We start from the raw sequence: 126,804 nt of genomic DNA, 5'->3' as shown, positions 1-126,804 counted from the left end.
ATCTTTTGATTCTGTATTTTAGACAAAAAATGAAAATCTAGAATTTCACATATGTTTATCGAATTTTTTGTGGAAAAAATTTCAGACCAGAACAACTCCCATCTCAGAAAAATGTTTGCGTTTCATTTATCGCAAAAAATATTTGGGTAATTACATACGGTGTGTAATGATGATATTCAAATTTGCGTTGATAGAAACATCAGTTCGACCTCAGATTTAGTATCTTTGGTAGTGTAACAGGTAAAGGCTGTCTGACTTAATGTGCAAAATCAAGATCGAATAGATTATTTTATGTGTATTTAATGAACTCGATATGTTCGGTTTACATTATGTGTTTACCGTTATGTAAATAATGCATTACAGCTGCTGTACTACAGTCCAGTTCATTAAAATAATATGTTTACCCTTTTCGTTTAAATTTTACAAAACTTGTATAATTAACTTGCTATAATGCTATATGAAATACTCTGATTTCCGCTTTTAGCACAGCACTGCTGCTAGCATGAACACTGAATTGACAAGTGTCAAAGTTGGAGGTTTTAGTGATACAAGCTATCACTTAGAATTATTTGTATTGTATGTCTTAACTCATACAACGAAAGCAAGTGATTTCATCAGCCTCCGAATATTTTTTATGTTCATGCTAGAACCAGGGCACAGACAATAATGATGATGAGTTGGGTAAGTTTTTTTTTAATTTTGGTTACTGTAACAAAATAGGTAAAACAGATAGTACAGATGTAAATGATTATTGTCTGCGAAATTAACTCTATCTTCGGCATAAATAATGACTGCCATAACTTCTTTTGTTTGAAATTATCGCTTAGGGTTTCATACAAAATCTAATACTTCATTTGTTCTAAGCTACAATTGATTGTACATATCCCAAACTGAAATTCAGCTAATGACAAACATCAGATTATCCTAACACTTCCAACCAGCTATGAGGGGACATTATTGTTTTTAGCAACAACCACATTGTTGTTGCTCGTACTTGCTTAATATCAAATTCATAAAATTTTTAACAAACCCTCTTGGTTTGACTTTTACGGAACACAAGCAAAAATTTCTCAAGGGGATGTCAAAACAACACTTTAAAATTCCGACTTTGAAATGAATATCTGGCGAGTTAAATTTCACCGGCTGAGTATCTGTTTCGGAAATACCGCGAGTTGCATTGCATTGATAAATAATGAGATGCATTAATGGATTCCGAGGGAAAAGCTATAAAGTTAGAGTGGATGGTGGCAAATTAAAATATTCCACTGGTTGCTGTTTTCACAACAAAATTTTAATGGCAATATGTTTATTGGTGTTGGTACCGTTCAGCTGCTGATTCAGTTAATAACGTTGACGGAAAAATATTACTTTCGATATTATTTGTCGAGACTTAATTTACATTCTAATTTCGGATTGGGATTGGATTTATACGGAAACAAAACAGGTGGAATTATAATGAATAGAAATGAGTTGGAAATCAGAGTTATGAAATAATTGATATGTCAAACACTTTGTAGAATAAGACATCGGAAAAACGGAAATTATAGAAACCGAGGTAGAAACTATCTACCTAATACATGACACGTTCTCATGTTGAAGATAGTGAGCGACTGGAATTTTATTAATTTGTCAATTTGCGAAGTCATCACACAAAACGAAGTACAATACAACGTGTCCAACATAGAAAAATATTCATTTCATAATATCACTGTTGACACAATACCAGAGCGGTTCGGATATAATGCCACCGATTATAGGGGAATAGATGATATAAACCTTCGACCCAATAATAAAAAAAATTGGATACAGAAAGTGTTTGGAGGAAAAAGAGGTTTATGAAGGTGAAACCGACAGTCAATAACATTTATCACAACAAAAACATCGATCATCAATGCCTGGTTTTATGCTCTGTGTGTCATCTGTAAAAGACTTTCATAGTATAGAAATTTCGTCGACCGAAGGGGTATATATGCGGCACGACCGATACGGGCTGTATTAAAATTTGAACATTTGCAATAACATCAAAGAAATAATGAGTTCGCCATTTGCCACTAACGTTGTCCAAATATTTGTGCTCATACATTTTGCCGGCCTCTAAAAACATATTGCATCTTGTGTCAGGTGCTTTACTTCAGCTGGTTTCTGGTAAATCAAATATGCAAGTACATCCATCTGGAAATGGAAGTACTATATAATATGCGCTGATACGCTCACAGTACATAATCGTATATTATACAGATACTAATACCAATTAAACAGCTGCACCGTAGTTCCAAGAAGTCCAGCAGGTTTTCGTAGAAGAAATTCAAGCAAGAGCAATCAATGTATTCTTGCGAAATCACTACTTGACTTTTCGGTTTAGGTTTAGAGAAGGAAGTCTGCATACTGTAAATGAATTATAAGATCCAACAACTTCAATCGGAATTCCAAACAACGATCTTAAAATCTCGTTCATCAGAAGAAGTAGAGGATATCGCTTCCAATAACAGGTAACTCTTAAAATATGCAAATTATATCAATGTCGTGTGCGTATGATGTAATGTCTTGTAATTTTGGAGCTTATCAACATGAAACGTAAGACGTCTAGTATTGCTGTCTCATTACGTAGATGGTGATTAACGGTTCTAATTAGAAACAAAAAAAATGTTGTCACACCTACTAAAACGTGCGTCGATTGTGTATCTCGAAATATTTGTCAGCAATAAATCCATCCGCCCATAATCTAAAATGCAAATTTATCTCGGTACATGATTATGTCATTTACAAAAAAAAATTCACCTAACTACTGTGTTTACAATTATTCCGTTGAGAATACGCATTCCGGACAGAGGAATAATTAACAAGCACATAGACAGAACTCTAATTATATCCCAACTTTTAAATTAATCTCAGAAATTTACAAGCCACACTACGTTTGTAACCATTTTGGGCATAGGTTTTCCCGGAGTTCTAATAAATAAAACAGAAACGGTCAAGGGACAGAAGTCATAGTGCATTCCAGTATAGGGGGAAATTGTTTTGGCCTGTAAATTAGTAAATTTAGACCTTGTATGCTTTGTATGTTCTTAGATAATAAAGACTGATGATGCAGCAATAAGCTGCGAAACGTCTCGTAACATATTTGTTTACGTTCGACATATCGGTCTTGTCGAGGAAAAATAATTTGACATTTCACGGTCGAGTAAAGTGCTTTGAAAGACATAGTTTTAATAGCACAGTCATGCACATTTTTATCTTTGTTTTAAAACGTTTATTGACCAAACTAACAGGCAATTCTGCCCAATAGATCATTTTCACTATACGGTACTCGTCAACGTAACCCCAATGCTGTAAACTATGGGGAGGAGAGGTCAAGCAGATACAGATACGCGGGTGATACACCACAGCAGACGATAAAATGGCGGATTTCATACAAAATTTCACCTACTTTGACGATTCTTGTCGACGTGACGATGTGGTGAATTTTTTGTATATGTAAAATCTTCAGAGGTGGTGTGTTCCCGCGTATCTAATAAAATGGCGATCTGCGTGACCTCTCCCCAAAGTTTACAGTCTTGCGTAACCCCACTTAATTTTTCGTCCAGTAGTCGTAGTCCTTAAACCTCAATTAATTGACGTTAATCGTTCGTTCGATTTATTCGATTTTTTTCGACATGTCTGACAGCTGGGATTGTGTCTGACGTTTACAAGGTCATGACAATGATGTATAAGAAGCCAGTCATCATGTGGAAGTACCTTCGTATTATAAATTTCTTATTTCTACAACTTCCATCATTTCTACAAAACGAGTATATGGAGAAACTTGAGAAATAGGCAAAGTAAGAGAAATAAGAAATTTGTAATAAATAATGACGGTACTTTTAAATGTGCATGGCTGTGAGGTATTATTACTCAACAAAGTAACAAAAACTTGGTAGAACGAAGTAGTAGATTATGATCGAATTTATTATCATCATGATCGTTTGACAAATGGGTCAAATTGTAATATGACCTCAAAATTGAACGTGTGGAATGAAATTTCTTTTACGTGTTACGGCATGTTTCATTTTCATTTACATTGCGTAATCACGTAAAGCATTGTACTTACGAGGTTCCAAGTTGTGTATTTAATAAGTGGGGAATACAGCCCTCCCCATATACTATCAAATAATAATAGGTTATCGACCAACAGGTCGACCAATAGGTTACCGCTCATGGTCCTGTAATCGTGGATATACAATATTACATCCGTGGAACGTCTGTTACTTTACCTCAACTTTTCGTACTTAATCCAAGTAGTTATAAAATCAGTGTCGTCAGTGTTTGAGTTCCATTAGCTGTGAGGTGAGAACATAATATTTGTCACAACAACAAGATATCTTTAAGAAGGCAACGAAGCAATTTAATTTTTATTTTATTGTCGAGTGCAGCTTCAGCTCCTTTTTTTGTAATCTCACAAAAAAAAACATTTGTGTACCATTGTTATCGATATTATGTACTTTAGGCGTTGGATACGTTTTTTTCAGTGCCAATATTTTTGTTGCAGAATTGATTTGATTTGGAACGATCTAAGGTAACAACAAGTCGGAATTGATTTTTTTAATAAGTTTATAATCTACATGTTATTTCGAAAGGCTTACGCAAATGATGTCATTATCACGCTTCATTCGGCTGAGAATTTAAAATAAACGAATCGAAATCCAAATGAAATTTTCTTCTTCCATTTTTTTTTATTTTCACACGCAAACAGTTTTTCCTTTAGGTTTTTTCACAATTTCAATTTGAAAAAAAATCTGATTTAGTCTTTCCCATCATGATGCCAGTGACATTTCTACTTTAAATATATTCTACTTATACAAAGCAAATGGCTCTTAAAATCTATTGTCAGGACAAATCCAATTTCGTTCAAGTGGAATTGATGTCAAGGTGAAAACGAAAAAAAGGAAAATAAACATAAAAACGGATATATGCGTTGAGTTTAAAATATTTTCGGATCTGTACACACAATGTGCTATGGAATGTGTGTGTATATGGCAACATTTGTATTGAAATGAATATCCAAAATCGATTGATAGTTGTACGTTATTCTGATTTCATTCAATTGTGCGATAGTCGGATGTTGAGTATATTATAGAAGAACATTAAAGTTTGTCACACTGCTAGATCAACTAAGCCCAATTGATATTTTTATGTTTTTAGTGTTTCGCGAGAGTCCCACGAATTTTTTGCATTTCAACATCTGTTATCCACAACATCAACAATCATAAGCTGGTGTATCGAATTGGTGTATTCTTTTAATAGCTCAATTGATGGGAAAAGGAATGAAGTAATAGATTTTGTATTTAACCTGTCGCTAAACATTGTAGAGAAGTAATAGTTTCAATAATTACACTTAATACATGTCCTCTGTGTAAGAACTGCATCATATGCTGTTGACTTTCTAAGCTCTAACGATCTAGCAAAATAATTCAGATCATACAGCGTGAATGCCAAATCTAGACTTCTTAAATCGAATCTCGTGGGTAATATAATAATAGATACAAGAATTGTTAGTCAATCATTCCAGCTAAAAATTTCATTGGCGAATCAAATCATTTTTAAAGCTTTTAAGTTAAGGATAATATGGGTAACAAAAACAACTGCCAATTCTTGCACCTAAACTTTCATGTATTGTACTTTTCCCTTAACTCAATACATATTGATGGCCACTGTATATGGGTATATATGACGGTGCTACAATAAGGAACTGGTTCAAACTTTAATCTGACCTGATTGGAAATGTATCCTATCCTTAGATACATTCACTGAAGCACTCGAAAGTAACCCACCAATATGTTCGGTGATGCAGACTACAAATTAATCATATAACTTTCGATGTATTGCCTATTTTGCTCACTTTACTAGACCTGAACAATCGGTTCTAGAATATTTTGGCGACTATCTCGCACATTTCCGGCAGGTTCATCATCAATTTTTTTTTTAAATGAATTTAAAGTCGAATTATCCTTCTCTGACTATTCCCTAGCTGCAAGCTGTAATTCCTGCATTAATTTTTAGGCTAACTTGGATTTAGTCATCTAAATTCATTAAATTGAAAAATATGATTATTATTTTGTCCGTGCGCATGTGGTTGGCCGTGTGTTATGCTAAATCTACAACAAACGAGACAAAGGCAAATACACCAAAAATTAGGTGCATCTCTCCCCATAATTTCTGTGTCTACATTATTTTATAACACCTAACCGTTCCTATACTTTCGTCATTTATATAAAATTTGTTTAAATTAAATTAAATCTCTCTAGCTTTTACATATATATTGTACACATATTTATGCGCACCGCATACATACCTCTGCCAATTTGTTGGCGTATTTTGTATACAGTTGTTTTGCTTTCGATTTATGTGTAATTGATTTAGTAACGAAAGGTTATATATATTTACTCTAATAATTATTTCCAACTAACTTTGCATTTTTGGTTTCAAGTTGGTAACAAGAGGAGAGCAAGTAAATTAATGGAAAATAAATCTTACCGAAACGAGATAGGCATTCCAAATGGTTGATCAAAGGTAAAAGATCAAAACCAAAAATTATTCAGTATGGCAGTCGGGTTTCTGGTGATAGTTGAAATGTTAAAGAAAAAAGAGAAGAGAAATTGGTTTGAAGCTTAAATTTGGGTAACAGGTAAACGACAGTCTATTTCCGGATTCTTTTGAATGCTTACTTTCACTGTGGGTGCGCACTTTTTTGAATACCCAACCCAGTGATTAGCCAGGTCAATCCTTTTAGGTCAGATTCTGGTATCAATAATTATAGATCAGCGAAAAATTCCTATTAATCACTATCGCTGATGAATCTCGATTTATTTTTTGGTTAATCAAAGTGCGTCTCACTCAAAGATATAGGTGGAAAGCTTTACATTGTGGTGTGACATGATCGTTTTCAGTTGCATAATGTAAAGTTAAAAATGAATATGGCCTTTTTTGTAACTAGCAAAAATTCTATAATTTTACTAAACTTTTCAATTTCTGTCCAAGATTTGTTCATTGAACGTTCGTTAAAGACGCTAGCTTGACAATGTACTTAATCGTGGAATTTGCCTTAAGTTCTCTTACAGGGCGGCATGTGATTTACTTTTATCACTAATTCTGACTGTTTTTGAAAGAAGCGAAAGTGAGTTACTTTTTCTTCATTTTTTACTTTTCTCACTATTTCCAACTATTTTTGACAAAACTACTGATAATCGGAACAATTTCTTATTCCAACTTAGTATTTATTTAAAAAAAAAGACGTCAAAAAATTTGTTAAGATGTGGTTAACGTATAACGTCAAGTTTCGCCGAGGTCAGACTTTCTAGATTTTTTGAAAGGTAGTACAATCCCTGTGCAGTAATAGAAAGCATAGGACGCAGAAATTACAATTATTATACGTTTTTGTATTTGCAACGTTCAAAAATATGGCGCATTTGCTGGAATGAAGAAAATCGTCTCCTAGAGACCACAACCTGATGCGATTTTTCGAAATAAATTCAATTGTTTATAACGAAAAACACATTTAAAATCGAAACACAGTAAAAATGAGCTTTTTGGACAGACTTATACATTCAGTAATTCTCGTAATTTCGCCTTATTTTTGGAAAGCAAACTTTAAAACTGAAGATTTTTTCGTCTAAAAAAATATGGAAAATCGGACCTTGGCGAAACTTGACGTCACACCAAAACCACATCCTACCATTTTTTCAATTCGACCTCTAGAGTTCGTGCAGAATAAAACCTTTGCAGAAGTATCTGCAGGCTTTTTTCTACTGGTCCTAGTCATACCTACGGCTACTCGCAAATTTTCAGAATATTTGTCATCGCAAGCTTATATTCTACCAAAAAAATCTCTATGGACTTCAAATGCCCATAGGATAAGCAAACTGAAAGTGTAAAATGATGTTCCCTACTGCGAATCACAATTTAAAAAGCAATCGATCGAGGAATCACAAAAAAGAAAGGGGAAAATAATCTTTTTTCAAAAACGTGAGGTACAGTTAACTTTACTTCACAGATCCAAAACTTTACTTGGCAGGTAATGAGGAATCTCGCGCCGGCGTCATTCACAATGACTCGTAAAGTGACATTCTCATTATACAAAATATGGCATTTTGTGTATCATTGTGAATCACTCCGGCGCGAGATTCCTAGCAGCCACTTGGCAATGGGGCAAATGATGGAAATGAAACTTCTTGTGTGTCGTTTTACCCCAATGATAGTTTCCAGGAGTAGTCATGAGTAAAATTACCGACGTTACGTAATAACACTTCATCATGGCTTTGTCTCTAAGTAATCAAATCATACACGAATTTCATGTTCCTTTTTCAAGATTTTTAACCCCCCCCCCACGTTTCCAACATGGGCTAAAGTTTATTGACGATTTAGAGTTGGTTTTTTCACTATTCGGTCACTTTTCTCAATCAATTTATAGTGAAAATACCAACTTTATTCGGCAAAATTGATCACTTTTTTACTATTTTCTTAATGATAAATATAGTTGTCTTACTATATAGGATACTTTGACCAAAAGAAGTAACAAATTTAATCGCGATGCGTATACCGTAGTTATTGATGTCATCATTGATCGAATGAGCTGTTTTATGACATCAAAATCAACATAAATTCGTTGTCGATTACCATTTTATGACGACCACCAACCATATCTTAAACTGTTTTAAACACTCAGTATTTCAGTGCCGAGAGATATTTTTCGACTGCATTAGTTTTGAAAAAGGAAATTACCTCGGAAATTATCATTGCTGTAGGAAATGACCGTTGGTAACGTCGAATGCTTAAAAAATTCACCGCAAAGTTAAGCAAACTTAATTTTAATTTATGTGTTCAAGAAAGTTTTGTTTAGCAACGAAACAGACATACAAAGTTGAACTGCAGTGACCGAAATAACTGTTAAGGATTACTTCTCCCCTTTACGGTAATCACAAAAAGTACCGTTCTATATATACGGTCGGTTATTTACCATGTTACAATTCAAAATTATAACTTACCTCTCTTTACCTTATTTTAGAATTACTGCAAAGCGTCCGTGGATGTTACGTTTAATTGATATGCAGGGCAGAAACAATGTAAAAATGTACGAAGTGTTAGATACTAACACCTACCGTTTCTGATCAATGATAGAATTCACAGCCGACAGTAAGGGCATTTGCATCCTGTGTTCCATTTTTACAATTTTTTGATTTCCCTGACGGTGGGTTTAAGTTTCAAAATGAGCAAAATCAGACAAATTGGAGAGTGTGGTGCGACTTTTCGCTTGTTTTTTTCAAGGGTTTTCGATTTTTTTAAAAAGATTATGTAGATAAAAAGGTATAAATGAATCTGGGGAACAAATAATTTATAAAAATCGGGTAAACGGCACTATGACTCATAGTCTATGAGTGTCCAACGTATCACGCAAAGTTGCCCTATTTTTGGATTTGAATTTGTGTGAATTTATCTAGCCTACCTTTAGGCTAGATAAAAATTTTCCTCGTTGAGTATTTGCATACTTCTAGGCATAGTTGTCTCTTGGAACTGATGGTTCAGACTGAACTTGTCATTGGCCTTAAAAAACTGTTAGTGAGGCCACTGAACAAACGAACGAACGAAATTTGGTCTGATAACCACCCATTTTAAGAATCCTTTGTCTGATGCAAATGACATCTTTTAAATTGAAAATATTTTTTTTATAAAATCAACGATTCATTATCGATGGATGTCATTAAATAGTATTGTAGTATTTTACATTCAACGTTGCATGTCACGTCGACTGTGTGCACGACTAATTGTTAAGTTATGAATGAAATAGAAGAACTGACTTCTTCGGAGTTGATTCTCTCATGGAAGGTACGCCTTCGTCTTTATCCATAATTCATATTGAATGTCCAAATGATGTTCCCGAAATTCGAATGATTCACGATCATCTCATAGACACTTTTCTTACACTTCAAAACAAAACATTTGTTCGGCCTCAAACCGACATATTGAAAGTGACGTTTCAAACATATCACAACGCACACACATTTTGCATATACCAAATGTGGCGTGTATTTTTGAGTGGGGATATCGTCGGTGTGATAAGCAAATGAATTAATTCGATCGATATTTTCGGTTTTGCAAGCGGCGCGGTAAGGACCTTAAAAATTTTAATCATTTTTTTCTTTCAGATTTTTTTCATCGATGAAATTACAATTTGTAATTAATTCAGCGAACAATTTATTGGAATTGTAAAGGGAAATCATAGGGCCTCCAATTAGTTAAGCTTGCACCTGCGGATTAATGGCCAAGGTCTCTGACCTTGGTTACCGTTACGGCAAAGGATTGCGCAATCTCTTGATCGGTTTCAGGAAACCGATCTCTGAGTTTTATCCGCTTGAGGGTAAAACAGAGCAGGGCAGGGCAATAAGCACAATAGCAGTTTAGGTAAACGTTGGTACATTTCCAATAAAAATTTCAAAATTTAGTCGAAAATTTTGAAATTTTTTGAGAAATGTCAATGTTTACCCGAACCTTATTTAGAGAATTCTCACTACCACAACTACGTTTAAGCGGCAAAAAGGCAAGAAACCTGAGGATCAAGAATCAAGCTTCACATCGGTCAAAATGAAGCTAAGGACAATACTGCGGCCGTCAGGCGTCGTAATTGCAGAACTATTGAGCCACTTCGCGATCAAAGCTAAAATTGCGTCTTTGGCTAGTTTGCTGATGTTGGCTAAAGTCAACGATAATATCGACGATCCGGATTTCTTTGCACAGGATGCCAAAGGTATGGTCGAGGAATGCTTCTTCGAAGTTTTGAATCCGATAAAAACGAAGCATCGAAACATCGACGGCATCCAAAATTTCCCAATTATGTGTCGCAACAATTCGCACAGACAATGCACACACACAAAATTGCGCGCCCAAACAACGATGACATGGGCAATATGTTCCGGTACCTACACCAAATGTATGCGGCAAATTTCAAAACAAACATTTGTCTGCACGGCTAGAAGCGGATCTTCAATGTCTTCAAAACGTTGCCAAATTCCACGAAAAAACAGCGATGGTCCACCATGAAGTATCTGTTTGATGAGTCGTCGAAATGCCAACCTGCTGACAATTTGATAGCTGCTTTAGACGCATTGCCGCCTATGAACATTGTGCCAATAATGAAGTTCCGCCGACAGCATGTTCGAATCGACAGCGAGGCACTGTTTCAGTTTTCTCCGTGTTGAAACAATTGCCGAAAAAGACCGACAACAATCAAAGGAACATTACAGTTGTCGAGTTTAAGGCGAGACAACACAAGTTCTGGTCGCGTTCCTTCAACATGGAACGCATAGAGGAAATTCGCCGTGGTACGAAAAATAAGAAAGAATACGCGCTTCAAATCCATACCGATGGTGTATTGGTTTCGTTGCTGTACAACGCAGTGCCAAAACGTCGCGTAAATGCTGAAGCAAAGATTCATCGCATTCGGAACAATTACCAGAACAACCAATATAGATACGAGACGAGCATTGACGTCGGGTACAATACGTATATTGCAGCCATTCGAAGATCCGTAGACAGCGGAAAGGAATTAAATGTGACGCTCAAGTCAAGACGGTTTCATCGCACCACGAAAAACAATCTGCGTAAAAAGAAGTTTGCTCGTCTGGCGGGTGATTTTAAAAAAGCAGCAGCTTTAGACAGAGAGAATCGTCAACTGTATCCGGAGACGCAAAGTAACTCGAGCACTAGCGAGATACAAAGAAACTGATTGCATTTTCGTCGATGAATTCAACACCTCACAGCATTGTGGCATTTGCCTACATAAATTCGCAAAGGCGACAAAAGCATACCGCTTCAAGAAGTGCACACATTGTAACGAAACACCAGAATTGCCATTGACCAAGGCACCTACCGTCATATCGCGTGAATCCAAGCGTAATCGACAGCATCACCGCCAACAAACAAATACCGCAGCACAGCGTAGTCGACGGTTCGTTTACGATGGTACAGTTCCAATGAAAGGAACCACATGGCAACGGGACATTTGTGCGTGTCGCTGCATTCATTACAAAGGTGAAACATAACTAAAACTTGAAGGCTTCAGTCACAACACTTACTACAATCATTTGTTTGCAATAGGATTGAACGCGCTGCTACGAATACCAATTGACGAAAGACTGCTCAGAACATCTGCCGCATTTAACGATGATGATGAAGACGATTCCGATGACGATCGCAATGAAAACAACGGAACAAATACTCCGCTACGCAATCAAGTCATCATTTGGTAGATGGAAATATTATTATAAATTTTTTGTAACAAAATAAGTCACACACGTGACAATAACGCCTTCTTTTGTGCGGGGCGACTGAGTATGTAAACAGTATTGTACTCAAAATAACCAGAGCGACCAAAAAAACTCTATGTTACCCATCAACATTGAATGGCCGTTTTGGTTCGTTCGATGGGAATGGGAATGCAAATTAAAAGTTATGGCATGTATATGCGCTTAAAATTCGTCGGTGTGATGATTAACACACACACACACACTCACCTACAGCGTTAGTGGCACTTTCAATTTAAATTAAAAAAATGAAATTAAATTAAAATTAAAATGGAGTGTAATTTAAAACACCAGGAACTATAAATCAAATTTTATTTTTTTGTATTTTTTTTTGTTGAATTTATATATAATAATAACACACTTAATATTACGTATAAAATTTTTCATGAAAAAATAAATAAATTGGAATAAACTAACTACCCTTATGCAGCCATATATATGTATACACGTGCAAAAATGTATATATTGTAATAATATGGATTTACGTGTATATTTTATAGTATGTAAAAGCTAATACAACAGTACATTCGAGAATGATAGTACCTGGTTGAATTAAATTATTTATGATTTTAATTAGCAGGAGGATAAACGATAAGGGAGGAGAAATATACTCTTCCGTACACACAGTAAATTTTCGTGTGGAATATTAAATTCGCACAAAATTTGAACTTTTAGGCATTATAAATGTATTATTCATTAAGTGATATGGTAGAGAGAATATAATACAATTTCACATATATATCCATGTACAGCGTGCACACATATCGCTTAACTCTCCCCAGCAAAAGCTCGGCGAATGATAAAATCTTTTGTAAATTTCACTATTAATTTTATGTGTATTTGTGTGTTGAAATGCTGGTATTCTGTGGCACACAAAATATACTATACCGTACAACACATACATTTTATATTTTACATGTTTTGTAATTAAAATTCACATTTTATAGTCTCCCAGTTTTGTAGATACACATTTTCTATTTGAATAAGCAGAATTTTTGAATTTTATAGGTTCGTTCAGTCAAATTGTGGCACAATTTTGTTTACTATTCGATGGCTGGTGTGAATTTTGAAAAGAATGTATGTGTGTACCGAGGGGTTGGGGGGGGAGCAAAAGCGTTTACACTTATTTTATTATTCGTTTAATAAATTGCTAAACGATTTTCGGCAAGTGGTTGTAAAAGGTTAATGGTGCGATTAATGTAAGTTTCACTCTAAGGCATTTTGTTCCATTTGATTGCATTTTTCCAGAGGCAGTAGACGTAATTTAAGGATGACGTGACGGCTCAATCGCTAGAACATAAAATGAAAATGCGGTAGAAGATAGCTGTTAAGAGCATCACATATGCAAATTGTTTTTCCGTAATTGCTGAAATAATTCTCATTTCACTGGAGATGCTTTATATGCTCAACCGGATTTTTATTTTTTTTTTGCAACAACTCGATTGCGGAAACACAATGTATAGTTGGAAATGATTTAGAAAAGGATAAAATTAGAAACTTTTGTGACAGGCTTTCGTAAAATAGGGCTTGGTTTTGCTATGACTTTTTTTTAAACGACTGAATACTTGTATCATAGCCCATTACAACAAGGTCGAAAAATCGACAAATTTGAAACCTAAAAGAAAAATAATGTTTCCAATTTTGGAGCTCAGTTCATCAGTTTAGTGAAATTAAAGCCACATTCTGCTTGACTAGATGGGATTTTCGAAATTTTCAATTATTTCTTGAACCGAAATATAGGAGATTCGACATGATTTGGACCCATCTGACTACACATTCGGAAGTAGGATTAAAAAATTAACATTTTATTTGGTAACCTCTACCATCTCTGCGTATAGGGAGAGATAAGTATTGCGTTGTGCCGAATTTTGTTTTGTATAATTGTTGCTTTGTTGAGTGAATGTTTTTGAGGGACAATTTGTTTATATTCGAGGGAGAGTATAGCCTTCACTGACGAAGATGATTTTTTTTCGCACAAATGCGTGATGTATTACTGTTCTATACAAAATGTATGTTAAACAGACGAAGTAAAAGATTATGCAGCAAACACGAGACATTACTCTAACCAAATCCAGTTACAGAGTTCTACCTCAGCATCTGAAATACTTAGGTTTTTATTGAAAGGAGTTAAACTGTTAAACATATCTTCAACATTCCATAAATTTATGTTCGTGTCTCTGAAACGGCGCGGCGATGCATCCGTTGTTTTAACGGACTTTTTAGTTGTTTTTCATAACTTTGAGCACGACCAACTATTTTTGGATGGTATTTTGTAAGATTTAAGAGACACCACCAGAATGTTTGTAAGAATTTTTAAGTAATTTTCGAAATTAAATTTTGCAAAATATTGTATAGATTGTCTTTGTTGTATGCCTGCCTGAGTGTTGTGTGTATGTGTACAGATTGTCGAGATTGCGGGTAACACAAAACGCTTTAGCTGGATCCGAAAAAGGAAGTTTTTTTGTATACAAATTTTCCATTACCACAGAATATACATGTACATACGCGGTTATTAACTATTTATACTTTTGCACGTGATAATAGACTTTGCGAACTCAATCAATATTGCAAATAATTTGATATATACTTCCAAATAGATCAACCACAGATATGATATTATAATAATATTTTGTTTGTTTGTTCGATTTATAATTATTTTAATTTAATTTTTTTTTCTTTTTTTTGGATTTTTTTTGTTCATTTTAATTTTTGTAATTTTATGTTGTTGGTTTGTTTTTTTTATTTTGAAAGCGTTTAATTTATTAAATTCTTACTTATAATTCATTTTTTGATATAAAGATTTAATCATTGCTCTAACTACTTATCGAATATCTCGCTAAATGTTTTCTTTTTTCTTTAATTTTTTTTAAATTTTTTTTTGTCTTTTATTTTTTATTTAAATTTATTCTCTTCTTTTTTTGTTGTCTTTTTATAAATTAATTTTTATAGTAAATATCTTATACAAAAAAAGAAAATTTCGCTACGAGAATGTTATTGCTTTATTTTAACAAATTGAACATAAACTTGATATATTTCCTTAAAATTCTACTTGTATTTTTTCTCTATTTTTTTTTTCTTCTTTTTTATTTAGAAATTGTTAAGAGTGGATACATCGTCTAAAAACTTTACAATTTGTATTTTCTTTTAATTAAATTCTAAAAGTTTAATTTACAAAATTCAGTCGGTAATAATTTTTCACACATCGAATGGGAACAGTAAAAAAAAAGTTTCTTTTTATTCAACTGTTTTGTGTTTAAAATAGTTAAATTAGAAATGTGGTGTTATTTATTACCATTAATTAGCGCGTTATCGATTGCAAGTCATTCAGAATAATTGGTAAATATTTTTCCCGGGATGAACAGCCAATTGTAAGTTTTACTTTTCACAACAGGGGCGAGCGAATAAGTTATATTCTGTTCGACAACCTAACAAACATCGAACAGAATGCAAGATTTTTAATAGTAGATTAGATTAGGTTCATAGTAGATTTTCCTTGTTGCAGCATTTTTATTTCAACGAGTCGTAAGTACGTTGACCGCGTAGTAGGCAAGGCCCAAACAATTACGTTATTGCATACGCGTCATAATTTTCCTTCATTATTAATATGCTAGGAACAAACAGACACTATTTCGTTTTCGATTACGTAATCGAATATTGTATTGATGTATGAGGGGTAATCTAGGAAGACTTGATACTCCCCACACATTATAGTCAATACCTCGACTGAAAATTGCAGAATTAATTTTATGGAAACTTTGTGGCTTATTTGTGGATTGTGAATGAGATTTCGAAAATTTATGAGCCACACTGTAACATAAGTATTACTTATTACTTACTATCGTTTATGTTCCGTTATTCAAATAATTGAGCGTTGACAACATCATTTTTCTCGTTTTTATCAGAATATCCAAATACAAAAAATGTTAAATGTAAAATTTCTCCGAAAATTCTCTCTGATTCAAGTATTAGACACTTCGAAAAAATGTTTTACATCGGCGCAAAACTCGAAAATATTTTTCTTTGGTAAATTTGAAACTTCTCTGCTTCTTCCTTTTTTTCTTTGCCCCGTTTATGCACAAAAAATAAACAAAACTCAGAATGGAACACCTTCTCAATGGTGATGAAAAACGATAATGAAAAACACACTAGTTGATGTCGTCAATATAAGAATTCCTAAAAATAAATTCCGAGGCAAATTCTCACTTTTCGACTGTCTATTATTGTTGGAAAATGCGGCAAATATTGAAGACCCTATACCGTCTGAGTGACAAGAAAACTGATGCTTCAATCAGTTTCCAATTTTATCTGAATGAATTGTACATTTTATTCTAATCGAATTACGCTAATTAAATCAGGATTAAATTCAATGTTTAGTTGTGTTACTTTTTGTTTGGAAGCACTTTTCATTATGGAATTTTAAATTAAAATTAAAAAATGAATTCATCCACTTGACTCTGACTGAAATTGTCTGGAAAAAGACGGGATGAAATATTTAAAAAAAAGAGCACAAAAAAAATGAACAAATGTTTTGAAAAATGCCTGAAACAGTAAAATTAAATGCGAACGAATCAACTTTATGTCGTCAACGCTTTCTGCAAAACTACTTCCTTTCATGTACACTACAAAAACAGTTTTTTTTCCTTCTCGTAACATAAAATCCATATTGTCGTGTTGGAAAATACTATTACACGACTAGGTTTTGTGCTTCCGCTTTAAGTTGAAATTTTTTATTATTTTTTAATTGTACATCCGACTATTTAACGAAAAACGACGACAATCAAACAAATAGATTGAAATTTAAAAAGAAAATAAATATTTTGTTTAAATCGCATAATCGCAGTACACGCGTGGGATGGTACATATTGTGCGATACACTGCAATTATGTATTTTAAATGAAATTTTTCGCGACAATGGTTCTTGAATATCATTTGTCGCTTTAACGTGACGAACATGTTTACACACAACCTACTAAACACGGATTTTAAGTGCATAAGCCATCCATCAAACTTATTTTATTTTTATTATTTATCTTTTTGTTGAAATGTTTAATTTTGAGCATTTTTGTTTGAGGAAAACCTTTACTCTTTTTGCGACAATCATAATCTACGATCATAATTTCGATAATTTATTTTTGGGTTTAATTCCATTTTATCACAGATTATGGTAGTCGCAACCAAAAATGTTTTTCTCATCTCATTTATTCACTAATTTTTAACTTTAAAATTAAGCTTGAAATTAAGAATATTTTCTGTAGTAATAACATCGCAATTACAGTAATGTGTCTGAGTTACATTCCATTAACAAACCAATATTTTACTAGACAGACAGTTAGGACCGTTTTGAAATATTCTATTTAGAATTCCATTTCCGCAACACCTTACGATTGATCGTTGTGATCGCCAGATCACTTGTACAAGTTACCATTTATTGACATGAAAGGTATTGTACCACCCAAATGTGCTAATAATATAGTCAAGACACATCACGAAAAAATAAGAGTTTTTCATTGAAAATATTTATTGCAAATTGCACCTTTCACGAATAGTTTTTTGAGATAATCTACTTGTAAAACCATATAGTGACGAAAGACAACGGTTCATTGCTAGGTGTGCGACAAATTTTATTTGACAATTAGTATTTAAAAACACCTTTTGTGAACGGCTACTCATCTGTCAACGGCAATGACGATAAAAGCAAACGATTACTTCCGACTAGTGTTCTCATATTAAAGCAAAACGTTTGATAACAAAATAGGAAGTAATAGATTTGTGAATCAATCTGCTGCACAATCTTTGACTAAAAGAAGTAACAGATTCAATGATTGTAATGTCGTTTATAAAACGTTTAAAAAATGCATTTCAGCACTGTATTCAATACATTCCCTTTAACCGACCGAAACCCTTAGTAAATTATGTGAATGAACAGTACCAATACCTGCTGAATTTTAGATACGTATACTATTCATAACTGGTCGTTTTGATTGATGTGAGAGCAACACTAGCCTTCGGCTCGGTCAGCAGTCATATTATTAAAAGAAAAGAGGACGACGTTTCTTAAGTTCAAAATTTGATATGATATTTTGTTGTCATTGACTGGAAAAGCGAGTATCGCCTTCCTTAATATGTAATTTTATCAAATGTGTTTTTTTTTTTGGTTTACTTTTATTATCATTTTTTCATAAAAAATATTCGTTGCAAGAAATAAGTTGAAATATAAAAAGTTTTTCATAATAAAAGTTCCGTTCAAAATTATTGACGATAATCGAATTAATATTTTTATTGGCATTTCGTGTTCGTTTTTTTTATACTGTAAATTTGCGCTGAGATATTGTTTCGATGAGTTTATGTGTTAATCGTTAAATTTCTCATTCGTATGACGTGTTTTATCTAAGAAAATTTTTGGTATAAAAATAAATCAGCCAGACATTAAATTGTAACGAAAAATTTCGTGCAAAATTAATTGTAATTAAAATTAAATTAAAACCAAAAAATTAATAAAAAGAAAATCCGTCAAGCACTCCTCTCCAACATAAAAAACTCGAATAAGTACATTCGAATATCCTTCCAATGAAACAATATCGCTTCACAGGTAATCATCGTCAAATGATAAGCAAAACACATAAAAAATGGCTGAGCCAATCAACTAATTTATGCCTCATTTCAATGGGGGTTTATCATATTTGTTTTATGTCTAAAGTGAAGAAGAAAATGGAAAACATTTTTAAAGACAAATAAATACGTAACGACATACCAAGCTGTCTACACTGCTTTCGGTTTTAGCGTATCTGCTGATATCATTTGTATACATCTTTGAACATAAATTTTGCACAAAAACATCTGAAATTACATTTTTGCGTAGGTGATAAACGAGAATACCTGAATGTCGTTAAATTTAGTTTGAGCTCTTGGATATTTGAATATAATTGTCAGGTGGAGAAATATATAAAAAACAGTCTGAAACGAAGTGGGACAGATTAATCTTACGAAAGTGGAGTACATTGAATGGGGTGTTAGACTCTTATAATTTGCGTTTGATAAACTTCACAGACGCACAAGCATTAACAACAGTGGTATCGGTTCCAAAAGTCTTCTGGATCCTCTAATATAGAGTTCCAAGAATCACAATTATGAAGGTCTCTTCGTCATAAACATGTTCCGAAAAGAATCTAGAATTTTCGAATGCATTCCACCTATTCCATCCTCCAGACACATCGACGAGTTTATTTGAGAGCTCAATATTTACTAATATAATCGAAAATAGAAGAAAGAATGACATTCATTGCAGAAATTCCAACAAATGAAATTTGTTTTCTTCTCTTTTTTGTACATTTGAGTAGGAGTAACTTTCAGTTATTTAAGCGAATTCTCGCTCAACACCATGCCAAAGATAAAATGTTTATTTTCAGGATTAAGTCAAGGGTTCAATACAAATATTCGGGTTAAATTAGTTCCAGAGACTCCATTAAAGCGGCATATTATAGGATTGATCAAAGTTGAATAGTCAAATATTGATTTTGCAAATTGAACTTTTTTCCAACGAAATTTCTTGAATTATTCCAGCTTGAAGTGTAATCTCTCTAAAACGATTTAAAATGCTTTCATGAAAAGAGCACAGGTTTTTTGTTTCCAGAGTCTAATGCAAGCTTTAAAGCTTTTCCGATTGGAATTTGAGAAAACTGTTAAGGAATTCTTAACTTGACTTAGGTTCAGTTCTGCCTAACAATATTTTTATTAAAATATTTAAATGTGTCACATTCGCGAATTATAAGAAAAATGAAATTTAGGTTTTTACTACTTTCAGCACTTTGAAGTTTTTCGCTTTGATCTATAATTCCGAATAGATTCTATTGTGCAGCTTTATATTAAAAAAGAAGCACAAATATTTACATTTCATTTTTCTTATAATTTGTTAATGTGACATGTCTGCAATTAACTATCCATATTATAGTTGTAGTTGCAACTTTTTTATTCTGACTTCGATTGCTTCTTGTACGCATATCTTACTGTCAGTTCGTACCAAGAAGCGTTTAAATAAAGAACACTGGAAGCGGACAGAATCTTTGATTTTCGAATATTTTTTTAACCAAAATATGCTAAAATTTACTCTAAGCAAAATTTGGAAAAGTTGGGAAAATTTTGAGGAAAACTTGACCCATTAAGGGTTCTTTGATGAGATGAGATAAGTGCAGAGATCTTTTATAAGAAAAGTTGTTGTTAAGGTTTGACAGGTCGCCTTAATAATTTCGTACTACGTAGTAAACGGAGGATCGGAATTTCGACAAGCTATTTTTAATCGACGTGAAACATTATTCCAAACAAGTTATTGTTCGACAGTATGCCTCTAAAATCCACTTAATTATGTATGGGGCCATTACTGAGGCTCTACAGTCAAATGTGGATGTCGAAAGTCATTCATTAATGGTAAAATGAATTGAAAATCCGTCATTACACAAGACACAAATAATGTAGTCGAAATGGCACTTACAAATAAATCTCCTGATTGATTTCACCAACAAATAGAAGCAGCGATCCGAAATGGAAATTTAATTTCGATCAATCAAATTCAATCTCGACAATCTTCCATTCTTTTTGAGACTTTCCATATCCCAACATTTGTTGTTCATAAATTAGTCGTTGATGGATCCTCTGTTCGATGTTGTTGTTTTTTCTTCTCCGCTGTAACAACATTGAAATAATTCGAATTGGAAAGACACGCCAAGCATTGAAACACAATTTTGCCATTTAATTCAATATCACAGCGGTTATACCTTTCCAAAACCGTTGAGGTAGAGGTTTAGCTTGCCGCAATTCAATTTAATTTATCGGATGTATTTACGGTGTACGCTGCTTTAATCAACGACCATAAGTAAACATCTAACCTAAGGCTAAATTGAAATTGAAACATTTCTCTCCACATCTACACACATAGGAGGGAAAAAAATGTTAGAAAAGAGCTAACAGATCCGGGCATTTATGCTCATCTGAATATATTCGGGGAATTTATCCACAAATTTCGTCTTCTTTTCATTTGAAAATAATTTAAAATGTAAATTTCAGAAGAATATTACAATTGAAAAATTTCCACATCCACATATCCACGGTGAAAGCATAATATTTTCCAAGTTTTCAGTCCCTTTCAAACACACATATCCATATTATCCATATATATTATATAGAAAACGTGGGATAACGTTGTGTATGCATGCCTAACATGTAACAAGTACAATCACTTTAAATTGCATTTGATATACACACATAGAAGAGTAAGGTGAATTCAATAAGTTTGAATTTGCCGAAAAAAAACAACTGAAAATTGTTTGACTTCATCGTACATTCTGTCAGTTTAGCTAACAAATAAATTTTGTCAAGCAAATTTGGATCTCACATAAATAAAATTGCAACATTTCTACGTGGACACATCAACGACGATCGAATGGATACGAACACGGTATATACTTATATGAATATTTCGTTGCAGAAATTAGGAAATAATTTTTTCATCATTTGATGTATCACATATCGTTGTGTTATATACACACAGAGGGATGAATATTACGGCGAATTCTTTCCGGTAACAGATGCTCCATTTCGAAATCCAACCGAATCCGATAATATTTATACATTCACTGGCAAATGCTGTAATAAATGTCCTGCCATGTCCCGGCGATATGCCTGCCATATCTTGGAAAATTTTTCGAGGACATTCCATTGAGTTATCTAACAAAAATATCATTTTTATTATTTTTCTATATTTATGTTGATTCAGTAATAAAGGATGTGCACGGAGTGGAATGACGGGCTGAAATGCCGATTTTTTTTGCGGTCTTGAAATTTATTGTTGTGAAAACTATTCGCTTCGGGAATGGGAACGTTTCTGAACTCAAATAAATTATGTGTGGCCATTACTATGCACACATTGAATTTGATGATTTAATGTTGATTCATTTGACCCGCATTCTAAGGCATCGGCTCAGGTTCGAATGAATTAAACTTTACCACACGAGCACTTTAAATTTAGAATCAATTTTCCATGGACTTCATAGAAGATGTTGAAAGTTTCTTCATTCGGAGCACTTTAGCAAACTTCTATTCATTTGGGCAAGAAAATTTTGTTTAGGAATTAAAATGTTTTTAAATGCAGTAACGATTCATCGAAAGGTACTGTTTTCGAAGCGGACCAAAACTGTGTTATAACGAACCGGAACACTCTATAAATCCAACGGTAGTGTATTATGATAGAAATGATAGAAAATTGATACAGTTGTGATACATAGTCCCATAGATACGTACGCTCCTTTACTCAACAAAGTACAACATAGTTTCACAGCATAAAAACCCGTCCCATTTATCTCTTTGGGGAAGCAATGCGTTGAGTAATAGTTATTTTCCAACGGTATGCTGAAAGGATTTTTTAGCGAAAGAAAGGATAACGAGCGGAGGCGAGTTCTGGATTCGAATTAGCTAAAAATGCCTCTCAGCATATAGGAACAACGTTTTTCCTGAACGATGCCTGAAATAAGTGACGAAGTAGTTAGTAAAAATATTTTTAAGAAGATGGCAGTCTCAAAAGCACCAAAATTCAAAACTTTAAATCGAATTCAGCTTAACTTTTAGCAAACTTGGAAGTGGCGAAAACGACCAAAAGCAAGTGATCACATCGATTGTGTTGAATCCTGAACGTAGAGTGTTTTCACTCTACAAAATGAAAAGGATCAAAGGGTGCAATTAAATTAAAACAGATCGAGATACCCTAGAAATAGGTATAAATACGATGTAGTTGCACCGAATAAAATTAGAACAAATACAGAGCTTGAACGGGCAACATGCCCTAAATGATGTGTTTGTGCCTCAATAGTAGTCCTACTAGCGCTTTCGAGCTGGGGAGAATATCCCACCAGTATAGTAGTAGAACTAGTAGAGTGACCGGAGCAGAATTTATGCAATTGGCTGGTAGCCTTTTGCCTCTGAATTCAACAGATTGGAAGTAAAATATTTGATGATGATCATATGATTGCAGTCAGTGAAAGGTTAAATGTTTATTTGAAATTTTATTACGTTAGTGTGATAAATGCCCAGGGCACGGATCATACATCAAGAAGCATTTTTGTGTATTTCCATTTTTCTTTTGATTATATTTCCTCGTCTCGATTTTGAGAACGAACACCGTTTCACCTTAAACAAATTCAATAAATTCGGTTTTCTTTGGAATTCAAAATGCTTTGAACTTTCAATTCAGAAATGTAGTCTTACCAAACAAACAGAGCGGCGGAGAGAACGAAGGAGATAAGTAATTGAAAGCTTATGCGTTCTTGTCTGAAGATATGGAATTATTTTTTCAGCAGCTCTTTGCGAACATTTCAATACGTTTCGACGTAACGTCATAGATAATCGTGATGATGTTTGAATAGGCTTACATTAAACTTCAATAACTTCCTTCTACAGAAAGAAGAGACGACTTTAAAATTAAACTTGACTATTCCACTTTTTCAGTCTTAATATCTTGGACCGCAATAAGTCGTTCAAATGAAAGCTCATCAACAAATCAATGGTAATGCAATTTACAAGAGTATATTTAAACCCCTCAAACAAATCATTTTAGACGAAGACTTTCGCGAAATAGAATTTTGAATTGTTTAAATCGGAATCTACAATCCACAAGTTCTCTAGCAACTAAATATCACATTTCGTTGTCATGTTTTTCATGCTCAGCTATGCATAAATTACTGAGCATTTTTTGTCGAACAGAAATCGATTTCTTATGAAAAGTTTGCATTTTTAAATTTTTTTTCTTGTCAATAAAATTAACTCTCTTTCCAAACATTATGAAACAAATACAGTCCACACAAAAAAAATCTTTTTTTTTTATGCAGAAGAGTCTATTCATTTTACATGCTAAATGTCACAAAAAAGCCATGCAAACAGACTAACTTCAAAATGAGTATCATCAAAACAGAAATTGATTTATTAGAATCAATTTTCGGTATAACAAAAATTTTCATTTTTTACCCGAATAACGTCGATCTCTATTCACAATATTATTTTATTTTATTTTTGCTCGGTTGTGTCGAGCAGAAAACGAAAATCGTTGGTTTAGCTGCAAAAGCTTACCGGTAAACATCATGTTGTTGTGTACGTCGATGCAGTTCAATTTCGAAATAATGTTTTTTTTCCGCAACGTTTTTGCTTACCATCGTATATTCCGTTTTATTTTCACTTGAACTAAACATGTTTATTTTGGAATTGAAAGTGCTGTGCGTGAATTTTTTATGGTGAGGCTAGAATTTGATTAAATAAAAGACGAGCTTGAAAGGAAAAAAAATAATTGAAATTGATAGCGCTCAAGCTAAAAATTGCAATTTCTCACAAGACAACGCAACCGACCGAGAAATCGCAGACATTTTACAAAACTCGTTCAACAGCGAAAAATAAGCAGGTGTCTGTTAATCTCCACATACAGTCTACTGGTGTTACGTTTACCTACGTAAAAAGAAGTTAACTAAAAACATGTCTAATGTGAAATTACAGCGTCATATCCATCTTTTCCATCTTATAAACATGGAACGAATCAGTACACAATTTATTCATTAAAATTGAATTTCCTTCCAAGCTCACCGTTGTACTCAATCATTGAAATTCGAGGAAATAATGTATTGGACCATTAGATCAATTTCCCCAACATATTTGTCGGTCATTGAACAATTCTAGAGAAACATTTAGGAATTAATTGCACATACCATATTATACACACAGATACACAAACGCCACATGCACTGCACATTTGCAAAAGTATAAATATTTCGTTCATATATATGTAGTTATTTGCACTGATGTTGCAGCTTTCGGATTCGAAGGCGTCCTATGGTTTTAACTCACAACATGATTTCCCGGCACAATATCTATGCAAGAGTAGAAAATTTCGCACACACACATAACTCATATTGTAGCATTTTCAGTAGGGGTGGAGGTTTGTGCGGTGTGGGGTCGGAGAGAAGGGGGCTGGGCAATAATATATACATATGGTGTACTAAATGATGATATGAACGTTTGCTGTTAAAGTCAAACCACAGTTGTTTATTATTTCGGTTTTCGCTTGTTCGTTTTGTTAATCAATTAATCACTAAATTATTAATGGGACAAGCCATTGTGCCATGTTTTGAGTGCGAAATTATTTCCAATCGTAATCCAGTTTCAATAAATTTAATAATTTTATTTACGGTTTTTTTCTGTATTGTTTCGAAATTCATACATCCACACATTGTGACCGCGATGAAAGGTAACACGATTTAACCGTCTGTGGCTACGAACTGTATTCGTTTTCACAAGTCAGGGAAAAAACGTTCTAATCGACCCACTGTGAAGAAAACTTTGTTTTGCATACTGGTCTCTTGAACATTTTAGAGAAGAGAGGACCGATGAAGCTGTTCACGAAACTGTGTGCTAATAAATAAGCAGAGGATAAAATGGGCTTCATTAAATGAAATTCTTCCTTTAATTTCTTGATTTGTTTTACTGTAACTGACGCGAGGATGCCGATGTTGACAAAACATCATATTTCAGACCCGAGTTAGGAACAGGATGTTATGTACATGAGTGTGATCGTCATTAAAAACCAATTACTTTGATCTTACTACTCAAGGACTTTTCAGCATCATCTACGATATTCACACTGAGCTAAGCTACTTAATGCTTCTCGATTGACATCTTATCGCATTCATATTTTACATTCGACGTTGCATGTCACGTCGACTGTGCACGACTAATTGTTAAGTTATGAATTAAATAGAAGAAGAAGTTCAGTCAGCTCAATATTAAACGATTCGACTACATCAAACGTTACAAAGGCATTTTGTCAAGAGTTTTAACAGATGAATCCATATTATTTACATTTCGCACGAATTTGTGATAGAATTGATAGAATCAATGAAAATCTTATTAATTAAATGCCAGCATGAATGGCAATCGTAACTGATAGACTCCTGCAGATTCTTGTAACCACAAAGGAAAACTTTATCAAAATTGAGGCGGCATTTTGTCTATGGGTTCCCCTTTTGTCGAAATTTAATGTCAGTTCCAATTAACATAACTATACTGAAAAACTCAGCGAGAGATCTTACACTAACCTCAAAATAGTTAGCAAAACATTCATATCTTTGGTTGTTTTTGTTAAATTCCACCAGTTCCACTTCTCACAGCTCATTACACACATACTCAGTGCACATTGCGCCAGTTGTTGGAATGTGTGGGAATAAGGAAAACAGAGAGTCTCATGAATATTTCTAAATTTTTTTTAGGTGATGGTAAGATAATGTGAATTATTCACTCTCATTGCTAGATTCACCACCAGAAGGTAAGGAGATTTATGAGCGATAGCAAAGATTATTTGAGCTTAGTTTAACCCAATGGGTAAAAAAAACAACAATTGAAAAAAAAACCATATCGTTTTTCAAAAAATAGAACAACGTTGTTTTACCGTTAGAATTCTAAGGGTTTTAAGCATTGTATAAGTAAATATTTTAACAGGCTGCCTGTGCCATCTTTTGTGGATGATAATATTAGCTTGATAAATGGCTTCAGAGTACAGAATGTGAGTGTAATCTTCCGTATCGGACATCCCATGTTCGAGTTCGTTTATTTGACAAACAACGAGCAGATTATGGAGGGATAAAATGCGCAAGCAATATTGTTTTAATGTTCGAAAAGAATCAACCGAATTTGTGCAAACGACCATTCCAACAATAAAGGTTCATTCTGACAGAAGTTTTGTGTGGATATTTTGTCGAAATTCGGTTTTGCGTTCAAGCACAAGTAATCTGAGTTGGCATTGCTGTGTTCTGCAACTAACGAACTAACAGCAATGAAACTCAATGGCGAATTCGTGTATGTTTTCTCAAAAAGACTCCAAATATACACAGTCGTACAAATTGTACTTATTTATTGAATGAATGGAAATAATGTCGAATGAAAACGCGCTAAGTGTTGTGATATTAGAGACTCATCATGTTTTTGAAGGTTAAAAAAAACAGAAAATGTAACGTAAAAACCGCAATAACCGCACATTGTATTCCTCTCACATTACTTATTACAAAACAGAATATCTCTACGCTGCCACCATCGTCCACAAATGTTAATGTATGACGAATCCTTATAAAATGAAACTTATTTGTGCAACATTCTTCAATTGTATACAAGATATATTTGAGCCAACAACCGGTCACATGAAATTAAAACAATTTTCGAATTGTTTCGATCCGAACAACAGGAGCATTCACCAAAATCAAATGCATAACCATATGAATGATTCGTGCATTTTAACGACCAATCAGATTTCAATCTCAAAGTTGTTTCATTTATTACCCCCCTTGGAGATACATTTTGCTGAGATACTATATACGTCTGCCAAAGATTCATGGATAGAGTACGTTTGTTTCATTTATGACACAAAAGCTTCCGAGAACAAAATCGATCTGATTCGAAAATTCGGTTTTCCATTCACCGAAAAGACATCTTTTCCAGTTTGTAAACATATTTTAGCAAACAATCTACACCGGCCACCTATATGTCCTGCAAATGTTTTCGTTAAATAAATGATTTGTGTAAAAATAAGCTATACGAGCTTTTAGCACGTAAATGGGAACTACACTTTTGTGATAAAATTCGAGAAACATAATTTCCCTTTGTTTGCCCATATATTTTATTTGAACAGAAATTTCTGTCTTCCCGAACATTTCATATTATTATAGTTTGCTGTTATTTTTGTTGTTTCGCAAAGTTGGTATAAAATTTACGTTTATAAACCTTCAAAAATGGGATAATATTCAGAAATAATACCGAAAATTAACATAAAACATAGAAGTATATGAATTTTAAATTTTGAATGAGAGAAAAAGAAAATGGTTGAAGCAATTTACGAGAATGAGTTTTACTATTAAAGTCAGTTATAACGTCAGTCAAAAGTGTTGGAAAACTGTAAAATTGGAACTCTTTTTCGTTAGTTGGTTTTTTAGTTAAAAGTTGTTTTGCTATCTTTTGATGATATACGATAATTAGTCAAAAATGTTCCGAACGCCATCAATGCGATTTGCACACGCTATACGAAGTTATGTATTGATGTAAATGATATGGTTGAAATTTATGACTTTTGTATTTTGTCTCTGAAATGATAATATTTCGAATTGACCGAGAGCTCAGTTATACCCTTATGGGTAGACAATTTGTGAAGAGATTAAGATTTTGTGAATTTTTTATTTTAAGCTTTATTCTTTTGAGTTTCAGTGTGGAAACGTCAGGACTCAAGAACGTTGAAAAACAAACATTTTTGCGAAATATAACAATATTCCATTGGTCAGTCCTGTTACTTTTAAGGGATCCATTTTTGAGAAGCGGGTAAATTTCGAGAAAAGAAATTACCGGCAGTACAAAAATACACACCCTACCCTACAGACACTTGCGACCATGTCCAAAAAAAATCTAAATCTGACTGGAATACATTCTAGACATGGGTCATAACCGATCACTTTTTTCAATTTATCACCAGTATTCACAGCGTGCTGACATACCTTGATAATTCTACTGACCTCTAAACTATAATTTCTCAAATTTTTCAATCTAATCATTATCGAAACGTTTAAAATATTTGGCGCTTCAGAAGCACTGAATTACCGTAACTAAGATACGTTTTCATTGGACCCATTAAATTGGCAGATAATATTTAACTACACGAGAGATTTCATTTCATATACCAAGAAAACCCCTTGAATGATTATTGCAATTGACGGCACCTAAACTCTCAAAACAACACTGGAATAAACCCATCAAACCTGTAACTAACTGGAGCTCGTTTCTGCTAGTCTGTTTTTCTTCTATAACTCTTCTACGGAGAAAAAGACTTTTTGCCTTTTGCTGTTAATGAGACATACCAGCACATTTTGCGACACACATTATTATATGATGATAATATTCAAATGGTGTCACTTAATACGATAATAATATATAAAAAAACAACCAGCAACGAAAATTCTCTCACCCAAAAAACACTTATCACTTAAATTCCAACCATCGTCGTAATGAAAAAGTTGTAAAGTTTTCCATAGAACATTTCGGAACAAACTTTACCCGAAAACTTTCATCATGAAATATTGTACATTTATTTAACATTTTCCGAAATAGTAATGATAAAATATATTATATGTCGGAAAAGCCGCTTAGAAATAATACTGCAAAGTTTTACATACACACAAGTCTAACACAATTTTCTTTGCAAATTTGAATTATTGTCGTGATTTTGATTATTTATGGCATTTCAGCTCGGTGCGATAGAAAAATTTGTTTTCTACGTTACAGTACGTCACTTTGTACACACCGAAATATTGTTTATAACGTTGTACCTTTACCGGGAGCACATTATGTATTATAAACCGCATCTACTTTTTTCACGTTTGTTATTATGCGATGCTCGTATTCCGCTACTGAATTTCACTAAAATATTTCTTCTTCTTTCGCTGAGTGTTTTTTTTTTCGTCTTCCACACAAAAACATTTTCTTTCGAGGAAATCGCTTTTCTACGCTGAGCCAGGTGAGGCAAAATAATTTTTCATGCGTACGTTGTGTTTTGCCTTCTTTTCTCCATGAGAAAAGTGTAGCACTTTCTCTACCTTGGGGAGAAAATAGAACTTTGTTCATTCGAACTGTCACTTTGTTTATGTTTTCGAAAATGATATGGTGAATCGATGTTTTCGTTTCGTGGAGAAAAACGGCAAAATACAACATGAACATCACCTCTGAGAGAAATGGGAAAGATTCTCCTCTCGGTAAACTAATAACTACAGCGACAAAGCGACGTTATACTGCCCTGTTTTGTCCGTTTTTCTTCTTCGTTATTTCCATTTTCTTTTTCACGCTTTTTGCTCGTTTATTTAAATATGAAGCGTGCGTATCTTATGATAAATTTGTGTAAAGACGAAACTTTTCTTTTATTTTCGCTTTTCGTTGTTTCAACAATCATCAACTCATCTAGATTAACTTGATTGCATTTGTTCGGTATGGACAATGGAAATGTCATGTCACAGAAAACAAAACAAAAAAAGACGTTTGAAAACTGGTGTGTTCATTCGCTCGAATGTACAAATGTTTCTGGATGAGTTTTCTGTTTGTACAGAAATATAATTATTTTTGCATACGGTGTCCCTGTTAACATTTTTTTCTATCTCCAAAGTTTGTACTCAGTTTCATCTGAACACCGTGTACAGATGAATATTGGAAATTCCGATTACAGTTACTCAATCGCTTGAACGTCGAACATAGATTTTCATTTCGTGTCAAGCTTCATGGAGGTTTTTTCTACCACAAATAATGGAATAGCAAAGAAAAACACAGTTTTTGTTATCGAAGCAAAAAAAAATAGTTCGTCTGTTTACTGTTCAACCATATAGTAGGTAAATATATGGTACATCTGAAAACCTGTTCGTTTTATTATAAAAAAAATAAAACTTCGACTTTGGAAGTTCGACTAAGGAAATAACAGGAATGATACGTGAATTGGTTGAAAGTGTTAAATTCAACTGCATTTTGAAGGGCGATACGATATTGTTTCACCTTTACTTTAAATAAAAAATTGATTTCTGTTTGATTTGAATATTATGACTACTGGGATCAAACGCCTGCCTGGTGCAAATCTATTTAAAGCCGTCTTGACAACGAGATTTTTATGTGAATTACATGCACATTTCTGCGCTGGAAGTTGAATTAAAAGTCAATATGGAAATCTTCCGATTAGCAGGACTCGTAAACTATAGATGAATATTCGGAACGCTAGTTTTAGATTTCTTTGGATAGCAACGCAACTCAAACAGAGATGTTGACTCCAGCTGCGTTTTATCATTGTTCAGTACCCATCAATTTTTGTTATGTTTTTTAGTTGCAATAAACTATGTAGACTTAACCCTTTAATCATTTTTTATCGAAAAATACGATAAATGACACGCAAACTTTCTCAGTTCTTTTATTAATGCATTATTAACGTAACACCAAACCATGACACAAATTCCACCCATGGAGTGGCTACTATTCTTATAACAGAAATTACCCCCACTCTATTTATTCAGAACCATGGAAACTGGCCTGATTCTGGAGAATCAGGGGAAAACATAACCTCTATCGCTTTTTATTTTCATTTGAAAGAAGATAATAAAGCTCATGCAATGCTTGGGTTGACGGCAATGTTCCGAGCACAGAAGCTGAATTTCCGCGTTGAATGTCTATGGATAGTTTCTGCCGAAGGAAAAGCGTAGCTCTCTTCTCGTTAGTGATATTCGAGATTCTCTTGCCTAGTCCTTTTATTTGTTAACTTCTCTTATATATTGAGTTGAATAATTATATTTTACAAATCTTAAGAAATTTAGTGGAACTGGCTGACATGTTTTTAACAACCTCACATTCGATTCCTTGACATATAACATCTTTTTTTCAAAGCACTCCCATCCATGTCTATCCGTGTGTGTCAAAGGCCGTAACCCTCCGCAAGAACATCAAAGAAGTTAATCTAACAACAATCAGTCGTGATGTTACATCCAACGGTCGCCTGAATTACATTTTTTAGAATATCAACTTCAGAATGTTGTCATTTGAAAAATGGCTTTTTCTCGTCAAAAGTATAGTTTTAAGGATATCTGCTTAGTTGGATGAAAAAACCTATAAAATGGTCATAAATTGGGTTCCCCGAATTTTACCTCGGCTAGCGTCTTACGATTTTTTTTTTGCATATTTTGTGGTTTCGCGTCAAAACTTTTTTTTGTGGGATTACGGCCTTAGATCTCAATTAACTAATAACCATGTCATTTACATCCACCGCCGGCACCCTTTGACTAAGCGATTGAATTTTCAGTTAATATCAACTGAATTTGTGTCTAAATTTGCATCATCTTTATCCATAGACAAAAATTCCTCTTTAGAGGCATCGGTACTTAGCTAAAATTGTAGCCTGCATTTTCATGTCTCGTATTTCATTTTTGATGATATCTTTTCATCAAAATCCTTTTCGAAAAAAAAATAGGACCGCAATAACGACCACGAATGTGTTAGCTTTAAATAAAAATTAGTTTTGGTTGTGTTCGTTTGACCAGCTCTGAGAAACGTGAGGAGTTTAACGAAATTTTCATAAACTGCTCAGTTTTCTCAGATCTGGTCAAACTACTACAAGCAAAACTAATTTTTATTTAAAGCTAAAGACATTCGTCCGGTCCTATATTTTTGAAAAAGGATTGTGGTGGAAAGATATCAAAGGTAAAATAAAATCCAGTATTAATAAAACGTCCAAATGTATGCTTTTCAGCAAAGTATCGATGCCTCGACGAAAAACATTTTTTATAAGAAAACACCATAAAAAATGGAATGAAAAACCATCAAATGTACTCAAATATTTCAGCGCAGCATCCATTCCTCTTAACTGCATTTTCCGGGATGTTAAGATAAAAATGTTCTGAGGCTTATCCGATCGAGAAAATAAAAACAATTAAAAAAAAATGCGGAAAATCGTGTTTGAAGGATGTCCATGGTTGGTTCATATTGTACAAAAATGATTGGAAACAAAAATCATTCGTTAAAATGTATTTTTATTTAATCGAAATTATAAATAATAATAAAAAATAAAACTAATTAAAACAAAAAATTAAACAACAAAACTAAAGTCTAACGTGCAAATGAATTTGATTGATGAACTTAAAAAAGAAAAAGTCTTAAACATGCAGGCAGTTTTATTAGCTGTTTTCTTTTTGTACGTGTTTTTCTCTTTAGAATTGATAATTTAATATTTTCTTATACGAGAGAAATATCATGTCGTTTCGTATAAAAAAAAGAAAAGAAAATCGTTAAATTGTAATTGTGTATAAGTTTAAGTGGAGTAGGTATAACATTACACTAAAGGTAATTAGAATGATAATATAAAAAAACATAAAATTATTAACGAAGACAGACGAAAATAAATCAGAAATTTCTTAAAATTCCACTCTCAATCTCAATATATATTATCTCTGTTCCTTATTAGCTTTATGTCTTTTCATTGTTTCTTGTTATTACGTTTTTTCTTCTTCTTCTTCTTCTTCTTCATTTTTCTTTTACTTGCTTTATATTTACACATAATAAGCTACAATCCTCCACAACTTTATACAACTATATATTTGAACTTAATCTTTCAACAAATCACAGCATTACCGTTTGAATTTCATTTATTTTATTATTTTCCTTTTTTTTGTTTTAATAAATAAGAAGAGATAAGAATTTTTTTGTTTTTTTTTTCTCTCACCCAGTTGAGTGTTGCGATTTAAATGAATAATATTTCGGTTTTAAAATCGGTTTTGTTTAGCCATCTGATTATCATTTTGTGTCAAAAATATATTTTACGATTGATTGGCAAGCGTTAAGAATTGTTCTTCAACGGGCCCGACGACAACGAACTACTGCTAACACCTGAGTCACTAGATTTCTCACTTAATGCTCCGCCGCGCGACAACGTTTCATCGCCGATGCCACCGCCCAGTAAACCTTTTTTGGCCACCCGGACCACACCTTTCAACGGACACTTTTCGTCTTTGTTGCGTCGCGCACTCTCGACCCGTTTGAGTATTTCGCTCGAACACTGGGCGACGACGTCGTCTAAGCTGTTCACTTCGTCGTTGGGATGCGGTGGCTTTATGTTCTGGAATGCCGGCACCGGTGAACCTTCATAGCAACCGGAATCGCGTGGAAAATGTCGTCGACCAAATGGTGACGATGCGTGCTTATTGTTTAATTGATTAAAGCGAACTTCGTCATTTTCTGAACTAGAACCTGCTATTTCACCATCTGAACCTAAGTGGGAGTTTTGATGGTTGGGTGTTTGTTTTCTCTCTTTGCGGCTAACTTCATTTCATTTTTGTTTTGTAAATCGGAGACCGCCCATTCAAGTCATACACACAACTATTAAATTCTGGGATGGGCGAACCAGTCTCCGGATCCATGGACTAGTAGTCGGAACATTTTTATGAATGAAATTGAAATAACAATAGATGTCCTGAGACTGGTGCCGTTACCCCAATGTTCGCAATTAACACGAACCAATCAGAGCCATGTCATGATATGAATGAACGATCGCCGAAACTAGAATTACTTGTAACATTCGAATGTAGTACTTACAGTCGATGTCATGAAGAAGTTGAACGGCAGTAAGTAATTTGGCCCGGTGATCGTTGTTGACGATGCCTAGGTAATCCAGATCGGCTGGTTCGAGTTCTTTGAATAGTTCAAGGTCCTCGTACCTGTTAACGAATGTTTGTCGAGTTATTAAAGTCATTGTCAAGACGTTTTCGCATAATAGTACACGGACGATAGTCCATTTATTCAAACAGCAAAGTACGACTATCCATACAGTATTTATACAGAAGAGTGATCTTTCACACCCATAAAAACGTACGTACTGTATGTATGTCCCTTTTTTCTACCAACAATGGCAAATCAGATCAACGCTGTAAAATTAATTACAATTATATCTCACTCACCCGTTCAATACAAAAACAGATGTATATTCCTTGAGACCGATACGCAACAATAAATCCTCCACCGACGACGGTCCTGTGTTCTTCGATATTCGATTGGCCGATTTAACAATCCGACTACGATTTTCCGGTAAAACTTCCACATTGATAAATTTAAAATGACCGGTACGACCATGTGAACGACCGCGCCAAATTCCGGACGCATTCATTGACATAACTTCAATGATTTCACCTTTCTGTGAAATAGTTACAAATGTTTGAGCATTAGCTTTGGAAAAACCTTTCACATAAAATAACACTCTACAGCAACAAAACACTCTTAACGGCATCTGAATACACTGAATACACGTGAATGTGGTGTGAAGGGTAGGTCGGAATTCTATTGAATACACATATACTATACACAATGTTGTATTTACCTTAAATCGGAGAGCTTCTTTGTCATACGGATTTGGTAAACTATCAACTAATGCTTTTGCTAAACATATTGGTGCTAATGTGGTTCTATCTTCCGTTGATATAGAACTATGTGGACTACCTGGTCGAACTAACGCCTGTGTACCTGTTGTTGTACGTAAAAACTAAATTATTATTTACTTAATTCGCATTGAACGAATTTCAAAAAACATACTTGAGCCGGATGCACTTGGTAAACTCTCCACTGAACTAGCTGAACAAGCGAATGCTTGATCACTCATACTTCCTCTATCCGTATTATCCTGTGAATTACAGAAATCTCTTGAAACCTCTTTAGTAGCGCCATTGAAATTTCTGTTATTTTCATTAAAAACACCAATTTCCTTTGCTGAATTCCGCAAATCATTCGACTGTTGAATAAATAAATTGTTTTTTATTCGCCTTAATTCAACCAAAGAAAAATACTGAAAACGAAAAACGGGAGGAATAAAGTAATAGTCTGGATGTGCTTCGACACGAAAACTAAATAAAATTTTCGACAGTGCGCACATTATATAAATGTTTCAGATTCAGTGCCTGCCGGAGATATAGAGTCCGTGTAACAATACACTCATAATAGCTGATCAAAAAAACAGAGAAACAGTTTTCGTTTCATTTCACTATTTATAAATAAAATGAAATTCGATTTACACAATGAAATAATATGAATAAGAAACAGGCGGACAAGTTTAGAGTTTTCGGAGAATGAAACATGGCAAACATGCTTTGTATGAGATAAAAGGGCACAGATTTGTGCCGACAAATGCGGGTTAATGTAACAAGTTTTTTTCATTTACTAACTGAATTAACTAACTAACCATCACACTAACACAATTGTAAAGTTTATACTGCAGTTATATAATATGCGTAATATTTTCTCGTTTCGAATACTATTCGCGTCGGACAGAAAAAAACCAACAAATAATTAATTTACGAGTTGGTGACTCTGTTACCACGGCTTTTGAATATTTAAAAATATTTTCCGAAATTAATTCACATGCATAAGTTACAGGCGAGTACGTTTTTGTATATTTTTTATGGAATAATTTGTGTTGTTTGACACGGCTTTTTTTTATTGTGTGTCATTTGTGATCATTTCATTGGGGATTCGATGGAAATGACGAGAACAAAATGTTTAAATTTGGTTTTGCAGTTAAACAGAAAGCAGTTGAGAACGTAACATATAGCTATTAGATTCTATATAAACTTTAAGCACATGGCTTAAACATTCGAAGAAGCTCAGCATTATTAGAGGTAATTTTGTAATATACGTGTGGGACGGATTTGGGTATTAGGTCTATTCTGCCGTAATTTGCATAAGAGACTTAACTTTTTTGAGATCAACAAAATTTCTATTGTAAAAAATTAGGTCTCTTATGCAAATTAGGGCAGTACCAAGAAACATCAATGTTATAATATATTACCTTTTCACCGGCTAATATATAATACGAAATGCGTAATACGAAATGCGTAATACGAAATGCGTAATACGAAATGCGTAATACGAAATGCGTCATACGAAATACGTAATACGAAATGCGAAATACTTCATTTTCCTCAGTTCGAAATGAACGGAGAGATGAGAGGTCCACTGATTTCGTAATTTACACAGTGAACATAATCGCATGCTGCTGGACTATACGTAAAATTCTTTTTTTTTTCGGCTGAGAGCCATATTTCAGGGATGAGGAGGTTTTTTTGAAGGAATTTTGTGCTTTTATGAGAGCTAAATAAAGTGCAACATTTTTTTCCTGTTCACAGCGCTAGGCAAAGTGTAAAAATACGAACCACATAAAAATAAAAATCATTACCATTATTATCATTACATGAAAGCATCTCTTGTAATTCTTTTTATGGTAAAATACACTTTTATTCTGCTCGAAGAAAATAAAACTTAATTTAGAATCGTTGGCTGTAACCGAACGAGAAGGAAAAGCGAGATAGACAGACCGGAGGGAGTGAATTTTCAAATGAAATTATCGCTTTATTATTGCTGGAAAATGGCAATATGTTGGTCTCGGTACGGTTTTAATGTATACACACCACCAACTAACCAAACATGTATGACGAAATTGGTACAATTTTTCTCTTCTTTTTGGACGTGGTTAATAGAAATGAAACAGGAGGGAATGAGATAGATATGGATGGGAATCGGGCAAAAACGAGACTGGTTACATTTTCCTCCATTAAAAGAATTAAAAACTTTTTGCTTTGATGAAAGTTTTAATTAGCTTACGTGGTGTACGGTTGCCTTTTGACTAATGATGGACCCTTTGTGCGAACCGTTTCGTTTGTTTTTACTTAAACTGGACAAACCGTGTGTTGTGGCTACATCATCATCATAATCGGATGATGGACTCGGTGAAACGGACGGCGATCCAACTCCTCCGCTTAATGTTCTATACCGTGCTGTACAGTTATTCGTACCAATCTGTGCAAAACGAAAACGAGAATACAAATGATTAGCGTTTTATTTATCTTTTTGTGATATCCATCGTATAGTAGAGAAAATGGTTGGTGGATATAATATAGAAAACGGGTATCAAAAGGATTAAATTATTTGTACCGGGGCATTGTATAATATGATAGTTACAGCATATGGTTGGGATAATATAATCGAATGAGCACCAAAAACAATTGTAAAACGCTGGGTTTATATTGCCCTTTTTCCGAACAATGGACATGTTACTTTTGTTTTGCTCTGGGTAATACGGATGATGTGTGGAGGGAGAGAGAGAGAGATGGGGGACGAAAAATAGTGATATCCTTTATGCCATGTTTCTATCACATAAAATTTTTAAATTAAAAAATCAGTTGTGGTGAAATTGGAATTTTTGTTCGAAAATAATAAAAAAAACGAACTAACAGCAGAACAGCATTTTTTGTCTTCTCGCTGGAAGTAGAAATTTTCCGCGTTCATTTTAGATTATTTATAACTCAGGGGGATCAAAACGTAACAGTTTGTAGACAGGAGAAGTTAAATAAATTATTTTTTTTCTTCTCAAGCAAGTACCTAGTCTGCAACATTTCCAGTAGTGGAAAAGTTTTTTTTTTGGCAGGAACGAAAACTTTCGTACTTCATTCTGTGTATGTATGTACGAATAATGTAACATAAATATCAAAAGGATTTATAAAGAACTTAAGAAAATTTTATTTCGTGTAAAACAAAAAAAAATGAAAATTTATATTAAACTGCATGGAATATTTTGCTGGTAACATTGTTCCCGAGTATTAACAAAAGGCATGTATGTGGGGTGTGTATATGTTATGTGATCGTTTCCACGAAATAACCATTCCATGAACCATATAGAAAAGTTACGAAAAGAAAAAACCATGAGAAATATAAATTTCAGAAAAAAAAAGAATTTGTTGTTGCAGTTGGAAGCAGTTAAAGAATGGATTTCCATGCACAATGAAAGAATGATATTTCGTCTTGCGGTTTATGCAAGTGCTTCTTATACGGCTTTTAGATTTAACAGAACAAGAATGTATCAAGTTCAATCACGACTCGTTTTTCTGTTATTTAAAAAGGTGCGTTGGACTGCTGACCCGAATAATTGCTCGTTTCCAGCAATGTCCACCGAATGGTTGCTTTTGTCTAATTCGGTGAGTTAACGTTTTCATTATCGCTGTTGTGTTATAGTCAAATGTCGTGACTGAATTATTGTTACATTTCTCTCAAGCAATTGTTGGTGGTGTTTTGTGAGACTTTTTTTTCAGAATTCCCACGGTTAAATCTAAGAATTTCTTAGGTTCTTGTTTCAAGTTTCAAAGAATTATCGATAGCCATGATTTTATTTTTAACGTTAGGTCGTCGACTAATTCCTTTCGGACTTTTATTTTGTTCTGAGACTGCTGCATATCTTTTAAAATATGTCCGGGGTATTTATTGATGAATTTTGGAAGATGTAGTTCACATTTCAAGATCTACCTTAAGATGTGGGAAGCCTGATTTTTTGATTGGATTATCCAAACCTACATAGAGGTCATAACAGGTGCATAAATTGTATTTATGAGTTCTCCACTATTACAAAGAGTCTGTACAATTGGTGAAAGCGCACAGTTTAATTGTTGTGTTGTGTGTATATACCAGCCCACAGTTAGTGTATAAATTGAACACTTTGGTAATGTAAACAATGGTTACCAAACATTTCGAAATCTGAAGGCATCTTCAACAAAATTTAATTATTTATTTGATTATGCATGTCTATATCCAAGATACCACACGTATGCATTTGCCGTTGAAATGGAATAATATTTCTACGGTGTTGAAAAACGTGTAAAGCGTTAAAGTTCAATTCAGACTTTAATTTCATGAAAAATAATAAATCATGAAAATAAGATCCATAGCCGTACAATGGCGTATACCATGAATACGCTATGGATTGTAGATTTTCAAAATTGATGATGCTGTCGTTAATGCGGGAATTTAAGAAAACGAAAACTTTAAACCCAAGGTGATAGCGAATAGAAAAGTTATTAGAAAAATGATTGGCGAAATAATTGTTTGATAACACGAGACAATCATAATTAGAAGTGCAAAAATAAATACGAAACTTACCGACACTGTACTGAGCCTTGAAGTAACACTTTGAATATCCGACACAGATCCAGCATAGTCACCACTTTCTCGGTCGTGTGCCCTGTAATGCATAATATATCACTTAATGTTGGCTACAATTCAATCTGGCAGATGCAGAGGTAGAGGCAGAGGTAGAGGCAGAGGCAGTGGCTGTCATCTGTTATCGACAACGAAAACAACAATGAGCGCCGAACTGTGACTAATATTCTGTTATATAGCAAAATGCGTGTAAAATAACCTCGGTTAAAACTAATGAAGTGAGAGATATCGCATCGAAAAAATGTTGTTGCAAACAAAAGAAGTAACAGATTTAATGAATATTTTGTATGTTCCTGTATGGTGATTTTTTTACCGGCCTAGGAAAACTCGAAAGATTTCAGAAAATGAGTGAGGCAAGCTCAATATTGAAAAGAAACTTTTGGCGATAATTATTCCGTGTGCAAAGGTGCTTCGGGCCAGGTGAGTTTCAAATAAAATTAAAAAAAGTTTCAAATTTCAATAAAAATACATTTTTTTCATGGAGGCAAAATTTGACGGTGTGACGTTGACGGTGACTTGAGCAAAATAATTTTTTTTACTCGCATCAAGTCGCAAATGACGATTCATTTTGACATTACTATCGCCTAATCATCTATTGATGCTACAACCAAACTGCGTAATGTGAAAAAAAAAAATTTCGTCGACATCGTAGTTTAAGTTATTTCTCCCGACAATTTAAAATGTTGATTTTTCCGTTTATTTTCTGTAACTTTTCGTTTGCTTGAAGTCTCCCAAATCAATGAATTCATTTTAATAAAAAAAAGTTTTATCTGGTAGGTGGCCCAGCTTGTTTTCTTTGATTACTCTTCGTCAACTTTTATCAGATAAAAGCTTTTTTTTCTGGTTTTGAATTAATCAATTTTGAAAAATCACATCAACTCCAAAGAATAGGTCGGTAATTTATTTATGGTATTTGTGTTTATATCCCGTTACCGTCTGTAAAAGTTAGATGATTTTCAATATCATCATTTTTTACCAAAAAACCCTGACAGCATTATATCTTCTCACATTCACCAGAAAGAGCAAACGGAATATTGCGAAAATAAATCAACTCTCGAAATTGACGGTAGACTCGGTTCAAAAAAAGAAAATCCACACTTTTTAACCCCCAACAATATTTTTCAAACGTGCCAACAGCCAAGCAAACGTAAATGATAAAACTGTAAAAGCTAAGACATTCGAATTAATTCGATTACTTTTAGGCTTCAACAAAACACACATAAAATGTGATACCGAATTCGTTTCCCAAAAACTTTCTTTATTATTCTTCACATACCATAAACGCAAACATATCTTGGCGTTCGTCAATGCAAGCACCTCGCATATATATTATACGTATATGTACGGATACCCAAGTATTCTTATAAAGCTTTATCCAGTCAAGTTCCTTATATTTATTGTAAAGTAAATCCCGAAGCAATTTATCTCATTTCTTATTGCTCAATGTCAGTCTTATGAAATATCTATTTCTACACTCGCATATGTATGCGATGTGTATCCCATAGATAGGATTTTCATACGAGCATACAATATAAGGTACTTTATAATGCATTATTCTATCATTTTCATCTTAAACCTTATATATGAAAAGTCAAAACCTTAAAGGAAACTTTTCAGAACTTTTATATTGTTTATAAGATTAAATTTTCATGAATTGAATTTCAATGGATGTTAAGTACGACGAGTTCCTGCTGTTATTTCATATTATGTATATAGATCCGTATATGTATAACAGACGGTTCAGGTCTATACGGGATACCATAATTCGCATATAAAAATATATGAGTTTTATTAAATATTTAAAATTATGATATTTCGACAATGCCACAGAAAAGAAAAGAATGCTCACACTGGGACCCATTACGAAAAAATATAATGGCATAAGCTGCTTACAACAGAGCAAATAAAAAAAAAATTATGGACGAATGTTAATTCTTATATCATATTTCCCTTACATCAAATTGTGGGATGGCATTTTGTCGGAGTCGTTTGTTTAAATAAAAGGTTTTCGGTTAATTAGTTTCATATTTGGTTGGAGAAGACAAATTCCGACTGGGTAGTCTTTTTGGCGGAGTATTAAACAGTAATGAATGAAAGTAAAATTATTTCGTCAATTGAACCCGGCACCTCTCGATTATGAGTCGAACTCGATCCATAATTGAGAGGTGTGCCGGGTTCAAATCTCATTATGGTAAGATACAATGTGTTTCTTTAACGTTTTTTCAGTGTTTCAACTGTCTAGAATGTCAACAATGTCAAAGAATAATGGATTTGACAGTTAAAAAACTCTGACAATTCAAAAATAGTCGAGTGTGAGTTGTCCAAAAAAGCCGTTTCGCTCATATTGTAGATGGATCGACCTGGTTTGGTCTAGGGAGCCGACGTTGCTTAACACTTCTTTTCGCTCTTTGACATTTTTATTTTTGAAAATTTATTTAAAAATATAAAATAAAATATTTTTGACATGGACGAAAATATTCCGAATGGTGTCTATTTTATGTTAAAAATAAAAAACATTAATTACTTCAAAAAAAGCATTTACCAGATTTTCCATATTTGCATGCTTTTTTGTATTGATGGGCGCCATCTTGACTTACAGCGCCACCTGCACACTTTTTCAATCACTTATATTTTTCTCGTGTGCAGAAAGGTTCAAGGAACACAGGATTTTTTCCCACTCAATTCGGATCAAAATTCAATTTTATAGAGCCGAAAAAAGTTTTAGCTATCGGCATCTCCCTGGCCCAAACCAGGCTGATCGCAGCTTGACAACGTCGCAATTCGAGTTCGTGGCCTAGGAAAATCAACCATAAAATCGTTTTTCACATTCAATTTGAGCGAAAGGACAACTCGCACCCGACTAAAATGTCACGAATATGTTCACACGTTAAATGGAAACCATTTTAATTTTTCTTTCGTTCATTTTTATATGAAACTGTCCAAGTCCCTTTTAAAAGACTTCGTAGCCAGGGACCAGGTCGGAAGTGGTTGTATTTACACTCCCATGACTTGACCATAGAAATTAGACTTAGAAATTTAAAGATGGTAACAGTTCATCTTGTAATTTAATTTTTTGCACAAAAATAGCACTTTCATAGGAGATCGATAAACGCTCAGAAGTCAATACATCACATTTTTTTCCAGTTTTATTGTAAATACCTAGATGTGTATTATAGAGGTGAACAAGAGGGAATGTTATTCGACCCTTGTCCCGGAATATGTCACAGGCATTAGTTCATCTGACATTTAGGCTGTTCGTATTTTTTTTACTTCTATCGAAATGAGAACGGACAGAATCAGTAACAATTTTAAGGGCGGAACCTATTTTTGTAAAATCTGCGAGTGTTTAGAGAAAAGAATGTTGGTCGTCTTTAGTGTCACCACACTAGTAGTAAAAAATATTTCAAAAAACTTTAAAAAACTTTGAAAAAATTTTAATATTTGGAAAAGTCTTAGAATTTTTTTTGGTAAACGAAAATCAATTTTCCAAAAATATACCCTCGAATTTACTCCAATCTTCCAATTTACTCACTGCATCCCTAAGAAATGGATGAGGTTTTCGGTAATTTTACTTTCACAATTACAAGTAAGACTGGGCCCCACCTTTTGGGCGGGTCAGGTTCCTAGACTGACGATTTTAGTAATATATTTTTAATCAATTTCATTTTATTTTCCGTTGTTAAACTTCCGAAACATCACAAATAACTGATATGAAAACCTTCGCTTGAGTCCAAATTGTTTGGAAAAATACTTTTTGTGTTCTCATTTTTCTTGTAAACTTGCGGCAAGATTTTTAATCAACCATAAATCATAAATTAATACAAAGTCTCGTGTGAATTCGCTCTGGCCGCAAACGTCCCACTCGTATGAGTTGTATATTATTCTGTTTCATAGTCTTATTCACTCTTCTTCTCTTGCTTTTATGTACAAAAGGAAGTACCCCAAAACTTACTACATTCACATCTTGAGTAAAATATAACGACTCGTGCGAATTACGGCCCTCGCTTCGCTCTGCCCTCAAATTTCACACTCGTTTGAGTTTTAAAGTTTTTTGTTTGATTGTTTTTTAACGTCACTTGAATAACGATTCAAAAATTGGTTTTTCATAAAATTTTCTAAATTTGTTATACCATGGCGTGAAATCTGCTACTTTTGCCTATGATAGCTGACTATCACCGTGATAGCTGACTATCATGCGTCATAGCATGGATATAACTAATCAACAAAATAAAATTTCATCAAAGTAATCTTTTTCGATTGATTGAATTTCCAACAGTGTAAAATGTTGTTTTTCTGGAATAACTTTAAGATCCTTAATCCAACATAGCCCATCTTTGAATTTAATTCTGCGTCGATTAAAAAATAAAATTAGTAATTGGTTGATAATTACTCAAGCTATCGTGTTTACAAGAAAAATATTGGGACAAACATTTTAGGGTTTTTTCTGGCATAAGACCCTGACCTACAATCAAGTAATAACAAACCTATAGGCATATTTATTGAAAAATATCAATCGAATGTTTTATGGATAATCGATAAATACCGATAATCGATTGTAAGGAAATAATAGGTATTTTATCAATCGAACGAATTATCGAATATGCCTTCATACCTACTGGTTTGGTGATTATTATATTATTTTGACCAATCTCCAAACCAGCAAGTAATCTATTACTTGGAATAATTGGAATAATTAAGAATCACCATCGTTATTTAGATTAGTTATATAGTTGCAGACGGAGAAGGAATGCACACTAAATGCTTCACTAAATCGCAACAGGAGAGTAGTCGGAGCGATAACCGGGCACTGTGATCTGAATAAGCACCTTAAGAAGATGAAGTTGTCTGGCACGTCAGAATGCACCTGCGGTCTAGAAGATTACACGGGCATACGCATTATATGAAACTGCCACAAGTACGTCCAACTTCGACGCAGGTTACTAGGTAATTATGCTGTGACACAATCAGAAGTGTTAAAACTAGGACCTGCCACAATTCACAAGTTCTTAGTAGAGACAGGGAGGTCTACGTGATTTATATGATGAACAAAGGATCAGCAGATCTGTGTTTCGAGACCGATCCCAGCTCAGTCATCCTAAACTGATAAATCTTTTAAAAAAATAGTTGAAAACTACCTGAAGAAACTTCAATATGACTAAGTGAGAAATTAACCAGAAACTATTATTAAGCCGCAGCAAGATTGGAACACGACCAAAAATAGAAAAAATATTCTAATCTAATTCCTGATTATTAAAACTTTCATAAATCTCTCACAACTAATAAATTATTCAATGCATAGAAGTACAATATAGCCGCTGCTACCACGCCTCTGTTTCACAAATTGATTGTTTCAACAATATTCTTAACACTAATTCCCATTGTCACACATTTGTTATGTAATTAATTATAAGTAGCGTGGTCCACGATTTATGTTTGTTCATCTGTCCACAACGAGATAAATAACTTCATACTTAATGTCATCCACGAATATTTTCCTCTTTTTTTTCATTCGACAAAATAATATTAAATTCTTATTCGGTTCACAGTGAAAGGGAATCATAAATATAATAAAAGCTTAAATCACCCACACTGATGGAAAGCATTAAATTGAGAAAAAGAAATAATATTCCAATCGAGAAATATGTGTAAATATATAAGCGAAAGCCAATTGCAATACTTTCTTCATATTTATAACTTACCTAGCATGAGTAAGCGGTATTATTGTTGGAGGATTAGGAGGCTGTTGCGGTACGATAAGACCTCGTCTAGTTGGTCCTCTTTGGTGTAACGATATATCCCCAGCTGACCTTAACGATATAATCCCCGTACCTTCACAATTCGAATGTGACGTCGTAAAGCAAACTCTTCCACCCTAAAATCCGGAACGGGAGAGAGAGAACGAAAAAAAAGAATAATTTTTAAATTTATTATATCTTGGCTGAATAGCAAGGTGTACGGTACCTATAGTATACTATATTATAACATATATGCATACTATTTCGGTGTACACGTAATACGAGTGTAAGGAGTAAGATACCTAAAATAATGTTAAGTTAGATAGACAGACATTATCAGACATTTTCATGTCATTTAAAATGCATTATTTTTTTCCTTCAGCGGATAAGTACATTCTTCCCTCTCTTTTTTTATTTTTAAATTGAATACAAAAGCTTTAAGTTTTCGTGGCGGTTACGAACAAAGAATAATAACTTTGCATTTATATTCAATTTAAGAAACAAATTCTTTAAAATTTTTTATTCTCCAATCTGACTTACGATCGCATTTGTCCATGGAAAAGTCGAGACATGAATAAAGGATTCCGTAGTATGCGATATATGGATATAAATATGAAAACGAAGAAATGGTTTGTTTATAATCCGATGGAATAGGAATATGCATGTAGGTTGGTGGTGGTAGTGGTGGTGGTATATACAACAAGAAGGGGAAAAAAATATTTTATGGCATTACTTGACAACAAAACGTGCTATATAGAGGAAAATTTTGCCCAGAGGGTAAATTCGTGATTTTATTTGGAGTTCTTTCCAAAGGTGATGGTTGTATCGGATCCAATCTATGAACATGGTATAATGTAGTAAGTGTATTCGCTGTGTTTGATATTTGCAGTGGAATTTTTATAGAAATTGTGGACGAAAAAAAGTGTTAAAATTGTGTAAGTGAAATGGATTGTTAAGAATGAAATAGAGATTACGGGACAATGTCCAGTACTTTTTGGATCGTTTGCCTTTTGAAAAATAAGCTTCTTTCGTCCTTAATTCTATCTATTTCCCGTGTATTTCCGTCTTTTTTACATTTTCTTTTTGGAATTAACTTCACATGGTTTGATAAGGTTTCTTCCATAATGCATCTCCGCTCACAGAGCTTTTTAGAATTATAAATATCAGTGAACCTTGAAAATAGGTCACTTAGTTACATACATACGAAAAGCACTTTTTACGGATGGAGGTTTACGGCCGCTCATAGCATGGAATATAGGAGAAAGAAAAACGTGCACAGTTGTTAGAAGTCGTAGGAGAAAGGTTGTCCTAAGAAGAATGGTATTGTCCATGTAAAATAACACAAATAGAAAGGCAGTGACAATATGTGCCTCCCAAACAAATCCCTTTCATGCGAAAGTCCAAGCAAAGATAGGGATTTCCGGATATCTTGTTAGTTTTTTTTTTTAAATCAAAAGTAGTCGGAAATTATCCGGAAATGACTTCACCAGAATTGAGATGAGCTGAAAGCATATTTGCCAGCAACATCAGTTGACAGTATAAACCCAAACCTGGCGCCACGATTCCATTCGTACAGCGGTTTTGCCTGATCTTCAACGCGGAACTAATTTTCTTCCCTCCGCTCATAACATCCAAACGACTATAGTTTAGCTAAGATACCAACAAACCAGTCGAATGATTTTCGGGGGACCATAATGATTATTAGTGAGAGAGAATGTGTCGTTCAAAGCATTCGCTGTGGTGGTATACACGAAACCACATTTCGAATACATTTCTGAATTATAATGATACGGTCTCTCCATATGAAACGTTTTTGAATTTTCGTATTTCAATTAGCAAAACAATGTTTTTAACGTCATAAAACTTAACCAACTGAAAACAAGGGGAATGCTACACATTATCATAGACATAATGTTGCTGACACAGATAAACATTTTATACCTTTCTCTATATGTTAGCTCTCCTAACTCCTGTACATATAGCGTGGAATGTACCAAAAATGTTCGTATTTATGTATTCATGCCGAAACGTTCCTTTAGAACGGCGAAAAAATAAAATTGGAAATAATTCAATAAAAAGGGATAATAACAATTTCCTTTTTAGACTAACAGTTTAATTAGTCCACACAGACGACGAGTTTCAGCAGCCTCAATTTAAAGAACAAAATACAAAAATACAAAAAAAAAACTTTTCGGGCATCAGGGGTATATTTATTAAAAGTTTTTGAACTCAATTCAATGGGAATATTAATGAAGGGAACCATATTTAGGTAAAATTTGTCTTTTACTCTCCACCCAGTCCTACTAACACTGGCGGTTTATACATTAAACATTGTTTATTGTGCGATCCAATAATTCAATTATCTATCGGGATGAAAATTTTCTCTAAATCTATTTAATTTCCATTATTTTCCCAAAAGTCGGAAAAGTCTTGATGCTGGTGTGACGGCGAAGACAATTCCGCGAAAAATATAAATTCCGAAATAAAGACAGCAAAAAAAAAAATGTCAAAATTTCATTGTTTGAATTAAGCTGCAGAATACTAAAGAAAAAATAATTTTAATAAAAAATTGTTTTGACTAAGTTAGCCACTTATAATATATTTTAGTCCGACTATATTCGATTACATAAACCAACCCAGCAGATAGAATTATTATTTTAAAGTAAGTAAATTAATTATTTAAATTTTAAAATTCCATAAAAGTTTTGGAAAAGTTACGAGCAGAATAATTCAGGAATATGATTTAAATGCAGAAAACGGACTTAAAAAACACACAGTCGAAAAAGTAATTATGTGAATAAGAAAAATGAAATATGCACGCTGATGTTTGTCTATTTGTGTAATTATACATATTTTTCCACTGAGATTTACTTTTATATTGTAAATTATCATTGGTAACAGACAAACTACGATTATTCATCACTGGTCATGACTCTTTTTTATTACGTAACACTCACATATCAAATGAAAACCTTTTTCGAATTTATTTATATCATTCATGTATATATGCACTAAAAGACTGTAAAAACCCGGGAGATAATACAACCTTTTTCATTGTGAAAGAAAATGTCGTGTGCTTCATTAGTGACAATTAAAAGTGGCATGGGTTTCGTTTCTATTTTCAGATTCGATTAATTAGCAATGACCTCTTATAGATAAAATAAACTTCTCTCATTTTTGTTAGTGAATTTCCTGTTCGTCGGCATCGGGTCACTACAAATTATACGAAAAAGGTTAAACAAATTTAAAGCTGATTGGAAAGGGATAGATTAGGCAAACACCAGCGATAAAACAATTGAAAATTCGCTCTTCGGTTAAGCATTTTAACATCTATAATGGAAGAAAAGTACTTTTCGTGGGCAGTTTTTCATTTCGGCGAATTTAATTTTTATTTTGACTATAATGGTTAAAATAGGTTTAATTTATATCCCAGATTTTGAATACAGTCGTTAACGTTCGAAATTTGTTTGATTTCAGTATATTTTAATAGCTTAAAAGCTCATGTAACTTATACTTCTGTCATATCTTTTGACAGCTTTTGACGTGTTAGTCCTTTAGCAGAAAAAACCGTAGCTCAGCAAAACATAAAAAGAAACTATAATTTAAAATATTACGAAATAAATCATTGAAACTACGAAAAGAAAAATAATTTTTAATTTCAATCCAAATTTCAATTGTTTAAAATGCTCACAAAACCATTTTGGTGTTTTATAGTTGTGTGACCAACTTTCATAAAAATAATACGTCTTCTTTTGCTGTGCATATTGTCAATTTTCATTTTGTTTACGAGATCTCAAAACTGTTTCCTTCCCCAAAGTAATCCATGAATCGTCTGTATTCAATTTCATTTTCATTCAACGCATGACTTTCAAAATGGATATTATTTTAACATTTTAGACTCTTTCTACACCCAGAAAAAGAAAATTCAGACAATACTCTGGGTATGTGTAAAATTTCTCGGAGAGGTGTAATATACTTCACTGACGTATATGATACATAGGCACTGTTTTCTATACGTGAGACATATTAAAAACGTAGTTACGTATTTCGGTTGTCACATTTGAATATTCATGTGTTACGTATTGTGGTGGTGTACGTGGAATGTGAATAACTTACGAGTGTGACGGAAGTTAAACCCTCACCACGTATATTAAATGTATACAGTGGATCCTAAACAATGAATTTGCATCAGATTGATATTTCGTAACACGAAGAAGATAAACGACAAAAAAAATATTTTAAGTTGAAATTATCTATAATTGATCCAAGTCCACAACTATCTTGCCACCATTTCGTAACTAATTCTTCATTCTTTATGCACTTAAATTCAGTTTTTTTCGACTATTTATAGAAACGAGCAAAAATAACCGCTTTTTTCGACTCTTCAAAGTCACGAGCTAAAATAACCGTTTGTTTCAACTCTTCATAGACACGAGCTAAAATAACAGTTTTTTTTCGACTATTTATAGAAACGAGCTAAAATAACCGCTTTTTTCGACTCTTCATAGAAACGAGCTAAAATAACCGTTTTTTTTCAACTCTTCTAAGTCACGAGCTAAAATAACCGTTTTTTTCAACTCTTCTAAGTCACGAGCTAAAATAACCGTTTTTTCAACTCTTCATAGACACGAGCTAAAATAACCGTTTTTTTCGACTCTTCATAGAAACGAGCTAAAACAGCCGTTTTTTTCGACTATTTATAGAAACGAGCTAAAACAACCGCTTTTTTCGACTCTTCATAGAAACGAGCTAAAACAACCGTTTTTTTCAACTCTTTAAAGTCACGAGCTAAAATAACCGTTTTTTTCAACTCTTCATAGACACGAGCTAAAATAACCGTTTCTTTCGACTCTTCATAGAAACGAGCTAAAATAACCGTTTTTTTCAACTCTTCTAAGTCACGAGCTAAAATACCCGTTTTTTTCAACTCTTCATAGACACGAGCTAAAATAACAGTTTTTTTAGACTATTTATAGAAACGAGCTAAAATAACCGCTTTTTTCGACTCTTCATAGAAACGAGCTAAAACAACCGTTTTTTTTTCAACTCTTTAAAGTCACGAGCTAAAATAACCGCTTTTTTCGACTCTTCATAGAAACGAGCTAAAACAACCGTTTTTTTCAACTCTTTAAAGTCACGAGCTAAAATAACCGTTTTTTTCAACTCTTCATTCGACGAGCTAAAATAACCGTAATTAATAATAAAGAATAGGACACATCACTTCCATAATATAAATGTAACAATTGATTTGCCTTTCGTTTAAATTACAATGATTTGATGTTGTTTTATTATAAAGATTAGCGTATTTGAATAAAATGATACAAATAAACATTTGGTGTGATAATAGTAATTTATGCAACTAGTTGCGAAAAGTGGTAGTTTTTGTCACTAGATGTGATGTGATGATGAGCGAAGTGACTTTGATAACCACATCGTGTGTCAAAAACTACCACTTTTCGCAACGTGTCGCATACAACGTTTTCTGCAACAAGATGCGAAAAATGAACGTTTGAAATGCAAAACATAACTCTACTTTTAACATACATTCTGCTGTATGAACGAAATATGGTATGAACGATCAAAAAGACTGCATTTATGTACGCTTCAAAAATTGGTTCACTGCGATTATATGAGACCGTTGGGATCAAAAGTAGGTCTATTCCATCTGTCAAAGTGACGTTTTAAACGTCAAACATAATAAATTCTTCAAATGTTCAGTAATTTCGTTGATTTTTCTAAAATTCTTTTTCACCAACTGGATTTTTAAAAAAAATTAGGAAGAATCAACGAAATTACCGACCGTTTTACAGAGTTTCTAATGTTTGACGTTTCAAACGTCACTTTGACAGATAAAATAGACATACTTTTGATCCCAACGGACTCATATATCTCAATAGCCGAATGATTAGACGTGTTGCTCGATAAGCATCGGGTTTTGGTGTCGGTGGTTCGAAATTTGGTCAGGGCAGATTTTTCATTTTCGGTTAATGGGTCAGATGTTCAGAAGGAGTGGTGAAAAAGTAAATTCATAATATAAAATATAAAAAGTAAAACATAGAAAACCAGTGAGAAAAAAAGACCCTTTGATCGCCCTCCAAATCACACATGAAAAAGTTCAGTTTTCGCAGCACCGTTGCAGAAAAGAGTATTTCACCGAATGTTGTTTTTCTTTGCTGGGATAGGGTTTTTGCTGCTGGAAGAGAAAACGTACTAAAACGTAAAAAGCTGTCAAAAGATGTGACAGAAGAATAAACTAAATATACTGAAATCAAACATTTTTAATTCGTTATCGACTGTAATTCCTTCCGTTCATACAACAATAGTATAAGAAGATTCGTACAAACCAAAAAACTTCCATCAGTAACAACACATTCTACCGGGAGTTATCATCAAGATTTTCGTGCGTTTCATCTAATGTGTTGGGACAGCTGCAACAGCGCAAGAGTGGTTCTTAACGGATGAAATTAAATAACGCTAACGTACATCTCGATCATAATTACCCGTAGCGTGTGTATTGTTGGTGAGGAAAGTTGTTTATATAACACATCTTCAGAAATCGTAATCATCTGTTAGCAACAATGTCTCGACAACGCTAATCGAAGAGATCTGATTTACTTTATACAACAATACGCTTTCTTTGAACAAATGATGTAAAAGATTTTGTAGCAAATCTAATGTGATACTTTTAAGCAAACGAATTAGAAGATTTAATGATCTTATCATGATATGCTTGTCGTTTGTAAAATATTAGTGCAATTGGGTGACTACCATTTACTGATCATTGAAGGTTTATCGGAAAATGTTGTAACATTTGATAGACACAACTGTGTGACTGTGTGTGTGACGCGAGTTTTAAGGAACATCATTCTAAGGAACTTTTCGGCTGACAAAGCATTTTCTATCCACCAATTGATTCTCCTGTTATTACGCCGAATAGTTACTAGTAACTCAAATACAAATAGCTGGGTATGGGTACACACAAATGTTTAAGCATACACTCCCTTACTGTCATCGCAAATATTGAAGTTCTGTGTCTAAAACAAACAAGCCATATGAGTAAACACATATTTGAGTGAGCGACAAAAGCAATTCGGAGATACGGATAAAAATTAAATGGTCCAGTACGATAACTTTTCATTTGATTTCAACCGTAATTGTAATTAATTTCTGTTTTTTTTTTTTTTTTGTAAACAATGGAGAAACACAGATGCTCATGGTCCAAATTTCTTCAAATCACCTACGACTGCATTGAATGTTTAACGAGGCTTGATAATACACATTTAACATGTGGAATATGATCGTTGTGACATCGTATGGTACGATCTTTTGAATTATATCCCTAATGCAAAATGTGTAAATTTTGAATTCAATTCAATGAAATTAGAGAGAAAAAATTCGTACAGCAAATTTGAATAATTTTATAATTAGATGAATGTTAAAAAACAAGACACAATATTTATTTAAATATAAATATAATCAGGACAACAAGGCTAGCCGTCACACTCTCTTCTCCCTTAAAAACATAATCCATTAACTGGAGCTCATTAATGATTATAAATGCTTTACAAGATTCAAGCTTTCCTCAAAGCATTCGTTATATTAAATTACAGCAATGGATGGGAACGAAACACACATTCAACATTACCATAAGCAATAAAAGAGAAAGAAGACAAAAAAGGAATGTTTGGTATCTATCTTGTCGTTGTTTATTCAGAATTTCAAATTCGCTATAACATTTTCCGAAAGTTAAAAGCCCACTCCACTTTCAGCGGAGTTATTTATCAGACACAATACCTTATTGCAAGAGCTGAAAGTGTTATTGTCAGAGAAGATAAACACTTAGTACACATTTCTTCTATAGAAAATTTTGCTGAGAGAGTATAGAAAGTGAAAGATAATATCTCTAAATGCTACTTTTATACAACAAAAATCTATGTTGTAACATAACATAACATTAGGTAAATATATGAAAAGGAAGCACCACCGAGCTCATTGTAATTCAGTGGAGGGAAGAAGGGATATTAATAAAAATCAAAAAAACATTTTTCTTTGTCCGGACGCATCTTTTCTGTGGAATTATTTCGATGAATATAATTACAAGCCGAGAAATACGAAAAATGACTTGGTTTTATTCCGGTGATATACTGTAATATCGTTTCGACACGGTGCTATTGTTCTCTTTAAGCTCATAATGCAGAGCGTTTGATTCGAAAAATATGCGTCGCTGAATCGTTTTGCGTCTAGTTATAGTAGCAAATGTGGCATCGCACAAGAACAATCGATATCCAATAGATTTAAAGAAACAAATTTTTTTCTTCGGCAAACAAGAACGATGAAAGTAAGGAATGTTAACACGAATAGAGCTGGATCTGCGCGCTCAAAGAGCTTTTGGGCCGACGCAAATATGAAAGGTTTGGCCTATGCACACTCACAAAAAAGAGTTGAAAATCTCACTCTTATTTGATGCAAGGACTGGAACGAACAATGAACAAACTTACATTGGGGTCCATTTACTGATTGATGCGTGCGCAAATAAGAATTTGGTCAACCTGTATCTAGTCAGTCATTTGTTAATGACTATGGGAAACCAGGGCTCGACTGGCTACCCAAAAGCCCTTGAAGTGAATGATGCTTCGGAGAAGAACCTTCGTTGATACAAAAAATCCAAAAACTCAATGCACACAGTGCCAGTCCGAGCCTGTGGGAAGCGAAAAAACTTTCGCTCCTCGAATCGAGATAACTGGAATTGGTGCCAGATCAATACCGGTAATATTGAATGAGCGACCTGATTCGCTTAGTTGAATGGCAACAAACTGCTATAACAAAAAGTAGTATGGACCACAAGTGACAACAGTAAAAAGGAATTCATCTAAAACGGTTGTGAATTATGAGATGAGATGAGCTAAAAAAAAAGTGCAATGCAAATTAAAAGATATTTTTTGAATCGTATTCCTTGACACTTCCACGTGTATAAAAGCCAACGAGCTGAACTGTTGCGGTATAAAATGCGCAACAAAAAAAAAGTTTCGTTATGATTATGTAATCCTGACGATCATAATATGAAACAAAACTCTGCACAATATAAAGAGCAATGAAAATATCTACGCTAAATTCGTCTACTTATGGAAACTATTACACGGCAACTGAAATTGCATTACTCAAATTGAATGAAACGTTACCATGCTTTGTGAATTACGTTGGGTAAAATGTCTCAGTTCACAGAGAAATTTGTAAGTGGAAATTTAATTGATGTTACAGGAGTCGGTTTTACTCCGATTGATAGAATAGATAGAAAATGGAAAGATGGTGAAACAGAAAAATGAACAAACCTGAATTGTAGCGGCTGGTCCCATACCGGACATGAGAAAATCATCGGGATCACTTTCATATGGCGGCTCATCGTACCAATGGCCTTGATTGTTTCGTCCTAAAGCTCCTCTGGCTGCATCGTCGTACATGTATGTGTCATCTGTGAATGGAAATTAGAATAATAAGTTTCCGTTGCGGCTGACAGAATTTATGTTGTTTGCCTCAAAATTCCCCCAATTTTTCCTTTTACATATTTTCCAAATAAATATTTTTTATGTGAATCAATAAACTAGTTTGCGTATAAATAGCAAAAACGAACTTCTTCCATAAACTAATAATTTTATGTCTTTTATAATGACGACATGTTATGTATACCTTTGTGTATAATATTTACATCAATAATTTAACCATTTCACTATAAAGTCGTCAAGTCTTAAAATGATATTATGACTTTATAAAGCAAACTTATAGCATTTCACGTGATATATAGCTTTGCCAAGTTCATATATCATTCAATATAATTTGGGTTGAGGTTTTGCAAATAGCTTTTCATACTTTCGTTTATAATTTATTGATAAACGGAAAGGTTACGGCGGTTTTGTCGCTTTTGAAACATGACAATGTATTGGATTTGCTTGCCTCCTGTGAAATATATATTTACAAAGATTTTCAGTTTCGTATGTCTAGATAACAATTAACCGGAAGTTGTGCGATGTCGGCGCATCATATATACACACACACACACACGGAAAATATCAGTCTGAAAATATGAATAATGAAAGATGATGTTGGGACAGGTGTACCTTTAGCATAGCGCATCACCAGAATGCTAAATAGTGGAAATATGTACTACCATTCTTTTGCATTGTTTGACCATGACTGACTGTCTTTGATACGAAGTTTTCAAGGATTCAAAGGTTTTTTTTCAACAATAAAAGAAACAAAGAAAACGGAAAATTGATGTCGTGTGTCGAATCCGAATGTATCGTCTTTCAGATTTTGTCTTATGAAACATTTATTACCTGATAAATTCACCAGCAGATCCACAAACATATCCTCCAAGAAAATTTGCTAAATGTCCTTTCCTCCTTGGTACACTTTGACGTAATGTAGGTACGTGTGGTACAAACACTACACGTATCAGTGTATCAAAAACACCGTTTTTAACTTGGGTTTTTATAGACTATTATACACAAGGAGTGTTTGTGGATCTGTGGATCACTTAATTAAATCAGCTGTGTTAGAAAACGGTATATTTCAGCTCATTTACCGCTGTATTTCACAAATGTTTCTGAAAAGTCATGGATATATTTCACTTGTTTCACTCTCATAACCAGCCTGTCAGGTAACTTTCATTGTCCAAATATTTATTGAAATTATCCGTTTGAAATGTTTAATGTTAAATAGAGCAAAAGCGAACCTTTCAAAGTCTGAAACAATAAGCAGGTCATGCCATCACCGAGACTATAGTGGCAGAAAGCCAATCTTATTTTTCCTTTCCTTTACTTTTCTGTAAATTTAATTTGACTGCCGGTGTTATATTAAATTAAAGCTTTGTGTGAAATAAAGTCAAAGTTCAAAGATTGAGGTTTCTCTTTCAACCATAAACAATAAAACTGCTCTGGCAAATTTGCTACATAAAATAACACATTGGAAATTTCTTTGCTTGTCTGATGTTCATCCATATAATGCATCGATGAAGTAAATTTTTCATTTCCGAAACTTTTCAACTGGGAGATTTTACTGAAACTTGTTCTCGAGAAACGAAAACATACTGATGCAACGATATATGATATGTATTCCTTGGCGTGAAACTTTTAAACCGAAATTTAGTTTATGCATGAAATAATTAAATAATTTCATTAAATTAAACACTGAATCCGATTGCATTCAATCCAGTATGTCCTCATATATATAATACGGTTATGTGTGTCTTCCATGCACATTGTATATTATACTTTTTGAAAGGCTGATGGTGAGCAACACACTCATTTAAATGGTAGAAACTCGACCCGTTAAAACACATTTTAATTCGGACGAATTGAATCGTGTTACCAGCGGTAAGCGTATATAACTTGAAAATCCACCGCAATAAATTTTGGTTAATTTTTCTCTCTTTTTTACGTCTTCTGCTAAATGTCTAAATGAATGTAATTTATATGTTAAAGCAACATAATAATCCACCGAAAATATTATTATTTTAAATGTTATATTCGTGGTCGAATGTAATATATTAAGTTTCACCTTATCTTTACACTATCTCTCCACCTCTATATATTCACACACACACATTCTGCTTATTTTTTTTTACTGTAAAAACAACCTAAGAAGATACGATTTTAATAAGTGAAAATAAATTTTCAACCATTTTACACTAAATAAAAACTTTATTTTATATAAAAGCATAATTCGGTACGTACAAAACTTGCACAACTTTTGTACAAGATGCATGAAATGACTGAAGAAAAAAAAATATTTTGTATCATGGTTTTCATGGGAAAACTTTATTGTTATTCTTTCATTTTTTTTATTATTTTCTTTTTAAATAAAATGTTTCATGTAGCATTTGGTCTAAGAGACGGAAATAGTTTTTCTTTTTTTTTCTCTTCTTTTTTGTAGAGGGGTCTGTGTGCATTATGGTGTACCTAAATTACATTATTTGTTAAAATGGTTTTGGTGTGTGAAAATGAAATGCTTGCGAGGAAATTCGAACATTTTACTCGGGAAAATGGAACGATATACAGCTACAACGAAAAGATTCGCTAACAAGTTTTGTTGAATAGAAATAACTAACAAGTTAAAATGCAATTACTATTCTCGTATAACGTACTGAGAATTTAGTGGTTTAGTGGTATAGAATAGAACCATTTGAGGATAGTTAATTTGAGAAATTGGACGGACGGGGGTTTGTAGCAAAGGGATTGAACTATATCACGTTCAGTGTCTCAATGCTAAGCATCGTAGGACACACATTTCGCTAAGAAATCAACGCACGAAAAATGGTAACTTCTGGAAGAAAAAGAAAATGATGAGAAGAAGAGGGCGACTAAAGCTAGTAAAATTACCGAAAGCATTATCCACATAAAATGTATTGGCCTCAAAGTACTCGATTTACTAAATGGTCGATTTATTCAAATACTTGAAGGGGTAAGAAATATAAGTAAATGTGCGTTGAATTTGTGGAAGAAAAATATGAAACTTTCTAGCGTATCTCAGGAAACGATAACATTTAATGTTTACATTTTTTGCACCGTTAATTCGTCAAATCGGAACCGAATTACATTTTAAATTTTTTTAAAGAAATATCACAACTTTCGTTTTTAACAGATTCTACATATATTCTAGCCCCACATAATTGGCAAAAATTTCGACTGTAAAAAATCCAAAAATTTCATACAATATAACAGCAGCTGTAAGAATCTGTGGATTTAGAAATATCAGGTCCCACATAAAACAAAAATGTGATCATTCCTAATTTTTTGTAATTGTATGGAAAAAGAAAAGATTGAGTAGAGCTTTCGTGTGAATTTTGTTGATCCGAGGCGAAGCCGAGGTCAATAAACACACGAAAACGAGACTTTTCATTTTTATCCCGAGTTATGTAATGGATTTTACATGCTGAGGGCGTCGAAAGAAGTGCTTAAAACATGAAAAGTACGGTTTTCGACGCATGTAGCATGTAAAAACTATTGCTAACTTCAAAAAGAACAAGTTCCCTAGGGTTGAAAAATGCATCGTCTGGATATCTTTGTTTCATCTCATATTTATTGGCATGTGAAACGAACTGTAACTCAAGTAATATGTAAAAAAAAATCCAAAAACTATATGGAAATCCAGCTCCCCCAGAGCCAATCTCCTTCCATGAACCATATACCTATTGCAAATTACAAACAAGTCTTCGAATCATAAAAACAGAGTATTTGCCTTTTGCCGAATGGTATTACCATGTTATTTTACCCAAAATAAACAATATGGAATCTACAATGTTTCAGCAATACTTTCAACACAAAAATTCTTGAACTCAGTTTGAAATTCATGGATATAGAAATTCGAAAAATATTTGTCCTAAAAACACAGTCTGAATTCTTCAAATATTGTTGGGTTTTCCTTATCTCTTTTATGCGACCAAAAATGAAAATTCATTCAAACTTTGAGGCAAAATGTGTGTAGGCACTAATTACACAAATAAATTATTTCAAAAATTCTTCCAACAAAATGTTCTTCTCTACGATTCAAACCAATAACATTCCGTCCCAAGCGCCCCCTCTGGCTAAGTGCTTTAAAATGAAACGACTTTCCGAAATGATAAGTTAGCATTTTTGTGAAGTTTATTTTTTCCTCTTCACTTTATCTTGTCTCGATTGCATCAGAGAATGTAACACTATCGAACTGTTCCATCTCGTACAGCAAGCTCTAAAGTTTATGTTAAAATGTGCTCCGACACATCCCGAACAAGTATAAAACTTTTTTTCCCTTTTTTCCGACTGAGCTGGAGCATCACTTTTATCGTTTACAATTCGTTTAAAACGCAATAATCACACATATAATGAATAAAACTGCAATATGCTCTTTTTTCGCCTTTTTACTCCTCCTGATATATTCGAAAACTTGCTAAACAACCCAAACTTTCATACACCACAATGAAAACCACAAACTTTTATTAGAATAATAATGTATATACATTCATAGGATTCGGTGTTTCTTTTTCTATGTTTTTTTTTCTACTCTTTTGATGCCTTACATACATATTGTTCGCATTATACTTTTTATTTCCCTGGAGGGTAAATTGAACGACAATAAGAAAACTGTTAAGTGGGTTCTCTTTTATATTTTTAAAAACTAAGTTTTCTTATTTAACTCGAAAGTAAGAAAACGACGAAGAGAAGAAAAAAAATTCGATATGAAAAGAAAACTTATTTCATAAAATTCTATAATTGAACATAAAATCAAAGCTTATTACTTGATCAAAGTTCGAACGAAGTGTATTTATCTTAGACTGCAAGCGATATAAGATAGTTTTATTTTGTTCCGAAGAGGGATTTAAAATTTACTTCTTTCTTTCGCTTTTTTTCCTTTCTTTGGTGCTTACACCACAAATTTTCTATAAAGTAGACGTCTACATACCTGTTCTACCATCTCGACTCATTTGAAGTAGTCCTTGTCTTATATCCCGTAAAATCTGGAAAAAAGAAAAAAAAATGAAAATCAACTTTAAGTCCAACTTTTATGTGTAGGGATTAATGGAAAGAAATGTTTGAAATGAAAAGTTACAAAGGCGAATGTTCCCTTAAACCATAAGACTGCCGACTACTTGACGGATATCACACACAAATACCTGAATTTAAGAACCGTAAAATAGAGCATGAGCCCATTACCTGTTCGGTCCTTTAATAGTGGGTACGAATAATAGTCGATGTTGGTTGTATTCGTATGCTAGAAATTTACAAAAATAGATGATGTCAAGATCCGCCCCTTGACATCATACATTTTTGTAAATTTAAGTGATATACGATCCTGCGGGGATCAAAGTTGTTAAGAGGATTGTCTTTGTCCAGTTTCAAGGGCCTTTTTTACTGATGAAGGCTTGTTATGGATTTGTTTATAATTTTGTGGGAATTTCAGTGAACTTCCAATTTTTTTAAAAGATTTTCTGAGGATTTCGCACAATTTTTTTTGAGCGGCGAAAGATTTTTTAAAACTTTCGAGCGTCTGAGGTGATGTAATTAGTCATCAGACCCTTAAATCCGATAAATTTAATCCTCACACCAGAACCCAGCATTGCTTAGCTGACGTTTATTTCTACGTTCATCGTCGTGTCACAAGTTTCAGAATCTGTGGATATTTGATGTTGTTCAAAGCTTTGAAGCTGTTAAACACGTTGAACGTTTTCTTTTGTCGATAGTGAGTCGTAGTCTCTCCGTCTAGAAAGGTTCGAATTGACAAAATCGGGAGTTATAAAAATGCTGAAAAATTACTTATCATCGTTTACCACACATTGATTAATGAGTGGAATGACAAACTTGTTAACATGACGCCAAAAAACAGTTTGGATGATTCGATGTGCCATTTAAATGGCCGGAGTATTGATGGCATTGAATAAAATTAACAAATCAATTATTCGACCCGACCCACGTGCATATGTACACGTTTTTCGGTATATCGCTATATCCGCATACGGTTGTTTCATATGCTATACCAAAATTTTCGGTTTCCTATTCAAATTCATTATGGTGCAATGTTAGTCGACGTGCCGTAGCATAATCCAGCAACATTGATTTTAGATAAAGTTTTCATACTAAAATGAATCAAGTGGTCGTACAAGTTTATAAAACTTTTAAAGTACAACTGGGAACGTGATGTCACGTACATCGTCTCAAAAGTAAAGTTCGTCTTTTTTTTTCGTCGAATGTATAAATGTAAAAGAGAATTTTGAATTATATGGAGCAATCTACGCAAAGCAAGTAATGAATAACACTTACCTCTTCGTGTTCTCGCTGAAATTTCTCCTTTTTTCGCATAGCTTCTTGAACTTTTAACTGAAAACAAGAAGGGAAAAAGAGTATTAATAAACGAAGTTATGTGCAATTAAGGAAAGTCTGCAAAGAATGTAATGAATGAGTGAATGAATTATATATCTACGTAAATCGTAAACGACCTGAACTATACAATAGACTTGTATCAACGCGTACATATAGCATTAGGCAGGCAAGGTTATCGATTTTCTTATTTGCACAACATGATCTCATCTCAACTTACCCTATGTATAGTTTCTTCAAAGCCATGCTGTGGTCCCCCATTTATTTGAAAATGTCTCAGTCTTTCGGTTGTCTGCAAAAGAATTCCGAAGTTATTTTGAAACTTTTGGTATTAACATCTCCGTTTTATGTAAAAGTTTATGTGTATCAGCTTATGTAATACGTAATAATAAATGTGTAAAAACGTATAACCACTCCAACGTGTGTATACTCATCACACAATATATATAGTCCGGATGTAATTGGAATATTTTTATCATAAATGTGGAGCAATACCGCAAAGCAGTAAAGCGAATAGAAACTATTAAAAAATGAAAAGGGAAACGTGTCTCAAAGGATGATAAACTGGAAAAAGGAGAATAACGAGCTAGGCAAAAGATCGCATAAATTAATGCTTCCTTTCTCAAAGAGGTACCGATCGAAATATCATTCATAGTAACTATCCCTATAGACAACATATCCAATCATACCAAGGATTAACGATGAAATTATGCAGTTTCGTGACCCCAACAGTTTTAGTTTAACCTAGCGATTCTCATAGGAGCCGACTTCAATTAGACGCAGGTGCTGTCGAAATATCTTTTAGGCCATTTTTCTAGAGCTGTCCTTTTCTCAATATGTAAATTTTGAATGGGGCTGCTACAAATTATGTTTTCGTCTTGCAAAATCGATTCAAATATCTTTAAATTGCAGAATTTTATTTTGATAGCGAAGCGTACACATGCGAAATGTAAAATAAGAGCCGAGAAAAAGCACTTTATAATGTCATAATGCTGATGTCTCTGAATGAGGTATATGTGAAGTGGAATATTTTCAGCTCGTTGAATAACAGTCAGTGAATATATGAATCTACCTAGGTGTGACATGTTAGCAGGGAGCTTACTATTTGAAAATCAATTCGCAAGCATTACTGAATGACGCCGAAACCTTCCGCTTCAGCTAGCGCAATGCCAGAACTGAACTGAAAAAGAAAGTAATTTTCAACAATCACCTAGCGTAGATTCCATTGAAAGTGCTTCAATTAGCCGAGCTGTTTATGTAAGTTGTGGTAGCGATCCCGCTGATGGAAAAAATCTAGTCTTTCCGGGAACTGGACTACCAAACTTCCCGATAGAGACTTCTTGCAAACTTAGCCCTTTTATAAACTACCAATAAAATTACTTTTATCGCAAAATTGTTCGCTTGAGAAGTTCAAACGATTCGGGGCTCATTCGGAGTAAAAACGTAGAAACCCACTTTCTGTCTTTTACCTCTCGATGTTAAAATATTTCTTAATAAGCTTGCTTAATATGAGATCATTTCATAGTGTACCTTTGGAAAGTTATGCCATGCGTAGTAGGCAATAGGCGAATTTATTTGAGATGCGCAGACGATCGAGTATGGTATATGGAAACTGAAAGTGTGCAAACAAAGCAACTAAAAAATTTGAATAAAACTGTTTGCCTTGTAACTGACAACTAGTCTCAGCTTTCCAATGACTCCCGAAATCTGATGGCTTTTGTTACAACTTTTAACTTTCTATTTCCTAATAGTACTAAATCTACGTCCTTCATGCTTCGAATAATAAAAAAAATCTTACTTCCTGGGTTCCCGCACTTTTTCAATCAACACCACGGAAGTTGATGCCACTGACGATTTCAGTGGTAAAAAGAAATTGATCCCTCTTCCGAATAGTACAATGTTTCAATTAGGATGGTCCGAAAAGTTTCGATACAGTCAACTCTATTATTTCTTTACTAATTTTGCTCTTAAAAAATTATCTCATGTATTTATGATCCGGTCTGCATGCGATACAAAATTCCCTTTCTCATAGCACGTCTTTCATCCTTTTTCGCAGAAACAATAATCGAATAACGAACTCAATAACATTTTAAATAAACATAACTCTAACTTTATTGCACACGTTTTCTTCTAAGTGTGAAGTTATAAATGAAATTAAACAATTGTTGGGAATCTCAAATTTAATAAAAAAAAAACTTTTCTCATCACTACACATAGAGCATACAGCCAGACAGAACCTTTCACCAAACAGTATTGTGGGTTAAGTTATTGTATGTCGACCGTTTGCTCTGGTAGTTTTAGTCAAGTGAGAGTAGGATTTAAGATGGATAAATTGCAGATATGTGAAGTGGTTTAAGAAAATTGTAGAAGAAGAAACGGTGTTTTGCAATTTTGTGAGTAAAAATATTATGTGAATCATTACAACTGTTGTATTTTATTGGTTTTTGCGGGGCGAATGAATGGGAGAAAAACCTCAACAAGTTTATGGTTGTATTCAACAGTATTTAGAACGTGACGGTTTTCACTTTGTTTTTGGAGACATATTTATGCACTCTCTGAGGTGGCGAAAAAGCCGGATTTTCCCTTTCAAATATTGCTCATGAGTCAGCAACTTGTATTTTTGGAGGTGCAGCTTTTAAGCAATAAGTAAAGCATAAACTCAAGCGTGGAACCATAACTTTTTTTACGACGACTAGGTTTAGAGTGCGAGAAGAGCCATCAAACTCTGTTTATGATATACGACAAAAGAATGGTGACACAAAAGGAAAATTGCTCAATAAATCACTTCATCCCAATAAAACAGTGTACAATGAGTCCAAAGTATTAAGTAAATCCAGAGGTTATCGATTCCTGTTTAAAATTTACTTGGGGAAAAATGTTAATGAACTGTAGTTCGCAGATGTAATTTCTACAAAACATTTCCTATAATAGAATTACATAAAGATTTAGCTTTTAGACAGACGATGTCTTTCACTGGAGCAAAATTGTTCTTATTTAAAAGTTATCCATCGATTTAAATTCCAAAAGCATCAAATCCGATCGAAATTGCACAGTTCAACGAGCTCACATATTTTTTTCCTTTTTTTCCTCTCAATGTTTTTGTGGAAATGAAAAAAAAAAAAATCAAAACCTTTCATAGCAAATGTTCTGAAAAGCTTCAGTCTTTTCTGACATGGCAAATAAAAACCGAAAAATAATTCAATTCAAAATGTTATTCATTCCATACCAAACAATGCAACGAACCATAACCATTCATCAATATTTGCCAAATTTTGTATTTTTATTTGATTATACATAAAAAAAACGCTTGAAGCTTTAAAAGCTCCGAACGGTGATTATTTATAGCGAGACACACGATGTGAGTCAGTTGTATAGATTTTCGTGTGGTTGCTCGCGCCAACAATGTGTTTTTAAGTGCAGCGCGTATACGTACATTTTCAACACACAAAAAATCAATAATCTTTCAACATTGACCTCGGGTTACATAAACGCATTCGTCTCGCACATACACAATGCATCTTGTAATACTACACAGGAATGCAAATATATATTATGATGGGATGATGCAGAAATGTTGGTGGTAGAGTACAAAGCGATTGAAAACAGGTATGAGGGTTAGGAAAATGTAAATATGCCCCAGCAGCATACATTCATATTGTACGTAATCCGGCACTGTATAAAGTATGTTTGTGTAAATGAAATACATAGTCATTTGTTATTCATCTGAGTATCAGACATTTTACTTTTATGAAAAAAATGCACTTTCGCTTGATTCTCATGTCTATACAGAATGTAGACGCAGACGGTAGTTTTGTTGTATTTTTTTTTGCAAATGCATTAGTTTCTCCTGAGATTTTCGTTGAGAAGGGTGTAATTCAAAAGCGCTTAGGAGGATGTGAGAATAAAGAATTTCCAGACAATAAAGGAAGTGTTTTAAAACGTCATCACAATAGTGTATGTCATCATCATCATAATAATCATCATCACTATATGCTCATAAAGACACGGAATTTAATGTGAAGAAGGAAAGGTTGTATGAGCATTGTATATTATGTGTGCACCTTATATATGTTGTACTCATATACTACTCACTCACGTATCAAGTGCATTTTTATTCATACGAACATTCTTCGTAATGTCTGGTTAAAGAAAATTATTTCAATATGGGGATATAATGTTAGCTACACTCCATACAGGATTGTAAGTAGATTGAATAAATGATGATGATTTGAATAAATGCCTCTGAAATTATGCTTTGCAGTTAGTGTTCCCATTAATATTCAATCCCATTCAATTAAAATTTATAACTAAATTAATGGGTGTAGCATCTGTAACGTTAGGATCGCACATCTTTATACATCACAATCATTTACAAATTTGATATAAGTGTGCTTTTACGAACACATTAAAGAATGTTCCTAGTAATTCGTTTGCAGAATTTTGTGACAATGTCTGGGTATGGGGGGTCACACTTCTAACAAAACTTTCTTCATTTGTACCGGAAATAATTTACTTTCATTGCTGCATAGCGTTATATTTACTGATGGCTGAAAACTTTTCAGAAGTAGTCGAACGAGACTTGATTATGAACAAAGAGACTTGGACTGAATTTCCATTATTGTATGTTGGAGAAGCATCAGTGCTTGCGATATTACAGACACCTGCTATGTTGTACGAACAATTGTACTTTACAACAACATTGTATCTGATCTTCAATTGGGGAATATGGCCTTGATCGTTCGCAATTATACAGAAAAAAAAAATCAATTTACATAAGACTGCAAATACCAGTTGATGAATTTCAAACCCGAAAGGCGAACGTCCTGTGATGGAGATGGTGTAGATGCTTTACCGTCACAAAAAACTGTTGATTATATATGCACGAAGTCTATAGTGTATCCATCTATCACCCTTCTGTTGCATATCGATTTTGAACCAGTCATCGTTATACTGCTTTTATATATCCGGCAAAGTATTTAGATTTCACCAATTTAATTGACAGATATTGTTATTTTGCTACCAAAAGTCGCTTCAAACATCAACCAACCAACAAATATCAAACCACCAACAATTTATGAAAATGTAGACAGAAAAGCGAGAACGGATAAGATGCATTCGAATCAATAATAACAGGAAAAAAGAAATTTGAATTTTCAGCGTGACAAAAAGTTCGATTTTGGCGTAAAATATATCGTTCAAATGCAAAAAAAAACTTTTCGTAATGTATTCCATTTCAACTTTCGTTCGAAATGGAGTTGTTGAAAACAGGTCAGGCCTTTTAACAAAATAGAAAAAAAAAAGATTTTTATTTTTGGATGACACTTACCCTCACTTGTGTTGATGTATTTTGATTATTCATCCTATCACGTCTATTTACAGTTTTTAGCCCTTTTAACAATCGAGCCAGCGTAGTTCTTTTCTTTGTTTCTCGTCCCTCTGGAATGGTTTAATTAAGAAAATGTTTACACTGTTCAGAACTAGAAAACTGAGGAGAAAAGAAAAAAAGATTGAAATTGAAAAAAATGTATTCTAACCGTTAACTGTTGGCGGGAATTCGTAAAAATATGCTGAACGGGGACTTAAACAGCTGAAAAGAGAGAAAAAATTATGGTAATGATTAACAATTATGGTTTATTTTATTATACGTTTGTCATTAAAGTTTTTTTTCCTCTGTTATTGTAGACACGCAATGAAAGTTGTTTTAATGGAAATAACTACATTTGAAATGTACACATTGCGGCTGCCGCTAAGGGAATATATATATTCTATATGTTTATTGAAATGTAATATCGTTCGCTCGATGGTATCCCAATTCATTCTACATAATATATATTATAATGAATTTACGGCATTTTACCGTACAGTAACAGAAAGGTGCTGAAAGTCATTACGATTTTCGTTCGCTCTCATTAGCGTTTTGTTTTGGTGGAATTCAAAGAAACACAAAAATAGTTTAAGTATTACCATTTTGCGATGAAAGTATGCGCATTTTTATTGGCTCGGTATATGGAAAAAGAAGTGAAACAAAAAAACAAAACTGAAGTCATACAGAGATTATTGACACAGAAGTAATAAAAAATTATTCGCCAAAGATTCAGTGTGAAAATTGGGTATTACATGAATTACTTGATACGCAGAGACAACAACTGAATCGGATGGTTGTTTCTTCTGTTTTTTTTCTTGTCAGAAGTTATAAACCTCATTTTTCTGACATTATGGTACCAATTTTCGATGTAATCAATCTACTTTACGAGAGAGAAATAAGAAATAAACTCTTGCGATATTTAAGATCCAATTTGGGGTGAAGTTACGGTCAGGTAATTTAGTGAAGCCAAATAAAAATGATGTAGGATGTTTATGTCATATATGAAGTTTTATTATAAGCTGGCGGAGAGATATAACGTTCGTCCGAGGGGGAAACAACTAGAGGAAATGGAAGCACAGTCTTTATTTCAGTTAGATGGAATAGAAGGCAAATAGGAAATAAATTTATCTAAAATCAGATCAAACCGTCGGTAAATGAGGCCAAAAGGTCGGTCAAGAAGAAAAATATATTGGTGGAGTAGACCGAATTATCGGCAAAGTAGATAAATAAGGGAAAATGACAGGGTAATTTGGCATATAAATTTATTAGTGCCAATCAATTTCTGTGTAAATGAAACGAAATAAAAATATGTGGAACACGAATTTGTCTATTTCTTTCTCCCTCTTATGTTAGAACCACAAGAATAAGTACCATTGGACTATAAGGTTTATTACAGTGCCGGTTGTAACATTACGATTTCACTTCGCACCATAAGTGGGAATGAGGAAGTGTAACGTTCTTCATAAATAAATCGTTTTAATGGGTCGAAAACTAGCGTCCGTAGAGCGAAAGTTGGTGCTAGTGTAACTATAATGGATGGTGTATTCCAGTATAAAACGATTTATATGCACTCTTCTTGAGTTCAAGGATATCCGAAATGTGATACTAATTATGATAAACTGTGAGGTCATCGTCATTGAAAATATTTTTTTTCGATTGTTTTAGAGTCTCAACATTATAATATGCAAAATTTGCAAACTATAGATGCACAGAGATAAAACATTGTTTGCACCTCGATTGCATGAAAAACTACTTTCTTCAACGGGACAAAATTACAGAATTTTTCTCGTAATTTGGTACATTTGCATGAAAAGTTGTATCTGATGTGGACAGTTGATTTTAGACAATTTCGCATACTTCGTTCGGACTACAACCTGCCTAAAATATACCGTTTACAACAGATAATAAAGAACTTATGTAAAATGCAGAAACTAACAATAGACCGTGTGAAGCATAAATAATTTATTTTTAATTGATGTAAATTATTATTCTTTAGAGCAAAGTCTATAGTGAATATCTGAAAAATGTCTGCTTGATTTAATATCTCACTTTCAAAGCTGTAATTTGAATGAGACTATAAGAATATCCGAATCATTCTAACTCTATACTATTTTCCACAAGCGTGACATTATAGTTGGTGGATAATTTCACCTATTTCACGAGCATTGCTTGCTGGAAAATTTTGAAATGTTGAACTCAGTGTAAAAGTCATAAAATCCGAATTATTTTTTACATTTCACGCTTGCAGGAGGTTTTTGGTCTGACATTCTTAAAAAAGTCTCAATTCGAGAAACTGTTCTAAAATATATTGGCAGAACGATACATTTCGATTGTATCTCCTACAAATTCAAATACTTTAAGCTCTCTTGATATGTGGACTTTACATTGTAAAAGAGTTTTCACCGTCCGACTTGTGCTTCTTTTTTTACCAGCCACATATATGTATTGCTGATGTAAAATTCAGGAAACGAATGCATCGAACGTTTAACTAAAAAAATGCATGTACGCGTAATAGCTGGTATGTACTTTACGATGCATCAGTACCATTTTTCGATTAATTTTTTCGTTTTTTTTTTATTTTGTGATCCATGAATATTTATGCGTAAATGGAAATTACTGGATAAAATGCTATGAAAAGTTTAAACCCATCATAAATAACTAATTCAAAATTAAAACCGTTGTTATTTTGTCTCATGCATTGAAATTACGTTTTAATTTTTTGTTTCACTTAAATACCGAATCAACTGAATCAGCACTCGGTTCAAGTATACGTATTAATATAAAGTGTTCATTAACAGCATATAATCTACCTTTGCTGTCCAGCACCAGCAGGTACTACATTATTTGTGGAATGTTGTTGTTGTTGTTGTTGTTGTTGGTTAGGTTGAAGTTGTTGTTGTTGTTGTTGTTGGTGGTGCTGTTGATTCGGTTGAACGTTCGGCGTTGGTTGAACAATGCCTCGCGCAACCCTAGGCGCAAAAACACCATATCCGAAACCATAAATTTCGTCTTCCTCCTTATCGGAAAGACAACTTGATGGCTGCAAATACATAAATGTCTATGTTGTAATAGTTGACACAAAGTTTCGATATTTTTTTATCCTTTAGATTTATAGAACGGTTTATAGAAATATGTGGAACACCGAATACAAACACAAAACAAATACATTAAAGCGTTTATGCTATTTCACTATAACATTGTCGCATGTGGATACGATAATAAACGTTAGAATGAAATAACATCGGGACAATTTAACTAAATCTAAATAACATTTTGCAAAAGCAAAAACCCCCTGTTACAGCAATAACGTCTATAACCAAAAATATAAATCGAACCGAGAGGCAATGTAGAAAAAGTAAAATGTAACGGAAGAAGAAAATGAAAGAAAGAAAGAAAAATAGCAACAGAAAACACTAAATGTTCTCACCGAATATTTTCCTGGCACGTATATTGGCTGACTATGACTATTTGGCAAACCTCCCTGTGCTGAACTACCACGATGACCCCTGTTAGTACAAACACCAGACCTATTTTGTGGACTTCTTTCCACCCACGCAGCTTGCCTTGCATTTTCCAAAGCATTAAGTACATCACCGAAGGGAGCCATTAATAGTTCACAATATACAGACGCTAGTCCTTCTAAATGTCCCCGTTGACCATCCTGCAAGTATATAAGAAGGGAATACATTAGAAATAGTTCTTTATATCTATGTTGTATTTATAATGAAACTTATGGTAGTTGAACTGTCTCTCTACATATATGTGTCAATGTGGGATTATGGTTGCAATATGTTTGTTCCAGTTCCATACATATAACGAATTTTAACATCAAACAAAAAAAAACTTTCTTTTTATAAATACTCTAATTCACATCGTTTTCATTTACTAGAAATATTTCGTTAAAACTTCTTTCTGTAACATACATAATAAAATAACACATGGGGAAACCGAAGAGAAACTAATAGAAAAGATACGAATACTGACTGTTTACTAATGCTATTCTACTCCTAACCGTTGGCAGACTTACTCTTTCACCCAGTTGAAACGAAAATAAATAATTTAATTCTGTACTTTGTTGCATTCTACTTAAATACCTAATTACCTCGTTGCGACACATTAATGAGAAGGCGGTGGTAAATAACATGTTACAGTAAATACGGAAACATATTTCAATCTGATAAAAGACACATTACGAATTTATTGACATTGACGTGATTCTCCTTATACAAAAAAAGAGAGAAAACCGAATGGCGAGGGGTTGTTTAGTGGTGGATAGAACTTGGATACCTTTGAACATAGGGAGCGAAATGAGCAATGGACTTTTCCTGGGGGTATTATTAGTATTAATATAGTCAATAGAAGAATGCATTTCGCATAATTTTTAGGGCCTATTATTGGAAATTTTATTGACTACAATTGTCGAAATTTACCGAAGGTAATTTAGGTAATTTTCAGTAATTTTAGTAAATATAATTCTCAATAATCTTGCTCATAATTTTCTGTGTTTGCTTTTATTTCGTCAAAAATATAAAAAAAAATATAAAAAGAAAAAATGGAAAAAATTTGGCAATAAATAATAGTAAAAGCGGCGTGAAAAGCTAGAAAACATTTCGGAAAGCAATTGAGTTCAATTTTATAAATAAAACACACAGATTATGAACCTGTTATACAGAACATATTTAGTAATTATCATGCATAAAAACGACAGAAAACGACAAAAGAAGCATAGCGTCAACGCACATTAAGCAAAAGTGCTTCGAGTGACAGATGTCAAATAGAGTACTATTTTGTATGAAAAATGTTTCCAAATTTTTTTACAGTGCCAAAATTTGTTTGATGTACTGTCCAGTTTCAGTACTCTATTTAGAGCACCACTCATGCTTGAAGTGCGTTGATAGCGTTCATTAATATATATTTTCGCAACAAGTGACGAAAAGTAGGATTTTCCGTTGCCTTTATTGCCTTTATTATGAGCCTACGGCCTCGAGTGACAATCTTCACATCTAATGCCTCGTTTGTATAAATAACAATTTCGTTGAAATATTAAGTTGAGTTGAATTGTTTTCGGAGTAAAAATTCTACATGAGCCCTGTAAAAACCTAAACATTGGATTTCCACAACAGTGTGTTTCACATGCATTACGTCGGTAACAGTCACATAATCTTTCGCATATAGATTCTGAACGAAAAACAATCCAGCTTCGATTATTTAACCACTTTTCCGATCGTTTATGTAAATATTTGCATCAAATGTTATACAAATTACCGGTTCGAGTAGCAATCGAATAAATGTTAACAATGTAAAACACTATACGAACCGGGTACGCGATACACCTATCACTGAATTGATTTTCATAAATTTCCTGCTTTCCTAATTGGTAGCAACATTTGTTATTATGTTTGAATTAGCTCCGTTTTCCGCAACCTCTACACATATTTTGTTAGGCGTTGAGCTGGTAATTGGGTTTAAGTTATTTTTTTACGCCAACATCGATTGAGACTAATATCTTGCAAAGAATTCGTCGCTTTCATTAGACTTAGCGACTACTTATTAAACTTTTAAAAACTTTATATATGTAGAATCACCGTGCTACTCGGACTCAAGAAAGCATAATAGCCTACCATAACCTCACACATACCGGTAATAAAGCTCCTAAGCCGAAAATTTAAATTTAGACCATCCCATACAGTTATCCATAAAATGTTATTCTATCCGTAGCTGCTTGCAAACCGCAGTTTTAATAATTTTATCTCAATTTCAGTTTTCTTCTGCCAGAGTGAGCTATTACAAATAAAAAGCGCTTCAATGCCAACATTCCCAAATTGTACAATTCCCAGTTCATTAATTCCCAGTTAAAAATGCGAGGCTGAATGTGTCAAACACCGCAGAAAAAAAATCTAATTAAAATTGTTATAAACTTTTGCATTATAAAATGCATTCGAAAGCATTACGCGGCTGGACATTTGGCAGCCATAAAATTGATATAAACTTTCTGCAACTGCGCTACGAAAACTGAACTTTTTCATGGTGATTTGGGTGTTGATCGAATGGTCTTTTTTTCTCTGGTTTTCTATGTTTTACTTTTCACCACTCTAGTGGTGAAATGGATTTTCATATATGCTTTTCGTCACTAGTGGTGAAATTGATTTAATTTTCATCACTCCTTCTGAACATCTGAACCATTAACCGTAAATAAAAATTCTGCCCTGACCAAATTTCGAACCACCGACATCAAAACCCAATTCTTATCGAGCAACACCTCTAACCATTCGGCTATTGAGATATATAATCGCAGTGAACCAATTTTTGAAGCGTATATAAATGCAGTCTACTTGATCGTTCATACCATATTTCGTTCATACAGTAGAATGTATGTTAAAAGTAGATTTAAGTTATGCAAATTTGCATTTCAAAAGTTGATTTTTCGCAGCTTGTTGCAGAAAACGTTGTATGCAACACGTTGCGAAAAGTGGTAGTTTTTGTCACACGGTGTGGTTATCAAACTCGCTTAGCTCATAACATCACATCTAGTGACTAAAACTACCACTTTTCGCAACTAGTTGCATAAATTACTATTTCACGCCACAACTAAAATCCTCGGTGCCTTAATAATGTTTTCCAGCTACTGGTAAAAGAAACGCTTTTTCAATATAAATCGCAAAACGGTAGGAAAGGTCAGACTTATATATATGTATCCATACACAAATAACAATAACAACAAACAGATTAACGACCAGAAATAATTTCTATGCTGCCTGGTATAATGTTTGCTTTCATGCTTATCATACCATATCAAATGAAGTTAAAGAACAACCTTAACTGATTTACTTTTGCAGAATTTATAACACGTTATACTCTCATACCCGGTGTACATGGTAAATCACGACAAAACAATTGTACATTCATTTCCCATTTTTAATGTTTTTTTTTTTAAATTCTGGAATTAACGTCGACGAATAAAAGAAATTCCAACTGAAGAGTGAACTAAATTTCGCAAATCGATTTTCAAACGTAAAAAACATTTATTTATTTTATAGAAAGAAAAATTCATTAATATCTACTAAATATATATACATATACAGCGAGCCCGAACGCGGCAAGAACTGATTGTTGATCGGTATGGGTAATTTTCTGGGGCACAGACACACCCCAAAAGGTTATCGCTTTTAAATATAATTAATTAAAAAGTTATATCCAAACACAAAAAATCGAATCGAATATAGTAGCTGCTACCCGGTCGATATAGCTCCCATTCAACACCGTTATATTGGAGTATTTACATTTTTTTTCTCGACAAAATCAGGTCCATCACCCTTGTCACATTTCGTTTTTTTTATTAACATACCAATTGACAATTACATTGACCAATCGTATCTTTGCATATAGCACCCATATTCGCGTGTCGATGGGAATTTATTTGAGCGATTTGCAATGAAAAGGATTTTCGAATGTAAATACAAATAACTGAAATTTGATTCTCAACAAATCGATATAATGTTGTTTCGAGTCCTGTCCTGTTGAGTTTAAGCATTAAATGAATGCAATGACATGCTGGTTTGCTATTTATGATTTGTCATTAATATTCATGAAAATTAAATTGTACCACGAGACACCTCAGGAGGTATATATGTATTATACATTCTTATAATGAGTGATGTGACTTAGCAAAAAAACAACGACAAGTAAATTTAACGACAAAATGCTTAACTGAAGTGGATGTAGCTGCCTATATAAGCTTTTTCGTCCAATGATGATGTCTCCATTGCTCGCAATTATTGATTAGCTTATCTTAACTTTGAAAAAGTGCCATAAAGTTGTCAAATACTTTGCATGTGTGTGGTGTGAATAACCTTATTTTCTCTATTCAAAAGGCCATGAGAAACGGCGTTTTATTGACTATTGGTCTAGCCCATAGATAATACCGAACCACAGTCTCAATTTTCCAATATTTTCTCTCACTCTTTCATCCATGGACTGGACATGGAATTATTCCATAATGGCATCATTGTGTTTATATGAATTCTTATGGAAGAAAGTGTGAGAGTCAGAGGAAATAGCATTTCTAGTGAGAAAATATGTATTTTCTCTACAGTGGGGAGAAAATAGAATTTTTCTCTCTTAAATTGTCACCTTGTTTTTGTTTTGGAAAATGTTAAAACAAATCGATGTTCTCGTTTCGTTGAAAAGAAAAGGGGATTTTTGTGCATTTCAAGGCTTTCATCTCCTAAAAATAGGCCTGCACCACACTCACATGAAAAGCGCTGTGTTCACCACAAGGAAAAATTGGAAATTCAAACTCGGGCAATTTACTGAACTCCCTCGGCCGCAAACTTTGCTTTTGTCGGAATTTCCTGTTTTCTACCCTCGGTATAAAAATAGCTACTTCTTTCGCTTCATTGGTCACTGAACTGAACGAAAGAGTTTGCCAACACCATTAATCAAACAGTTTATGCAAGGGTAATTGTTAGTCATGATTTTATCTGAACGAATTACTTTTTTACGCTAGTTTTTCACGTTGAAATGTTATACTATAAAACTCAACCGAAAACCCAACCATAAAAATGTTTTTGTAATAAAAACTATATTCATGAATTCAAACATAATAATCCATCCCACCGCACTCGTCTCAAAGTCACAGCACTTTTTCGTGATTTAGTGGTTTTACGTACACAATACATAAATATGAGAAATTAAAAATTGTGTACTCGATCCATATTTATAATAAAAAGCTTTCGTTATGTCTAGCCATCATTGCTGAACTTCGTATTTTACAAAAAGAATGAGAAAAAAACGCTGCTTATTAATGGAACCATCTATGGACCGCTTCATACATAAAAACATGTAATAAAATACGCTCACTTTATAAAATTCAAATTCATAATGTGCATTGTACATGTCGTTTCATCAAAAGCTTCACTCTTTGAAAACTAATTAATTCAGTAATTGCTCACTGAACAATAACATCTGACATCTGCTGAAATTTAATACAGACCAGGTTGTTCATTCATCTGTTTTTATAATAAAAAAACCACACCGACCGACCTACCTATTAGCAGTATGACATGTTTATAATGTTCTTTTTTTTGTTGCTTTTGCATGTTTGTTTGTAATAAAGGTTTTGGTTGGTTTTTGGGATTTAAAAGACTTAGCTTTGTTTATTTTATGTTAGCGAAAATTAGCTTAAAAGTTTTGTGATTGTGTGTATTCCATTTAACGTACGAGTAAACATGTTCTGTTGAATGTAATATTACATGGGGATGCTAATTTGCCTTGTGTGTGCATCCGTCTAATAAACAATGTTTTAAAATGAATATATAAGGAAAAACGTTAATGATTTATCGAGACGTTTGCTCTTCGGATCAGTTTCTTCTTTTTTTTGTTGTTCTTGAATAAATGCGCAATCGTTGAGAAAGAAAAATTATTGAAATTTTGTCTTTTGTTTTATTCTTTAAATCAGCGGGAAAAAAATATCTCGTAAAAATGGGAATGTGAGCAGGTCGCAGTGCTGTCAGCAAAAGTTTTAGTCATAAAATAGTTGCCGTTAAAAAGTTTTCGCAGGTGTTTATATCACATATTTTATGTATCTCTTTTATAATTGGATGTTAAAGCTATAGCCTCGGCTTGAAGGTATAAAACCGCATGTCACTTACAGCCACTTGTAAAAAAAATATGGAAGAAATTTCTTGAGCAAAGTTTTTGCTAACGGATAGTGATAGTACCACCTCGAGCGATATAAGCTAAAAGCTGATACAACCCTTGCGGCATATTTCACCTTTCAATGGTCCATCGACTGATATATACGAGCTCTTAGTAAAATTTTCCTATGTATTTTTGTAGCTTTAAATTCAGCATTCAGATCGGAATCTTAATAATATGAGAACTATTTTCGTCGACTTATGGGACGTCAGTTCAAAACTGAGAAAAAGAATCTTAGACTCTAGTAGTTCTTGGCTGAGTATTAAAAGTGGACGCACTGTGGTTGAAATATGTCATCGTTGACTATTAGTGAAGATGAAGACGGCAAACAATTCAGACAATTCTTACTTTCAACGAGAATAAATTCAATTTAAAGTATCATAGAACTTAGTGACATATTTTTGGCTGAGACACTCTTCAAATCTATGTTTTACCATGAAGCCTGAGTGATGGTTCATGTTTGTGCAAATGTTGTCTTCCATATTTTCTTATATCTGCACAAAAATGAGCCATCATGGCTTCATGGTAAAAAAAATGATTTAAAGTTTGTCTCGGCCAAAAATATGTCATCAAGTTCTATGGGTCTTTGACAAATAGGTGTTGTACGGTATAAAAATGCGAATAGCCAGTGTGATGCTATTGCTGAATGGTGAGTGTATCGGTGTACCCTGCACGCCTTTGAAGTTGCTATGCGATTAACTATGTCTTTTCGAAAATAATTTAATGTCATAAAGGGTAAAGGAAAATGTTCGTTCGTTTTTTCTTTCTTCGAATGTAATAATAATCATAATAATAAAAAGAAAACAAACGACTAAAGACAACCGTTTGAAAACCACCCATCACGATATACTATCGTATTTTATTTTTTATGCTCTTTTTTATTATATTCGGAATATTAACTTGCCATGATATATAAACAATCTTAGACTTGGAAGTAGAGGAAAACCATTTACTTTATCACAAGAATTATCATTTCATTTTACTTTATTTTTATTTTCATTAAATAAAAAGCGATTTTAAATATCGATAAATGTGATACCTTCTCATTTGCATACCGATATACCGAAAAACCTTTCGAACGTTATTATCTATTAATGTTTATTTAAACATTATTTCATACGAGTGGTTGTGCCCGGTTGCTATAGTAATATCGAATATGAATATAAACCATCAAATTATGGAACAGTGCAATTCGTTTGCCATATAAACTCTATATAGTGATGCCGACTTTATACAATATTATATGGATAGATGTGTGTAATACGAGGCACAGCATTGTAATTTGCATTGAGAGTTTATAATTTATAATAGATGATAAGTCATTATAATCCCGTTTACGAACATAAACCTACTTGTGCATGACAGATGCCAAGTCCAAACATTCAGTAATCAGATAGTATAGATGCATTGATAGATATGAGAATGGTGAATTTCATTTTATCGACAAAACTAATCAGTTGCATATAATATTCACTCGATGTATTTTGCTCGAGAAAAGTGTGTTCAAGTGGTAATTGGATTATCGACAATATTAAAAACGTAAAAGAACGTTGGACATGAAATAGACAAGTCATAAATTAATTAATGCCGGATAAGGGCAAACGAACGGTTCGTGATAGTTGTATTAAAGCGAAGATTTTATGATCGAATGCAAATGATTGAAATGGTTGATGTCAAATGTGAAAAGAGAAACTGGTAACTGCTGCTGCTTTCCAATATCAAAAGGCTTTTGCAGACAAAATATCCATATTGTTACATTAACAAAAAATTGGTGTTTTCTGGCACCTCGCTCTTCTGACTTTGAGGGTCTATCTATATTAGCGTCTTTCTCTACCAAATTAGCTTACATCGTAGGGGAAGCAAATTGGTACAAGAACACGAACTATTTTCGGGAAACCACGATTTCCAAGATTTCTTTAATTTTCCCAAAAAGTTTTTGGGAAAATTTGGACAAATGTAGGAAAACTTGGAAAATTTCAGGTTTTTCCAAAAATTAGTCCAGTACATTTGTCAAAATGAAGATATTTGGTGACACTTGAACATTATAACATTTATATATTATATGGGTTTGCCGTATAGATAAAGAAATGCACGTGGAACCATATCTGATTGTATGTACAAACTACACCTTAATCAGAACGGAAATGTTAAACTTGCAACAATATAATAATACTAAAGCATCACCCTAACCCGTAAAACTCATACAAAAACATTGACTTTCTCTACAATTCTGTTTTTCTACAAGAAGCACAACAATTTGTTAAAATTAATCGTAGGAACAAGTAACATGACGATCAACAAGCATACAATCTCTTGTAAAAATCAAATAAAATACGCCTATAGGCTGAGATGAGCTCATATTCACAAATAAATAATTATTTCCAGAGAGCTTGTTGAGTTAACATTCCTCTTTTTTTCTGTCTTCTTTTCGAACGAAAACACAGATTTTGTTTGTTTACTCAAATACCAAAGTACACATCTTCCTAAGCAATCAAAATCTACAGCAAATCAAAGCATTTTCGTTACATAATTTTACTGATTCTGGAACGTTTGTGTAGAGAAAACCCCAACAACATAAAACGTTTAATTATAACCGCAAACCCAAATCGATTCTTTTTATTTTCCAACAGTGAACACTATATGGGTACGTTACAACAGTAACGAAAATTTCTTCCAATTTCCTATTCCTTTTCTTGAGGATTACTGACACACCCCTTGGGACTAATGCTGTAAGTTATGACGCAACGCTTCATCTTTTATTTTTCTTGATTTAACCCCTAAGCCAACTTTATTTTTCCTTCAATCAACTTGCTAGGAATGTTAACACACACATATACATCAAGTAAAGAAAAAAAAACATAACGCATTTTGAAACCCACAGGAAACAAGGGGTGAATCTATTCAACAATAAATTTTTTTTTGTTGAATAGCAGGGAAGAGTACAAAAAAATTGAAATAAAAATTTGTCGTTTCTTCTGTAAATCATTTTAACATTCTCCCTTGAACGTCTCCCGCATTATAAATTTTCTTTATGTTAAAATGCATCAAAACCAATGTCATTTATCGTTAAGTAAGGCACTTCTTTAAGATAATTGCAAAATATTTTATATTATTACAATCTTAATTAACTTTTATGTTCCGGGCACAAATTCACACCACATTTCCGATTTTAATTATTCCGGTCACGTTAGCAATATCGTGTGGAAGACGTAACAATAAATGTGAATCCTTTTCAATGTTATAATTTTCTAGATTTAGTTTCCGTGTGGAAACTACATTGAGCTGCTTTCCAGAGAGAAAACAAAAGTGATGTGTGAATGGAAAGGCAATGATATCTTGTGGATTGAAGTAAAGTGTTACGATAAAAACCCAGAAGGAAATATATGATTCACTCTTCGGCATCGTACTTGTCAAAACTGTTTTTCTCCGTTCCGTTGTATATACGATACTTTAACACAGCGAACGTGAGCGTATTAGAGTCAAGAATTTTTATTTGATTAATATGTAAATCTGTCTTGGCATACATCAAGGTTATGAGGAAAACTGTTTAGGGTTTACGATTTAAGGTCGAGTTCAGCACATAAAATTCATGGTGGAAGAGAATGAAAGAGCCTAGAATAAGATTGAATAATATTAAATCAAAATAAATTGCTCATATAGAGCACACGATTTCTTAAAAACATCACAGTCCCGTCATTGTATCGTATACAAACAATGACTTTATTGCCAATTAATGTGTAATGTAGAGATTGAGATTCTGGAGCGGGCAAAGAGTGAGTTAATTGCGAAACCGATGGCATAAAAAGTCGAGAAATTGATAAGAACTGATGCCAAATGGTATTTCATAACTCCAAAATTATAGTGGTGGCACAACAAATTTACTGACAAGACACAATAACAAGAATGCTGAACATGAAACCTAACCAATTAAAAATCTGTATTATCGCTCGTATACGCATAAAAATAATCCAAAACACCAAACGTGTCTGGTACAGTATACGAAAGACATACAAGCTGCTGAGTCTTGATGAACAGTAAAACAGTAGTAGCTCGTATTGAACACGGTTTGAAAAGGTTAAAACCTCGTTTGACAGTTTACCAATTCAATTGTAACTGTTTTGAACTCGCTATTGCTATTAACTCGCTCAGTTCTATGACCTTTAAGTGTTTTAAGTTCAGAAACCAGAAACTATTTTAACCTTCCCCTGAACTTGTAATAGTTTCTTCTAAATTGCAGTCAAAATAAAAAAAGGAAAGAAAAAACAGAAATGATGTACAGTACACTAACTTATGAAGTGTGTTTACTGTTTACGAAATAACCATTTGAGCATTGTCACAACCAAAACGGATTGCGTGATCGGAAAGTTTGCGTGGATCTAAGGAAAATGTATAACGTGTGTGCTGCCTTTTCGAAAATTGTTACGTTTGAAAATAGCGTGAAATCATACGAATAATAAATATATTCGCTAATCGTTTACCACTTAAAAGTAAACTTTTTTTTTTGAATTTACCTCATTCTTACATTTGCATTTACTGTAAAATTAATTTTCTGTCGCTTGTGATAGGCTATTATCAGTAAAGTACTGCTATTGTAACCAATTAAATTTAATCAAAAGTTTGGAAGCCACCACCCTACTAATATTCTTTGTAGAATTGTATAGTTCCGCTGATAGCAAAAGCCTTCCCTTTTCGTAAATATATGACCTAACCTATAAGTATAATTCGTTTAGTGATTCCAATATGTTATTGATCACATCTATCGCTCTAAATTTCAATAAGATTTACCTTGCTTACTCCGCATACTTACTATCCTTTCATTAAAATCCATTCCAGCCAAATAATGAGGTTCAACAAGTATAAATAACACCTTAATTCCATATAGGTACCACATTTATCCTTAAGCAATTTAGCGTCAGATTTAATCGTTCAGCATTAAGAGGAACAGGAAAAATGTCTCTATGCATACATAAACTATTCAAAGTATTTAGCAGTTAAATACTTGCAACTTGTATGAACTCAAAAATCGATTCTTTTTGTCTGTCTGGGGATTATGGTATTAAACAAGCTACATGGAATAGTTAATTTCTAGTAATTATAATAGCTTAATATATATATTTATATGTGTACACACAGCAATGCACTTGCAGTCTGAATACACATAAAACTATGCACAGCAGTTTTCTGTAAAATCACCTATGAGACTGTTAAGAAATTTCCACAACAAAATTAACAATTTTTGTTCATACGGAGAGAGAGAGAGAGAGAGTTGCTCATATAGCACTTAAGTTTTGATATTTTTTTTCTACTTTTATTTATAGCCCAAAATGGTTCAAAGCAAAACATGATTCGGTGTACAAGAGTTGTTGAAGATTTTCTCGTTTATAATGTTTCGTATTAAGCAGTTTCTATTTTATGTAATGCCTAATGCCCTCAGCAATTACTTTTTTTAGGAAAAGGAAGTATTGCACATGTGTTACGTTCCCATAAGAATTTGATTAAATAAAAATGTAATATGTGAATGATGTTGACGTATTACATGTATCCCATATCATGCGAAATTTAATTAAAATTTCGAATGTATAGTTTTCCGGACAACCCTTTGTTGTTTTTGAATTTTGACGATGAATGTTATTTGAAGAATTCCTTTTTTTTACGTTCACATTTTCTATATTTTTTGAAATGTATATATGCACGAAAGGGAATCTTTTTTTGATTTTATAATTTCAATCTTATAACCATCTGCTTTTACATGTTTCCGAAAAATTATCAATTGGCAGCATCGAAATTATTACTTCATACCACCCCCTCCGACTGATGAAACCTAAACCGGTTATTTACACAAAGGAAATGTTTACCCTCGACAAATAAACTTGCTAATAGAACGGACAAAACCTTTTGCAACAATAGCTGTTGTTGTTTTGCAACGGAAAGCTTTTAGTAAGAACTTCCGCCATTCCAACCGTCCCATAACATAGATCAAATTTGAATTTAAACAGCGCCAGAAAATTCTTTGTGAATTTGTAACTAGCCCACTAAAGGCAATTTTTTCCTATAGGACGAACGGGGTTATATTTTTCCAGCAGCTATGACCTGATTGCTACTTCAACATTACTTCGAATTTCAAATAAGCATCGTTGACCTGGTTGGATTAAAACAGACTCTGTATCAAAGCAAAGGAATGTTAAAATACAATTACCATTGATGCTGGTTGATTAGAGGTAGAAGTCAGACAACTGCATTTGGTTTATAAGAGCATTCGTGTCATTTTAATGGACGAGCGTCCCCAGTTGCAACCGCACACCGTAAGCGAATGAAGTTTCGTTATTTTAAAAGCATTGCAGATTTGGATAAATCCATCTAAGTAGATGAAGTCCATCCAATGACTTTGTTCAGAGAATTATTCATTTCGCGACGTACGAATACGTTGTTGTTCCATGGTTACTAATAGTGACATGAAAGGCTTAGATTTCAATTATATACCAATTATATACCGGTCGTGGGACACTGTTTGTATAGTTTCGGTTTCCATGCATATTTGTCGTTATGGGTTGAGCAAGATTGAATTTGCCAAACGAATTTCGAGAATATCTCACGACATGACAGAAAATGTTATCGAAAAATATCGAGGGTACAAATGTAACCTTATCCATTTTGCACTGTTATTAGCACTTTTGCAACTAGATTTGTTTTCGCTTGAATTATTTACATTCATAAGAATTGTACGTAACGAATTTCGTATAAATTTGTCAAAACGGGAGTTAAAGGTGCATACTGTTGGTCAAATTAACAGTTTAATTCGATAAATTTCTAAATACAAATTGTCATTCCCCACCCGTAAATAAATCGAATTATAAATCTTTTCATACCGAATGTATGCCATATCATCCATTCATTCATTCATTCATAAATTTATCCAGAAATTTATTCTGAAACAGGCAAACAATTGGAACTGAGTTAAATGATAAAATGTCTATTTCCTATAATACAATTTGTCAAATTTAAAGTTCAAAGAAAATGATTATAATTTCATCCATTGTATTATATGATTTTCATTTTAATAATACACCTCTCTTTCATTGTAAAACATCTGTCACCCTCAACATAAACCAACCTTTTTTTATCCTATTTCGTCGTCACACATAGAATACGTGTGTACCGAACTACCGTACATATTAGAATGCTGGAAAATCGTAAACAGAAGAGTGTTACAGATAACCTTTTTTTACAATCGGGTAGGATCATTTATTGCGAAAAGTAAAAAAAGGATGTGTGTGTTTTCCAAAAACATATAAGTTGATGTTGGGATTGAATATGCGTGTGTGTACTGTGTGTTGTATTATGTTGTGTAGACGTTTGGGGGCACAGATATTCATAAATAAAAGATAAAACAATGAAAAAAGTTCCCAGCAGAGGAATAACATTCCCTCGTATAGTTTAAACTGTAACCTATTTTGTTTGTTTATCATCATGTTGAATGGAACACTAGCACACACATAAATACATTAAATATATACGGACGATAGATGTGAACAATATCCTCGTCAAGTTTAAATATTAAAAAACAGTTTACTTTTATCAAAAACCTTTACAATTTATTTATGTTGTACGAGGTGAGTGTGAAGTTCATTGATTAAGTGTCGTTATTTGAATTAAAACAAAAGGCCAGAAGAGACGTTGGGTTATATATTTGAAGTATATGTGGGTGGGTAGAGGTAGACGTTGATAAAGTTGAATTTTATTCGAGTTTTATCACTTTGTCAATCTAGATTTCGTAGAGATTAAATTTCTTTTTCAGAAGATATTTTCGCACTGGTCAAATAAGGGAATAGTTATTTATGTGAAGATGTGTAGAGGAGGCCGAGTGTGACAATACACACGGTGTTCCAAAGGAAGCATTAGTCCACCCGGTGGTATAATAGTTATTTATTCCAACGAGAGATAAATTCTTTTTTAACTAGATTGTCACTTGAAGCCGTAGGCCTAGTGTGCCATTACACATTGTGTGCATAAAATAGCATTTATCACCGAGTTTGATGCAACGTTTTTCTTTATAAGTTTAAAGTCAATGAAAGTATACTTTTCATCACTGAGTTAAGGGAGGGAATGAACTTTCCCGAATGGACACAAAATAACCCCACCTGATACACAAACTTTCCGTGCGCGGCAAACATACATGTTATGCTCACTTTCCGGAGAGGATAAGCAAAAAAATGTTTTTATCGATAATTGAGGCGAAAGTTTTACATTTACGTTGAGAATAGTAATTTATGCTATCGAGGTGCAAAGTACAATATTAAGCTCTAGATGTGTACACATCGTGAGCCTATTAAAGCACTTTGAATCGAGTTGCATACAACGTTTTATGCCACAGCGGCATCTAAAGCTTGCAAATTTTGCATATTATGAAAATGTTTTTTTGCAATGCTATTGATGAGACTAGTCACTATTATTGGACTTAAATGCAAAGCTGTTTTTTTCAATTCTACTTTATCAATTGTCAATACGTCACCTTCGTAGAAGAACTTTTAGTTTGACATCGTAAAAAAAAAGTTAGTTTTGGTTGGAGTTAGAAACTCATTGGCTCCCCAGGTAACCATCGATTGGAGAGACAAACATGTAACGATAATTTTTCTCTGAATCTAAATATTGCTATTTAGTCACATTGCACACTCATTCCGCAGCCCATGCGGTGCGACATTATACCTACTATTTATTCCCATTCTTTTCCCATTTCAAAAAGTTTTAAAGTAGCAACGATTAATCGACTTTATTTAATCTGTGGACTCTGCCCAATCTCGTATAAGCTCTACCAATTTCTTTAGAGAAAATATTCAATTTTGGCACAGTAACCAAAATAAATTTTCTACATCGAAAATTTATCGTTTTTTATATAACTAACTTAATGTTCATACTTGAGTGGTTTGAAGAAGGTAAAAAAGCAAAAAAAAACTTTCAGTCTAGTACACGAATGATGCTATCAAACAAAGGAGCAATCTTTAACCTGCAAAACATTCACTTAAAATAAATTGAGCACCCTTAGGGAAATATTGTGTTGCTCAAATAAGACCTAGAGGATTCATAAATGACGTCCTATTACATGAGCAGATTTTCGCCATATTCCCCATTTATATCGATCGCTCAGTTTTTTTTTCTTCTTCTTTTTTGAATAGTTCCGTTGCGATATTTCACACTTGATGATGCAGCCAAACGTTATTCCTTTGCGTTACTCGTATTTTTTATGAAAAAAGGAGAGGGAAAAAACTTGGATTATAATTTTCTTACTAAAACAGCTAGCAGGTATTCCGTTAACGTCACAACATCAACAAAATATGGCCTGCAAATAAATTAATTTAAAGACAACAACAAAAAAAAACAGCAAAATGTGCGACAAGATTTTGCTTGTTCTTTTTACCATTTTATTTAAATGTGACAAAGCCAAGAAATTAAATAAAGAATAAAACTTTTGTGCTCCCACGCAGCTACGAAAAATTGAAAATCAGTAAAATAATTCAATATTTCATTTTGAGAATACGTATGATTCCTTACCCATGTTGTTCATTACCAGATGTGTATAATATACTACATGAACATGGTACACCATTTCCTTTACAAATTATAAGCAAAAAATGATTTCATCGGTAAACAATTTTTCGTGTTCGTTTTTTTTCTTACTTTAAACACTTAATCATTCTGTGAAAATTTTGCAAATGTTTTTGTGAACGTTCCAGTCTATGGATTAATCATGAGTTTTAATGATTCTAAGAATTTCTCGAAGATTAACAGATATTCAGATTAGATAAGGTTAAGTTTGGTGACAATACAAATGTGATCGATCTTAGCTAATGAGAGTTTACAAGTTGCATAGCACGATTTCACACAGATTTAACTTCGACTTAACAGACCTAACAGACTTAACATGTATTAGCACGAACGTAGAAAATCGATCGAAGTTGTTTTGTCGTGGCTTTCATGAAATTGGACTTTACCAGCTCGGTTTTTTCGCCAGCAATTACGTTATTGAATATTTGTAAAATTCAAACTTAAATGTCCTCCTACATTTTTAAAGTCTATGTACGTCTGGTAAAGGAAGAAATTTGTTAATAAAGCAGAATAGTTATTTCTCTATCCAGTACAGAAATATCACGACTTCACCGAGTATTTTCACTAACAAACGATGGAGAAAATGTCTACTTATCATGCGTTAGAAAACTTAATATTTCGTAACAGAGCGAAAATTAATTTTTATGATTTTGAATTGTCGAGTGATGCTATAAAAATCCAGCCATAACTAGGACTAATTATTGATCTTTTTCTCAGGTAAAGATGCTGTTCCATGATGTTGACTAGTTCCGTAATTTTCAACTGTATTTTTAAGGTTCAAAGTTCAGATTAATTAATAGATACGGAAAACATATAAGACACCTGCTACGGTATGTTCAATTTAGTGAACCGTAGCGATTAAATAGTAGCAAATGCATGTTTGCAATTGAAAGTAAAAGAAAACAATGTTACATCCTTATCATATCATCGATTCCGTTGTCACTACATCCCACATTAAATGGTATGTAAATTTCGAAACAAATTGAGAAAACATTAAAACATTTAGTTGAAATTCATAAAAATAAAATAATAAAATTGATGTCGACTGTACGAGTAATGTTGACAGCATTTCTGTATTTGATAATATCTATGTGATGTGTGCATTCACAGTCGCATATTTGCTTTTAATTTTCTTCATTCTGCATGACGATGTTTATCAATTCGAATTCGCAAAGCTGTATTTCTAAATTGAAACTTTAAGTTTTCTGTATTTATGGTATCAGTTTGATTTTAAGCAAGATGATAGTCGACAGTGTAATGTATCTCTGTGCACAATTTATCGACCTCAAAAGATAATTCAGGGACACACCAAACGATCCCACCGGTGGTGCTTATTTTCCAAGTGCATTGGATGTTTTTCTTGATCAGATTTAAAAGTTCTCTGACTTCAAGAGACATAAATAGGGATCGTAGAAGCGAATAATATATTCAGTAAAAACTCCACACGTGTATAATCACTGCATATTAGAGTCAACTTTATAGAATTCAATTAAATTCGAATTATAAAATAAGACAAAAGAAACCGCAAGTTGAGCAAGCGAAATGGTTTCTCGACGTGTGTTTCAGTCGAAAATAGTTTGTTTCTTATAGGATTGAAAATGGATTATTACATTACTCGGCGAAACAAAAATATTTGTTTTAGAGTCTCGTTTAGAGCTCAAAAGCATGTAACAGTACATTGCTGTACCAGGGAAGTAATTTGATATTTCGTATCCAGATGAGTAAAAGCTTACGAGGGCTTCAGCCCGATCGTGATACGAAATTTCAAATTATTTCCCGAATGTAGTATAACGTTTACGAGTGATTTTAAGACTTGTCCCTAGGGAGGGGAAGACCACTTTACATCCCTAGTAAAGTAATACTAATAATCCTAACGCATGCTAAAATGCTTTTTAGCGAATAAGAGCCCTTTAGTATAAGTTTGAAACAACATTTTTCTTAGGAAATCTTGGGAAATAAGCGAAGAAGTGGCGATATTTCAACACCAATTAGAGAAAGACTATTCCTGTTACTTATCTATTTTTGTAGCAGAGGCATGCTCGCTAGTTGTGAAACAGATAATTATATTAAAAATGTCAGTCTTACATATGATTGTTGATCGGAGGAGAAGCCGAGCTCAATAATCACTCCTAAATGTGATACAATGAGCACGACGACTTTACATACGAAACACAAAACAAGACATACTTTACAACCCTAGGGAGTTTCAAACGCATTCCGAAAGTAACAGAACGCTTAACGAGCCGCAAAAAATAATATTTCCAGAAGCGAACAAAAGAAAAACACAACGCATCATCATTGACGTTGATTTTATTCGCTGTTTATCTTCATTCTGATATTATAACAAGATAAAAGGACTAACCGTCTCTCGAATGTTTCCAATTAATTTCGTTACCATCTATTTACCGCCATAATCCCATGTTTCACTAATAATACAGATTAATTGGCACAGTCATTACTGTCAAGAAAATTCTTTTCCCGTTTTCAATACATATTTTGCTCCTTTTCGCCGATTTTCTATTAAAATCCGAAACGTAAAATGTCATTGCGGTTATACTTAATTCGGCGTTTGTTTGAAAAGATTTCATTGTGTGTGTGTGTGTGGTGCGTGGAGGGAAAACGCGCAAAATAAATAAATTTGCTGTAATCTGTTATATTGGAAGAAATATTGTATTGAGTAACAACAAGTATTAAATGTTTTATAAGACCCTGATGTTTGTGGCATATAATCTGAGATACTTGTTATGACCCAGCCCATTACCAAACATGTAAAATCGCACTATAGATTTCAAACACAGTGTGAAGGAGATGAAGAAGTAGAAGGAAAAAAAATGAAATAATAATGTATAGCCGTAGACGTTTATGTGAAATAATATATTGTTGCCTATTACCTGGCTTGATGTATGCATTCGTATAAAAGGTGTGATTGAGTACCCATTTCGTGTCAAAGAAAACATTTACAGAACTTTTATTTTGGAATAAGTAATCAGTTTTGTATGTTAACGTATATAACAAGTAAACATCACGGTCGTGTAGAAAAGTGAGCGAGGGTGTTTATAGAAAAAAGAAAGAAACTTGAAAATGTTTATTTTCCACCCTACTTTTTTTCTTCTTCTTCCATACACTCGACTGGTGTATACTCAACAAAAGAAACCGCTTATAAAGTTTATAAGTAACATTTTTTTCCCCTTTCTCCATATTATATCTACTTTTTCATAATATCCGTTATGAACTTTTCAAACATTTCTTTTTTGCACTATTGAAAGTATCCACATTATCATAGGAAAAACTCATCTTCGTGAAACAACCGATAAGGATCTAACTTATGGTGTATAAGGTAAAACCGTAAAGAACACTATTTTCGTAACAAAAGTTTATATTAAGCATACATAGAGGGTACTCATCAAATAATCATTTTCTTCAGATTTTCGTCAAAAGTTTTAACGAGAAGCGCTCTAATTGCTCCATAGTTCAAAGATCCGGGGAGAAAATAGAGAATACGTGGGAAGTACTACACACTCATATAATGTTTCCCATTTCGGATCGTTTTTAATACAACAATTGCTCCAGCGATATATTGGTTACAATGAAGCTATTTCACGTTGAAATATCATTTTATTTCATAGAAATTTGCACAATATGTTGTCACATAAGTGCTATACGACAGCTGTATTTTAGGATGAATTTTATAAATAAAAGGATTCGGAATCGTTTATACCTGGGAAAACTCGCATAAAATAATTTTTTTTTGCAATAAAATTGAAAATAAACTTGTTAAATTGTAGCCGTAGGCATCATTTACCTTTGTGATGTTATTTATATTGTTATTAGCACATTATGCATTTATTTGTGTTGATGTGTATGTGTTCGTCCCCACATTGTGTTGTGCATAGATTTCAACTGAACAGGATAAACTCTGCTCTGATGTTTGTACGCATAAAGGAAATTTATATTTTCACAGAAAAAGGGCCTCCTGCTGATTAATATTAGATTCTATGATACGCTTTGCGGTATGAACTAGAATATACTGTTGTTCGATAATATTGTATATAGCATCGAATGAACTAGCAATTTGAGAACAGGACACATATATAGACCGAATTCGGACGTTTTCAATTACAATTCTTACGACCTATGAGTTTAGGTTTTTATGAATCATTTAATACATTGTTGTATTGCAGGTGTGTTGGGTTTGACAATGATTTAGAAATTCGTACGAATTTATATGGAGTAGAGTGAGGATTGCTGACAGAGCATTTGTGTGGCAAACATTTTTATACTTTCTTTCGTTCTATAGCTAAAAGTTGAAATTAATTGGGATGGATGATTGTGGTGGGAAACATTTTGGTCTGTCGACCAGAGAGCGGAATAGTTGGGAAATTTGAATCGATTTCAATTATCTTTTGGACGGTCTTTCTTTCCATCATTTTTTTGTAAACTTTTTTTGAAAGAGTTGATCTACGAAAATGTTCAATTTTTGAAATATTACAGTGTAGAATGGAGTTGTAACTTTCGTTGACAGTTGCATCTGTTATCGACAGCAGTGACAAAAACGAGTGACCAATCAAGTATGTCTGATTGGATTTTATATTGCCAAATGTAAGACGAAACTAATAAAGTAAAAGACTTTGTATCAAAACTTAGATCAAGTGAAGTAAGAGTGTTGCTTATTATAATGTAAATGTTGAAACCTCTATATGCAGATCCTATGATGTGGAATCGAGTGAAAACCAAACTTCACAAAATGAATAACATCAAAATTCAATTGTAACATTAACTCTGGAACTCAGTTACGTCGAATAGAAAGCCATTATAGCAACACCGTTCTCTATGTAGCGGCAAATGGTAGCATGCTTACTTATACCCTCTCTAGAAAGACATACTCATGGGCATGGGTCATAAGCTATGCCATTAGTATAATTATGTCTTACGAGCTATTAATTTTTTTTTACGACAAACATATTTCGTATTAGTTTTAAAGCGGTAATTTTCCGTACAGAACACGTAATGGAGTTATTTTGCTGTGTAAATAGTGGTTCATTATTTTAAATTTATGGTGTTTGTTTTATTCACCAGAGCACACTAAACGGTAGGGAAAAAGGTAATGAAGCACACTGATAAAAGACTACACTTTTTTTAAATATAGTTGTCGCTCATTATGTAGTAAATTTTGGGTAACTTTTCCGTGGGATGTGATGATCAAATTATGAAGTCAGTTTTTTAATTCTCGACTACACTGTTGGCCGCAACAGTTTTAAAGTATTATGAAAAAATGCATTTTCGTAAAACGTTCATTGTCCAACCGTTATTTAAGCAAGTGGGCAATTTTCAACAGATTTGGAGCCGAGTGAGTCAGATAACGTTTCAGAGCTTTGTTTGTAATTTTATCTTTTTGTTTATGTCCATATTCGCTTCGTTAAATACTCTGAAGTACTAGAATCAACATTGATCCTTGTACATTGTACAGTGCGTTCCCGGATCAAACTCGAAATTTGAATTATTATTGAATGTGAAATATACCTTGAGGATGGTATGCTGATTTTCGGATAAATCATATATATAAATCGATGGGTACAGTCCCAGTGCGAGAATATAAATAATTGATCTTTTTACCGTTACTAATCCGTATCACAAGTATGTAAAGCGAAGCAATGTGAATATTGCGGGTGGAATAAACAACATAACTTGAAATTGTCCGTTGTTATAATTCTCAATTTATAAGTTTTGCAAGGGAATAATGGCTGCATGCGTATGATCGTTTAAATATTGATGAAAAACCCTAGCACATTTAGAAAACAATAGCGTTTGACAAAATGTTCAACTTAAACTGAAAACAAAGCCTGGCGATTACGCTTAATTCGTGCTAACCGAAAATGCGATGTGCAATATAGATAACCAATTTTCATGGTTTATTGTTCACAGTCAACCTCGAAAAGCTGACAAATCAATCAAATATCGCTTCACCGAATAAAAACTAAAAAAAAAAGTTTTACTCGACAAAAATACAACAACGACAACGCAAAAAAATATATAAAAAAGTGAAAGAATATTTTGCATTCACGAAAATCAAATTATTCTCGAATATTTCGTATTATATCCGGAAAATTTATACATTTCCAAACAAAAATAAATTTCAGTTTTTCGGTTAGATTCATTTTCGGGGCTTTTTTTATGTCTAATTGAAAAATTTTCATTACTACCACTTTTTACCCGAGCTCTCTCTATTCCTGTTGAGTGAATGCCTACCATCTCTATGTTTAAAATTTTGTTTTCTCGATTATTTGCCCTTTATAACCACACAGAAAATAGATTTTTACGTGACGGCTATAAAAATAGATAAAAATCGGCTTTTGTAGAACGAGAAGGATAAAAAATCGCAATTTCGATTTGATCGGAAGTTATTCCATGCTACATTAATCACAAGCAATTCCTTTCAAAAACATTTAAAACCCATCATTGCTGAGTTGATGGAAAATAAATTTGGCTGCCAATTTTTTTTTTTTTCGTTCTGCAACATTCTAACATGGATGTTATATGCTTTTTCCACAACATAATGTATGTTCCAAGCTTATTCGGTGAAATTCCCTTTTGATAAATAAATTTTATTTTTTATTTGAGAAAATCTATACGATTTGATTTGTTTAAATTCGTAGTAAATAAAATACATGCCGGCAATGCTACACATTACCCACATTATACATATATATTTTGTACAATATATGATATTGTCGTGCACAAGTTCACTAGACGTTTCGAGACATTTCAAGACTTTAGTAGAGTCACTCACAACGAATAATGTATTTTATTTTAAATGCCGTGTGTTTCATGGGCTTCGTTTTTCGTTTCGGTAATATATTTTGTCACTTCAGAACGTAATCCTGCCATAGTCATCGACTTATAATGATTAAATTAATAAATCAAGTAGTGGCAGTATTCGGTGTGACTGGCACACACAGTTAAAAAAAAGAGAAGAAGAGTCGAGATTTAACAGTGACATCGATACCGAGTTGATGTACGAAGTATTTTTATTTTAAATGACAGAAAATATATTTTTTCCTTCCAATTGATGGAAAATTTGTTACATCGAAAATGGTACTTGTGTATTTCTATATTTCTGCTGGCTGAACACAGAACAGGTATCTTGCATTTCAAATTGCTATTCCATTCATCGAATAGATATCAGATAGACGGAATAGTTTGATTCTTGTTTTTTTTTTTTCAAATTCGAAGAGACTGGGAAGAGTCTGAATTAGATTACATGCTAGCAACAGCGACCAAACAAAACTATGCATTTTATTCGATCAAGCTATCCAAACATAATTCAAAAACAAATTTACATTGTACATGGCAATTTTCATTTTTCATTCTTGTGTATGTGAAAGTGAGAGTGTAGGAAAACGTAAAACCAGACAAATAATTCGTATAATATTGTCGATGTTACGGACGTCAGCCGGCGAGCGTCGCAACATATAAAATATTAAATATTGAATTATGTTGCAGTGTTGGGAAAAGGCAGGCCAGATACGAAATTTAAATGTTTGAAAAACTTTCGCTACCTTACTATAGTGTGATGTTTTTCCGGGACAGACGACTCCTCATCGTGCAGAAGTATTTTTTTCCTTTTCTTTTTTTTGGGGTTATTACATATACGTAAATAATAAGAAGTTTTAGGGATTTATGTACTTTTATCATGCAATATCTTTTCCGATTTAACGTTAACTTTGGGGGTAATGTAATAAAAAGTAACTCTCTTATACACAAACAATTTGAAATAATTTATTGGAATCAATTGTCAATATTTTCCGTATTCAAGTACACAAAAACCTACATTTTATTGAACCAGGAAACATCACAAAAAAAACTGTAGTAAATATGTATAAAATGTAGAGTTTGTGAACACACTGGCAGTACAATAGAGGATATACACACATATGTATGGATGTACATATATGGTACTGTCTGTTAGGCGTACACAAAAAACATTAAGCGCGCTTGATCGATGAACACGGTTCAGATTGTTTTTTTTTGTATGTTTTTAAATAATCCCACGTAATGGGAAAGTTGACTTCATTTCCATAGAACCTGGCTGGTACGAAGCGTGCAAATTTTCCGTCATTTCTTCATTAGTGTTAAGTGAAGTGTTTGCGTTTATATGTGAAACGAAACCCTTCACGAAGACAATTACGCTAAGTACTATACAACATTCCTTCACCTACTCTTACATGATTATGTGTACAATTTCGAATTCATTGTCAAGCAGTGTATGAATAAACATTACCGGAAGATAGACGTATACATGTACGGTATTGTACGTATTCTTGATAATAAAATTGACAGCCAACAACACCATTATTCGATTTCCATCAAAGTCAACCTATCAACCTTTTTCCCATTATAACAGGGACACACAATGATAATAGAGAGGTTGATGGTTGTCATTTTTGAGCCATTCCATTTTATCAGAGTTGACGGAAATGCATTTAGGTACTCGGTAAACTTAAATTGGACTTTCTTCTTTGGATATTAATCTTTATTATGCGGCTCATGACACCGCATCAGGATACACACGGTACGTAATGGAATGCCACAGGCAATAAAAATCACAAACACATGGAAACAGACTACGAACGGATACATTTGATGTACGAATCCAGGTATATTATGTACATTGTACAATCAGTAACAAAGAATAGTTCGCCTTTCACATAAAATTTGTCGTTGCCTAATTTGTGTTGGATTCTGGCCTCAAGCTTTACATCAGCAGCTACATATGAGGAATATAATCTATGAAATTATGTCATGGACTTGTAAGAAGAGACTCGTTGAGCAATGCTTTACAGCATGATGTAAACTGTACCTAACAGATGACGAATTAGTTTCCTATCGAAAGACATTTTTGCAACAATATAACAATTCAATATCCTTGGTTGAAGGGACTATGTTTTCACCGGGTGAACTAAAAAAAACTTTTTTAATTAAATAAGTCCTAATCGGCCCTAATAGTAAGACAGTCAGTTTCAGTCCATTCGAAATTATTGGAACCGTTTTTTTGTGTAATGGACACAATAATTCAGGTAAACCCTTCGTTTGCCAGAAGAATGTCGAATCTCCAAATAAATTTAAAAAAAAGCGATGTCGCTCACAAAATTTGTAAAATGCAAAATTAGCAATTTTGTAGACCCTGTCACAGTTTTGCAACTCCGCCCCAACGAACTCCGAACTCACAAGTATGTTTTTAAGCAACGAGGTTTGGAAACTGTTATTTTGACTCGTGTAGTCTCGCCTACAGCTCGGATATGAAATTTCTACACTTGTTTCCAAAGCTCGTTGCTTAAAAACACACGAGTGAGTTCGCAAGTATCACAATTCATCCCGAGTGATGAATGCTTTCCAAGCATTCCATGTACGCTATTTTATTGCCTAACCACCCGGAAAGTTGTAGTTACAAGTACATTTGCCCCCCGAGGAAGAAGTTCCAAAATACATTATTTCAGGAGTTGGTTTGTGAGAATTAATTTTTTTTTGATAATTGATGAATTACTTCGAATTATTTATATTACGCCTATTAGATCTGGAAAATCAGCTCAGAAATAAAATATAAAACAAATTCGCATCTCGTATAAATACAAATCTAAATTGAAACAAAACAAAAACAAAAAATCGTTGAAACCATAGAGTTACACTCGAGAGTTGGCGAGATGGCGTTTTGTCGTTTTATCATCTATCCATGTGGCCACTACATGGACAATCCTATCTTTGTAGTATTTATCAACCCTGAGTCATATGTTGATCTGCAACCAATTTGTTAGTATTCTTGAATGAAATTTGTGGTATTTTTACTGTGAAACCGTTGACTGCACCAATTCATATTGTCACTAAACGTCTTTCTTACTAAGAAATTCTTAGTCAAAAATTTTTCACTATAATTCGACAAATTTTCACGATTTACTTTAGTGAAATTTGTTCCCAAAATTTATTATTTCAACAACTGTAACGAAAATTCACAAATTTAAACCAACAACACAAATTCAATGACACAAAATGTCAGGCAGTACTCATGTAACAGCAGTAAAAACAACAGCTTCTGGCCACAAGAATACAATTATTAGAAGCATCGACACCCAAAATCCTGGTTTCCTCTTAGAAGTAGCATTTTCATAGAAAAGCGCCATTTCGCCAACTCTCGAGTGTAACTCTATGGCTGGATGCATCGATGCATCATTTACTGAATATTTGTTGATTTTGTTGGTGTTTCAATAAATTTTGTGGTGATGTGAAGTAAATTAATGTAAAATACAAGCAAAAGTGTTTAGTGTTTTCGAAAAAGGCAATAAAATCATAGAAAATACGAACTTGTGACCTGCCAATTTCAACGAATCGTTCCGACAGTTAATAATTCTTATTTTGTTGGTATTTGTATAGTGCTGAGGGTGTCAATAATCACAATTATATTCCCTTGTCACACTCTTTGTCGAAACCACGCCTCTTTTCTATTGTTTAAAGTGTAATCTGAGAAAAAGCGGAGTACTTTTTTCGTAAGTGGAAATGAAGACTTTGAAGATTTCAGAACGGAAGAATCCGGTTGGTTTGTTAAACTACACAGTTAAATCTCTTATATGCTACTCTGGTCATCCAGCTAAAATCCCGTGATAGGACTGAGAAAGTCTACAATAAATGTGGGAAATAAAAACTTTTCATATCGCTATTCGGTCACTACTGTGCAGCAAATTACGGAATAAAGAATGTAACCCCATTTCACTGTCGTAGCGGTTGAATTAAATTTTGAATAGCGATAGCTTTTACAAAAACGCGGCAGCCCTGGTTTCATCAAAATCATTTAGAAATAATTGAAAGTTATCGTGATCACCAGCGTAACATACATTTTTAATTGCTTTTTCTGTCATGGAATTTACACATTTCACCGAACAATGAAATTGTTAGCGGCTCTATCGGATAATGTTTTACCCTGTGCCATTAGTCTGACAATATTTCCTATATATACCGTTTGAATGCTTCTATTTGTACAATGTGTGTTTATGTTGCTCCAATTACCTAAAAAAAATCCCCTGACATTAACACAATATACATAAACGAACAGACAATCCAGTATACACTCCTTCATCTTGGCTAACCGCATTGTAACACTTAAAATGTTAACGACTGACTCTGTTTGTGTGTGTGGTTTTTTACAAACAAAAAAAAAATATTTACAGTTGAAAAGAAATGCGTTGTGTATACCTTATTTCCGCTACTAATTAGGATCTTTTATAAGGCCATCTGTTATCAATCAAATGAAAGGCAACCACACCATTAACACGAAAATATTATTAGCAACATCAAAAGACACAATGAAATGCCGAAGATTAAAAAGCTGATACGTTTGATTAAGAGTGAATATTCCAGTTACAGGTGAACAATTCATGGCTTTTTATTTTTTTCTGTTTTTTTTTTCGTTTGTTCGGTTCAAATGTTTGTAAATGGTTAAAAAAAGAATGAAATCGGTAAGAGTAAAAGTATGTAGCAGTTTTGTTTACCGTTCCAGCTTACATTTAGTGCAGACAACACAGCCAAATGAGACACAATTAAAAAATAAAATAAAAATAAATTCAAACACATTGAAATATTATATCGGGAATACATACCGGTGTCGAATACGGATGTGCGGTTAGCCGTACCCCATCTGCACCTAATTGTTCGATAAGTAGCGCATCTAATCCATTCGGCGGCGTATCTCGTCCGCTAAGCAATTCATCACTGTCGTGTAAAATACTTATATCACTATCACCGCTAAGCATAAAATAAACACTAGCTGCCCCATTTTCACGCAATTGACGAACACTTTTCAATAATTTATGTCTGTGTTGTGGTGTTGTTACACCGATTGCGTCCAGGTCAGGATCGCCAACTTGTTTACAAATTTCCAGGTCGTCGTAGCCATTGTCGAGAAAACTTTCCGCGTACTGTGACAAACCTAGCGCACGTAACCATTCGCAAACAATATTACTAGCAGCCATGATTTACTTTGTTGCACTTTTTTTATTTTTATTTTTTTGTTGTTTTCTTTTTCAATTTTTTATTTCAATTTTTATACCTTACATTTCTGCTTATTTAAAGTTTTTTTTGTTATTTGTTTTGCTTGATTTTTATTGTGTTGTTATTAATAATAATTTTTATTATATCCTGTATGTAGGGTATTTGATGTTTTGTTGCATAATTAACTTGATATTGCTTGTTGGTACGAATGAGTCATCGCTGTTTGGAGTGTTACGCTGAAAGAGAGAAAGAAAAAAATTTGTTGACAATAAACGTAACACAAAAAATACATTTCAAAGTTAGTATACACATTGATGAGTGTGGTGCATGAAGAACGACAAACATAATAAAACTTCCAGTTTCCTGTCATATACTGCTGTGACCGTAACAATAGAAATTCTTAAATTTATGCGAAAAAATAATATTTGTTTATGACACTTCATTGATAGTGTGCCGATTCTAAATATGGGTGATAAACAGCTGAATGTGTAAAAACGTTTCACACCGGTGACGATAAAAGTTACTACTACTTGGAATAATAAGATAATAGCTGCTGGTATAAGTAAAGGTGGTAGTCCATCTGTTGAATAAGTGCATGGTTTTACAAAGGCACTTGAATAAAATCGTATTTTCTACTGAAAGGGATGTTATTAGTCTTGAACCTGAGACGAACTGGCATCCGATTTTCCGAGAAATCGGGTTGGTTTGGGTCTCGGTACTTGTGGCTATGTTCGTTAGAAATTCGACCCGTTGATAAAATTTCTTGCGATGTCGAAGGATACAGTCAGATCTCGATGATTACATCAGTAACTTTGTAGCTGTTCTATTTTCCTCTGAACTCGATCAGCGTATTTGTGAATTTGCTGTAAAGCCGAAAAATTGATATTCTGCAAAGGTCGCATTATAAATGTCAACGAATCATACATATAGGTTGATAAAAAATCCGTCTTTATAACAGAAAATTACAACAAAACGAAAAGATTGTAAGATTTCAGAAAAACGCAAACATGTCGGAAAAGAGAGGTTCTAGAAACGGCTAATCATCTGTTATTGATAATGACGACAAAAACTAATCAGTTGCACTTAAGGCAGCGTCTTAGATTATATAGCGGAGTGTATGTCAAAACTGATGGAATAAAGAGATAGTCAAACAAAGGGCGATTTAAAAAATGTTAAAGGTTTAGTGATTATACAGCGATACCATCGCCAAAAAAAATTAAAGATGCAGATTGGGCAACCTTAAGAGGATACAAAATAACTCAATTCTATCTCTGTTTACGATTAATTCCAGAATTTAAATAAAAGCTTAAAAAACAGTTACCAACTTTGCATTTTTCCGATTGAATTATTGTCTGATCCTAGTGTTAATTTTCACGAGTCACAGCACTGTCGAATAACACTCGACAGTTTCTAAACGAAAATGGACGAGTTGCTGATAAAACTGTACCAGACAAAAATAACTTTCCACTTAAACATACTACAAATACCATCATTCTTCAACTTCTTAAAGCTGCAGTATTATTAATTTGTATTAAGTCTATCGCTGTTTAATTGAATTATACCAAGGTGGTGTATAGTTAAAAACTTTCTCTAATACCATTTTGTATCCATCGAAATTTCGTGAGTGTGAAATTGTTATTTAATTCAATGTATTTTGTATAGAAAAACAGCTTTAACATTTTAGAAGCTTTAAGAGTCTAGTTCAGGAAACAAACGTATGGATATGGATTATCTCAAGAGCTTTTTAACCTAGACAGTGTCGAACAAACACACACACACTCACACATACCAGATAATATATCTAGATACATTTTACGACTTGGGATATACAGAACGGGGGAGTATATACTTGTACTTTCATTAGCTTCTATTATAAGATTCAGCACTTTTTCACCCTTCACCTAACTATAGACATACCGAATAAAACTGATAATGATGAAATACGCTTTTCGCATATTTATTCCCTACGCGTGAATACAACGAGCGAGGGTAATATATATAGCAGACGAGGAGACTATGGAATACATTTTTTTCCCTGTGCATTATAAACGATACATGAATGTAACACACAAAATACACAGACACACACGCACACAATTAAGTATGAAAATCCAATAAATGAAGGATAAAAGTTCAAAGGGATTCTGTTAAATATTTTCACACAGCCACCCCACTTACGTACTATGTCAGTTTTGCCACCCTAAAATAGAAATAAAATATTTTAAATAACTTGACTGTCGATTGCTTTAATATTGGAGCAGGAAAAAGAATTTTCCATGTATATTACATGGCTACACACAAGACACTGTATGCATACAACACGCACTTCAAAACGAAAATGCAATAAGTTAAGTAAATAGAAATTAGCTCTCAAATTCACTTCTTTTTTTGTTCGTTTAGTGTTTATGAGCATTATTCATCAAAGTCAGAGGTCCCACTGGGGATAAAGGGATAAAGTGGTCCCTGGAAAGTCGTTGGAATTTTGACATTTTTCTGCTACTATTGCATGTTTCGTTTCTTTTACCCCTTAGTCTGAATAACTGAATCAAACAACGTTTTAAAACTGATCGCTTAAATCTTTCGACAACGACCAAATTTGTGAATCGACTAAATTATGCATTTTTACTGCTAACGAAGTCTTTCGTACTTTGCTGTCGTTTAATGTTAAAATTTGAGTATTGTTTTTGCGACCAACTACAAGTTCAGTCTGCTTAAAGTGACTCCCGAACTCGACGTGGGATTCCCAAAATACACAATTGGCATCTGATATTACTAATGTGTATCGTTTCAATGATCCTAAACCAACATTGAAAAGCATTCGTCATTCAGTTGACGACGAAGCATCAATCGTCTCGCTGCGTGAACACCGTCAGTTATCAGAGACCTGTCAGTGATTCAATTTATTCAATTCAACAAAAGTATTAGGTCAAAGTATGTATTAGTATAGCGCAAGCGCAGGAACGTCGATTACAGATTATTCGTTAAAAAAAAACTTCATAACAGCGTGCTCTTCACACAGCAAAGGAAGTGCAAGTGGAACCCCTGCATGTGATTTACCCCAGCTTATATTGTTTGAATTTGGATTATTTCTTTCATGAGGTAGACTTTTGATTAAAATAATGAAAATATCAAGAAAAATCCATTTTGTGCCACAACGGGGACCAATCCGTCAAAATCATTTGATTGAGCCGCATTTGGCGAATATTAGCTCGAACAATGGATGAGTCACGAACAGAGAATGAACAAACAAAACGAAAAGAACTTTAAACTTGTTACAATATTGACAAAATGATAGGAACTTTTTTTGCGGTAGGAACTTAGATAAAACTGTAAGATCAAACAATAAAAGTTCAACAATTCACTCGAGTTTATTTTCGTATTCGTTGTGAAATCGTAGAGAATTTGTATATGGATCATTTCCAAACAATCAAATAAATTAACGTCTATTAAAGATAAAAATAAAAACCATTTAATTGCTGAATAAAATAAAAACTGTGCGGCGCGCTATCAGCAACAATTTATTTATAGGAATTTTCATAATATTGACCTTTTATTTATTTAATTTTTTTTTATGAACGAGATAAAAAAAATTACACATCAACGAATATGTGGCTCTATCAATTCGAATTCGTTTTTTTTAATATAAAACATTTAGCCACTCAAACTAAAAATAATAATTTTTCAATCGGTTTATTATTTTTCATTTGATATGCCTTCAATGCTCCCAATAAATGAGTGTTACTGGTTGATTGTGGCACACCAAATAAAAAACAACAACAACAAATGAAGCGAAAATTATCCTTCATTTTGTATATAAATGGTACCACATTAAGCATTAATAACACGACCGGAGTGCGGGGGTATTATCCTGTATCACCATACCTATAAATTACTAATTTTTACCGATGCATGGAAAGTAATGAAAAACAACAAAAAAAGAGGACAAAATAAACGTAATGAAAGCTTTGAAATGTTGTAATGTAGCGGTTCAACTGGAGGGAATGAGGTTTGTTTCTTTTTTTCATTTGTTATAATAAATTGTAAAAATTCTTGTTCCTTTCGGGAAACTTCTGACACGGATTTCTTTTCTATTTTTGAAAAGTACAACCCGTACAAATTGTTGATATATTGCTGTGTGTATACAGTTCTAAACTGTAGACGACTGTCGAAATAATGAAAAAGTTAACGTTGTTCAAAGTCATCGATAAAATGAAAGCAAACAGAAAAGTTTCTTTACTTTGTGATTGATCTTGTTGATATATTTTCTTTACAAGCCTCAAGTACAACAGAAAACTTCAGATGAGTTAAATAAAATTGAAATGTTTTTATGCATAATTTTCATCTCCGTAGAGCAAGTGGTTGCATACATAATGTGTATGTGTTTGTGTACTTAACAACCATTTAATTCGACTTTGTGAACTTTGTTGGAACTACAACGTCAATCAAAATTGTGAACATTGTGTTACACTAAAAACACGTTGTTTATTAACACGCAGTGTTTTGTTCATGTTGTTATGTGTTGTGGGGTCTACGGGTGAATTTCCGTTGATAATTTCATACAAAAAATGTAAATTTGACCCGCCCACATACTTAACGTAAAAATCGTTGCAATTATGATGGATTATGATTAATATCAACAATTTTATGGCTAAAACAATGTCAGGCCCCATCTCAATTTCATTTTTTTTAAATCAATGAACAGAAGGAAGTGAACTTTTTATATCGTCATCATTAAAGAGTTGCATATTTTTGTGGATTAAAAATAAGAACCCAGTCAGTATGATGGAGTGAGTCACGTTTTTAATTTAAAAAAAGGAAGAACAAATGAGCATGCAACAAAAAAAAATTGAAAATACAGACTATGAAAAATAAGAAGTCACAAGTCCACAAACATTACCAATGCTAGGAGATTTACGTATATGTAAGAACCCTTATTGACATTTTGAATTGATTTTCTGTCAGCGTTACAATCGTAGTTCCACTTTTGTTCGTAAAAGGGAAAAAGTGAAACTATTGCAACACTGCATATATGCTTGTAGTAGCTTGGGCCATATTGTTATCGTTGAAAATGTGAAATCTTCATTTTCTCACGCTGTATACATTCAAAATGGAAAACGATGATGCAGTAGAGAATGAATGTGTATTCTACGCCAGTGTATAATCAATCCAAAAATGTTTACAATAAATTTGATAAAATATTTAATTTAGAAGTCCATGGTGATAGAATAATCATTATCGAAAAGTAAACACAGACCTCATTCCTTTTATTCAGACAATGACAGAATGCAGAGTATAATATAGTAAATGCATGTGAATTACATCTATAGATAATATGCATACTTTGGCTGAGATATTTATATTGTAATAATTAAAATGACAATGAAGATGTGTATAAGCGTTAGTGGTTGGGTTATATAGAAGAAAATTGCAAAAACTTTTAGGGTATAACGGAGTGATTAAACAAAGACGGTTTAATAATGTCCACAATGTTTGCTTCCATTCCAGCTATTGTACGGCACAAATAACGTTAAATTACAGTTTTGTCGCAGACCGAACAAAACAAAAAAAAACTGTTGAGAAAGAAAGTCCAACTTGAATTTTTATTTCAATTTTTATTTTATCCATTCATCTTGTAAGGTGTTTTCAAGAATGGCTTGAAGAAAAATGTCTGCAAAATTAATAACAGGTGTCGCAATTTTTAGGGTTAATAAACGAAAATGTACTAATCTTATTGGACGGGAATCATGTCTTAAATGACTCTCTAAAATGACTATAGTTAGGTAATTTATGTGATAAAAAATATGAAATTACGAACGCTTAATATGCAATAAGCTCTCAGCCACTATTCCTCTGCTACCTGACAGCGGTTATTTATATTTTATCGTTACCTTATGACGCCCTTCACCCTAATTTTTTCACATCAACGAATAATATTTTTTTGCGAGAGTAAAGATGGCAGCTTAATATTAAATTAAAATAATCTACGACGGAATATATTTAATGTACGATGTAGTCAGGATGAGTGTAAACTCATCTGCGAATTTAATTTATCTATTAATCAGATCACTGCATTCGAAATACATACGGGAAGTTGATGGCAATTTATTGTGTTTGAAATGAATGTTGGTGTGACATCTTTTCGGTGGTGCTGCTTTTGTTTGAATTAATGGGAAATATTTTTTGTTGTTGCTATAATTAAGCACTCGATGTACTCGGGTTATATGTCGAAATATACTTATACTTTAAGTACAATAACTTAGCATTGAATGAATTTTCGCGTGCTTGTAGCACTTAATTGTAAGTCGAGGTATGTCATTAATTAATTTAAAAGTGAAAATAATTTCAAGTAACGTCGAGAATTTTATTTATTTTTGCGTGCAGTTTGAAATTGGAACCAAAACAAAAGTCTATAATATGGATAGTAACGTTCTGGCTATCGATAGTCTATGGGTTGGGTAGTAAAAATACCGGATCTATTGTGATGAGAAGAAAGATTCTGATAAAGAAAGAGTCAACTTTTGAGAAAAAATTTTCTTGAATTTCTCGAATTTCTTGAAAAACATTTCGAGAAAAACGAGAATTTAAAAAAAATGTATTTTCTCGAAAATAGGGTCTGAAATTAAGGATTCCGTTCCAATGAGAGGTACTAAAGATTCTAGTGAAGTAACATCTGACTTATAAGAGAATTTCGTCTGCCTAGACATTTGTATGTCTAACGGTTAAAATGGAATTAGGGAAGTGGCCTGTATATTAATCGAAATAAACAAACAAACAAACGGTGAGACTCTCACACCGTTGCATACTGAGATTTTCAGCTCTCCCAACCCTCCACTCTGCACATTTTCATTCACCAGTGTTCGTCTGCTCGAAATATATCATTTTTGTCTAAACTCTCTGTAGTAATTGGATAATGTTCTGTGCCCCGCTCAGCATTTTATTCTGTTAATTCAATAATAGGAAAAGTTATAACATTTTCATGCACTCACCGTATATCATCCAACCTCAACATTTAGATTGGAATTGATAATGTGAGTCGTAAAAAGCTGGTATACATCTCCAAACTCCGAAACAGTTTCGTTAAACAATAAAAAATTTATATTATTTGCGCCTTGGCTGACTGTAACAGAAGACTGATAAATTTACCATAAAGCTGTACGTGACAAAGAGAAGAACGTTTACGTTGACCATTCACTTAAATTTATTTAACCGCAAATGTATTCTATCCTAGATCTCCGTACCCATGATAACTGAATATCATCATTTATATGGTAAAATGCACGATCCCAGTCATTTGAAATGATCTTATAAGAATTTAACTTGTCCGTTTGCTTTTGAAGGAGAACAAGACTTAATGCTTGAGAGTTTGAATACATAATGTACAATGTACAGAAAGATGGGGATATCTGCATTAGGAGACGGGATTTTGAAGTAATAATAATAATTTTGGTTGTGTGCTTCGAGTAAAAATCATTTCACTGGCTACGGCTGCTTATCGCGGTTTATCTCGATAACTTTTGAAATCATTCTGTTACAATTCAAAAGTTTTATTGCACATCATTTCGATGTGGAGGAGTATTTTATACATAATATAGGATCATATGTACGAACCTTACGGCACATCGTTGCCTGTCCCGTGTATTTTATTCATTTTCCTAAAAGCAATTAGGTAGGAGAGCTTGTGGTTTAAATTCTTCAACGATAACAAAAAATTTGTCATAAATTTCTCGAAAGTAGGTAGGTACGCTGACTGGTACAGATTGAAAGTTGTAATTTCTAAAATGTAAAACAACTGTGCTCTGTGTAGGGGTTTGCTAACATTTTTCTTGCAAACGTTGTTGAAATAATGTGCAGTTAAAGGAAAATCTAAATTTAAATAATCTTTGAAAAGGTTTGAACGCCAGCAAAAGACAAAATTCAAGTATAACAGGTGGTACAACATCTCTTGGATCATTGGTTGCTCGAGATACTGTTTTTACTCAAATGAAATTTATAGAACAAGATGGATGGTATATATGTTCTTGCTGCAAAAATATATTAACTTTGCTTAGGAGGTAGATGTGTAATGAAAAATTTCGAGTTTTTAAATTTAAAAAATTTAGAGGAGACAACAACGCGAAAAATTTTACGTTAAACATGAGATATGTTGATCTTCTTGCATGAAGCATGCAACTCGGGTGATAGAATGAATCAGATTTTTTTGATAACAATCAATCGGTTATATATTTTGAGGGAAGGGATTTAAGTTTCGAGCACAGACTGTGAAAATCTGCTGTTGTTACGTGCTCGAGTATATTGAACATGAAGCCAGCAGAACAAATTCTTTTTGGCCACTAGTCAATAGATTGCGGCCCGATTCTTTATAATGAAGAAGTTCTTCGTAATTACTTTGATCAAGTGAAGTGAAATGATGGAATGCTGTCTCCACGAACTCTCTGTTCACAAGATACAGTTTTGACTAAATTTTCGTTCTCTTAGATTCTTTCCGTTCGATTAGCCTTCTCGATCATTTCGTCTATCTCGTGACAAACTGTCGTATCTCCTAAAAACACAATGAAATTTCATTGTGTTTAAATGTCTACGCCAGTTTGTCACGAGATAGACGATTTATAATCGAGTGACTTCACATACTCGTCTAAGTCGATATAATTCCTAACAAGCATTACCATGTACTAAAGAGCAAAACACATTTGACGACTTTCGTCACTCTTTTTCCTCGTTTCACATTGAGAAAATGGGTTTGTTTTCGCAGGCTAAAAGTGATACGTAGGTCTCGTAAATGGAAAAGCTGAAAATCGCAGTCACAGATTGATTGTCATATAAGATTGAAATGTTTAGCTTAAATAAAGGACGTCACTTTAGACAAGAGAGTAGAGGTCCAAAGATTTATGAGAAATAGAAGAAACTCGTGGATCACTATTGTTCACTAACGTCACTACCTTAGCAAAACAATTTATTTGCAGATAAACATTTCAATTAAAAGGGATTGAGTGACTGTTTTTATCGAATTATAGGCTCTTGTACATGTACAGTCAGTGTAGTTCACCTCCAAAACACTTTGACAAAAAACATATGTGAATAGCGTGAATAGTATCACCCCCTAGGTATGTCAAACACGAATGGATGTGGATTATAGTAAACAGAAACCTCCAGCATTTCAGGCGCATTAAACCAAATAACCGTGTTGTTTAAACTTGCTACACAAGATGTATTGTAACACATATTTATTAACTAAGTATCAACACGTCATTCCCAACTACTTATCTACCCATTCAGCTGGCATATTACCTTTTCTCTAGTAACAGATTTTTCCAGCTTTTTTCCATAACAAGATAGCAAACAATAATCCAATAATCAAATAACAAATTGCATCAAATCGGAATTGTAAGCCACCAAGCCGTTGAATTAGTATTCTTATTGAACATGTATGATTAAGTGTAATATTGTTCAGCTGAAAGTGTTTGTTCATCGCGGCAAAAATGTTCATTTTTCTTACATATTGTTAAATTTACATAAACATTTTACCACACACGAAACCAACATGTCTAAAGTGCGGACCATATCATTTGGCATTCCTTGCGAGCAACAAATAATAAAATGAGACATGAATGAGTTAACAGAACCGAATTCGTTGGTTATGCCATAAAAATAGAGTTAAAATTTCAGCTCATTAGAATGAATAAGCTGACTGACCATTAAAACAAAACGAATCAAATCGAAGGTATGTTAAACCTAAAAGAAATTTGGAGAAAAAAATCTAACATTTTTAGTGTGGATGGTTTTATTGAGGGTTTTATGAAGAATGCTTTAACATGTTTTCTTTTCCTCTGACTTATATTATACTACGTTCGGTTTCACATTCATATACGTTCACTTAAAGATATTTAATCTCCATTTTCTGGTTCATTTAGATGTACCACAAACTATAATATTTTTGTTTAAAAAAACAAACTCTCGTCTATACACATATATATATATATGTCGTCTGTGGGGATTGTGTTGTTGTTTTTGTTGTCTTTTTTAATACAGGTATATTCGCTTTCTCATCAAAAGAGAATTGCAGAATTGGCTAGGTGGTTTTGTGCTGAAGAGAGACAACGAAAACGTTCCAAAATGGAGAGTTCAGCTTTTATCGAAACTCTTTAACCAGAGTTAATTTTTCTTTAAACATTCTTAATTGACGACTTTACAAATTTACAACCAAACAATGAACACATAGGGTTGTCACTCGGAACATTAGTTTGTTCTTGCTGATTAGTAGAATTTTTGATAAGTGTTCAAACGGACGACCAGTTTTTAAATTTTTCAAGAAATCCAAATTTTAGACAACATCGATTTCTGTCATAAAATATTCGGCAATTGATCCATCCCTAAGACAATTCTTAGTTTTGTGGGAACAATTTACATGTTTGAGGACAACCAAACAACGAACGTCAAAGAGTATGAATGAAAATGATTTGAACAAAATATATTTATATTTACAATCAATCAATCACTCACATCGATCTCATGGTATGTTGTATCAGATTATTACAATTTAATTCACTGGTATTCCTTTCGTGTATGCACATTTAAATTCAAACACAAAATTTATTTTAGTTGCACAATATCACACTCACAATCGAATTTTACCATTTCAAATCATTTCCGAAACATTTTAATTGCAATCCCATCCGTAATCTGTGTCATGGTATTTTACCAAAATCAAATAGTAAACACGAAATTGATTTAATTTATTTCGTTTGTTATTTTGTGATCTCTCTTCCAGTTGGAATATATCAAATAAAAAACAACCCGTTTCACAAAGAACCGATTTCCATTTGTGATTAGAGGTACAAGACAAGACAACAGACTAACTACGGAACATCCTTTAACAAGAAGCTGACGTAAACTAATAAACTAAATGATTCCGGAGAGAAATTCCAAAATGTCCGTGTGCACTTTCAGTGGCGCATTGTAAACCGGTTTCTCTGTTTCTCTCTTTTACGTTTGAGTTTTGGTATTCTCATTGTACTTAATCGAATATATTGTACTTGGAGCGCATGTGCAACAAAACGATATGCATACAGAACAGAGTATAAAGTCGCCGATTTGTTGGCGCGGAGTGGTAAACATTTTTGGTACAATTGATTTACTTGGTACAGCATGTACTTAGTGATTGGTAATGCTTTGGAATAGAAATACGTATAAACGTATATACGAACATTATAACACCAAATTTGGGTGTTAGTAGAATATCGTGTGACTGTTACAATCTCTTCTGAACCTTTACAACCATATTTGCCATGTAATTAGCGAATCGGTCACTTTCAGTGACTTTAACGCATGTCTCACTATAAAAGATCATTTTAAAGCAATAGATGGCACAGAGTGTGTAGTAGAAATAGTTTGTCGCCCCTAGTCCCCTTTCCCGTGACTCTGTCGTCTGATACAAAGGTTCACAACGGAGAGTCTATATCATTTTGCGAGAGAAAACGAGTACTTAGCACAAGCAATAGAGTAGAACATTTTGTGAATTGTGTTTGAGTATCATATCGAAAGGCAAGAAGAATGGCACAGAAGAGCAAGAAGAAGCCATTAAAATCTTTTAGGTACATGAACATGGTAACATCCGTATGAACATATAATTCGGTGGAAATTGGTACTAGGCCCCACCTCTTGGGTGGGTCAGGTCCCTTGACTGGATTTTTTTTTCTATAATTCCAGCCTTAGTTTTCTAACCATTTTTAAATGAGGTGGTGTTTTTGAGATCACAAAATTAAAGTCACACGAAAAGGCGATGTCTCTTTTATTAAGAAAACATCAGTCATCACATGCTCCATTTTACTTATATTTATTTAATTTCCTGAAGAAACAAAAAGAGCTATGAGTTGAAGGTCCAGCGAGCGATGTCTTACTCCTAATATGAGTCTCCTATATAGTCTACTAAAAGCGCTGAACAGGTGGCGCATTTCTTGCCTACCTCTTGAAAAAAAAATAACTCATGTGAATTACGGCCCTCGCTTCGCTCTGGCAAAATTCACACTCGTGCAAACACTTTAGGAACAAAAAAAATTCTTTTAAGAACACGATTTCACGCAAAAATTGTCGTATATCGCAGATTACCAATCCAATAAAGTCCAATGTTCGAATTTAACCACATGAATTACGATACTGGTCGAAAACACTTAATATTTTCAAATCTGCGATTTTTGAAGCCTCTGAGAATTACTCGAGTTATCGTGTTATCAAGCAAGATTGTTCTAGACTTCTAGATTGTCCAACCAGAAATCCAGATTCACTTACTCGTCGAATATTTTTTTTTTTACAATTATAATCCAACCTCACTACTCCAATATTATCCATCTACAAACTTAAAATCGGGTAGAAATTACTGAAGTTATCACGATAACAAGGAAAAGTGTCTGAGTATAATTTCTCCCATATCTTGTAACAACGATCACAAAATTATATTCACATGAAAAATCAATGTCTCTTTTATTTAGAAAACAGCAGCCATCACATGCTTCATTTTACTCAAATTTAATTTAATTTTCTGCAGAAACAAAAAGAGCTATGAGTTGCTGGCCCAGCGAGCGATGTTTTACTATTTTACTCTATTACGAGTCTTTTATATTGTCTCCTAAAAAGCGCTATGAGTGTCAAATAACAGAAAACATACAAAACATGCGCTATGAGTGGAAGGTCCAGCGAGGTACGTTTAACAGCTAATATGAGTCTCCTATATAGTCTACTAAAATTGGCGTATTTCCTGCCTACCTCTTGAAAAAATATAACTCGTGTGAATTACGGCCCTCGCTTCGCTCTGGCCGCAAAGTTCACACTCGTTCAAACATTTTAGGAACGAAAAAAATTCTTTTAACAATACGGATTTCACGCAAAAATTGTCGTATATCCCAGATTACTAGTCCAATTAAATTCCAATGTTCGAGTTTAACCACATGAATTATGCTACTGGTCGAAATTGATTTTTGAAGCCTCTGAGAATTACTCGAGCTATCGGTTTCTCAAGCAAGCAAGCAAAAACTCTTTTGGGAAGTACTTCTTAATTGTTAGACCAGAAATCCAGAATTTCACAACTCGTCAAATAAGAAATTTTTCTGGAAATCCGTTGAAAAAATGTCGTGGTATAACAAGTTATGTTTACAATTACTCCAAACTAACTACTTCAATATCATTCTCTGTCAATTAAAACAAAAAAATTGAAAATCGGGTAAAAATTACTCAAGTTATCGCGTGGTAACAAGAGAAAGCGTCTGTGTAGAATTTCTCCCATATCGTTGTTCGAACATTATCCATCTGCAAACTCAGCCTCAAGAGTTTCAATCTTCGTCAATTTAGACAAAATCTTTGAAAATCGGATAAGAATTATGGAAGCTATCGCGGTAACAAGTAAAAAATTCTCTTAAGAATTACTCCCATCTCATTACCCCAATATTGCCCATCTACGAACTTAACCTCATGATTTTCATTCTCCGTCGATTAAAACCAAGATTTTGAAAATCGGTAAAGAATTACTCGAGTTATCGCGTCCACAAGGAAAAGCGTCTGTGTAGAATTTCTCCCATCTCGTTGTTCTAACATTATCCATCTGCAAACTCAACCTCAAGAATTTCAATCTTCGTCGAATAATACAAAAAATTTGAAAATCTGATAGGAATTAACGAAGTTATCGCGGTAACAAGGAATAAAATTCTCTTAAGAATTACTCCCATCTCATTACCCCAATATTGCCCATCTACGAACTTAACCTCATGATTTTCATTCTCCGTCGATTAAAACCAAAATTTTGCAAATCGGTAAAGAATTACTTGAGTTATCGAGTCCACAAGTGTACGGACGTTTTCTGTATTTAACGTTTTTTGCCAATGTAGAACATTTTCAAAATATCAAAGTGAACTTAGCGTTACGGACATTTAAGGGTATTTTCTTTCATAAGACCCTGACTTTCAGTCAAGGGAATAAGGTGGAATACAATTTCGGGTGTTTTTGGTAAAATGTTAATAATTGTAAATGAATGTACTTCAGTTGATTTAAATAAATAATGCGGTTAAAAGATTCTCTACAAATTCGTAAATGTACTACATGTTGACTCTCGCTTGACCTTTGTATTTAGTGTAAATTTTCATAATTTTATTATTTCAAGATAAAGTTGGAAATAAATTGACAGAGAAGAACGGTAGCGTTGGAACTTAACATTAATGAGATAGTTGCAGCAATGATTTTTATTTAACTTTTGTGAAAGAATTTCGTCTCTTATGTTTTAGTCTTTCTGATATTTATTTAAAATAACTTAAGCTTATCCTAATTGTATTTATAAAAGTTGGGATTCTATTATATAGTAATGAATTTACTGAATTCAATTAAATGTGGGTGCCAGAACCTCTCCATTCCCAGTCTATCCGACCAATAAAATAATATTTAACCTGTCGCAGACGGCAAGCATATTAACAGTTTTACTAATCAAACTATTACTTCATTTGATCGAAGATTTTCAGAAATTGATTTCAGAAATCTTTTATTACATTTGTTTTGAACATGGTTTTTGCTATTTAAGACCTAATTAATTAGAGCTTGTCGTTTATTGTTGCTGTTGTTATTGTTGTCGATAACATATGACAGCTGTCTGTACAAGGTTAATCGCAGTGTATGGTCAACCACGACAGAGTAAAGTTAATTAGGCAGGAGCGCTGGTTTGACTAGGGCCCTATATTTTTTACGAATAAAATTTTTCAATTTATGTCAGTGTTCATTTGAGTTGATTTTCATCCCGTGTATTAGGTATTTGACGTTTCGAAAATGAACCGCTCCTGCCTGGTTCATTTTACTCTGCCGTGGATCAACTGAATATTTAACCAATAGTACAATGATTAGATCTGTTACTTCATTTATTGAAAATATCGCTTCGTGTTTACTACAAAATCTTTTACTTCATTCGCCTAACCATTTATTATATCTTTCGTATCTATAATAGTATTTTTCGTTACGAGTGATGAAAAGTAGGACAAGCTTAAGACGTGTCCTGAAAAAATTCTGTTTTCGTCACGAGACACGAACTACGTTTTGTGCCGTAAGGATCATAATGAGACGAAATAGTATTTTGCATAACAAGGGGCGAAAGTAAAAAAATTCAAACGTGTTAAGTTTGCAGCTCGCGCCGCAGGCAAGGGCGGCAATCACACGATTTGAATTTTTTTACTTTTGCCCCGAGTGATGCATACTATTTTTTATGCCAAATACTGCGTAAGATTTGTATTTTCGGTCCGAAACAAAACATAAATTTAATGAAACTGTTGAGTTCTCAACAAAATTTGATGTAAAAACTGTAAAATGACGAAAAGCGCGGGGGTCCAGGGGACGGCAGCCCCCTGGTATAAAAATAAAAATGATTTAACAGATAAAATTACATTAAACACACATTCACTTGCTAATAAAACATTTGGTTATCGTCAACACAACACTACACTCAATGCGTACTTTCAATCAAGTGAACATGTGCTTTCGTGACGTATGAGGACCGAAAGTAAAATGATGACAGTGACATTTACTTTCGGCTTGCAAATACGCAAGCCCACGGGGCGAAAGTAAAATGATGACAGTGACATTTACTTTCGGCCCAAGGCCTGAATTTTTTTACTTTCGGTCACCATTTGAGGACCGAAAATACAAACTTTCGCAGTATTTGGCATAAAAAACAAAATACAACAATTTCAGCTTTTCTTAGCAATCACTTTTCGATCGTAGGTGCAGTGACGAGATACGTCGAATTATGAAACAACAGAACTGTCTTAATGATCCACGTATGAGCCGAGATAGACTAAAAAGTTTAGATCAGTAAAACTTAGCTGATATTACACGTAAGAGTATGTTATGTACTTACTATAGTAAGTGAGTCATGATTGCACGAGTTTGAATGTGTGCGTGAGCCCGAACGTGAATGTTCATGAAAGGAGTGTAGCGAAGCGGATTAAGTGCGACGATTTTCGCAATAGGATATGTCCGAGCGTTCAAACAATATTGTAACACAAACATTGAATTTTGGTCACAGTTAAAAGTAAGCAACATTTTTAAATAATTCTCTCGGTACATTTCGAGTCAAGAATATTGAGTACCAAATGAATGTAGACAAAATTGCACGAACTTCACCATCACCTCACAGTTATTAACGATGGTAAAGTACTTTTTCATGTGTCGGGGCCGAAAATGAGGGAGTTTCGATATTTTTCTCAGGTTTTCGACCCCTTACATGAAAAATTTTTTGAGTATCTGTTTTGGACGATTGATTTTAGGCACTTTCGCATGTAGCGACCGTAGCAACAAGCGAAATTGCCTAAAAACAATCGTCCAAAACAGATACACAAATAACTATTACGTGCTTCTGGTCGAGGTTCCAAATTTTTATTTTGGCGAGTGGGGACGTTATGGCCCTCGGACCTCGGACGTAATGTACTAATACCATTCTAGTTAGTAGGAATGGCAAAGTACTTTAAGATCACAGTCAGAATGAAGATGTCAAGTGTTTTCTATGGAAGTGGGTATCATATACACAGCAAACACAACCTACCGGAAATACCGAAAATATCCGAAAATGAGGTCAGTTACTCAAACGAGTAACATCAAAAACAATTACACAAAATGTACAAAGAATTAACTAAACTTAATTCGACCACTATGAGATTTAGAGCCGATTAACAAGAATTTAGGACGAAAAGGCGAATGTATGGCTATCACTTCCAATACTTATCGAAATTGATTTAGACACTATCACTACCTACATGTTCACGTAGGATGTCGATGCATACAACTTTTCATATTCCGTTCACGTATTGGTAGTTGGAAAAAATAGCTGATGGTCGGATGGACTCTATATATAAAAAAGTTCGTGTTGCAAACGTTGAATCGATTAACTGTAATGTGAAAACATTGACGCTCCGTAGTTTCTTTTTGTAGAAAATTTTGAGATATTATCTGTACACACATACACCTAGATCCGGAAAAGTTCATCCTGCGATTTAGTAAATATTTTATGCCGCTTTTACCACTATTGGTTCCATTCTCTCTTCTTTTTTTTATCAACGAAAAACAATTTAATGTAAAGTACAAAAACACTAAAGTTAATTGGGCGGAAATGCAATAAAAATGAAAATAAATTCCATTCATGTGTTCGTTTGCCAAAAAATATCTAGATATTTTTTCCTTAATTTTGCGAGGGAGTGAACCAACAAATATTTTATAATTTTCTTTATGTACTGGTATATCTTTATGTTGTTTCTTAAAAAAAAAAAGAAGAAAATTCTCTATTCCAAAGACATGTACGAGTTTTGTGCATTGAAATGTAATACACAAAACATAAAAACTTCAATTTATAAAATGTATTTTGTTTGCTTGGTTAGTGTATAAATTAAGGATTTTCCTATTTGTTCAGATATATTGAGTAGAAATACTTTTGGCTAGATATTGTGACTCAATTTGATAGCTTTGGCTAAAGGTTGGAAATTTGGCGGTGTGCCAAAACAGAAGGGAAAAAATATAATAGAAAGCTCTGAACATAGAGTGGTACATTTCGATTTATTAAAAAAAACGACAACAACAAACAAAGCATTTGAGGGCGTGGATAACTTCCTGTCACTTAATTGATTTTTACTATTATTTCAGTTTTGTGAAACAAGTCAAATAAAATTTAAATTTAATCGGATTCGTTCGGTGTACAAAATGTTAATACTAGGGGATCAACGAATTATACGCATGACGCATGAGTGTTCGCATGTAGTAATATTCTTCCACTAAATTAAATAGAAATTATTTGGATAACATTATTTTACGAATTAACCTCCCCGTACCACACATCATTGCAGACATAATAATATAATGCAATGCATGCATAACCGAGATAGATTGAATGTCGTGTTGCACACTATAGGCTGAATTATCATTTGGAAATTATTTCGAGTATTATAATTTTGAGCGGTTCGATATTGGATACATTGTTGTTGCCCATCATACAGTACGAACTGCTATGAATGTTGAGTATGTTTTGTGGACAAGATATAGTTTACCGAAAAAATTTTCTTGTTCTACTTGGTTTGATTCTACAGAAACCCGAACCACATGATTGCAAGGCTGATTTACAGAAAAAAAGAAATCATTTCTTGAATTTCCAAGTCTGAGCAAATTAGTCTCAATACTAAGGCTCACCTGGAATCAGTATCACCATAGTTATTTACGTCACAAGGACATTTCATTTTCGCGTGACGTATTAAGTTTTTCATGCTTCATACGAGAGCCGAAAATGAAGCATGAAAACGATAATTGTCGACTTCGGATTTTGAACTTTTCAATGACAGAAATTTACAAGTTTTGAATAATGAGTTCGTAATTCAGCACAAAGTTTCTTATCTGTTATCAATAACTATTAACTATGAAATCAAACGATTTAAAATACTTTGATCGAGAAGTAATAGACCTGATAATAATACTGGTCATATGCTTGCCGTCTGTAACAGGTTAAAGTCTGTACAGTCGGCGACTTTCAAATGAGTGATGCATTTTGTTTCAGCTGTTTTTCAGCTGATCCACTCATACAAACCAATGTGCCAATGTTTGTCGCATTAAAAAATCGTTAAATATTTCTTGTCATTCAATGGACAAATGTGAGAATCAATCCACCTAGACCTAGAACCATCTAAAAGCACATAGGCTCTAGTTTTCCACAAGTGTCCTAGAACAACAAATATACTTGCAGTGTTTCATTGTAATTTTTAGCACCGACCCTGACCCTAATGACAATATTGTAAAAATATTATTTCCGAAGTTACATATCCATGCAGTGCACACATACTGGTAATCGGTCGCATTACTGTTAAATAGCACATGGAAAAATTAAAAGCTCGCCAATTGCAATAAAATGTAAATTAAATTTATGTTAATATCACCACACGTGAACCAAAATTTAAGCACATTTTAGCGTTGCATATTTTCAAACTATTTCGTTCAGTTTTTGTTTAATTGTGATTAAAATTAATGTGTAGTTTTATTGTTATCATATATGTTTTATTGTATCGTACGTATGTTCATAGGAACTTTTCGAGAGTTTTGGTAATTCGAAACTTCATGAATAAATTTTGTATGAATTTTGTAGAGAGTATAGCTTTATTGCAGCTAAAATTTATGTCTATTCTTGTGAATAAGAAAACTAATTACGTGTACTATGTTTGTTTTTCTGTTATATGCTATCCCATGTAAGCTTTTTGTTAGTTTTCGTGGAAACATAATATTTAACTAAAAGTAAACTAATTTCATTTTACAAGCGCAGAGAACGGAAACAGTAATCTTTCCCGTTGGCTTCCATTTTAACAGTCCCTCTCTCATCCATCCAATATATCAAATTAATTCCAATCAAAATTTATATCAACTTGACTACGAAATATACTTTTAATTTGCAATCACAAATCTCAAGAGGATATACATTCATTCCATGAAAATATGAACGTATGAAATGAATCACATCATCTCATCATAAAAACATAAACATGGCTTCATAAAGTTGCATAAAATTCACTAATTACTACCATGCCATACACAAATTTTATTTATAATTGTCCCAAGTTTTTACAGGTTGTTCACCTCGTCTCGACTTTTGAATATGCTATTTCTGTGTGGCATGGAACAACAGTAATGCATCCGTACATATATTTACGTATATGTGTGTACGGCTAAATGGGCTTTTTTCATGATATACCAGACTATGAAAGTCAAAAAATTTTCAGCTTTGCTTGTGTGTAAATAACTCATACTTATGCTCATTCGGCGGTTTTCTAAAAGCATTTTTATGTTTCAACAATACTTGTAGGAATATCCTTTTTTGTCATTACAGAAATTACTAACGCTAGCTGAACTCTGTTTGAATATAATTTACGTTTTAAATTTTACGAGCGTAAATTTTGAGGAATAAAAAACATTACTCTCGGTTCATCAAAGCCGGTAGGATGTGTTATGTAACTAAAAATTGTAGATTACCGTGTTTGTTTACCACAAGAGACAGAGAGCTTTCAAGCTTTTTCGTGCAGCATACAATTAAGCAATCGAGTACCTAACGTCTTGACGAATTGATTAACATAATTTTAGATTGTATTGAAAGTTACAAGATAGACGAAAAATCTTGCGAAAGCAGGAAAGAAAACATGTTAGGGAACTTTTATAGGAAAATATAGGATGTAGGCCATTTTACAGAGAATATATTTTGATCTATGAACATCTAAGCATAAAATTAGTGGTTGTGATTTTATTCAATTTCCTTTCTCACAAGTTAGTCACGAATTTTCCATTTTCACAGCAATTTTTCACGCTTCTCCGCAACGCCAATATTTCCTCTACTTTTTAGATTATTCATTTTTTGAATGTTACATTTTTCAGTATAATTTTGAGCGGTTCAAACTGTTTGGTATTGGGTGCATTGTTGTGACCACAGAATACCGAGTCATATAATTGTGTATAATTGCATATTTTTGGAAAATCTTAGCAATTTCAGGGCAAATCTTTTGTGGATTCCTGAAAGAGCTGCCGCGTTAGGTTAATGGCCTCATGAATAGTAGAGGTTACCTTCACATGCATACGAATATCTTCAAAACCTGGAAAAATTAAATCTGCATGATATCGATTTAAGAGAGCGCATGGACGAAATAGTTCATTTAAAAAATCTAAAAGAACTGGTCCTTGAAATTAAAACATCTCATTTATCCGAAAGACCGTGGGTTATTCCATTTACAAGTGATAAACTAGAATCATTAACAATCATTGTACAAATGGGACAGACGTTCTCAAACGGATCACCAATTATCCGAATATCAAAAAATTCAAATTTGTCTCCTACGATTTGAGTCATATGGAAATACCGAAAATATTACCGTTGCTGGAGGAAATTGACTTATTTGATTATTGTACTTCAACTGTTGACGAAGTAGTTCGTTTCGTTCATAAGTTTCATTTATTAAAATCATTTCGATTTCTCGGTCATCTAGAAATGTCGATGGACAAGCTTACGGCGAATTTGGGAAACGCTTGGTCAGTGTCATTTGAAAGACAGTATATGCTTATGGCAAGAAAAGAGATATTTTCAATTAAATTAGAGCGCAACACCTACTAGCACTTTGATGCATTGTATATTGATTTTGTCGATTTTCATTTTTAATTACAAAGTACACACCGCACCGTACAGTTTACATTAACATTAAGTTAAACGTTCGTTTCCTCTTTGTATTACTTGTAACATACATTGTAAAAAACATCTAGAGTAATTATTGACGTAATAAATTCTTATGAAGACTGAAAAATGTAGAACTATAGCTATTTTGCTAACTAGTTAGTAAATGGGGTTTTTTGAGCAATTGATGTGATACGAGCGAAGCGAGTTCGGCAACACATCGTGTGCAAAAAGCCCCATTTACTAACATGTTTTCAACAAAATTTGTGGAGTTTTTGAAATAAATCCTCGGTTTTGCTCGAAATTACTTTATTAACCAAATATTTCGGTCACGTTTTTAGTGACCATTATATATGGCGTTCTGAAACAATTTCAAACCGTAACTAACAATTCAAACAAATGGTAGGACAAATTTACATTGACATTACATACCCTAATGAGTTTGCTGCATTACAAATACATTGTCAATGAATGAACGTAAAAATCTGCGTAAGTACACAGGGCGATAAAAATTCTATCTGTGATTTTCACATCATCCCAATTGACTTGGTGGTCAGTCTCAATAAGATGTGCGGCACTATGCTGCTTATTACCAGTCCTGGAGTTATATCGGTGGCCTTCCAACCTCTTTTGGAGTCAATGAATAGTCTGCCCAATATACACTTTGTTACGTGAGCACACTACTTTATAGATTAAACCGGACTACAATTGGGTCGGAATCGCATCTTTCAACTTTGTTAGCTTTTGTTGTAACGTATGGTCCCCTTTACCTACCACTTGGACTTGGATACTTGGATACTTGGATACTGCTTAAACAACGTCTTAATCTTCTCGAACAAACCATTGACGTAAGGAATCGACACATACTTGGTATCGCTCTTCAGTTTCTTGTCTCTAGGCTTGTCAAAATCATTAACAACTTCGTTCATAACACTTTCCAACAATTTAGTCGGGTACCCATTAGTCAGGAGAGTCTCTCTGATCAGATCACAATTTTCACGGTGATACACAGGTGAGGCGTAGGGTAATTTGGCACACTGTGCCAAAACAACGCATTTTTCAACTACGTAAAAGGTGAACTCGTACATACCAAAATTTTGTAAAAGGAGTCATAAAGTCGATGACATGGCTAAAAAGCATTTACGTTCACCTTTTACGCAGTTTAAAAGTGCGTTCTTTTGACACCGTGTGCCAGATTCCCCGATACCACAGGTGATGCTAACTTTAGCATTCTTTCCGTTAAAATCGTAATCGTATTCTTATAGCTAAACGGTAGACTTTAGTTATAATTCAAATAACGACCAGACCATGTCAACTTATGGTACCAGTTTGTGGTGATTCTGCCATTCGTGTCTTGTATCACCAGGGTGTCTAGAAACGCTATACGATTATCACCTTCGATTTCCATCGTGGTGAACTGTATGTGTTCATTTACACTATTGAATACACTCAATAACTCTTCGGTCTTACTACGGGGGCAAGATGGACAACTATCATCCACATAACTGAAGTAGAACGGTGTTCTAATTTTGGATTTCTTCGTAATTTCGTCTTCGATCATTTCCATGACTAAATCGGCTACGACCGGTTATCAACAAGACTTTATCTACTGCTAGCGAACGTATTCATAATTTTCATACAAAACCACATCAACTCGTGACTAACACAGAATCCTACTTCACATGATCGTAGTAGGATCTTGGTTTTATACCCTTATGTATTACATAGATTTACTCACGACAAGATTGTAGTCAATCAATCAACGCTGAAGAAAAGAAGTACGAACACTACGTCGATTTGCGAGAAAAATTTATTTTCATTCCAGTCGCCACAGAGACGTCCGGTGTGTTTGGCAAAGAAGCAACTAAACTAATAAAAGCAATTGGAAGCAAGATCGCTGATTTTACTCATGAGAAAAGAGCGACGAGTTTTATGTTCCAGCGATTAGCACTCTCAATTCAGCGTGGAAATGTTGCATCAATTCTTGGTACAATTCCACCTTCCAAGAACTTGGCAGAATGGTTTTATTTATAAATAATGTAAAATACTGTTAAATAAAAAAAATCAATCAACTACGTTCGCTAACTAGATGATTGCTGAAAATTAGGAATATTTTCAACTTGCAGCAGATATTATTAATTTTAATTTTAAATCAAGATCAGACTCCGGCCAGGCCAGATCAATCTGACTTTATCAGAAACCTGAGACTAATTGATTTGAAGATTTTTAATCTTACTTGAAACGACTTGAACCCTGGGACGGACTGGATAAGTAGAAACAACTCCTTCTTCAACTCCTAGCAACAACTAACTTTAATAGCAGAATTATTTATGAATAAAGTCATGTTTGAAAACATCTCTATAATGTTCTAAACAATTTATTTATATGTAGCTTCAAATTAACAATAACACTATAGTTTCAACCACGCCTTTTTAACGCAAAAATTTAAGCTGGAAAACTGCAAATTATAATTTCTAGTGTAATCGGATTGGAAATGCTCGGTTGCCCATAAATAGACGCTATTCTCAACTTTACATCAGTAGATTTCTTAATTAACAAGATTGCCATAATAGTTAATAATTATCATGTTGACGTAGTGGTTTATCCAGGTTTATTCAGGTAGTTTCAAGTAAGATTAAATTATACTCAGATCAATCATGTTTCTGTACTGTGCACCGAGAGTCAGAAAACTTTTTATGCAACAGAGACATTTAAAGTTTTCGAACATTATGATGCTGAGTTGCATAAAAACTATGTGAGTGACAGGAGAGCGAAGTGCATGCCTTGATTTTATTTTGCTAAGACTGCTCAACCGTTGGTTGACTGGACGTCCCATGTTTTCCGATATTCACTCTGCCTGAGATAATCCATCAGATAATAGAATTCTATGGTTTGTGGATGACCGAAAGCAACGCACTCCAATTGTAGCGTGTCAATTTATCATTAACTGGTTTCCTAAATTATTTCCATTCATTTAACTTTCAATCTTCAATCACTCGCTCAATTTTATTCACTCGTTAAAATATTGTAATCCAAGGATTCTTTTGAATTGTATACAATCATATTAGCTTTTCTTCCTTTAAAAATGTATAAAACCAGGACGTTTTGTAAAAATAAATCATTCAATTCCCAACACTCGACAAGAATCTTTCTTATTGTATGATTGAGAATTGAGCACCCGAAAAAGAATATTTATAGATTGGCTTGTCCCGTTATGATACCCTTACTATCATATATGAGTATAGCTAATTTGTAGTATTCTACACAATAACAGGCACAAGAATAGATTTTTTCACAATCATTTCAAGAACAGATTTTTTAAACGGTCATTTTGCCTCTTATTTTGAATGGGAACTTCTGTAACGCAGTGGCATAAAAATCAACATAAAAAACTGAATTTATATGAACTGCGTCGTGGAGGCTTCTTATTTAAATTTTGTTCTCGTGCCGATTCTTGGAGTGCGTTGCCGAAAGATAAAAGCTCTGGTGTGTTCCTTTGTTATCTGAAAATCTACTTTAAAATTTTCAAGCGACGTTCTTGAAATGTATAACATCATTTTCGGAGTGTTTACCAAATCTGAAAAGTTCCTATTTCCGACAATTTTTGAAGTGCAACATCAGCGAAATTTCCAGTAACTCTTAACTAATTCAATACAATACAACATGTGTGTGTATAGGGAACGACATTCTATGCACTAAAGAACATAATTCATATGCATAAAAAAGGTGTGAAAAAAGAAAATGCTCACAACCTAACAAAAGCCGCCAGATTATTTTTTTTTTATTATTTTGTTACAGTATACGAAATTTCTTGTACAAAAAGGAGAAAAAAAAAATTATGGAAATAACGTGCATGGCAATGCACATTCATGCTAGTATCCCTTTTAATTATAAAATGTTTTAAGGGTCTCTTGAGACGAAAGCCTCAATGAGAAATTTCGTGTTCTATCTTTAGGCGAGTAAGGATTTTGTTCTTATGTTCATCATTATAGTACACATAATTTTGTTTAAAGAATTCGTGTACATGTGAACTATGCATTTTCCGTCTTCTATTTACTTTAACGAGAAGTTTGTTTGTGTTCGTCTATATAAATAAGACATATAATTTAAACATCTCGACCCATTAAATTGTATTCTGTTTCGGGTCTTAGAGAGTAATGTTCATTAGTTTTATATTCATGCATTGATATGAATCTCCAGTGCTACATTCTGAATTGGCAATAAGCTTTTTACAAAGAAGATTTAAGAACGGGACGAGTGGGAACTGTAAACAGAAAAAGAGACGTCGGTCGTCGTGTATCCTTATTAAAAATACTGTAGGAAAGGTTAAAAGTAAAAATTTTAAAATTCAAAACATAATAGGACGGACTCTTTACGAAAAAAAGGGAAGTGTCTCGCAGCTGCTGACTGATTAAAAAGAAAGATTGACTGACGCTGCTAATGTACATTCATTGTTGAATTGAGAACTGAAGCAGCAGAGCTTTCGTTTCCATAAAGAAAATCAAACGTTTAGTGAAACTGAAGAACAAGAGCCTCAAGCTAGAAACGTTTTGGTTTTTCACTCCACCTTTGACTACAGCTCGTGTCAATTAACAACTAATAATTTTAAGAGCACGTTTTTGTGTGTGCCTTTTCTCATTGAAACTAGATCTATAATCCATATTTTGTCGAAACATAAAGGCCTTATTCTGCGGCGCTTTAACCAGTTTTCAAGCTCTCGCTTCGTTTGAAAATTTGTGTGTGTTTAGTTGTTGGATTGATGAATTTTTATTTTAGTTATTGTCACCTACAGGGGACGATATGAGTTGTTCAAACTTTTTGTTGATTATGGATTGATAAAACTCTTATTATTATTGTTATTATGCAACAGCAATGGCAAATAAGCAATTAGTTCTGGTTAGTGTTCTCTTATAGTCCATGTTAAATCTAATGAAGTAAAAGATTTTGTATGAAACAGCATAACAGCAACTTATAATAAACGAAGTTCCACTTCTTCTTTAAATTTTTAAATGTTACAAAACTAAAAAAAAACGTTTAAACTTACAATATGTGTTGCACATCAGAAAGATTGGACTAATTATTTAAAGCGTTAACATGTGTTTCACTGCTGTAAAGTGTGTTTTTTGTATACTTATCACTCAATTATCAGTATAATTATCGAGTCTGGTTGTTCTTTCGATTTAAGTTTTATCAACAATTTCAAACCGAATCTTCTACTTCATTAGCATTAGTTGTAACAAAGTTTTTGCTACATAAAGTCAAACAAGCCAAAGCTTTGCGCTTATTTTTGTGACATTAAATACATAATTCTAAACAAATTCCCTAATATCAGCACAATGTATTAGAATAGATTTTTTTAAACCGACATTGGCCTCCGATTTTAAGGTGTAAGCTCACTAAATAAAACAAAGTGAGTCAGAGGAAGGATTACATTGACATGCGTGGACGAAAAATGAACGAATCGTTAGTTTTCTTTTCAACTTGTTAAGTTTCTCTTTGTAAACAGATTTTGATTCCTATGAAATCATTATCGTTAATGAAGAACGAATCATACAGAAATCTGAACGACGCCAAATTTCCGTGGTTTCCCCCATCCAATTATCTCGTATTGAACCAAAATTGCGATTTATTGAAATTGAAAATATAATAAAAATTAAAATCAAATTTATTGTATCAATTTAAGCAAATATCGATACAGGAAAATTGATGTGGCATAGGGTTTGTGTCTCTTTTGCATTCATTATATATATTTCGTAGTGTATTATACACAGAGAAAGAGGATAGAAATTAATAGAAAACTTTGGCAAAGTAAAATATAAATTCAATTTAACTTGAAACAGCTCAGTGATATATTTTGGACAATAGAACAAATGGCTCAGTGGCGTTTGTGTATTTAGGAAACCCCTAAATTAAAAATAGGGTGTGTGTGTGTGTAGTGTATATATATTGACTTAACTTTTCCATCCTGTGTACATATAGGTTGATAGACAAACGCTACAAATATATACGTGAGAAATTTACTAATTTCAACGTGACTGGAATCTATACGAATTTATTCATCACAGTTTGTACCTTGGGCCTGACTTACTCAAAGCTTCCCATAAATACATATCTATATAATAGTTACATACTTATGCCATTCATGGAATTGAGATTTGCGATCTTGTTGTGATTACTATTATTTATTCTCTATATTATGTGCTCAGTCGTTTTCTTCTCCTTGTAATCGCCTTTTGAATGATACTTTATTTCTTTCATTGTTTAAAAAATTCAACATTCGTTGATATATGTTTCTGTGTATGGCTCCTTTTTCTCTGTAAAGGGTTTTTTTATGGTATACACACAGTTCAAAGCTATCCTTGCGATTTTTTTTAACGGATTTTTGTTTTACGTTTTTTTTAGTATGTTAGATAGAGACATCTTTTCGATTTAAAAAAAAACCGGTTAGGAACAAAAAAATAATTATCTGCGCTAACTGCTGCATACATGGAGTCCTATCAGGAAAAATTATTTGGATTCGTCATTATGTACGTTCCACGGTTCACTAAAATAAAGAGACAAAGAAACTGAAACGACTTTGTTCGGTGGCGGATTCAGAAAATCTTCTGGCATAGGCGATTGAAAGTAATAACGTTTCAACGTCAAGTCGAACATGGTAGTTATGAGGAATTTTTAGCCCTGTACGAAGTACTGGGGGCTTATAGGTTTAATATGCCGTTTGTAACGTGTCGAATTAGAAACAGACGGTTACGGCAAAGCATTTGCCAATGTTCATAGATGACAAATCCACAATAAAAAAAATGTCAGTCCGTCCATCTGTGACCCCTATAAAGTGTCAAAAGAAAGGCTAAGTTCAAAGATGGGTGATTTTGGGTCGACACCTCCCGAGCTGGGGCCCCAAAAGCGAATTAGGGTTTTTCGATTATATCTCGGGACATTTAAACGCTACACTTGTAAATGATACGTCAAATGAAAGGTATTTGCAATACTAATCGGCAAAAAAATTTATAAAATTCGGATGACCAACGCGTGACTTAGAGCCCTTGGTGTGATCCAGACAAAGGGCGCCAAGCAGTTTTTCCACATAGGTCAGCCGAATTTGAACATATTTCGATTATTTTGGCTTTATTATGTAGGTATTGACCGTACCAATCAGGAAAAAAATTAAAGAAATTTGGTTCACAATAGCGTGAGCTAGATCCCTTAGAGTGAGCTCATATCCAGCTACTCGGCCGTACAGTGAAGGTGGTGTTTTTTGCCAATATCTCCAGTAAACTTTGACCGAATTTCATGATTTTTTTTTGTTTAAAAGGTATTAACGAATGCAAAGCGGTCGTACTATTTCCGTCTACTACTTACAAAATGGCTGCCGGTGGCCATATTGGATTTTATTAAAAACGATATA

At 33.4% G+C, this 126,804-nt stretch overlaps 1 protein-coding gene across 5 annotated transcripts; it reads right to left on the bottom strand.

Moving 5' to 3' along the window:
- Positions 1 to 33,627: 33,627 nt before the first annotated feature.
- Positions 33,628 to 109,107, bottom strand: LOC119069955. Of its 5 annotated transcripts, none has more exons than XM_037174184.1 (18): positions 108,701 to 109,107; positions 97,813 to 98,439; positions 70,302 to 70,535; positions 69,685 to 69,914; positions 67,044 to 67,096; positions 66,836 to 66,945; positions 61,730 to 61,801; positions 61,453 to 61,509; positions 60,098 to 60,152; positions 54,994 to 55,133; positions 45,629 to 45,801; positions 39,870 to 39,951; positions 37,545 to 37,739; positions 35,484 to 35,679; positions 35,272 to 35,414; positions 34,856 to 35,088; positions 34,494 to 34,615; positions 33,628 to 34,169 (listed from the first exon to the last, which is right to left on the bottom strand). In XM_037174184.1, the coding sequence occupies exons 2-18, from the start codon at positions 98,182 to 98,184 to the stop codon at positions 33,739 to 33,741; spliced, it is 2,898 nt and encodes a 965-aa protein (XP_037030079.1). In that variant the 5' UTR covers positions 98,185 to 98,439; positions 108,701 to 109,107; the 3' UTR covers positions 33,628 to 33,738. The 5 variants fall into 5 exon arrangements, 3 of the variants coding, with proteins under 3 accessions (XP_037030079.1, XP_037030080.1, XP_037030081.1); XM_037174185.1 differs by having other exon boundaries at positions 35,484 to 35,571; XM_037174186.1 differs by lacking the exon at positions 70,302 to 70,535.
- Positions 109,108 to 126,804: the final 17,697 nt, after the last annotated feature.

Source organism: Bradysia coprophila, assembly GCF_014529535.1.
Source record: "Bradysia coprophila strain Holo2 chromosome X unlocalized genomic scaffold, BU_Bcop_v1 contig_416, whole genome shotgun sequence".
In the NCBI taxonomy this organism is placed as follows: Eukaryota; Metazoa; Arthropoda; class Insecta; order Diptera; family Sciaridae; genus Bradysia; species Bradysia coprophila.
The sequence above is the reverse complement of the archived record's forward strand: the minus strand, read 5'-3'. Positions and strand labels throughout refer to the sequence as shown.

Excerpts from the sequence above, each read along its gene's own strand:
- LOC119069955 (XM_037174184.1), bottom strand. The coding sequence starts at position 98,184 with ATGGCTGCTAGTAATATTGTTTGCGAATGGTTACGTGCGCTAGGTTTG. Across the intron at positions 55,134-60,097 it reads GAGTCGAGATGGTAGAACAG|ATGACACATACATGTACGAC; the intron begins GTATGTAGACGT and ends TTCCATTCACAG. Across the intron at positions 35,089-35,271 it reads AAGAAGCTCTCCGATTTAAG|AAAGGTGAAATCATTGAAGT; the intron begins GTAAATACAACA and ends ACTATTTCACAG.